The sequence below is a fragment of the Helicoverpa zea genome, chromosome 1 (assembly GCF_022581195.2).
Source record: "Helicoverpa zea isolate HzStark_Cry1AcR chromosome 1, ilHelZeax1.1, whole genome shotgun sequence".
In the NCBI taxonomy this organism is placed as follows: domain Eukaryota; kingdom Metazoa; phylum Arthropoda; class Insecta; order Lepidoptera; family Noctuidae; genus Helicoverpa; species Helicoverpa zea.
The window spans coordinates 7330530-7452425 of NC_061452.1; the positions used below are offsets into that span (position 1 = coordinate 7330530).

Here is a 121896-nt window from a genome sequence, read left to right on the forward strand (position 1 = left end):
ACCAGTAATCCATTTCACCATCATCTTGGTAATCTACGCCCTTATCTTTAAATAATAATTCATCTGTGGGCTCCTAAAAATACGACTACGTTTATTATTATGGCAAATGACATTTGTGGATGATTCTCAAAGATAATATTAATTAGCAAAATTCTTAATTCATTTTATAGAGTATTCATACCGTTCGAAACCGAAGCACCTAAGGAAATAAATTATCCAAGAAATAAAAAAGAATTGCAAATGGGGCCTGAATATAGGATGAAACCAGATAAACTTACAGGCGGCAGGTTATCAAAAGCTATTACATTTTCTGCTTCTATTGATTTTTGAAGAGATATAGGAGGACTAAACGCAAAAGTGTTATCAAAGCTAATACGTCTGGTATCTTTACTAACAAAAGTTCCCATTTTAAAAATTTTGTTCCATTAAAATGTTCAATACATACTGATTGGACAAGTCAATTTATGCTACAAAATTTGTCATTTTTGACAATCTTTTTCCAAAACATCAATCTTCTTTCAATCTTGATGATTCAAAAAGAAAAAAAAAATATATCAAAAGTTGGTGTATTCACTCTTTTCATAAAATACTCTTTCGTTATTTATATTTTCTTTATATTTGAACGAGATGCCAAAAGCCAAAGAGAGACGGCCCCCCAAAATCAAATGGCACCTGTTGGGGAAGGCTGAGTTGGCCCAGGAATTTAGAAAAGTAGTGGTTGATAAGATGATTGAAATGGGAGAAATGAATGAAAAGAATGTGAATGAATGCTGGAATGAAATGGCGACGTGTATAAGGAAAGCGGCAAGAAGCATTCTAGGAGAATCAAAAGGGAATGGTGTGATAGAGAAGGAAACTTGGTGGTGGGTGGAAGAAGTGCAGAGTGTATTAAAGGAAAAGAAGATGAAATTCAAGGAATGGCAGCGGACGGAAGACAATGATGATAGTGAAAAAGCACAAAAAAAGGCTGAATATGATGAATGTAAGAAGAAAGCAAAGAAGATTGTGGCTGTTTCAAGGGCAAAAGCGCACGAGAAGATGTATGACTCCCTAGATAGCCCAGCTGGTCAAAATGACTTTTACCGATTGGTTAAATCTAGGGAGAAAATGACAAGAGATGTATGCCAGATAAGGTGTGTAAAGAATGGAGACGGAACGGTCCTGTCGAATGATGTGGAGATTAAAGGTAGGTGGAAGGAATATTTTGAAAGACTGATGAATGAAGAAAATGAGTGGAGCGGTGTGCTCCATCATAAAGCGGTGAACGAGGGCCTTGTAAGAAATGTATGTGAGGATGAGGTCAGATTAGCAGTGAATGGAATGAAAAATGGAAAAGCGATAGGGCCAGATGGAATACCAGTGGAAGTGTTGAAATTATTAAAGATGGATGGATGAAAATGGCTGGCTTTATTCTTCAATAAGTTGTTGCAAGAGGAAACTATACCAGACGAGTGGTGCAATAGTTTCCTGGTGCCCATTTTTAAGAACAAGGGTGATGTGTTGAATTGCAACAACTATAGAGGAATAAAGCTAATGTCACATAGTATGAAAGTGTGGGAGAAAGTTATTGAAAGGAGGCTGAGAGAAGAGAGTGATATCGCACGAAATCAATTCGGTTTTATGCCTGGTCGGAGTACAACGGACGCTATATTCTGTATTCGCCAATTGTGCGAAAAGTACAGGGGTGCACACAAAAACTTGCATATGGTGTTCGTTGACCTCGAGAAGGCATATGACCGGGTGCCTCGTGAGGTTTTGTGGTGGGCCCTTGAGGAGAAAGGTATACCAGGGAAGTATGTGCAGTTGATCCGAGCGATGTACGGCAGATGCCGTACAGAAGTCCGGTCCGCAGCGGGCACTACCGCCAGCTTCAGTGTAGGTGTTGGCTTACATCAGGGGTCGGCCCTCAGCCCGTATCTCTTCCTGCTTGTAATGGACGCGCTTACGGCAGATATACGGGAGGAGGCACCCTGGTGTAGGCTTTTCGCCGATGACATTGTTCTGGTGGGGGAGAGTGGGCCAGAGGTCCAGAGTAGATTGGAGGCATGGCGGCTGAGACTGGAGACAGTGGGTTTAAAGGTGAGCAGGAGTAAAACCGAATACCTTCATTGTGATTTTGGCGGTATTTCGGGACCCATGACCATAACCCTAGCCGGCATGCCCCTACCAGTTTGCTCCGACTTCCGGTACCTTGGTTCACTCGTCCAAAGTGACGGTGAGGTGAACAGGGACGTTACGCATCGGATCAATACTGGATGGATGAAGTGGCGACAGGTAACTAGCGCTATTTGTGACCCGCGGATGCCCCTCAAACTGAAGGGCAAAATTTACAAATCCGTCATTAGACCTGTCGTCCTGTATGGATCGGAGTGTTGGGCATTGAAAAAGAGGGACGAGAAGAGAGTGCATGTAACAGAAATGAGAATGCTGAGATGGATGTGTGGTGTTACAAGAATGGATAAAGTGAGGAATGATTACATTAGAGGAAGTCTGAAAGTAGCGCCAGTTACAGAAAAGATGAGAAGTAGAAGATTGTCGTGGTATGGATATGTAATGAGGAGGGATGATACGCATGCAACAAAGTGTGTGCTAAGTATGAATGTAGATGGATGGAGAGGAAGAGGAAGACCTAAGAAAAGATGGATGGATTGCCTGAAAGATGATATGAATAGGAAGGGAGTGAGTGTCAGTATGACGAGTGACAGGGGAAAATGGAAGAAAATGACATATTGCGCCGACCCCAAGTAATATTTGGGAACAGGGCAGGAGAAAGAAGATATTTGAACGAGATGTTCGTTAGTATTTTATTAGGTAAAGTCTGGAATTACTAAATTCCTATACTGAATATTTCCCGCCTTGGTTTCAAAAAGACGGGATGTAAGTTTCCAAAATTTTTCATATGCATATGAAAGAAGGAACGTGAAAGAATGAAACCAGGAAAAAACTTCCAGTTGTTGTCTATGTTTGTCAATGGCATGCAATGGCATGCGATGATGGCATGTTTGTTTGTCATTTGACATTACATGTCAAAATTGTTGAATAAGTTCGGTGAACAAAAAAATAACATATTATTTAATTTCAATAAATAATTGATTAGGATTACAGTCCATTCAAGCAAGATTTCATCGGCTGTCTTTGATACGTTGTAGTTTTAGATAGGGGTATTTATGTCTCGTTTGTGTGTATTAAAATAATATAGGCAAGGATGTCGCTGTACGACGATCTTGATACAATCAAAGCTCGTACCACCGAAAAGGTTGCTGGATGGTCTTCTGGTATCAAGTTATTACAGTCTCAGTTGCAATTAAAAAAAGCAGCAGTTACCCAGCCCAAGCGCGAGGCTTTACGGCGTTCCACGCAGGTAATGAGGCAGCAAATTTAAGTGAGGACAGTTCTAAATTGGATCTATTACTGCATTATTTTAAGGGGTTTTTCTTCTCATTTATTTCCAGGTTCTGACTCCTGTGATAGATTTGAAAAGTAAACCAAAAGATGATGACGAATCTAACTCCAACAGTCCCAAGAGTCAAGGCAAAACATTGACAGCATCACTGAATGTTCGTGATTTTGATTGGAATGTGGCTAATGAATATGACCCCATGTGGCCTAATGACTATGAAAAAGTTGCCAAAGGTATGAAATATTTAGTATATTATATCACTACACAATTTTATTGTTATTGTATTGATGATTTTTTATTGACAAAGTAATTTTACCTAAAATAAACATTTTCTCTCTGTATCTTTCTGACTTATATTTTTTTAATTCCAGAAATACAGGCAAAGAGATTGCAACTTGATGGAGACAGAGGTGACAGATCAGAACGGAAACGAAAAAGCAGATTTGGGGATGAAGAAGATATTATACCAGAAAAAACTATGGTGGCTATGGTAATTATATTTCTGAATCAAATTGATAATTTTATATTAAAATGTAAAAATGTGTCATTTCATGACAAAAGGTACCTTATGGACTTTGGCGCTTAAGTCATTTGGAGATACAAATTCTACAATCTTGCTTAGACTAAAAAAACATAATGTCGTAAGTGCCATTAGGTACCTTTTACCGTGAACTGACACAAATATCTTTGCTACAATTCATTCAATTGTACATTATTAACATATCAGGCCATTAAACAGCTGTCAGAATCATGTAGTGTTACCAAATGAATCCAGATAATTAAAATAACTCTTGTTTCATACAGCAACCAGAGGAAGAAGAAGCTGAGGAGATATCAAAGCGGTCAGCAGGTGCTGCGATAGCCCCGCCCCCATCACTCACAGTGGAGACACCTTCTCCTCCCCCCATGCCACCAAGCATGCCCACACCTCCCCCATCAGTTGGCTTCTCTATCGGCGGATATGGCGCAAGCTCTGTAGCTGCTAAAATTATGGCTAAATATGGTTTTAAGGTAGGACTTTCATTAAAATAGTATTTTGAGATAGCAAATGCACACTTACATTCGTTTTCATTTGTCATTATTAATCTATTTTAATATACAAGACAGTAAGATGATTTGGACCTATAATTTTTCATTTGTTATTCTTGTATCTATAGGAAGGTCAAGGTTTGGGTAAAAAAGAACAAGGAATGTCAGTGGCTCTGCAAGTTGAAAAGACTTCCAAACGTGGTGGTCGCATTATTCATGAGAAAGATGGCGGCAATGTTATGCCCCCTCCTGGATTCGCCATGCCTTCCCTGCCAGGTCCAGGTATTTGTTCAGCAAATTCAAATAGTACCAGAGTTTTGATAACACTAAAATTTATGCATAAGCCTATGGAATATGTAAATAATTGGCTGTTCAATTTCAGATTCACCAAATGCATCTAATTCTCCCCATTCACTCAACCGGGAGCCTTCTATCACAGAGATAATGAAGTCACCCAGCAAAGTAGTGTTATTAAGAGTATGTCCAAGTCTATTTTTTTAATATTACATTAGATCTTCTCTCGGATCTTTCTCTGAAATCATATAATAATCCATTTTGAAATTCATTTTCAGAATATGGTTGGACCAGGAGACGTAGATGAAGAATTAGAACCTGAAGTCAAAGACGAGTGTAACACAAAATATGGAGATGTTATAAAAGTGTTAATATTTGAAATGCCCAATGCTCCATCAGATGAAGCTGTCAGAATTTTTGTTGAATTCAAAAGGATTGAAAGTGCTATCAAAGCAGTTGTTGACTTGAATGGCAGATTTTTTGGTGGCAGACAAGTTAAGGCAGGATTTTATGACGTAGAAAAATTCGCCTCCCTGCAGTTGACTGAATAATAATTTACTGTAGTAAATAAACTCCTACTTTTATTTTACTTACCTAAAATAAAAATTCACAAACTCACTCTGGAAAACCGAGTGGAACATACGCAACTGTGATTTTCGTCCGCGTTTTATTATTTTCAGCTCGTAGCTAAGCCGATCGCAAGCGTGCGACATCCCGAGTTGCAATAGTTTCTCGCTCGATTTTCAGCGTGATTTTTTTTACCGGAGTATACAAACATTTTGCTGTCGCGCGTGTACGCGCTCGGAAAATCCGCCAGTGTGAAAGCGCTGTTAAAGGAAACGCTTGGAAAGCGTTTACCATAGATTATAAATGTCACGAGTATAGACAAACAAACCAGTTGCTGTCACTTTGTGAAATCTCAATACAAATCGAGTCATGTCATTCTCATTCATTGTGATAATGTGTTTACTATTTCTTACTTGTAGTAACTAAACAATATAAAAAGCGTGTAATAAGCAATGACTTTATTATAATTTGAGTGTATTGATTTCAAATAATACTAAAACATAATATCTTATAATCAGATATGGTTTAAAGGTGTAAACGTGTTCGTCTTATACCAGCTGCTAAAAGTGCATCGTCCCACTTATTGGTATAAGTGTATCGTAAAATATTGAATGATAAAATAACATAATATCAATTAAAATGGCATTTTATACATGTAATCGATATAGATTAATAGTAATACTACTGCTCGTGTTGATTATGTGGCAGTTCTTCCGCCTGTTGCCTGATAAATCTGCCACACAAATATCAGAGGTAAGCTATTTATCTTTCGCTGGAATGTCATTAGAACTAGATAATCTTTGCTGACCAATATTTTTCCTCTATTATCTATAAAACGTGATACGGGTGCCATACTAAGTCGATAGATACAAATGCTCTGCATATTGATTTTCCTTATACATGCATAGCTTTATTATTCTATATTTTGTCATAGCAAATGTTTCAAATATTATTGAATGCTTTAAACAGAGTAACAAAATCAAATCTGAGCCACTCATTCATGTTTTGATTCAAGAAGTTTAGTTTTTAATGAAAGAAATATGGCCCTATTATGTTCTGCTTATTACAATAGATCTATTTATCTCATTCTCTATAGAAAGTATTTCCCATAGACTCATTTCATGAACATGTTATTATTCTATTATTTCCAGTCTGGTATAGTGGAGTTGGAAGATGACAAGTATAATAAGCATAAACAAGACAAAGTTAAGGTGAGGGTGTATTATGAAGCCCTTTGTCCGGACTCCAAGCATTTCTTTGTGAGGCATCTGGGACCAGTGACGGAAAAGCTATCGGAGTTCCTAGATGTTACATTAGTACCCTATGGAAAGGCTACAGTAAGTATTTTAGATCACTATTGAACATTAAACACTATTTAATTGTGACAAAAATAATAAACCCCAACAATAGAAACTAGCAGTAACAATATAATGTAGAATCTTTCTAAAGATATCCTACTTATTATTATTTAAATGTTTTTGTTATAGACCAAAGAAGAGAATGGGAAGTATTTCTTCCAATGCCAGCATGGTGAGGAAGAGTGTTATGCTAACAAGATCCATGCGTGTGCAATAGAGGCTGTGGCTAACATGACTACGTCTGTCAAGATAACTGAATGCATGATCTCAGACAATATGGATGCTGATGGTGCTCTTGCCAGAGTAAATATCAAAATTTTGATAATTTTCTTTTAAAGATTTAATTATAAAAAATACTTAATTGAAATATCACCAATAGAGTTTAAGGATGAACTAAAATAATGTTAATTACTCTTACAGTGTGCAAAGGAAATGAAGATTGAAGCTGATCCTATCAGTCACTGTGCTCACAATGAACTTGGAACTAATCTACTCAAGAAACATGGAGATGATACCCATATATTGAAGCCAACATTTATTCCGACAATAACAATCAATGGTTCAAGGGACAACCAAGCTGCCATACTGAAAAATTTCCTATTAGAAGTATGCAAATTGATTGACATGCCTCTACCACCACCATGCTTGTGACAAAACAAATTTTATCGTCCAAACTTGCATAACATACTCCAGCATTTTGAGTAAATCCATGAATTCCAGTGTTTTGTTAATGTTAAGCTCAAATTTAAATTGCTCAGTTAATACTTCCATGAAATTTTTAAATACTATGGCAATTACCAATGCTGTGTACACGGTATGCCTACATTGTACAATTTGCAACAGCTTAATCCTATTGATTGTATTCCATTCAAATAAATTACTCATGGTAGCAAGCAATTAGAAACGCACTATCATGTGCACTATTATTGGTTAAGCAAATCATTTTATTGAATGTTTTGGGAACTAAAAAGGCTATTGAAGTATTATATTCAAAAATATAATTTTGGTGATATGTTAGATATATTAATTGTTTGTTTATAAGTACCTAAGTTGTAATGGGTTGTGTTTCCTAAACTTTAATGAGTCAATGAACAAATATTTTTAGAAATTTTCTGACCAAACAACTTTGGTTGTTATTGCATTTAGTGATAACTACATTATTTTCTTTAACAAACTGTTGTATTTTTATAACTTTAATTTACCCATTTTTCTATAAAACCTTTTTCAGTCAATTTATAAAATGTAATCATGATGAATTTCTTGTAATGGTAGGTCCAGTATAAACTAAAATACTTACTTAATTAAATCATTCATGATAATATTTTACGCTTTAGGTTAAAAGTCTGAACAAACTAAGTGTGTATAATCCAATCAATCAATCAATCATCAGCCTATCGCAGTCCACTGCTGGACATAGGCAAAGACTGTATAATCCAAACTAGAAGATATTTTTAGTGACAGTATTTTTTTTAAACTGACTGTAAACTTTTCATAAATCATAGCTAAAATGTATATGATCATAACCATAACATTAAGGGTTTCTTTTAAGGGAACATGTGATGAAAAACCGTTTCATTTTACATATAATTATAATGTATTGTTTTCGGCTTTTTGTAGCAGATTTATAATACCATTAACATGATCATTTTTGTGGCCCACATTTAAGTTTTTACAGAGCCAGTGTAAGAACTTAAAAATGTATAAGGTATTTTCTTATGCGATGGCATTGGTAAATATACGTAAAATTCCGATATTACGGACTGTTTCAGATACAACATTCAAAATAATAAAAGTTATAGTGTCTTCCTAAGGTGTTAGATGAGACAAAAATTCCATAAATAATTTTAAAGAAATGTTGTGATGCACTATATTTAAAGTCAATGAAGAGGCTCGATGTTTATCTTAAGGTAAAAGGGAAAGAAACTGCGATAGTTACAACTCTTAGCGAGGGTTACTTTATTTCGGGGGTAGATGTAGTGGGAAAATGTCGTTTTGTTGTACTGTGTATAGATTGTAGAAATGACGCTGTGAATTTAATAATAAAAATATAATGTCTCGAACGTAAAAAAAACCTTATTTGTAAAGTATTGTGAGCCCTAGTCATGGTCTTAGCGAAAATTTCCCAAATATATAACATTATAACCTTGTTGCAAAACTAAATTTAATTACAAATTTACACTTCACAAAGTCTTGGCGCACAATAAGTAGTACACGATTTGATTAGTTTTCTAAAGATCTTGACAATTTGAACGTTCTCGATGTCTTCTTAGTTCAAAAATACTGTGGCAAAAAATCAATGTAACTACAACAATATAGTAAGTTCAACTCAGTCGTGCGCGCGGCCCTATGTGTGGGTAACCCTTGTACATATACAGTGACTTTGTGTGCGTGACAAGAGGTACAGTCGGGTACAAATACAGTTATTTAGGGGTTATATACGGCTGTTTAAAGTACAGTTATTACGTAATTTAGTTTATTTATTTATAATGATTCTGTATCGCTACTTCAAAAATCAAATGATGAATTTTCGGATTCGCTACTTTCACCAATGTTAATTATAAATTCTGACTCCATGTCAAAATGTCTATAGTATTCTTCTTTTTTCTTTTGTACATGTCGACAAATATTACCCAACATCCCTTCATCAATTTGACTTAAACGTTCATTTATGAGTTTCATTATTTCCGTCTTATTTTGGTCGACATTATGCGAAGCAATATAATTTTTTAAAATTCCCCACACATTTTGTTTCCATTATTATACTAAATTATAGGTTTTTTACATTCTTAGTCCACACATTTATTTATTGTCCGCGTACCCCGAGCTAGAAAATATGTAAGGAGTATTTAATTCATCTTAGATATTTCACTTCATTTATTTCTTAGATACTGTCAATGTCAATTTGAAAAGCCGTATGAGAAAATAATGATAAACTGTAAAATGTAATAATAAAAAGCTTTGAATGTTGTTTCATTTTTTTGAAACGCTACCTGACTCCTTAAAACATTTTCTCCGTGAAGAACTAGACATTTTCGTAAACGACTGTACCCATAACAAAAAGCGATGAGAACACGTCATGCTCGGACGACGTCACTGTCACACGAATGAAAGTTGTATATTTACAAGCCGACGCACACATAGGGCCGCGCGCAAATCTGAGTTGAACTATCTATAACAACTTAATTGAATCGTTAATTAAGCTGTGGCTTATACATTTAATATGCATTTGTGTAAAAGTATCAAAATATTAGTAACATAATCATTAACCAATAAACATAAAAATCACAAATGGTACCATCAGCAGTAGGCAGTTGTAGCTATACTATAAAACTTTCCACAAGACCATCTTATACTGGTGGCAAGATTATTTTATTATTTTACATTTTAGAAGAGCAAACAGCAAACAAAGTATATTTACTTTCCGAGTAAACTAGGTATGTAAATTTAATTACTTCTTTATCTAAAATTTTCACAGTAACATTGAATACCTACTTCATAATGCGCAAAATTAATAAATAAATGTAAAAAGCAGTACAGAAATATTGAAATACCTACAGCTTGTTCTGAGAAATGGCGAACGCATTTATTGTTCTACGAACCGACTAATTTATACATGATTATTAAATTATACGCTATTGTTGATTGGAAGCGAGTCAATTAAATACCCACCTACCTACCTACAATTTATAGAATGCATTGCCGTTTGTCAGTATTTTGGTCTGTAATGCAGTAAACTGGGAACGTTTTTCTGCAATTTTGTAACCAGAAAGCTAAGTAAAACTGGGGTAGAAAATAATACTTAGTAAATGTACTTTTCATTTGCTTACTTCTTTAGTATGTAAGAAAAATAAAATCCAACATCTAGTTCTGTTATATTGTTATTGTATTATGAATAGCGCGGCACTTTACATATTGTGAAACATTGTGTTTCAGCGTTGTTAGCCAATTCAGACAAATAAAATGTGGGTTGTATTTATGTACGGATATTATTTTTTTCTCTTGCCGTCGACCTTAAAATAGCGTTAATAAGTAGGTATTTTGTGAATGGGAAAGTAGTTAGGTATTTTATACCTAAAACCAGTGTGATGTCGTCATGTGAAAATAATATTGCAAATTAAAATACTTACAAAATTTTCAATCTTTTGTTTTTATTATTGATTTACCTACCTTAAAAAAATAATTCGTTTTTAATCGTGACTAATGTGGAACTAACCAGATTAACCGTCCGTATGATTAGGAACAATACTGATAGCGCCGTCTAGATCCTTTACGGCATCCAACAAATTGTTATTTACAGAACTTAAAGTGTAACTTATAATCGGGATTGAGAACCTCCGACTTTTTAGGAAGCGGGTTTAAAATAAAAACCGGCCAAGTGCGAGTCGGACTCGCGCACGTAGGGTTCCGCACCATCCAAACGAATATTCTATATATATTTATGGATATCAAGCAAAAATTAGCAAAAAAAAACACGTTTGTTGTATGGGCTCCCATACAACAAACGTGATTTTTTTGTTGTATGGGAGCCCCCGAAATGTTTATTATATTCTAGTTTTCAGTAGGTATGTGTTGTTATAGCGGCAACAGAAATACATTACCTATCTGTGAAAATTTCAACTCTAACTATCACGGTTCATGAGATCTATACAGCCCGGTGACAGACGGACGGACGGACGGACGGACAGAGGAGCGAAAACAATAGGGTCCCGTTTTACCCTTTGGGTACGGAACCCTAAAAAACCTTCCAAGTGCAAGTCGGACTCGCGCACGAAGGGTTCCGTACTATTATATTTTATAAAACCGCATCTACCTGCTGCCGTTATCGATATCGAGCAAAAAGTAGCAAAAAAATCACGTTTATTGTATGGGAGCCCCCCAAAATATTTATTTTATTCTAGTTTTCATTATTTGTTGTTATAGCGGTAACATAAATACATCATCTGTGAAAATTTCAACTCTCTATCACGGTTCATGAGATACAGTCTTGTGACAGACAGACGGACGGATGGATGGACAGAGGAGCGAAAACAATAGGGTCCCGTTTTACCCTTTGGGTACGGAACTCTAAAAAAAAGATCTTTTTACAATTCCTTAGATTTTAATAACTCTGTAAATAATTATTGGATAGAAAATCAAATCAATTAAAGTTTTGAAAACTTCAATTTGTATATATCTGCTGTTCAATAATTTTCCTCGGACATATAGTTTCAGAAAAATCACTAAAAATCAGCCATAAGTTTTTGTGAGAAGCGTAGTTAAGAAAGTGGCAATTATGACTACTTAAGTGTTACTCTCTTGCTTTGTATGCAAGACTGTTTTCAATATTTTATATTTTCAGTAGCAGAAAATCTCCTGTAAAATGTTGAATTTTATGAATTAATGTTTGTTTCAACTTCCACTATTATTTCGTGACACCTACACTGGTAGGTGGTAAGTATGTGAAAATGAATGTTCTATCTAACTTCATGAATAACAGGGAAGAAAATAACTAGGTAGGTGTGGTGGATCTGAATACTTCAATATTACACTTTGTAGGTACATACGTGCGGTACGGTACTTCCTAAGTAGCGATGTTCTTAACGCAAAAGGTACGTAGGTATAGGTAATTAGGTAACTGCATCACCTAATCGCCATGCGGCATGCTCCGTAGCCGCAATACCGGCGAGTTAGCCTACGGTCATCAATCATTCGCATCAAGCTCCCACTTTTCTATATCGTGTACGAAGCCAATAAATTAGTAGCAGCTTTCCACCTTTTTCCGTGAGTCACCGTTCAAAGCAAACAAGGGACTTCAGTCAATTCAATTTAAAACCCGCTCTGACAACACCAATTTGCTTGCGTCTAAATGGCTACCTTTGCTCCGAAAACCATTTCAAACACAACAATAAATCTTCAGTGAAATCACGGTCTAATTTCGTAAAAGCCCTGTCTCGCTTTGCTAATTAATATGAATGGCATTTGCATCCGGCTTTTTCTCGCGTACACCATTTCCAACTATTGTTTTGCAAAGATTCTCACAATTTATTCCTGTTTTTACCCGACTGCTCAGGGAGAAGGAGGGGTTATTGAGATTAATAAAATGCTGTGTGTTTTATGGCTTTACTTAAATTAAAGCCTTTTGTGTTCTTTTATTAATAAATTGGGTCATTCGTCAAGAGATCTTATTTATTTTTGAGTAGATCATAATTATTATCTAGGTGTAAAAAATAGATAGATATTATGCGTAGGTATTAGTACTTAATGTTTGTAGATGGAATGGACAATATTACCTATATCTAGTTATTGATGCTAATCCAAATTCATAATCCTCGTCTCACAAATGATACTAGTAGCGTAATCATCAAATTATTTATCTAGGTAGGTACACACATGTGTATACTAGATACTTGTACTTACCAGGTAACTATAGAATTAAGGACGTATCTTAATCGGAAATCGGATATGAACGTCTGTATTGTTAATTAACTACCTACTGCTTGCAGAAAGCTTATCAACTGAGATTATATCAATATCGAGGAGGGAATGGCATGGCATATTCGCTTGCTTACATGTACCTAGGTACGATCCGACGACGTGTGGTATACATATGTCTTCATAATCTCAAGTAATAATGCGTGTATGTATGTTAACATATTATGTCTATTAATTGAATAATCAAGGCGTAATTAAGTTACTTAGCTAATAATTATGACATTCGGTACGTTTCTAATGGGTTATTAATCAGTCGATATCTATCTACCTTCTGCAACGTACATAAAATCACAAAATGCATTGAAATTATAACATCCATTCTCGTGCAATTGGATTGGAACAGATACACGAAACGGCTATCAGAGTGTTCACCTGTCTATTACAGTTCGGTGATGCTGATAGGAACGCAATAAAGCCGCTTACGCACGGTCAAGTGAGGGCCGCCGCCCGCCCGGCTAGCACTGAGCCCCACGTCGTCGTTCGTTAAGCCAATGCACAAATCTAATGGATTTTTTATGTTGCCTGAAAACGTAACGATATGCATAAAATGGAAAATGTACCTTGCCAAAAAGATTTTACCCGCGCGCAATAAATCAGTTTTATTTTTATCGAACTGACCGTTCCAAAATTGAAGATTTTATAACACATCTATTGAACATTTAGATAAATTGGTCTGTCTACTAACATACTACTACTATAAATTAACTAGCTACTTATTGCCTTGCTCATGGTACACCTTTGACTTTTCTACATTTTGATTATCTACATGTATGTGATAGATGTGATTGATCTTCCCCTTTTTAAAAATAATAATTTCAACAGCCTCATCTACCTACATATAAAATGTCACTCTGTTACTGACTCGTAAATATAAGATACTGGAATATAAGTAGGTAATTATTGCAGCTACATGGGTGCTGACTTTAATTTCATAGCCTGGTTTTTAATCACGGCTGACACTTAATATCAGGAGTCTTCGCTTAACACCTAATGGGCACAGTTACTGTGTCCACTCTGTTATTATCTCGCACGAAGGTTAGTCTTCTTATCGACACGTTCATTAAAGTAATTAACTACACGAGACATTAACTAAGAATGTCTACAGCTGCCAGGAATAAACAACATTTATATCGATTTGTGCGTGTTAGTAATTATTATATTAGAAAACTCAGACAATAATCGTAGAACATTGTGCTCACAATGGCAATATCAGCAATCGATATCAAGCAATCTTTGCCAAACGACCCAAGAATGCACATATACATTTATTTATGTTCTATTGTTGTCACTTAAGTACTTATCCATTAGGTTTTCAAACAATTCTAGAAAAATAAAACGGATTAAAAAAGCTACCGACTTTTTATTTTTAACGCTCAGTTTGTGAGTACCAATCAGTTTATCGTGTATAACAGCTCTGATTTCAGGTATATTTTTATATTGAATGCAACGGAAAAGGTATTGACTTATTATTTATTTATTTATTCATTTTGTTTTAAAGAAAGCTTACAGACTAATTACACCAATTATTTAACAAAGTATAAAAAATAATTGCTAATGACAAGCTTCCACATGTTTACAGAATTATATTAAGTTCATATTTTTAACAAACAAACGTCACTTGCTTCACTTTTATACTTAATTCAAGTAGGAATAGGAGGATGGGAACATTTTAGCAGGAAACAGGTAAATGAACTACATGCGTCTCCCATCAAAATAGTCCGTATTCAAAAATTTTCTTATTTTTTGTGCGCTAGTGCAGAATAGATCAATATCCAGGTGAGATGGCAATTTACATATTAAAAGCTGTAACGCTGCGTATGCAGAAGGCATTACCCCTATAATTTGTTGATGCGTGTGGTGCCTGTAGTAGAGGCCTTTTTCGTAATTTGTTTTGATTGGTACGAATAAATATTTTGCTCAGCAGTTCGGGACAGTCAACAGAGCCATTTGCGATATTTGTTAAATAACATATGTCATTAATATTACGCCTAAACTTAATTCAAGTGGTAAAAAGTGGTATCGCTTACAACGGTGCTCATAGTCGTCAGAAAATTGCTTGGCTTTGTAATCTAAGTAAAGTAAAAAATGTTTCTGAACAGATTCAATGCGAGATTTGTATATCTCGTATTGTGGGTTCCATACTTCAGAAGCGTATTCGAGGTTGCTGCGCACGAGAGAACAGTATAGGACTTTTATTGGTTTTAGTGAACGGAATTCAGAACATGTTCGAATGATAAAGTCTAACGCTTTGAGTGCCTTCTTAACAATATTTTCAACATGCGTGTCAAAAAGTAGTTTGCTGTCATGTACAACACCAAGGTTTCTAATGCTTTCCTCTTTGCCAATAGGAATACCATTGAAAGTGTAGCCCGTTCCTATTGTTGATTTTTGGCGGGTAAATGTTACGTAACAGCACTTGGGAACGTTTAATTGTAATTTATTATTCTTACAATATAATTCAAAACTATCAAGGTCCGATTGAAGTAACTTAGTGTCTTTGGGAGCGTACACGTTTGAGGACTTTCATATCGTCGGCGTATAAAAGGATTTGCGAGTTCTTAAAGCAATTATTTATGTCAGATATAAATATGGTGAATAACAACGGTCCCAGAATTGAGCCTTGTGGTATGCCAGAAGGAACAGACGGATGTGTACCCGCGCAGAACTACAGCCTGTGTGCGATTTTCTATATATGAAGAAAACCATCGAAATAGGTCACCATGTATTCCTGCAGATAAGAGCTTCTGCAAAAGCACACGGTGATCTATACGATCAAAACACTTGCTGTAATCCGTGTATATCACGTCTAGTTGGCATCGCTCTTCCATTCCAACGGTTATGATTTCGTTAGACAATAAGAGGTTGGAAGTGGTTGATCGCTTTCTTAAGAAACCATGCTGTTCGGTACCGAATTGGCGTTCCATAGCTGAATAAACTTGCATGTGAACTAGTTTTTAGTTGACTTGCATTATATCAGGTATAACACGATGTATCCTTGACAAATTCAATATGAAAGATACAAACTTAGTTTTTTTACCTACGTTACGTTTTAACTTTCCATGTTTAGGGCCTGTCGTAATTAGATAAATATGAAGTAAGTCAGTACATGTGTAGGAGACAGGTCTAGATATATGTGTCTGTACGTGAACACGGCGTGTACTCTCATTAAAACTTTCCTCAGGCTGGAGCTGCACGTGTTTTTAATTTTTATCGAGAGCACTCGTCGCTAGCGGCTGCGGGGGCTTGCGGCTCGCGCTGCGGCTTTCGGCTTTGATTGCGGTAATGACGTCTCCCCGACTTCCTCGCCACTTGTCTCTTCCCACTATCTTCAAATGATTATTACTTTACAAATTAATGATGTCCACGTTCTAGTTGCGTATATTTTTTTTAATCACAAGAGCTTTCTAAGTGTTTTTACTTTGCTGAAAACGTTTTCATTAATCTTTCGTGGTTTGTAGTTACTGTGAGACACCACTTATCTGATATTAAAAGGTTGTGAGTAAATATGTTTACTGTTTGTGAATAAAAAAGAAAATGTGTACCGGACTAATACCTAGTTACTCTTATCCCCATACGATATTCTCTTTTAAATTTTAAGAATATTAAGAGTGTTAACCTTTAGGTAATAAGCTTCGTTTTTCTTAGTCTCTGTATACGACATACACATTACACGGTGCCCTAAGGTGCATTAAGAATTTAGCTACAACGTCAAAAAGTCCTATCAAGCCCCCGATCATTAACATTGCTGTAGTGACCACTGACCAGCTATAACGATACTGTACACTCATTCAACTATTAAGTCCTGACAGAGTAGCCAGTGCCAACATTTATTGTCGGTGGGCGCAGGGGTCGCAAGACAATCCAATTGCTCTTTCTCGGTCGGTCTGTCCCGTCTATAATGGACAAACAATACGAATTTATTGGTTTTCTACCACCATTGTGTTATGAATCACTGTTAAACTCCCTGTTGTTAAACACCTTCAACTATTTGAACTGTGGCAGGGCTCGTGAATCTTGTCAGACAAGTGGGTAGGGAAGCAAGTATCACTTGAAATATTACAATAGTATTGCATGTTTTCATAGATCATATCTCAAAATGACGAAAAAGTAACTTCTTAGTTATTACACAATTTTATCTTCAACGCCACGAAAATTACTATGATGAATTTTCCTCTTGATCATAACGTCAAAGATTGGAATCTCTAGTCTCTGTTCGTAATTTGTTACTTACACTTATTCAAATACAGGCTACATGTTAACTAATGCTTGCAATGCTTAGGGAGGGATGCAGTTGAGTTGTCCAGAAGACGCCTCTTATATCTGGCGGCCGTTTAAACTTGGTGCTGAACGCCCATGCACAACTACGTATGTGAAAGTTTACTTGTTACCCCGCGTCGCGTCGCCAATAGTCCGACGAGTTTACATACAATAGAAATATTGTAAAAACTTTCCTACCAAAACTAGTCAACAGTTTTGCTCGGATGCCGTATATCTGAAATTCATTCATTCATTTTTTAGTTTTCCATACGTGTTATGGTTTTTTGAGAAATAGCTGCAGAGGTTTAAGAAATTTGTCAATACGGGGTTTTATGAAAATAACTACATAATCCAACCATCCCGGAATAACGTAGAGTTCGTAGTTAGTGCCCGAGAGCAACGTGCCTACATCTCCATTGGAATAACGCAATTTGCATTTCACCATGGAATGGCCCGTTGTATCGAGTTGTTGGAATGCGCATGCACAGCTAACGAATGCACAGATGCATGATGCAGCCGACAGGGAAGCAACAAATCCTCTTAGGCACGGTCACTGACGACGCCTATCGGCCCAGTTGCCGACGCAAACAACTCTAATGGATTTTTCATGTCGATTGAACACGGCATAGGTAGATATAAATGCGTGGAAGATAATCGAATATTGGAAAAAACACTATGTTGTGCTCCGGGTACGGATCAACCTCTTCGTTATAGGAATCCTGAATATGTTACGTGACGTGTCGTTGGCTTTCATTAAACCTCGTGAATATATTGTATTACGATGTGACTGTCAATACATTTATATACAAATATTAATATTTATGAGCATCTGTCTACGTTTGTGGAACCCCATCAAGAAAACACGAAGTAACATTAATTAGATTATTGCATCAGCAAACAAAGCCTATAAACACAAACGGTTTAGTTTTCCCTTCAATATGCTCGCTCACCTGTACAAGTTAAGCGTGATTTTCCAGACTGTCTTCGGACCATTAATAACCATTAAGTGTGATATCGTCGGGGCGTATTGTGGCCGCTACGTCAGCGAGAATAGCAAATTATGACATTAATTTTATAATTATTATTGTGTAGGCACAATAGAGGAGGGTGCACAAAAACACGTAAGCTTCACGACGGAAACAATCATTGTTCCAAAGTGACTCAGGAAATACTCCTATTACGGCTCTTATATTAACGACTGCATTTATTTTCGTAAAATAAATAATAAGGAGGTCACGAGGATTGTTAAATAATATAAAATATTTGCCGTCGTAATACATAATTATCGTGGTACTTCATATTCATGTCTTTAGATTTTGTCAAGTTACTTACGTATTTTTATGACAAAATATTGTGAAAAAGTTTCAGAATGAACACGTTTACCTTACTTATAGTTTCACACCGTGTCAGACAGAATACCTAACAAGTTATGTTAAGGCTGAGTTGCACCGTGTATTTAGCTAGTTGCTTACTCATTCATGGCTTGAAAAGTTTCCGCCTCATGATTACCGCTTGTGTTGCAAGTAGCGTAACACCTTTAACGCATTAATTGCTGGCTTTAGATAACTGCCGCGTTAACTATCTGCCTTAACTGTGTGATTTAGTTGGGGTGGAGTTGGCGGTAATATAAGTCTTGTTGGCGAGCGTGGCGCTCTACTGCCGCAGAGGCAGCGGGGCGCCATGTTTACGGGGACTCTGCCCCTGGTAGTATTTTTGGCAACCTTTGCTTATGGTGGGAAAGAAAAACCGGTAAGTTGGCCTAATTTCTATAAAAGTGTTCTGGTTCTTCCGACGTTTTTTTTATTTTTGTGAAATTAGAAACACCACATGTCTAATTTGGGATGCTTAAATATTTTATTTGATAAGATTGAAATTCGCTATCATAAAAGTCTAACACCCATTATGAATTACACGGAAGGTGTCTAGCGTAGTGAACAAATAGTCGGTTGTCATAGTTTATGAAGTGTGAGCGGAGGCAGCACGTGAGATGGATGGGTGACAAAGAGGCGAGCTACACTATTGCTCAACGTCGCGGCCGCGAATACGTAATGCATCGTGTGTGCCGCCTCTTGTCGCGCGAACTATCTCCAATGACACACGAAAACTATGGCAACTGATGAAAAATAGTAAATAAAAAAGCTTGTTCAGTTTAATGAATATAGGTAGATGGCACATAGAAACTTCAACAATAAATGTGTCGATGTTGATTCATACTTACACTATTTTTCCCAAAATTTTGTTTTATAGGTAGGTACTTTTTTCAGTCGATTTTTAAAAGTGACATATATAAATGTACCTACCATAGTAAAATTCGCAATGAAGGAAGTTGTTAAACAATATTCATTTACCATTAATTAAGGAAACATAATTTCTCTAAAGACATTTGTCCAGAATTATAAATTAAGACAACATAAGAAAGTTACAATGGAGACAGTCCCTCACCATTTAAATTAATATTTAACATTATGATACAAGTTGATGCGCATTGGGTTGTTCCCGGGGGAATCGCGACTTAATATTTTCTTTGAGAATGTTATCTCATTTTTAATATTGAAACGACTTATTTCCCCCCCGTTGTTCACAAAGGTAGTCGTGTAGATCAAGAGGCCGGGGTGTCTCAGTGGTTCGCCCACTACACTAAATAATGCAGACATAAAATGATTTAATAAGGAAATCTCGGAGAAGTTTGTGGACCTAATGTGTGGCAACTTCGTGGAGGTGCTTGTATAAGTAGTTTGAGGCATCGCTTAGGGTGTGCTCGGGTTGCTCTTTTGTGCAGACAGTCTTATTAACCGTTGGTAAGACAATTGTTTTGACGTTTCAATTAATAACTTTATTAATTTGTAATAGCTATAGAATATGTTAAAATGTTAATGTTTCAGCTGAATCAAGAAACACTATTTTTTTATTGAAATTAGCTTCGTATAAATAAATTCGACATAAAGCAATAGTTTGCCACACAAACTATACACCATTCTGATCCAACCGTCAAAGCAAATTGAATACATCTAAGTTAAACATATTTCTATTTCAGGTTTTCAGTGACGAAATCAAAGAAATAATACAAACTGTTCACGACGAGTGTGTTGCTAAAACAGGGGTCGCGGAGGGTGAGTGTTCAAAAGAAAAAATTCTTCCTCCTTTGTTCTATGTTAGCATGCGAATGACGCCGAGTCGTCGAGCAATCGGCACAGCTAAGCTACCTACCACAGTCTAAGAAAACAGCTAGAGAAGTCCACAATATATTAAATATGTAAAAGCTAGCCCTGAATAGAATAATAAATAAAGCCTTGAAAAAAGACAGAATCTTATATTTTTTGGTAACAAGTAAAACTGTGGCACTAGCACTGTTTTCGAATACAATGTCACATGTTTACGTACATTAAAGAGTCTTTATTCTTACTTGCCCCCAGAGGATATAACGAATTGCGAAAACGGCATATTTAAGGAGGACCCGAAATTGAAGTGCTATATGTTTTGCCTGATGGAGGAAGCGAGCCTCGTGAGTTATCCCTCTTTTGTTTGTTTCTCTCTTCACCCTGTCGTACACAAAATTAGATACAAACAGGCATTTAATTTATTTTTAATTCAATTCGTTCGCTTTGCCTTTTAACTGTGTGGAATGTTACCTTGACTGAGGGCTTAAGTATTAGCTTACTTTGACTTATGTTAAAATATTAATTTGAATTTCTTCTTATAAAATAATAAACTGTAAAATTGCAGGTAGATGATGATGATGCTGTGGACTACGACATGTTGGTCAGTCTGATACCCGAAGAATACGTTGACCGAACCACCAAAATGATATTTTCTTGTAAACATCTTGGTAAGTAAGAAATATCCAGCCATTTTATTCACAAAAATAGCATTGGTATTGGCTCACTGAATAATTATAATTTTACTTTTTATCCTAGTAAGCTATTTGAGAAGTAATTTTCTATTACTACTATCCAATTTATTTGTTTAAGACAGGCTTTGATAATTTTGATTGGCAGACTGATTTTTACAAGATCTTTTTCATGTTTCCAATTTATACTTTAGTATCTAAAAATAGTCTACATACTTATCTACATACTGTAAAGGACTGGGTACGAGAGAGAGAGTTTGTAGTGATGTCTTCTTGCATTCTATTTTTTTTTTGTTGTTTGTAGACACTCCGGACAAAGACAAATGTCAGAGAGCATTTGAAGTACATAAATGCTCTTATGAAAAGGACCCTGATGTAAGTTTACACATAATTAATACATCATTACTGAACATCTTCTGCTAAATTAAAATAGTAATAAGTAGCAGTAAAATGCTAATGCGAAGTTAACATTTAATGAATGCAGCATTTAAAGATTGATAATGACGTCTTGGAAGTCGTTAGTATGAACCTTAGGTGTTAATTTTAAAATAAATGGTATGTTTATCTTGCAATATAATATAACTTTGTCACAACGAATTGTAATCATAAAGAAGTTTTAACTGGAAACAAGTGCGTTTTATATATGTAACATATAATATAAATATTAATAAACCCTGACATGTCTAAATCAAGCTTACTTCATGAAGGTGAATTAGTTTTCCCAGCAATAAGCTGTTATAACGTGAATTCATTTTCAGTTATACTTCTTATTCTGAGAGCAGAGCGAACAACTGGCGAGAGCGGAGATGATTGTGTTTCTACTAATAAAATAAACTTTATTGTCATGTCTCTTGATTTATTTCTCTCTTAACTGTGTGTGCTATTTATGTGCACTCGATTTGATTATGTTTAGTTGAATCAGATTTACACAACCAGCATTTAACGAAAACAGCTTCTTCTTTCTACTCATAAAGTATGTATATCAATTAGACAGTTACATTTTTTTTTTACTATCATGGAGACATTCTCATTACGTCTGCACAGATCTAAAAACGTAATTCATCGTGTGGTTTTGCTAATTAAAAATACAGTTAAATGGATCATCATTAGTATACTTGTTTGATGTTATATTTTTTTTGCATTTAAGTAGCATCTACAGTTACAAATTATAAATTCATTTTTACTCTCCAATGAGAAGAAAACATTAAGGTACATACTTGTAAATAAAGATGTAATTTGCCGGTAGCCGCGGGCCCTCAGCCCGTCTATTTTTTTTACAAAATCTCGTTCAAATTTATTCAGATCTTGAGAGAAGTATAATACTAAGGAATTAATTTGCTTCACGAGAAATAATTTGTTCGCGGAAAAATAAATGAGTCGGAATCTTGTAAAACGTGTAATTGTGATCTTTAGTGACCCTCCCAAGATTAAATTTAGAAGAAGTTTGTATGAAAGCAGTGGCGGCCACCGCATTTGCCCCACTTAACTTTTTGTTATTAATATTGCGGTTTAAGTGAACACAAAGGGCAAATGTAATATAATAAGGTTTGAATACAAATAAAAGTAAATGTTGCGGCAAAGCGGGCAACACTGGATGCAACAACTTCATTCACTCGCTTGCTAAAAAATGGCCGCCTGCTCGGTATACGCGCGTACATTTTATTACATTAAAAATTCATGTCGAATACGAAAATTGTAACCGTAACCCTGAATACAAACCTTTTATTTATCAAGTGGAGTCAGATTTTCATTTATTAACATCCATAAACAAACATTGGTGACACTCGACGTGATAGCATCAAAACGACGCATATTGGATACCATCATAACGAGATTTATACAAGGAGAAATTGGATCAATTGGACATTGGAGAGCCATCCACTACGAGCTTGAAGCCAGCCGGTCAGCCTTCAGCCTACGAGCAGCGCCGCAGCCAGTGCTTAGCCAGGAAAGTGCTTCATCCCATCTATACCTATTCCAGATTATCCCATTTTCAAACCTAATTTGTCTAAGGAAAGTTGCCAATTTCTTCATTTGCTAATTCATTTCGTTTTTATTTAATTTTCAACGTGTCTTTACCGACTAGCGAGCCAAACTAAAGCTAAATTCTGTACTTAAGTTGCAAGTCATTCAAAGTTGACAATTCATTATTTCATTTCGCACTTCAATTCAATTTCATTTTAAATCATTCAAATCTTACTTCTTAAATACCTAAAATCTGCTTATTTCATTTATTTGTATAGATTTGCAGACATCAAAGGGTTAAAACATCTTAAATATTTCAATATACAAGCAAGAACGCTGTCATTCTTGTTATCCACCATTGCTAATTGTTGTGTGTGAAGATAGGTATTATAACAAGCTAACTCGTAATATTATAAACACGCTAACTCGTTTTCTGTGCATTCCAGTTCCGCTATCAATCGTGGGCCGCTCGATGTCTTTGTTTAAGTCGCCTGCGCAGCTGATTCGCTAACCTTGACCTCATTAACGGAGTGTTGGTGCATTTGCCGGCTGGACTGCATAAGTTACGTATTGCATTCATATTTTGATTCCTTCTTTTCAATTTTAAAGTCAATTTAAGTGTAATAACTTAATAATGTCTCATGCTAGTGAACTTGCGAGTAAATTACAAGTGGAAAGTGCTAAACTTCCAACACCTAGTGTGTCTGTGTCAAATTATAGCATAAAAGATTTGTGTACAAAACGAAGCTCGATAAAAGGTAGGATTACTAAATACAAGAATTATTTAAACACATTCTTAGGGCCTGGCAAGTCCTTTTCATCCACCGATTTGTGTAGTTTAAGCCAAAGATTCCAAAAGTTTGAAGAATTGTGTACAGTGTTTGAAGATGTTCAATCAGAGATTGAAATGCTCAATTCTTCGAACTTAGATAGTGAACTTGACATAAGGGATGAAATGGAATTGGATTTTTCTACATTAATCGCTCGAACTCGTGTGTTTTTGGACAAAAATCAGCCACACGAAGTTAAATTTAATTCTGATCATTCAGTAAATAGTTCTTGTCAACACAATAATAATAATCATGTTAGTTTTAAATTACCAGTGATAAAGATAGCCAACTTTGATGGAAGTTATTTCAAGTGGCTCGAGTTTCGGGATACATTTATGTCGCTTATACATAATAACAGTAGGATTGAAGACATACACAAGTTCCATTATCTCAACTCATACTTAGAGGGGGAAGCAGCCCTAGTTGTTAGCAACTTAGAGGTTAGTTCTGCCAATTACAAAGATGCTTGGCGCCTCCTCTGTGAGAGATATAACAATGAGAATCAACTCATAACATGCCATTTAAATTCACTGTTTAATTTTCAAAATGCACCTCGTGAGTCATCTAAGACATTGAGATTCATAATTGATCATGTGGCAAAGAACTTACGGGCTCTGAATACGCTGGGTGAACCAACCGAGTCTTGGGATTCCTTGATCATACATTTGGTCTCAGCAAAGCTCGACAACAGCAGTAGCTTCAAGTGGCAAGAACATAAAAATGTTCTCAATAGCAAGCCTTCTCTCAAGGATTTCTTTCAATTTTTAAAGAATCGTGCCGACGTTCTCGAATCTGTCCAAGCTAATAAAGCTGACCGCCATGGTCATAATAACTCATCTAAACCTGAAAAATCTCACACAAAGGCATTTGCTGTTTCAGCTGTTCCTGGCGTTTCTGCTGCTACGTGTGTCTTCTGTGGTGGTAGTCATCGCATCTACGACTGCTCCACATTCCTGGCCAAGTCTGTGGAGGATAGACAAAAGGAAGCAGCACGGTTAAAGCTATGCATAAACTGTTTACGTAAGGGACATTCTTCTCGTCAATGCAGGTTGGGTCCTTGCAGTATTTGTAAGAAATATCATAATAGTTTGCTACATAGACAAAATAATTCTCAAGCCGTTAATACAGCAAATGTACAATCTTCTGAGACTGAAGTTGAGTGTCAGCAGGATTCGAATGTCGATACCAATACTGTAGTGAACAATATGTCACTACTTACAGACAATTGTATTTTATTATCCACGGTTTTGGTGGATATTCATAATCCAGTTTCTCAAACACATTGTACTGTTCGTGCACTGCTAGATAGCGGTAGTCAATGTTCGCTTATTACAGATAGTTTAAAGAACAAATTGCAGTTGACTACTCAGCCAACCAGTGTCGATCTAGTCGGTGTAGGTAATAAGCCACTCTCCAATGCAGTGCAAAGATGCACCATTCATATTAAATCAAAACATAGCCATTTTAATACAAACATAACTTGTCTTATACTTCCGCATATCTCCGGAAGCATACCTAACAAGTCTATAGATATTTCAAATATAACATTACCATCTAACATTAAACTTGCTGATCCTACATTTAATATATCTGCAACTGTAGATTTGTTGATAGGAGCTGACATTTTTTGGTCTATAATTGAGTCTAATCAAATTAGTCTCGGCCCTAACCAGCCTGTTCTGAGGAAAACTAAATTAGGTTGGATATTAGCAGGCCCATTGTTAACAAAAAATCAAGTTAGCTCACAATCCATTCATTGCAATCATGTAAATGTTACTTGCAACAATAGTAACTGTATTTCAAACGAAAACCTTAATGAAAGATTAACCGATTTTTGGAAATTAGAACAAATTCCGTCCTCTGTTATTGTAAATACAGAAGAGGAAATACAATGTGAGAAAGATTTTGTTGAAAATACTTTTCGTAGCCAAGATGGAAGGTTTAATGTTAAACTTCCTCTTCTCTCGCAACCCGACTGCCTAGGCGAATCATATAGAAAGGCCAAAAGACAATTTTTATCATTAGAAAAAAGATTAAATAAAAATCCTACTTTAAAGGAAATGTATTCTGATTTCATAAAAGAATATTCTGACCTAGGACATTTGTCACCATCTGCCATTTTAGTTCCCGAGCTGTCATATTTTATTCCACATCATGCAGTTTTAAAGCCTACAAGTGAATCAACGAAACTACGAGTTGTATTTAATGGTAGTGCAAAGACTAGTTCCGGGTTTTCAATTAATGACATTCAAATGACCGGCCCACACATTCAAGATTCCCTATTTAATATTTTAGTAAGATTTAGGCAACATACCTTTGTACTGTCCGGAGATATCGAGAAAATGTATCGGCAGGTCAAAGTTCAAGAATGTCATCGTGACCTACAAATGATACTGTGGCGCGATCATGATACTGATCCTTTAAAATCATTACGACTAAACACAGTTACCTACGGGTTGACAAGTTCTAGTTTTTTGAGCACTCGCTGTTTGTGGCAGTTGGGTGAAGATTGTAATGACCCAAGAATTAAAACCGTAATTCAAAAGGATTTTCTAGTCGACGATTTACTGACCGGTTGTGACAATATAGGTGACTTACTTTACATAAAAGAATCTGTAGAAAATGCTTTATCTAAAGGTTGTATGAATTTACGCAAATATCGTAGCAATACATCAAAAATATTACCTGACGATAACGGTAGTCAAGATAAACTAATTTTAAGTTCATCGTCACACATACTGGGTGTAGGCTGGGATCCGAATGATGATTTTATCCATTTTCCTAATAGTTACGAAAACAATAAAGACAAACCTACTAAACGTTCTATTTTATCAGACACTTGCAAGGTCTTTGACCCTCTTGGGTTGTTGAGTCCTCTTACAATTAAGCCAAAAATCCTAGTACAAAAATTATGGATACAAAAAATAGATTGGGACACACCAGCACCCTATGACATTTGCCAGTCATGGTATTCGTTTATCGAGAACATGAAACATCTATACACACTACGTATACCTAGGCACACTTTATGTATATCCCCTGTTCAAATTGAAATGCATTGTTTTTGCGACGCTTCACAAAGTGCATACGCAGCGTGTATTTATTTAAGATCTGTGGATAGGCAGGATAATGTCATAGTCAGGCTGCAGTGTGCAAAAGCCCGATTAGCTTCTGTCAAGCCGACAACTATTCCTCGTTTAGAGTTGTGTGCATGTTTGTTAGGCGCCCAACTCGCGAGCGCCGTATGTCGTGCGCTGCGATGTGTGATACACCGGAAAGTGTTTTGGACTGACTCATCGATCGCGCTCACGTGGTTAGCTTCACGGTACGACAAGCTAGAAACATTTGTGGCTAATAGGGTAGGGGCAATATTAGACCTCACTGAATTGTCTGACTGGAGGCACGTACCCACCGCATCGAATCCTGCTGATGTAGCTTCTCGCGGTGTGGACGCTGATAAAATTAATAATTTAAGTTTGTGGTGGAATGGACCAACCTTTCTTACCCAACCAGAACCGTTTTGGCCTTCACGCAATTTTAAACAATGTAATGATGAAAGTAATGTGTCTGAAATGAATGTGAATATGATTAATAAATATAATCCAATTAATCAACAGCTCATAGATTTTAATCGTTATTCCAAATTAAAATTTCTACAACGTTCATTTGCTTACTTGCTTAGATTTATTCATAATTGTCGTAATCCACAAAATAGAAAATCTGGTATTTTACAACCAGAGGAGCTTTCAGCTTCTTTTGAGAAATTGGTGCGCTTAGCTCAACAAGAACTTTTTCCAAATGAAATAGCAATTTTATCTAGCAAAGAAAGCTTACCTTCTAAGAATCCATTATTAAGCCTAAATCCCTTTATTGACGAGAATAATGTCTTAAGGGTAGGTGGACGTTTAGAATCCTCCTGCTACAGTTTTGAAAAGCGCCACCCCATGTTATTACATAAAAAACATAGACTTACCAAGTTGTTGTTCGAGCAGGAACACTTGCGACTTCTGCATGCTGGTCCGCAGCTGCTTCTTTCTTCTATAAGAGAACTGGTTTGGCTTTTAGCCGGCAGAGATCTTGCTCGTACCACTGCAAGGCATTGCGTAGTTTGCAGAAGGGCCAGCGGGAAAACGTTGACACCTATGATGGGTGCGCTGCCACCCCAACGAGTAAATCCTGATTTTCCTTTCATTACTGTTGGTGTCGACTTTGCTGGGCCATTCTTTATAACCGATCGTAAAGGTAGAGGTTGTAAAATAACAAAATGTTACCTCTGTATTTTTGTTTGCCTCAGATTTAAATGTATACATTTAGAAGCCGTAAGTGAATTGTCCACAGATGCTTTCATATTATCCCTACGCCGTTTTATCTCCCGCAGGGGAAAGCCAGCTGAGATTTTCTGCGATAATGGTAGGAACTTTCTAGGAGCCTCTAAAGAAATAGGTAATTTTTTAATTTCACATACTCATAATATCAATCATTTTCTTTCTGAAGAAGGAATTAAATTCAATTTTCAGCCGGCTTATGCGCCTCATTTCGGAGGGTTATGGGAGGCTGGCGTTAAATCTGCCAAATTTCATATAAAAAGAATTTTAGGGAATACACATCTAACATTTGAGGAGTTGGCAACTCTATTCAGCCAAATTGAATCCATCCTGAACAGCAGACCTTTGTATCCCTTATCTTCCAGTCCCAATGATTTCCAACCTTTAACCCCGGGTCACTTTCTGATTGGCAGACCATTGGCGTCGCTGCCGTCACCTAATTTATTAAATGAAAAGGTTCACAGACTTAATCGCTATCAGCGACTGGAAATGCTGCGTCAACACTTCTGGAACCGCTGGAAACTTGAGTACATAGCAGAGCTCCAACAGCGTATTAAATGGCGAGTTCCAGATAGACAGCTGCAAGTTGGAGAACTAGTTTTGATGAAGGAGGAGAATACCCCACCTATGCAATGGAAGCTAGGACGAATAACTGCCCTGTATCCTGGCAAAGATCACGTGGCTCGTGTCGCAGAAGTTAAAACCTCTACGAGTACTTATCGACGCGCCATCAAATATCTCTGCCCTTTGCTGGAGCCTTCGGAAGACACCATTGAAGACTAATACTTCCCGGGCCCCCCAATATGTTGCGGCAAAGCGGGCAACACTGGATGCAACAACTTCATTCACTCGCTTGCTAAAAAATGGCCGCCTGCTCGGTATACGCGCGTACATTTTATTACATTAAAAATTCATGTCGAATACGAAAATTGTAACCGTAACCCTGAATACAAACCTTTTATTTATCAAGTGGAGTCAGATTTTCATTTATTAACATCCATAAACAAACAGTAAAGGTTAAGAATTTCATTAAGTAAATTGGTTTCGTCTCGTTTTTATCAAAGTATATTCTATGTAATTTTTTATTTAATTCAAGCATTTAAATAAAGTACTGTGGAGTAAAAGCTTTCAAGCGTTATGCTTAAAACTGTTTAACAACTACAGAAACCTAGCATTTCGGTTCTGTGATTCTTTCGCAATGTTTGCAATTCCATTTGAGTAGCATGTCGGTGACAATGGAGTCGGAAGTAGAAAGTAAACTTACAAACCCCAATTACAATAGAAGAGCAGGTTATTTAACAGCAAAACGACATTCAAAAGACGGAAAAACCGAGGGTCGGAACATCTGCACATAAAGAGGCAATTTGGAGATTGCCGGGGGCGCACAACCGCCACGGAGAATTGTGCTCAAATGTATTCAAAATTAAAAAATGAACAAAATATTGCAAGGAAATTCATTGCGGTAAAATAAACAGAAGTGGCTTGTTACTGTGGACAGCGGAGCCGGGACGCCGCCACGCGAACTTACCGCCGCACAAAGACCGACTCCGCGCCTCGACCCGACTTCACAACTACTGCAGGTGCTAGCTCCGTCACAAACGCTTTAACCGCTCACTAGCTGAGCGTTCCACAACTTCTTATCGATTGTGTCAAACAAAATAGTTGTACTAATTTTAAATGAGAAAATAGATTGCGCCAACTACCTGCAAGGTACGGACGAAGGCGGTCAGTCGGCAAAGGCAGCGGATATCGCAATTTGGCGCTGAGCCGCAGTAATGACGGCCTAGCTTGGACGTTGCGGTCGCGTACGTGCACTGGCTGCACCAAATAGCTACAGTCCACTGAAATACTGTTCAACTTATTTAAAGAAATTCCAGTAAATGCCCCATGAAATGTGTTGCTTTCAAATGTTTAGATAGTGCGTTCACAAAAAAACTTTATTTTATTTCTAAAAGAATGTTAAAGACACAATCACATCTTTTGAGGATTTATTTAATCAATGTTTTATACTCTGAAAATACACACATAAATAAATAAATGTGATAAGCAAACAATATACAGACATGCAATTAAGAATTCAGCACGAACCTTTATCTTTACGTGAACAGACTGAAAAAAAAAATAGAAAAAGTAAATGTTTCAATTTGTTAATTCAACTTTAAGAAAACTTTGGTAAGTTATCAAATTGAATCAAAATACAAACATTAATTGAACGAGTTAGTGAGAAGTTAATCCAGTGCTACGAAGTGCTACGCGCTAGCTACGAGCGTAGTACGCCGAACGAATGCACTCGTAGCAGGGATAGAGGTAGCCGTAGCCGATAGACTCCTACTAATACGGCCGGAGCCGAACGCTGGACTTACCCCCAAATTATTCCGCTCCCTATTCAGAATATTAATAGCCCGGACCATAATGGCATAGTGATTTGATAATCACAAATATATAGTAGAGACGTCCAAACAAACAATAGATTCGTATATTAATACTTGGTTCATCTGTTTGAATGACCATTTTAATGCGATATTTGATATTTTATTGGACATTTCCGTTTGGATTTTATGGTTTCTTGAGATTGGACATATATCTTACGGAAGTGCTTCAGTTTCCTGATCGGTATATTCGTAAATAAATGTACGTAAGACTAGGAATAGAAATATATACATAGGTAAGCGGAAACAGTTGATGTTAGTTCGACACGTATTTAGTAATTAAATCAGGTTAATCTAAAATAGTTGTTGAACAACAAATTATTACACGATGTTATCAAAAAACTATCGTTATACAGTGAAATAATTTATGTGAGTTGGGAACGTTAGTGAAACAAGGCAATTATCCAAATAAATTGAGTTAGCCGGTCTCCGCGTGACGCGCGCCCCCGGCATAGTTCGCTCAAAGGAAGCGCGTTATGCTCCTTGGCAAAGGTGTTTGTTTCGGGGGCGCGCCGCAAAATGAATATTGATGACTTCATGGGGTCCGGAGATGATTTGCTGAAAAATTAGCTTCTTTTCATCGTTTTATTGCCCTGCATCGTTTCGGAAGCGCGTTGATGAAGACTAATATAACCTTTAATTTTGCTTAGTAACGATCACGTAGATTTATTTGGGGTCATTAAAATTGTGGATTGTGATGGCTTCGTTTATTCTTCGTTTGTGTTCTGTTCTCAAATATTGGAGTAATTTTGATGTATTACAATAGCAAATGTTTTGATTAAATACAGGTGCGACATATTGATTAATGTATTATTTTCATGATTTGTTTGTACTTAGAATAATTGAATCAAGTGGTTTTAGTGACAGGATACTTAAGTAGATATTTTCTTTCCATCTTAGTTACCAATTGTTATACTTATTTACAAAAAAAGTATACATTAATACTGAGACTTGGCTTCAAATTCAAGCACTCTGTACTTAATTATTTTCCATTAGCAATAAAGGAATTTATTTACTACATTTTCATCCAAAAAGTTTGCAATAGCCCCACCAAATATATTAGGCAGTTGATTAGTGTATAGATATAAATAAATATATGCAGTCGTGTTTACGGTGGCGGCCACATCATAGACGCGTGTCATCTTGCTCGGTATGACCAGAAGATACAATTTATATGCAAATTCAGCGCAAGATACAAGCCACTGATGTCAGTGGGTGCCGCCACTGTCGCGCGCCCGACGCCTTCTGTGATAGCCTTTAAAATTACTTTTGCGCACAGAATATTCATGTTGTATTGGTAATACACATGATATTAAAATATTGTATATATTGCGGCGTGCTTGGAAATTCTTTAATATATTCGGGTCTCAACGTGATTGATATCTGTAGTATACATTTCTTATCAGGTTGGCACATCTTATGATAATTTTAGTAGGCATTACTTTGACTGTATACTTAACCCACATAGAACTATACACATACATAGAACTTTCTTATTAAGCTCTTGTAAAAAAATATTAAACTATAACGTGGAGTATATTTTAGCGATGTTTGTTATAAACGGATTCTCCATTTGTTTTCTTCAACGTCTAGAGAAAAATGTAAAAGAAACAGTAAATTATATTTGCCTTGCGGGCGAGCCGTTGTATGAACCAAATTAAAAATCTACTCGCAGATACCTGTATTGTTTCTTTAAGCAGTCTTTACGAAAATAGTTTATTTTTCTTTTTCTCGAGTTTTTTTCTTTTGTTAATCGTTTAAGGGCATGGAAGGTCAAGTAAGTGTTAACAGGCCTGTGTCTCAAGTTACAGTGATTGCATCTTCATTCCGGAGCCACCCTGTTCGAATAATTCTGAGTGAAATTGACGAACAAGTAAATTAAATCAGATGTGGCATAGCTGCGATGCAACTTTAGAGGATACGTTTAGGTTAAGAGTCGAATACCACAACTATCTCAGTTTGTGCAATAAATTATCAAATAATTTTAGAGTTGAAACTGTACTCAATCACATATATGTTTCTCAATAAAGTCTATAAAGATTGTTTACAAACATGTTTTCTGTATAAGACAATTGTTTTCTTTGTGATTTAATATTAAGTTTGGGACCTCATTAATGGTCAGCCGTACCAACGAATTTAAGGGCAAAACTTCTAACAAAATTATAGAGCACCACAAAAACTATCCGAGTGATCGTGTTACAAAGTAACCAAATGCCTACTCCTCCGACAAACTGAGTTCAAGTTTCTTTATTCCGCTGTGGAAGCGCGTCGGCGACCGCTGGCTAAGCCAATTAGTGTCCACTTGGGTAAACACCGGCTCGTTAGAGGACTTGTGTGTTTTATTCAATTCAATTTGCCAGTTCCACCGCCACTTATTGATAGGACATACTTTTCTTTGTTCGCTGTTAATTTGCTCTGGCTTCGAGCTCACAACAATGGACAAATATTAACCGATTGTGATTTTGCTTTGATATTGGACTTTTGGATTCCGTTTTTGTTCTGGATGTGAGATCTATGCAAGCTTTTGGTCCAATTTCACTACTTTGATATAGGAGTACAGTATTCATTTAATAACCACATCTTGCATATTAACTTATCTCATGAGTGTCAAGTATATTACTATCACGTTAGTCTTATTAATAAGTTGCATTTTAACATAATCACAATAAGGTATTTTTCCATTTCACTTAATTTATATTTCAAAACTGATTGGCAGCTCTTATACATTTAAATACGAGTCCTTTCAATAGATCTGCTTATTTATCAGTATCTTGTGAATACCGGCGTTATATTGCTGGAGCAGTTCGGCGATCGGCACATCGGAGGATGTCGCGGCTCTCGGTAATCTAGTCCGTGACTTGCAAGTGGAATGCGTGGTTTTATTACCTCCCGCCGAGGGGAGGGGGGCGCCCCTCGTCGTTAGTTGTGCCGCATTGTGCCGGTTATTGCCGCCCGCGACGAGCCTCGCAGACTACCCGACGGAACCACCAACTGCCCGCGCCTGAATCTTGATACCGTGAACCGGTTCAATCTTGATTTTAAGATGTTAGTCAAATTTCTAGACGTCTAAACTTGTATAAAATGTTGTACATCTCACCAGCCATGTCTGCAAATTTCCTCCACGCAAATGATAGGAGGAAGAAAGGACAGAATCTCATGTATTTTTGTATTTTACTAACGTAACCAAGTTCCTAAAATGTTCGCACAATTTAATAAAGAGTTCACAATTAAAAAGCAAATAAATTAATTCTCGATTACATGAATAGGCTTGATAAATATTACCCGGTTACGTTATCAAGTTACCACAGGTACCTTTCATTTTTCCATAATTTCTGGTGAGGCTTAGCACACAGTGGGTTACGTTCATTGAGTAGAAAATTATATGCAAAATCACGACGGAAGTCACGGCCTGACGGAAAGGTTGAGCGGGGAATAATTAATATTGAAGCTTTGTAAAGTTTTTTTCATAATAACGAAGCATATTTCCTTCAAAACAGATTATCCCAATTTAACGTAGCAACATTGTAGTAGGGGATTAATTTGGACCACGGCTATGCGCAATCCAGAGCCATTTTAAAAACATGGCGCGTCCATAATGATGGCTTGATGAGAGCCGCGTCAGTGTGCTGCACTCCCCCTCCCCACTAAGCCCTTCTTCCCTCTACACACACTTTTAGATTTTAAAGCCAAAAAGAACTCATTTCCAAAGTTTTGGGTTTCAATAATGGCTGCCTACGCATATTTAGTCTTGTCCGTAAATAAATAAATAAACATTGCTATATACAAATTCAGGCTGTAAAACGCAAATATATATATATAATCTTTATTTATCAGACAATACACAGTCCATTTTGTTAGTAAAAACACAACTTAAAATTATTGTTAGTAGTTAAACATAATTACACAAATTTACCCTCACGCTATCCTCACTACCAACTTCACAAAATGCCTAAAGATAGGAGAGTACAGATTCTCCGCCACTGTTTTTAAGATGCTGTTGTTACTAAAAAGAAAAAAGAAGTTGCAAAGAAAATATTTAGAAAGAAGTTATATTTCTTGGAAAGAATATGTATAACGCATTTTCTTACCGCAAATTATTCATTCACATATGTATATTATTTGGGTGCAATTCATTAATTTAAAATTTATAATAGTATAAGCAACGTTTCTCTTTTACAGCAAACGAGTATAAAGAATAAGCTCCGCTAACTTTTATCAAAACATGTCCACCGCTCAAGTAGCTCCTAACTACTAGCAGCAATTTTCAACTTAATCATATTAATAGCTTTTATACGATGACTGTTTGCTTAGGGAGCGACACGAGAGCATATTCTGAAGTTGTAGGTACTTGTAGTTAACTACATGTTAACATGTTTGTGAGTGAAAATTAGAGAGCAAACTGCGGGACACTTACTAGTTCAGCGATAGGCACACAACGGCCCGCTGAGCGACGGAATGTCCTAACAAGTGAACTATCCCAAGTCTGCAGCGAATAACAATGTATTGCATGAACAAAACATTCCCACGACTACATGCTTATACACTTTACTTTCACTTCACTTCTAAACTGCATAACGAGATGTACATTTTCAGTTGACAGCAACTTATTCATGCAATTTTCGTGTATAAAAAGCACTTTTGTTTTTTGTTGGCATTCAACTTGTGTAGAATATTTTATTTCGGCAACTAATGCATACATTCGTTTTTACACAAAACTTGCATTAAGTTATTAAACATCTTCCGTCTTACCACAAAAACTTTTTAACGTCAGTTTAAGGCTTGTCTAAAAAAATGTCAAATTATGACGTTGACATACGGTTCATTTTGGAGCCACATTTTTTTTAGACAAGTGTAAAACAGTGGTTAAAGTTTTTGTAGTAAGGCCACTTAGGTTTTCTTGGACCCAAATTCTAACATTAATTTAAAAACGTTAAATTGGATACACAACTGGCAATAAATCCAGTTGCATATCATTTGTATTAATACAAAAACTAAACATAGACGTGCAAAAAATCTGACTGATAAAAACATATTATTTTAGTTTTCCCACAAAAAAATGTACACATACAACATGGTACAAGTTGAGCAGAGTTTTTCGAAAGTTTCCTTCTTTACTTATTTTGAGGACGGTCGGAGCGAGCGTCGAACTCCCTAACTCGTGTTATTGAATTTAATGTACCCTCCCGGTACCTAGCTCTATTCAGTGTCGATAAAATCACTTGGACCTGTTAGACATTACAGTGTGTGTTGATGCCGTACATGTACCTGTGTGTCTACCTACTAAGTGCCTTGAATTAGTGTTGCTCCAACGAATGAAAGGAAAGTCTGTTTGCTTTATTTCAAAGAGTTCCTTTTGATGTCTCGTGTTTACAAAACACGTAAATGATAAAATGACACACGAACTAGACGAGTGGGTGTGTAATTTTTTTCCTTCGGTTAACCGCAAAAGGTTTCTTTAAGCTAACATTTGCATTTGGCGTCGCCTTCGGTTCGAGGTTGGAAGAGACGCACTTTAATCACAGAGAACAGGTGGGAAGAGCCGACGAGCAATTTTAATATTGGAATTTCGTATAAAATCCAGCTTTCGCCCGCAAATAGTACAAAAATATTTGTTTCGTTCGGGCAATTTTGCGGAAGATTCGTTTGTGTACTTTTTTCAAACGAATTCGAGTTTAATCTTCGTTTATCCTGATGGTTCATGGAATTAGCAATTTATTTGTCACAAAAAATCATATTTATATTATAACATTTTTTGTTTGTTTATGTGTACACTAAAGGCTCCGAAAGTACTGAAGCGATTTGAAAAATTATTTCACTGTTGGAAGCCACACAGTATTACATGTGGGAAGTTAGGGGTAGTTCTCACGGCACGCGGGTGAAACCGCTTGAAAAAAAAAAACAAGTATGTGTCTACTTTGCGTAAATAGAGGTAAAAATATTATTTAGAATAATCTCTATACTTAGTCTCTTAGAATTGGTTAGTAAAAAAAAAATGAAAATGGTATAAGTACATATTTTCTCTTACAACATACAGCATAAAGTCGTGAATCGAAGAAGAAGCATGAGGACGAGGGTCTAGCTGCATATTCAGACATTCACGCACGACTTTGAAGAATGTGCCGTGTTTTGGTTGCTGAATGATTATACCCATCGATAGAATTTAAAGACCCATGTTCACCAACCGACATGGCATCGAAAACTCTTGAATGCTTGCACGTATTCAATTTTCTCGACAATATTTCACTTGCTGGCGTTCTTCGTTACTTTGCGAAAGCTCCACAGTAATTCTTCAATACATATTAATCTGGGGAAACTCAATTGGCAAAAAGTGTGTGTGTAATTGTGGTGTATACAAAAATATTTTTATAAAATTAAAAATGTTTTGTAGTGTTTATTTCGTATCAATATCCGGATTAGGTCGAATCAAATTTGGTTTGTAGGATCAGGATTTATGCAACGCTCTCAATTTCCTGCGACGACAGCGGAACATCCGGCATGCAACGCGCCCCTCGCCCCCGGGCTCCCCGCCGCCGCCGCAGCCGCCACCGGCCCGAGCGTAAAATGGAGCGCGGGCATTTGCATAGCGGCACTCGAGCCGAGCGGACCGGCAAATTGTTGTCGCATCAATGACTCGATCAATACGCCATATCTATCTTCGACTACTCCTGGTGTTTTGTCGTACTGTATTCACAGAAATATCAGAATGATGAAAATCTTTGCAGCGACAAAAGTTAGTTACGGGGAGAAGATACATCGTTTTCAGAGAAAAACTTCAGTAAAAAACATTACAATGTTTTCTACTTTCTAAATGTTGTATGTTCTTGTTGTTATTTTATGTGTGAAGTTTCAGTAAATTAAATTTTCTTTTCCTAATGTGTATTTACTTCTGAAAATCTCATTGTTTTTCCAAATAAATCCTGTATCAAACCATAAATTTTATATTTTTGATCCGGAATCATATGTTGTAGATACACCTTTGTACGTCACCACCTCATGGAATGACATACACGTGCGCTAAGTCCCTATCTTTTCCAATAAACTAGTGAAAATTGTTAATACATATCACGCGGGGTGGCTCAACCAAATGAAAAATGATATTATATGGCAGTAATTGAATACATGATCGGAATATACGTCGGTGGCTGTTCGTGGCGCCGCGTCATGTGTGTACCTTGTTGCTATTTGATTAACCATCTTTTAATTAAAACCTAGTATTCAACTATTATTTAATTTATTTATTCAAAAATTCTAGACTTTGTGTGACTTTAATTCAAAGCTAATTATCATAACACAAAGCTTAAAACGTATTTCATTTTAACTTCAAGTAATTTGACAAAATAATAAGGCTCAGATAAATCTATGTACAGTCCAGTTGAATGCGCAATCGCATTAGCAAATCCTTCAGTTTAGTCTGACGACGGTTTTGCAGTTGGCTAAATTCACCTGCGGAACTCGAATAAAGGGTTATTTCCATATATTTTTTCTGATATGCATGACTGAACGATCGAGCGCTGCGGAGACGTGCGTGGTTCGTTACTCGTCACGACTCGCAACTGGAATACACATTCAGTGCGTTCTAGGCTTTGATTCACAAAAAAATAACTGGATTTTTGTCTAGAATACTTTATGTCGTTCTGCTCTTAAAAACGTTCTGTGTTTTTTGTCGTTGTAAATGTAACTATGTATACTACCTACATGACTTAAATGGTAAGGTCACTGCAAGATGATTACAGGTCATAAGGTCGTTCAAATGTGTTTTAGCCTACAGCGTGCAATGCCAATTTAAGTTGCAGAAAGATTTCATCTCAAAACTAAAAACAATACAAAATCTATTTCTTTCCAATTTCACACGCAAACGGAAAATCATATGACTACAATAAGTAAACATAAGCTGAGAATATTTTTTCACCACGCAGCTTCACATGACTCCGAGTTCATTTCGGTTCGTTTAAGTTTGACATTTGTAAGTCAACTGTTTGTGGAGCCTCCGTGTATGTCGTACGATGACAGAATTTGCAATGAAAATTGACTGTGTCAACGTGCATTGGTATTGTGAAGTGACATCTGGCTTGAAACGGTACGTGCAATATATGCAATGTATGAGGCTGTGTAGCGGATATGTCGCGTATCTGTTGTGATTATGTTACAGATGTCATATGCCACGGATATAGTTTTAGTACTGTTTAAGTGTGAAAGGTTAATTATACTTTGATAGAATAATAATTCATGATTTGATTAATTAGATATCTCTAATTTAAGATAACCAAATTAACTGACCATTGAATTTGAGGCAATGTCAAAACGGGTGGAATTGTGTGTATGGTGTCCCTACACTGGATCTTTCCAGTTGAAAGGCACATTGAGTGTTTGGAGTGCGTTATTTAAAACGTAGTAGGTATATCGATGGAAAATTGAAAATTTACAAAGCTTCAATCTTTTGATGAACTTCCATTATAAAAAAATATGTGTATTTGAAACGGATACTGAATATTTCATTACTTTAAACAATTTTAAATGGATTCTTGAAAGCTATAGGTATTCATTTCACCAAAACCATTAACAACAGGCCTATATGGAGCACAGCGTTCACAAAACATACAACAGCTGCCAGGCTTTCATTCACGCCTATCTTTAATTTCAAATACAAACCGGGATGTTTGTTGTCATAAACGCACCAAGGTAAAATTGCTACCTAAATATTTTAAATCGTGAAATCTGTTAGTCCTGGCGGAGTGACGGCGTGTTTGAGCTGTGGTCCTAAACAAATAGCGGGGTTTAATGAGGCCAGAGTACCGGAGGGGGAGGCGTAACTACCCGCCGAGGTGTTTTTGTATCGTACTTACGTGAACAAAACCTCCATGTTGGCGTTTTTTGGAGCTAGTCTTGGCGCTGCTTGGTAATTCTGTAGTTTCAGTGTACTGAGAAGATATGACGCATATATCATTCGTCCGTGGGTGCACTGCATTGCGAGTTTTTGGTATATGTTCGACGTTTTTCAGATATCTATTTTTATGAGTAGGTAGTCATGTGTGAAAGAAGATGTACTTCACGCAATGCAAATATTCTTTCTTAAAATATAAGAAATACCTACGCATAATTTGACTGTCTCAGTGTTGTAAAATGTAGGTGGCTATAAATTAATATTGATAACTATTTCAAAGTCTTGCATAATCTACGTATTGTGTGAGCATGGATCTTCATGCAATAGCTAAAACCCACGACGAGCCCGTTTGGCACGCACGTGAAGGGTTCCTTAGCTTAAACTTACGTATGTATCAATGTACTTATCTATATGGCTGTCTTTGGTTTCCTTGAGAGCATTAGATATGAGTGGCATCGTGAACTTACACTGCTTCTAGTAGAGTATTTATAGGGCTTAAATATTATTTGGCTAAAAAAATATATTTTGTTGTATTTATTTTTTAAATTAACTTCGAAGTAGTTTTAGTAATCAGTGTGTTCTTTGATAAAGAAATAAGTAAGTTCCAATTATTAGATTGAGATTAAGTTTTTAACTTTCGAAAAATAAACAGGCCTTTTAAACTTACGTATAGTTTGTTTAAGCTGCTCGGCGCAATGGTTCATATAAAATAAATAAATAAATAAATTGTTTATTTCACACAAAGTTTACAATGTTGAACTACGACTATAAAAGCATAAAGGTTTGTTTAGGTCAACAATATGAGGTACCCTGACTCCTAAACTAGGTGTAGGCCTGTAACTTAGAAGTCAGTGATTCTCCGTAAAAAAGTCATGTCATATTAATAAGAGGACAATGAAGAAATAACAAATTAACAAAATATAACATGAGCCAGTATGAAGATCAACTATCATATCTTCTCAATATGAGAAGAAACTAACAGTGAGCTAGTAAAAGCAGCCGATGACAAAACTGACTAATTAGCCAGCTTCTACATATTAAGCTGGTTACTTTAAGACATCACAAGATGCACATATTCAATGCAATATAACGCAAGCAGATAATGAAGGAAAGCGCGAAGACGGTGCGGTGGCGGTCGGCCGCAGAAGAAGTAGGCACTTAAAGAAACAGCTGCTGCGGCGTCGCTCTACGCGATCCGGCCGAACATCAGCACGAGCGTACTGGGAGCTGATAATACCACCACTAGACATAATAATTAATAGAGATTAATTGTCCTCTATGAAATATTCTTTTCTCAAAAGTAAGTCGGTATTTTTGTTTCGAATTTTATGTGTTTCTTTTTACGTGTTTTATTAATCATCATAATCCTCTTGCCTTGCTCCTCAATTTTACTTGAAAGTTACTTTGTAGATGATGGTACATCGAAGAGTATTGGAGAGTATAGCATGCTTCTCCGGACGAATATAAAATTGCGATAAAGGCAGGAGGATGGTCATTATTTTATTATGTTTACAAAATCATGCCATATAACTAGGACAACATAATCGTCATCAGAAAAATATCAAAAATAAACAAGTGTGTAAATATGCAAGCGGTTTTTACATTTCAACGATTCAGAGATATAAAAATATTAAACTAATTATTTTTAATATTGTATCGGTATTATCAGCTCTATGTAAGCTCTGCGATGTCAGGCTTTCATTAAAATCTTTCGTTTCCGTATTATATGAACGTAGACTCTGAATACTAATGCACGTAGGATTGCACAACTTTATATTAATTAACTCGAAGAGTTTGCGATGCTCTCTCTGATTTATTTGTATTCATTACCGGGGATAGGCATGCCCTCCGTTATTATAAAGATTGCGGTCAGTTGCAAAGGGACTTATTTATCATACAGATAGAAAAATGTTTCTGGCTGCGAGATTGGAAACAAACCCGATAGTTGTATTACATAGTTGTTTTGGTAGTTCTGACGGGATATTTTCGTGATATTTTTGTTGGAATATACATATGTACCATGTATCTATACACAAACGTTGTTATCCATTTATAAATATTTAAAAGCATTGCTTTTACAGTGCCAATATGTATGCACCTTAAAAACCAAAACTCTAAAAGTCATAAAAGCCAAATGTGATTGTATTTCACAAGATTTTTCTCAGCCCTGGAAACAGAGAGAAGTGCAGTGGACCAAAGTTTAACTTTGTTCGTGTTTTCTACAATTTCATTTTAGTTCACACGTTCGTTGATTTCAACAATAGCAATAGGATGTGGTTATAAAAATTCTTCAACTGTAAAATTGACGCTCGCTAATAAAAGCTGCAATTGAAAATTTTAATTAGTTGCAACAGTTTGATAAAAGTTGTTCATTTTTGAGGTGGCGGTAGGACAGATGGTGAGAAGCGGTGCGGATCCAATTAAAAGCAACTGAATCTACTTCCCATTGAAAGGTCGCACGAAGCACGTAACGTTAGTGGAATACTCTGATGACTCCCTGGCTTAGGGCTGGCTAATGCTACTCGACGTACTTACTTGAGCAACGTGTCTGAGGAGCAAGGGTGCGTTCTATTATATAAATCTAGCAGATGAAATTATCTAAGGGTTTTTAATTATGTCTCAAGTGAGTCTCTTTTTATGATTGCTGTGTGTATATCTATATTTATAATTAAAAATACTATGAAGTGAAAAATACGATTTGCAAATAAGCTTTTTACGGCATCAGGCAATACACATTGTTCGCCAAATATTTTAGTTTTATATTAATTTAAGATGCAACTTAGTTTCTTTTTTAAGTAGTATTTTAATAGACCAGTCAGTCAACTAACTGAAAGACTGACTATACTCATTGAGTATTCTGAAGTAGGAAAAGCGTCTTACGTTCAGCCCTAGCTGCGTCTACCACATGCATTCATTTTTAATTCGATAAAGCCAAAGTTTGGCACAAAGCGTGCGCTCGCGACGTGCGGTGAATAGTCGCGTCAATCTCTTATTTATGTTTAGATACTTAATGAGGGAATTGTCATCTTCTTTTATTTTACAAAATGAAGAAATGCTTGTGATGAAATAGAATATACTGTAGCTAGATAGGTACTGCTGCATTTACAAATCCGAAAGCAACGATCTGTATTTACAAAAAAAGTTCTGAGGTTCATTCAGAAAAAAGATTCTGATGAATTGAAATCAATCAATGTTTTGTATAATTTTGAACAGACAATTAAATTGTGCTTGTTCGAGACCAGCGAGGGGATTAATTAGAGTAAATTCAAGTTACATAAAGAATCGAAGAAGCCCAAATAACGCGTAAATTTTCTTGCGGCCGTATTTCCCCGGAGTGTAGGTTTCCAATCGGCGCGGCGCTGGCGGGTCAGTCGAGAGTCAATGAAAAGCGGTAAAGTGGTGCTGCGGCGCTGATTAAAGCCTGGAGCAATCGCCCCGGAAAGTATTTATAGGTACACCTGTTCGTTAGCGGCGCGAGTCCCGGCCAACTCCTTGATTAGGCGCCGACGGGCGTTACTTCTCTTCTACAACAAATAAAAGATTTTTCCCCTGCACGCCAATTGAAGAATCGACTGTAAGACAAAAGGATGTGAAGATAAAAGTTAGATTTTCAGTGTATAATTAAATGGGGATGAATCAGTACTATGTACGAAGCTTTTAGCGTCTCTCAAGGCTTAACAGCATTCGAAGTCACATTTCTAAATAAAAGTAATTCTAGACATTATTCAAGTCGCTGAGAAAGAAATCCAATAGTCGACATGTAGTTGGTAGAATGGTTGGATTTATGGTACTCTTTACTTTGGTAGGTATGTCGCGTTTTCGGTAAGGAGTTGATTTTGCATGTGAATGGGCCAGTATTCGGTGCACGCGTGGTGCGTGCGCGCCGCGCCGCCCCCTCCATCGCAACCCCGGTCACGGAAGCCCTTAATAACATCACGTTTGATGCGTCTCTATTATTATATTTTCATCTTCAGTCGGTCCCATGACAGGGAGCTGCGTCGCGGTCCTAATATAAGAAGCTACAACTTTTGAATTTTCACATTTCATATACCTATATTTATCTGATTTCTGTAAATAAGTTCACAACTCATGTAATTTTCACTTACATTCATAATTTTTAAGAATAATAAACTAGAAGTCAGACTACTCGAAAAGAGTTCATTGAAAGTCAAGCTATCGAAGGAAACCTCACATAATCATCATCATCAGCCTATCGCAGTCCACTGCTGGACATAGGCCTCTCCAAGTGCACGCCACTGAGATCGATTTTCGGCTTCTCGCATCCAGCTCCTGCCAGCCGTCTTGCGCAAGTCATCACTCCACCGTGCCTGAGGACGTCCTACACTACGTTTGCCGAGGCGCGGTCTCCACTCTAGAACTCGTTTACCCCAACGGTTATCGGTTCTTCGGCTAATATGGCCAGCCCACTGCCACTTCAGCTTGCTGATTCGATAGGCTATGTCGATGACCTTGGTTCTCTGACGGATTACCTCATTTCTGATGCGATCCCTCAGAGAAACGCCGAGCATAGCCCTTTCCATAGCCCGCTGAGCGACTTTAAACTTGTGGACCAGCCGTACCGTCAGTGTCCACGTTTCGGCTCCGTAAGTCATGACAGGTAGGACGCACTGATTAAAGACTTTTGTCTTTAGGCACTGTGGGATCGACGATGTTAGGACTCGACGTAGCTTCCCAAATGCAGCCCAACCCAACTGAATTCTCCTATTCACCTCGTCCTCAAAGTTGTTTCTACCTAACTGCAATGTCTGCCCGAGGTATACATATTTCCGAACAACTTCGAGAACGGCGCCGTGTATCGCAATCGGTTCCGGTAGAACATGTTCATTGAACATGACCTTGGTTTTGTCCAAGTTCATCCGTAGGCCGATGCGTAGAGAAGATTCAGCCAGGTCGTTCAGCATCTGTTGTAGGTCCTGCAGCGTTTCCGCCATGATGACGATATCGTCAGCAAATCGCAAGTGAGAGATGTGTTCGCCATTGATGTTGATGCCGCGTCCTTTCCAGTTCAGCGTTTTGAACATATCCTCCATTGCATTAGTGAACAGTTTCGGGGAAATAACATCCCCTTGTCTCACTCCTCGATGCAACGGTATGGGCCTTGTTTGCTGATTCTGTACTTGGACGGACATTGTAGCGGCTTCGTAGAGACATCTCATCACTTGGATGTATCGCCAATCTACTTGACAACGCTGCAGGGACTCCAGAACAGACCAGATTTCAACCGAGTCAAAGGCCTTCTCATAGTCCACAAATGCTAGACACAGGGGCTGATTATACTCTTCGGTCTTCTGTATAATCTGCCGCACTGTGTGGATGTGGTCTATAGTGCCGTATCCGCTCCGAAACCCAGCCTGCTCCGGTGGTTGGAATTCGTCGAGTCTTCGCGCAAGTCGGTTCGTGATCACTCTTGAGAACAGCTTATATACGTGGCTTAGGAGGGAAATGGGTCGATAGTTCTTCAACTGGGTTTTGTCTCCCTTTTTGAAGAACAGGACGACAACACTCCTACTCCACGCCTCTGGAGTTCTCCCTTCAAACAGGACGGCATTAAAAAGCTTCTGGAGCTCCCCCAGTACGGGCTTACCTCCTGCTTTTAAAAGCTCTGTTGTAATGCCATCCTCGCCAGGGGCTTTTCCATTTTTGAGCTGTCTCAGAGCGATCTCGATTTCGCCACTGCTGACTTCTGGCAGGTCTTCGGTGAAATGGCGTGTTAATGTGGCTCTAGAATCCTCATTTCCGGGATCAGGTCGAGATGCATGCGATGCGTATAACCGGCCATAGAAATTTTCCACTTCCGAAAGGACTGCCGGCACCGAAGAAACGACTTCTCCACTTGTTGTGGTCAGCTTCGTCAAGTGGCTTCTTCCAAGAGATTGTACGAACACCTTTGACCCCCGATTCAGCTCAATTGCTCTTTCAATGTCAAGAGTATTGGAGCACCGGAGGTCGCGTCGTACGTGCTTGTTGATCTCTTGGTTTAGAGCCCGCTTAGCTGACGAAGTGACAGGCGGGTTTTCACGTCGTTTCTTCATAAGCCCTAATGTCTCTTCCGAAAGCTTCGATTTCTTGCCCTTACGCTGCATGTTACAGAATCTCGAACCTTCCTCCCTGAGGATCCGAACCACATATTCGTGGTTCTGGTTAACGTCTGTTGTGGTTTCCACGGCGGCAAATCGGTTCTCCAGATTTGACTGGAACGTTTCGGATCCTGTCATGGTTTGGAGCAGTGTTGGTCGGAGCCTGGCCTTCATCAGACGGAAACGTTCGGCCTTGAAGTTGATATTCAGAGAGCCTCGGACAAGTCGGTGATCGCTACCGGTATTAAACCTATTGATCACGGAGACGTCTCTGAATATGTGCTTCTTGAGACGTCTCCGTGATCAACCTCACATAATACATTTCCTTATTCCCAGTTTCACTTATTCCTTCACTTGTCTAAGTTTTGTGGAACTGGTTCTATTGGATTCTGTGAACTCGTGAACGTGTTGAAAAAGTGTATTTTGTTTAGGAAGTAGTCTGTCATGCCCTTTCATCACCCTTAAAGTTTGTAACTCATGGTGACAGTTTTTTTTATTTATCTCGTAAGCGGGACAAGCGTGTAGCTAGGAGTAAGGCCCCGTGCATACTGTAGGCGGATCACGTTCCACGAAAGAAGACGCTTACCTGAAAGTTTTCCTACCCCTTAGCACATTAACCAACCGACGAGGCTTTACTCTAACTGACCTTGTATTACTACCGCCTAATGCCAACTCGTTATTGCTTTTATTCGAATAATCAAATACTCCGTTCAAATCGTAACGCATATGTATGCTAGGTACCTACTGATAGTTACTACGGCCCTGGTACACAAAGGTCTTAAGAAGGAACATGTTGGATATGGGTTTTAATTACCCATATAAAAAAGGCACCTACTGATCATTAGTAGATCGTTATATAATTAAGTCCAAAACAATAAACTTGCATGATGTACCCAAGTAAATATTGCAATGTATTTACAACTTACTCAGTAAAATAACTTTATTTATGAATCATAATATTACTCATGTTAAGCAGATTGATATGACAGGTAACGAACAATAACCCCAGATTGGAAAACGGATATTCCTCGTTCCGATAAAGAATGCGAAAATAAAATGAAACATGTTGACAAATGATTACATTCTATATTTACGTAGCGAAATGATAATGTACTCGCACAAAATGCTAACAGACAAATAACTTATCTCAACATTTTCCAGTGGCGGAGCTCAACATTACGTCTATTGTGTTCGAGTAAAGGAATCTCGTATTTGCATCCGACCGTACGAAACGAAAGGGAGCCCAAGAACGTACGGCACGAGACGAAAAAGTAATTTTTCATAAGGATCGAGTCTGGTTTTCAATAACACGCCAACTGAGTGCCGACGCAGGTAGGATTTTGTGCGTACTTGCAATAATATTAATGGATTACGTATTAACTTCTATGACATTAAATGGTACTACGGTTTTTTTTGTGTGCATTTTGTTTTGTGACTGTCATTAATTTACCGTGCAATAAAGATAGCGTCCTAAAAAGAAAAAAATATTATGGATTATCCAAATGTTTTTTTGTAAGTTAAATCAAGAAGCATAGTTACCTACAGAATAAGGTATAAGAAATTACCGTTTAAAGCATGCGTCGACGCCTACGTTAATATACAAACGAGTCAATTAATCAAGTCTTTGTTCTACGAAGATGAGTTTATAGGCATTTTAACAAAGATTTTTTCTGTGTTAATGGTTATCTAATGGAATTAATAATAAAAACTTATTACATTATAAAAAAGTATTTGGAATTAATCTAAAATAAATTAGACTGCACGCGCCTTTCAGGCATAGATTACAAATCCTTAATGGGAAATCAATATCATTTTGGGTAGCCAATGATGAATTAACGAAATTCTTTAATTACAAACATAAAATGAAATGTCTTTAAGCAATTCAGATAATTCATCCATTCATTAAAGCAGTCGCTTCAATAAGTTCATCGTTTCTGCGTTGACACCGCTGCACTTTGTCGAACACAGTAAGGTTGAGCACCGTTGATATATTTAATTAATCAAAATACGGCATCCAATTATTATTTCAACGGAATAACAGAATCACCGCAGGTTCGGACGAATCGTGCACTCAATGCACCTAGCTGACAGATGGAGGTAAATTATAGGCGACTTATTTGCGAGGTGAGAGCGACCCTTGGCGAGGTCGCGGCGGCGCGGGCGGAGCGAGCGCACTGACGAGTTCGTTACGCACGCCCCACTGACTCCGCGAGTGACACCCAAGCCTCTCCACCACCGAATATCACTCGCAAAAAAATGTATTAAGTAAAAAACATACCTTTTCAACTTCTCAACGAGTTTGCGAGGACACAAAATTGCAATGTCACCTTCGAGAAAATTATTGTACCTTGATACTTATTTGTTTGGATTATCTCCTTTTCGTGTAGTAAATTCGGAGATTCAGATTTATATTCTCAGTTAAATGTTGTACATATAAAAGAAAAACGACTCTATTTATAGTCGATGGCATTTGACTTTCTTATGTTTGTCTACCTTTATGAGTTAAGAGAAACAGTGGATCGTTTCGCATAAAATAGGATATATATTGGTGTTTGCGTGATGTGGTACAACTTTATGACAGCTGCCAGACAAGCCGGCGTATCTGCACGTCCCCTCGCGTTACGTAACAAGTTTATCGGCAGCAGCGGCCATCGCCGTGTCCGCCTCGGTATTGATACGATCGACATTGATATTTAACTTTCCGTCACGTCACGTCAGCTAATTCTCATTTCCAACAAAAACGGCCGGAAATTGGATATAAGGATCTGCGCGCTCGGATCCGGCTACGTGACGTTTGTCGAACACGTCACTACACTATGTGGTAATTTCCGCTCTATGCTCGCGGAAAATTACTTTAGCCGCATGAAATTTCCGATAGCATAAAATAAAACCATTAAAAATATAAGATAGCAAACTCTGGATAAACCTTCAGAACATTTTTGAACGTGATCGAATGGCGTGATAAAGATTATCCAATCGTTCTTACAATAGAAAGTAGCTCTACTTTACGAATATTTTTTATTACTGGAAAATTTACTCAGAAAAGGTCACAAAAGATTATATTTTTTTCCAAATAAGTAGGGAAAAATAGTTTTCTTAAAAAACCGAAATATTCATAAAAAGTATATTTTTGGTTATTTTTTTTATTTTAATAATAATGAGTAATATATCCTCGCCGTGACTGGCCGGCGAGGCGTCGCGGACGCGCGTGACAGCGGTGTCAGTCGTGACGCGGCGTGACGTCACGCCTCGCGCCTCGCACTCGCCTGTCGATGAACACGTCACATATGTAACGTGACATGTGGAAATAGTATTGCTTTATTTAATTTCGCCATCAGCCACTGTTGTTTTCTCAACTTTTACATAAATAATATTAATATTTGTACTTAGGTTCTAGAAGAGGCGGCTTATCCATAAAAACTGTAAGTTGCGCTGTCTTTTCTTTCGACAAAGGTACTAAATTATCAGAGAATGACAGGTTGTATTTTATTAGTAGTTTTGTAAGTAAAATCATATCAGTAATTTTGTCGAAAACTTATGCAGGCACTTAAGTGGTCTATTAACGTGTAATTATTCTATTTACATCAATCTTGAAATCATAAATGTATGAACATTCAACGTCATACCATAAATTAATTACGCTTACAGTTTTACATTTGGACGAATACAAATTAGTGAAGTAATAAAAAGTAGAGTCACTGACAGTAATTACTAGTTGTTAGCCTACGCCGTAGCCGCTACAGCTACGAACTTACTACGACATCGTAGCACAATTTTTGTTAGTATTTTGACAGTTTATTGATGCATTCCTACTTATTTATAAGAATAACTTGTAAGTTTGATCATTGGCTTAAAGATGAACCAAAGAGAGTATATAAAGTAAATAATGTTTCTTAAAATTGATAGAACTTAAGCACGGTTATTTTAGTCGAACTTTATAAGTTTTTAATTGTCAATATTTCTACAAGAATAGACAAGCCAGGCACTTAACAATCCAAATGGCATTTGTAAACGTGCGTCGTGTTAGTATTTGCAGAGTCATCGCACTACAGTGGACAGGCGAAGTGAAATTCTGAATAAGCAAAGCAATAGGGACCGGAACGCACAGCGGGCGCCGATGTTTGTCTACCTATTAATATTAGTGAAACAGAACAGGTTTCACAGATTACCATAATTTGCTTCGATGCATTTGAATAATGAGAACGTGTTCCCCCGGTTTCTCCGCTCAGCCTTTGTATATCTATCAAAGTTATTCAATTGTGAAACGTATTATCACTTGATATAATATCGGGTAATGGCATTAGCATCGATTCATACGTTTACACAGATTGTGAAGTTAATTTTCGTGGAGAATAGAAGTATGAAAGAATGTTTTGCGTATAATATAAGTGCGGATACTTACGTAGTCTACGTATATGATATCGGACGGCAATTTGTTTTGGTATAAACATAATGTCAGCTTGAAAATAGAAATACCAAAAAAATAATGGTCAAATAGTATTAAGTTCAGAAATATTATTTGGTGAACTGTTACAATTTAATGATAGAGATGTTTAAGATAGATCCTTAAGTGTGTGTTGAAGCATGCACAATTAAAGGTTGCAACTTTATGTTCGAAGTGATGGAAAGTATAATGTAATTTTGTATATATCGTGGCTAGTAAAACTACTTAAAATTAATTAATTATCGATGAAATATAAAAGTCGATATTCAGAATTTGGTTGAAAAGTATTTTCAAAGCTTTCATTCAAATTCACTTGTAGCTGATATTTTCAGACTTTATAATTTCAATGTGTCTCCATAGTCCTCATAGAGGCATACATGTACCATGGACACACAATATTGACCAATCACGATAGACATACACTATGAATGGAATACCAAGCAAAATTAATTGAAGATTGTCTTCGTGTCTGCGGCCGACAGTCGCTTAAAAGGCATACAGTTACACTACACACGAGATACTAGTAATCTCAGGGCACTGAAACAATATGTGTGTGACACAGTCAGCTATATGTACCTACATAGTTATTAGACTGAAGTTCAAATTATGATTGGAATTACATTTTGATTTATCAATGCAGTTACGTATGTAAGTAGGTACCAGTTTTTAATATAATCCCAAAAAAGAACACCACAAGGAACATAAAGTACGTATTTCTGGAATTATAATACGTGTATTCATAAAAGTGCGACTGGATATGTTATATTATAATAATTTCAATATGAGCAGGTCTCATGACTGGTGGCGTGTAGTAGGACGTCGCTGGAAGGAAGGGGTTATTGTGATATTGCGGCGTCTCATATTGCCGGCGAGATTTATGTGCGGGCATCGAGCGCGTGTCGGCACCGTCCCGCGCCCGTGCAGCCGACGTCCCGACGATCACGACACGACGCCTCTACCCTTCGCTACGTTTAATACATGGAAATTCGAATTTCCTTATTTCGTATTAATAAGCGGCTGTGAACATTATAAGGAGAGTTTACATCGCGCGGAGGATTATGTTTGTTTGATGTGTGTTTATTGTGATGGCTACCTGCCTGCTTTTAGTAATACAACGACTTCTTTGATCTTGTATTACGGGTACAGAGACTTACGCTATATTCAATTTATACTAAGCTGTTTCTTTATACTTACTCCTTGGTGTAATGCGATTCAACTAAAACAGTTACAAACTCATTTATAGAAACCAAGACCTAAGAACTCTAACAAATGGATACTAAACATTGTATTATTGCAGTGTTCAGTTGGCAGCCTCTGCGACTGTATAATTCAAACTAAAAACTCAATTTGAATTCTATGTAAACAAGTTTGTGGTTTTCCAAACATATTCACATAAAATCATAATAACCGAACTTTATCAATAGCCCCAGAAACTATTACTGTAAACTATAGACTTTTGAAGTCGTTACAGCGTTCGATGTGCAAAAATACTGGCCAATAATTAAGAGTGTGCATGACAGTTATTGTTGTAGCCAATGCTACGTAGTTTTAAAAAAGGAATCAACTTTAAAACAAACTAACAAAGTATACGAGAGTGGCCCTCAGGACATGTATTTTAAGACCCGTGGTACGTAAATAAGTAACTTGGTAAAGACTAGGTTCGCTCTTATTTTTCATCCGATTTGTACTCGGTTGATAAGCAAAATATAAACGGGAGTTGAGTAATATCGATTTATCGAATAAAAGTTTAATTGCGAAAGTTGTTTATAGTGCGCAGACGGCTAGGCGACTCGTGCACGATGGTCTTAGAAACCCGCCGCTCTGTATCCTGCCAGACAATTACTAACAGTTCCTTAACTTGCTTATTCAATTTCGATTCAATAACTATCGATTTCTACGTGTAGAAACTTTACAAACTTGGTCCATTTCAATGTTTGTGAAAACTACGTGTAACGATAGTTTGAAAATGATGGATTTCATTAAAATAGACTGCTATGATCGGAACTAGATAATTTAGATAAAATTTTCTGATTTTGTAAGAATTTAGCTATCATCATCATCAAAAGGACAATGGGCAAGTTGTATGAGATTTGGTACCCGGTCCAGCAGTAACGTATGATATATCATTGGAAAGGCATTTACTTGAAGAATAATAAAAACGATGGGGCTTGACTCAATTAGCTGTCCGAACAGAGTTACGATAAAAATTAAATCGACATAGAAATAGGTATGTTATGCTAATTCACAAAGAGGCGTATGTTAGTGGTGTAATAATATTAAACCCAGTTAATAGACATCTTACATTGTTTGAGATACACTCTATTATAATCTAAAGGTTGTAATAGTCTATGGAGTCATACTAAGGAAACACAATCGTCATCTGATTTGACAAAAGTTCAATACATTTTTATTCGTCTTTTTTTACAAGGAATTCATCAATATCTCAGCACCTCTTGAGGATCAACATTGACTCGTAATAAGTTAACATCATCTGCGAATTTTCAGTTACTCAATGTGTTCCATGGTCGTTTGGTCTCCAGACTTATAAACCTCAATGATAAGACTGATGCTGGATGCAAATATAGTGGATGTTAATAATAGATACAACACACGACAAGTTACCTTACCAGCTTTATTCGCTACAGTTGGATTTAGGTAAGAATTACAGCTATGTTGATGATTTATGAACATTCCACATTCTGTTCGTCGTTGTCACACGAAATGGACAAGGATTAGTCGTCATAGTATAATTGCAGGTAGAAGTAGGTAAAAAATGTTTTGCCTTGCCAAGACCTGCTCAATGGTACTATAAATATATAATCAATGCTGCTGGACAGGGTACCAAAACGCCCATCATCCTTTGTTGGAGAGTTTTGAGTGAAAGATGAACAAACATCCATCCATACATGCCTACGTATCCACATACACACTTTTGCATTTGTAAATATTGAGTAGGAAAGCAGGAGTATGTAGGGTAAATGGTAATATTGAGTGTTTTGCAACAAATATTCTGCTATTCCTTTGTTTCCCAAAACTAGATCACCAGACCTTTTGTTCTAATTCATTTCTATTCTTCCCAAGTTATTTCAATTCATTCATAGAAAAATTATTATAGGTGACTTTTGAAAGCATTTTAAAACGGTGATAAATGAAAAACATAGATACAGATTTCAACGGAATTAATTAGTGTTAATTACTATATTTATAAAATGTTTGAAGGTAATCCTACAACAGTGTTTTCACATTGGCGGACTTTCCGCTCGAGTTTTCGTTTTAACTTCATTTTTGTATCGTTAGTTGTCAATTGTTTTACACTAAAGAATCACAGAATTATTTTCTGTGATTTTGCCTCTTGGTAGTCGGGTAACAACAAACGGAGGTTTTATCGGTTGCCCTGGAGGCCTGATTTTTTAGTTTCTGATCGTGACACATTTATGAACTATTTTTACGTTACATACAGAAGTGAGTGCCCCGACACCCACACAGTAAGTCTTTTTTTCTATGTACAACATAAAAGCTTTGTCTTTGAAAAACTTTGAAAGTAATCACGACGGGGCGAGATTACCAACGGGATCTTGTTTCAAGGCAATGAAATCTGTGCAGATTTATATGTGGCGGTGCGTTACCGGTTAGCGGTTAGAGGAGGCTCCCCGCGAAGCCGCGGGTTTATCTTGTTTACGGGAGCGGTCGCCGCCAGCCGTGTCGTCGCGTCGCCCGCAACCAATATCGCGCCAACATGTTGTGCACGTTGAAAACTTGCCACTTTGTTATCTTTGTTTATTCGACACTATCTGTATGGCTGTTTCATACTATGAAAGAATTCGCAACCGTTCTTGTGTTGCTTTGTGAAGCTTTTCGGGATTTGGTAAATAGTTAAATTGTTGTTGTTGCTTAGTAATTGCGTAGAGAATAAAAAAACTGTGGAGATTTGTATGGAATTTGGTTTATATTTTATTTCAGGAGCCTTTAGTTCATACAAAATGTTGTCATTTAAGTTTAGTGTGTTGCAAATTTTGAGAAAACAACAGTTTTAATGGCAATATAGCATAAACAATAGGTGCCTATCTAAATAAAGGCGAGGCCCTTGTTTAACACTTACTGCGTTAGCGGTCGTATTACGCTAATGTTTATTTGGAACATGAAGCTTATCTAGTCTTCTCAAACGACACTAAAATTGTTGGTTGCAAGGTAGTTAACCCTTGCGCGGTCCCGGCGAGGCGGCGGCGGCGAGCGCGGGGCGCGGGTCGCGGTCGCCGTAAGCCCCGCAATAGATAAAACAGTGATAGAACATGCACCGCGCCGCCGGTATGAATAATTCATTAGTTTCAGTTGCCACTTTTGTTGGTATCGGTGGATTTTCAGCGCTTCACACCGTCAAAAATATGCGTTGAGGGTCTGGTTATTGTTAGACTCTACTCTTTACCGTCTCGTTCATTTTAAATGTCGTGGAAAGACGCTTTATGAATTATTTGCAGAACAAAGTTTCTCGTGAGTTAAGATTATGTTTTGCTGTTTCGTTTACAGATGTGGTTTCAACGATATATTTTTGTGAGTTATTTAACTTACTGTTATCAGTATCTTGAATAAGAAGCTATTGAGTTTGCAGGATCGTTGAAAGTCAAAGTGGCAGTCGATGAACCATTTCTTAAAGATTTATTTGAACCTTTGTAGATGAAATGAGAGTCAACACTTTGTAGGTGGAAGCTGTAAGCGGCGGCGAGCGAGGCGTCGCGCGACCGTCTACTCTAACCACCCCTGTGAATCCCGTTATAATTTACGATCATCCCAAAAAATCCCGGGATTATTTTTATTCGATAACGATAAAGGTGCCGCAGAGGGTTACCTTTATTATCACTCAGAGTGGGACGACTCTTTTACAACTTTACACATGTTAGTAAGGCCGAAATGGGCTGACTCTTATGTTATACTTTTGTGCTATGCTTTTAAAGCTTTTACGAACATTCTATACGTGTGAGTTGTGATGGAAATTTTAATTTAGGGGTGTTTGTGGTATAGATAGAAGATTTTTTAAGGTGTGTTGTGTCAATGACTGTTTTATTGGATTGAGTAGTGAGTTTAACTCACATGTTTTTTTAAATGGTTGGGAACAAAACATACCCTTAAATTACTCTTTTGTTTACTCAAATATTCTTTTTATTTTAAAAAGTAGGTCAATGCTTACATTGTGTAGGTAGAACGTATCTTGTCTGTTACTCCGTCCACGTTGGCGATCGAGGCGAGGGGCGCGGGATTAGACGCGGCCGAAAGTGATCCGTTATAATTTGGAGGGAGGACAGTGACGGCTGGTACGCACAGATTAGCCCCTTCGATAAACAATAGCATTAGTATGCGAGGACGCACTGACCGCCGATCAGCCCAGCCGTGCTCGGATTAATTTGCCTCCTGAAAATTATGGAGGCTCTATGTGGACCGAAACGATCACCGACCCGGAGAATATTGCTTTGTTTTCACTTGTACGCCTGCTGAATTTGTCTTCAATCAGGATGTGCGTGTAGTGCTTTCAATGGCTCGCCGTATCGTTGTTTGTGCAGGGTGTTAAGTGATACTGGACTTTAGAAATTCTTATTTCAGTTACGAATTTGTAACCGATACTTACAGTTACCGTGAATTTAAATTTGAGGCATTTGAAGCTTAAGATTTTTTGTAACATCGTTTTTGAACACCCATTTCCCTAACTTTGAAATCTTCAACTTACTTTGAAGCAAGTTTAACAAGTTTTATCTTAAACTGATCTTTTCATAATCCCGTTATTTGGATCACAAACTTTGAGATTTGAGTGATTACTATTTGAGTAGAGCTGACAAAAGAAAGCTTTCAAACAAATAGAAACAATTCTAAGAAGAATACAATTAGCACTTTTATACTTGGAATCAACAAGAAACAAAAGTCTCGAGGTTTAGGGTTCGCCAACACAATTAACAAAGTAAGCAACATAACTACTCCATTCGTAAAACCTCCAAGTAGAAGCCAATGAAAAGCGAACCTCTTAATTTGGGGTGCTTTTAGTGAATGGCAATAAGCGTTAATTTTATTTGTACGCCCTGCGATATCCGGTTTCGACGGAAGCACACGCCTACTGCGCCGCCGCTAAGTAATGAGGCTACTGTTACAAACACTGCACTCTAGATGAAAGGCTATAAATTATCACACGATGCACATTGCATTCTGAGCTCTACGCCCACGATATAAAGTTTTTATTAAAAAATCCGCCTACTGTCCTGTCCGAGTATCAGCTGACTATTTTATAATTGAAAATCGACAAGATTCATTTTGTGATCGCTTCGTACGACGAAGAAGTAATAAGTTAATTTGTCGAAGCTCTTCGATTAATGACTAATATCCAGACAATTCATATTTTTATTTACTAAAAATATTTTTAAGTAAATACCTAATTTAATAACCGATGCTTTTTTTCTAAATAAGTAATTTCCGTTGAACTACATTGTTGTTAAGTAACGAAAAGTGGAAACGTGATTTTGCTTTTATTTGCAACCTCAGCACTCCTTATCCTGTAAAAGGTTTCTACTTGGTTAGCTTTTTTCTTTTTCATCAATTTTATAATCATATACCTAAGTTGAATCTATGAAAATAGGCATAGTAAAGTTCTTTTCAAAACAAAAAAAAAATGGTCTTGTTTATAATATAGAACATCATGTTTGTGTACGCAGAGTATCAGTATGCTCAAAGTGTACGAAGATATTGGAGCGTACACAATTTACGAACTCAACAAACTTAAAGCCTTATAAATCAAAAGCTAATTTGGTCCAGGATTTGGAAGTCGAAAGCGATGCGTACGGTAATGTGTTCTTTATATCAAAAACACATTTAAAAGAAGTTAGATTGGCTTACACAAGTTGGCGTTCGGCCATACGTAGTTGGAGCCTTTTCGGCGCCTCAAAGCCGGCCCTAATCTTCAAAGATTCGCCGCAGATTGTTTGCAAGCATTTCGGTCCATCAAAATATGACGGGGGAAACTTTGTCTACGTAAATTATTTTGACATTCAGAGTGGCGAAAAATCTGATTGGATAGCTGCAAAATGTTTTGAAATAAATATTTAAAAATCCAATGGTAATTAAAATGTTACCTAAAATACTTTGAAGGTTTTTGAGTTTACTAATTTATATTGAGATATTTACTGAGGGTTGCTGTTTGGATTGTATGAAACATTAAAAGATTGATGTTTAAAACAAGCTTTATTTAGTTTGTTACCTACTCACTCTTAGTCATTACGTGTAGTTACGTAGTATGGTTACAATCGCCCGCCGCGCAGTGACCGCTATGAACACTCATTACACTCTGTTATTTAAAAACACACTCAGTGGCTTCGCTTAATGAATATATTTACATCATTTCTATCTATGTGGCGTTATCTTATATTTAGCAATTTGGCAACATGATAACGGTAACATTTACATATAGGTATGTTACTATATAAAACTAGGTGTAATTGACAGAAGAAATTTGGATTTGTAAATTATACAGAAATATCGGAATACAAATAAATATATACACAAAAGGGCTACAAATCCAAACACGGTTTACAAACAATGAAATTTTCGAGATATTAAAATGTAAATACAGGAGTAGCACAAAATACATTCATATGAAATATAAGTTACACATCACAATTTTCCATTACCTCAAATTTGAAAATATAGTAGAAAGGCAGGCAGGAGTCACATTAGGAATACAGACTGGATCTACAGCACTACGGCGCGCTCGCACGGGAAACAATACTCTAGGTTCAATTTGGATTTTAGAAATTTCGTCAATTCAGTTAATGTTTTATCACAGCGAACATGAGGTTTACATAAGCACAATAACTTAATAAAATTTAAATATCCTCTAGAGACACTATTTTATAATTCATTCAGTCTTACTCTATCTAATTCTTATATTCTTATTTAAAATCAATAACTATGATAATAGTGCACTTTGTATTATATATTAATAATAATATGTGTGCAGTGAATTTGTCTATTACATATTTATCACGGCTGAGCAGATTTTTAGTACTATATCAACGGTGAAAATAAATGTTTTTAGACATCTATGTATATGAAATTCTGCTGAACCGTGAATAAGTTCGAGGAACTGTTGTACATACAATACCTTTAGTTTATATAATTAACAACAACGCTTATAGTAATTACGAATATCATTTTGGTTATGAAACCTAAACCTCTTAATCTATTGTACATAACGACGGCGATGTGACTAAGTTTTATATTCGTTTTTATTCTAATTTACCTGTTTTCGAGAACAATATAAATTCATAAGTGTTACTTTAATATGAATTATTTTAATGTAACGGGTAGCTGTTCATTGGTCAAAGCTCTAAGCTCAGTTACGTCATTTTATTATTTCGTTTAAAATATTCGTCGATGGTAGAATTTGTATTGATTTTTGATAGAATTTCCAGTAATATTCAAATATTATTTGAGTATCATTGTAGAAATCGGATTAAGCTTTCCATAATTTATTCCACACTACTTTTTAAGTAGGCTGGAACGTATTTTTTGTTTGGAAATATTTACTTAACATTTCAACTCAATGAAAATTTCTAAATTTAAGTATTACACAAAAAATATTACAAAAAAGTATAGAGGAATCTTTTTTGTAAAGATATCTACAACATATCGTGGTCAAAACAATACAGGAATTTTAATTAACTTTCGAAAGGTCTTTTCATTCGACTTGTTACGTTGGGTGCTGGAACTACCGGCTATTTCCAAAAATTACATTGCACTGCATAATCCGACTTTGTGTTGTTCAAAATTAAATTTCGACGAATATGTTTGATTCATTAAAAATCTGAATATAGTTGAATGACACTCGCCTGTATACAGGCACATACAGGCGACTATTTAACTGATAACGTTTTGAATATCTCTCATGACGGGTGTGGGTGGGAATATGAACGATAAAAACAATTTCCTGTTAATTTGCACTATCTCGGGCGAGCCAAGCTCGGCTAAATGTATCTACGTGTATACAAATGGACAGCGAATTCGGATGAATGATAATAGAGTTATATCATTACATAATATGGCACAATGATTAACAAAACTAACACCCATGTGGAGCATCTCCTCCAGTCGGCGTCACCTGCGAACAACAACATTATTGTTTCAGCTGAATTATATGCAAACATACTTAATGCCTATCTTTTCGGCAGTCAGTAATAAATATTTTCCTTTAAAGTATGGTAAAGACTAACTCGATTTTCTTAAGTAAACATATTTTATGAAAGAGTAATAAGTAATAAGAAATACATAAGACTTATTATACCTGTAACCTGCGATGCACCTCCCACCCAGTTCAGGTGCGTCTTCCCACCGCCTTCGTCTGTTTTCTGTTTGCCCTTATCGATTTCATTCAGGTTAGATTGATATTTAGTACCTGTGTATCAGATAAATGGTTAAGTTCAAAGATTGTTAAAAGATGAAAATGTTTTGCTCGCCCTAAAAAGTTTGTGCAGAAAAAACGACAACGCGAACTGATTGGGCAAAGGATTCAATATGGCAAGGGACGGGCCGTCGGCAGGCGGTCGGCTAACAGTTATTGAAAAGTTGCGCAATATTGTCGAGTATCCGGGGCCAGCCGTAAATTCGTAATGGTTGCAAAAAATAAAACAGTAACGGGTCGGCTGCGGACGGCGCGCCGACGCCGACGGCCGCGCCACACCACGCCGCAAAAACAACCAGCCGCAAAACTTACACTCGTGCCGGCGCAACCCCTAAATGGGTTTTTCAAGTTCGCGCGAACATGTTCAAATGATATCCCTCGGCTCTTCAGCAAATATCTTCAGTTATTGATAGATATCTTCATCGATTATGCAAAGAAAAGATACCTATACTATCTTAGCTTACTTTCGATTTATAAAGGTACCTTTAATGCTGCTTACGGACTACATTTTCAAATCTTATTAAGAGTTTGCAACAAGGAGGGGAACACTTGTCCGTAATAGGTTGGCGCAAGATGTTGTCCGGCAGGCATGGCCGGGAAAATGCCCAACTTCCCAATAACGGGCAAGTAATGACGCGAGCCCAACAACTTATGACACGACGATATTACAATACACAGCACAGAGGCTACATCAATTATTCTGATATTACCAGCGCGTTATATACTCATATTGGTAGTCTAAAATAACCAAAACATTAATTTTAATTCAATCTATAGTTATTTTAAAATACGGAAGATTTGGCAATGATTATGAGCCTGATTCCAAAGTGGTACTCTATCTTCATCTTTCAAGTATCAGTTACTTAAAAATTACTTTCGTTGAATTAACATTTCAATGATATTTGTTATCTTAAGACCATTGCTCGTATCGAGACTAGGCTTATCAAAGATCACGATGTTGGACCGACGCTCTTTACTCCTATTAACTTAGCATAAACCAATTTTATAATAATTTGATGCGGGGATTATAATAACAGCACTCCATAAAATGTTTTGTTTGTAAACGATTTGGTCATAGTTTACGAGGGCTCATAACGTTCGGAGCCAGTTAACAAACTACCGGCTGGCGACAAGCAGATCGTCGTAACACTTTATGATCTATAAACAAATATAACGGCCACTAATAATAACTGAAACAGCAACATACAATGAAAACAAACTGAACGATCTCGTGGGGGATACAACTCGTAAAGGTAATATTATCTCTTAATAAACGAAATCGCTGACATAAAAATGTTGTTTCAATGCATTTAATGGCTTCGATATCAGATATTGATAAACCCATTCGACCGCGACGTTTGCTATAGGTGTAATTAATTACTATTCCCACACACGAACATCATAAATTGGCGTTGTATAAATGTACATTGGGATACATCCGCGGGTGAAGCTATAAATTCCGTAATATATTGCATTTCACGCTTCTTTACTTCTGCCAATTTATTTGCAACGACAGTGTCACTTAATTGAAAGTGAAATAAACAAAATAGCAGTGTAATGTTATAATACTTGATATTTTTTAATTAAATACGTTCATGTTTAAATAAATACGTGTATGTTTTATTTGAACGTTTAGGTACCATATCATGGCACTACACATTGTATTCTGGTTAATGTATTTGTTATTCCATTTTGAAGATCACTCAAATGTGAACAAACACGTTTATTCTGGTTACTTCCATGCCTATTGAAGAATAGTTAGTAACGAAAGTGTGTGTCGTTTAGTGTCGAAAGTGAGTTACTGATTTTAGATAGTAGGTAGATATGAGTTATTTTTTGGAATTATGTGATTTTTTTGAGTGTGAACGTCTATACGTAAGAGATATTACATCTGATATAAAAGATCAGAGTAGTGTGGACATCTTACCCTTGTCAGTGAGAGGAGTATCACGGCGCGGAGGCCTGGAGGGCGGCGGCACGGTCAGAGCGCGCGGGTCCGGCGTCGTGGTCGGGGGTGATGACGCTGCATTCGGGGAACATTTTTGTGTTATTGTGGTAGAATTAATTAAAAGAAGATTTTTATCTCACGCTTATTGTCAAATGATCATAAAATTCAGTTAGTCAGTTTTCTTGAAACAATGGTGGGCTAAGAATTTTCACGTTCAAGTTTCATAGTAAACACTTTTTCAAGAAAAACAGACTTCTACGTACTTAGTCGGTGAAAATGGACATAAGACTCAAGTGTTTATTAACGTGTATCAGTAAACATAATGTACTCACTGTATAAGCGAATGGTGCCATCAGACTCTCCTCTCGGATTCTTGGCTATGCACTTGTATGTCCCATAGTCTTCAGTATTAATATTCCTAATCAGCAGTCTCATATGTGTTTTGTAAGCTGGTATGCCCACCGTATTCTCCATGTGGTACTTAGGACTTTCATGAATCATATGACCGTCATCCCTTGTCCAATAGTTTAGAGATGTCGGATGGGCTTCCGTAAAGCATTCCAAAGTAACATTGTAGTATAATGGAGCTCCAACCAGCTGGTGAGGGATCCATAACATTGGTGGAACTAGAAAATAATAATTATAAATGTAGTCCAACGTAGATGTGATTCACTATTCATATCGAGAATTAGTTCGGAAACTTACAATCAACGCTCACTTTAACCCGCTTCGAAACGGTTGGCGGTACACCGTTGCTTGCAATACACAGGTAAGCACCCATGTCCAATCGAGAAATCCTTGCCATCTCCAACACTTCGCCCTCCCATTCAGAAACTGAAAATAAACGATAGATAAAGTCTGCAAAAAGCGAAGCAAAAAGCTATTTCGATCATGAACAAATTCGATATGTCACCGGAATGTCCCTTGCTGATGGAGATTTTTGAGTTGTCGTCCCGTTTCCACTTGATGGTGGGCTTAGGAGAGCCATTAGCGCGGCACGTCAGCGTGACGTTGGCGCCCTCTCGTACGATAACGTCGCTCGAACTCAACGAGTCGTCAATGGTCGGCGGCACTATAAACAAACATTAATACCACTTTAATAGACGGCCGTGTATAATTCAAATCCTTTTTGCTTGAATATTGAGCTAATATGTGATATACGTATTATAACGAGTGCCTTTATGACATTGTGCGTTTCAGAAGTTACATGCTATGAATATTAAGTTCTACCTTATAATGAGGAGGTTACTAGTGATGTTAAAATAATATAATTAGGAAGATACTAGTGATGTTAAAATATGAATAAGTAAGGTATCAACTTCCGATTTCAAACTCACCAACAACATGCAGGTATCCAAACTGCGTTTTAGCAGTAACAGTGTTGATCTGACACATATAGCGACCGCGGTCCTCCTCTCTGACGTCACTAATGTGTAGGAACCACGTGCGATGCTTGTCGTGCGTCACGCTCACGCGCGGGTTGCGCGTAATCACGTGGTTGTGCACCGTTAGGATCGCTGACTGCTCGAAGTGCATCCACGCCACCTGATGAGAACAAAGATAATATGAATTGAAGATTTTGTATAAGGTTAAGCTTTCAGTGGTAGTTACAAGTTAGTACTACGCTTAGTTAGAATATAATTATGGATTATAAGAGAATCTTATTTAAATTTCATAATATGTATCTTAAATTTCCATATTTTCCTATTTTCCATTCACCAAATTGATTTTGATTTCAGAATTATCCAATTTGCAGGTTTCTAATCATTCCTAGATCTTTGAATGATCAATACTTCCACTTCTTGGCAATTGGCTATAAAAAACTCCCCCTAAATAAATATACCTTCAGAAAATGTAAAACGAGAAAACTAGGGTGTGGAGTATGCCTCAATGATTTCCAATCGCTCTCCCAATTGGACGAGTGACGTAACGGAAATTAAAGACTTCTCCGAGAACATATTTTTTTACAAATAAATGTAGGTATCTCTCTCGAATATAATTCAGCTGTCACGGAGTGCGTATTACAGGTTGAATTTATTTTATTTGTGTAAGCGTCATATTAACATTATAAAAAAATACCCGAATGTAAAAATAAAACACGTGATTTAGCTCTCGGAAGATAATTTTTTGCCACATTAAATGGTTGTTGTGGCATCAATTCCAATTGTCGATTAAAGGAGATTAGGCCTAGAATTTATTATAGCTCGATTAGGTAGGTTCAAATGATATGAAGAGGTAGAGGTACTGATTTGTTTGCAATAGGACATTGATATCTGTGAACAGTAATGTAATATGGCAAGTGGCGGTGTAGGTACAGTCCGGCTGGGCGTCAGCGCGGCGACAGTGCGCGGCTAGTATGCGAGTCGTCTCCGCGACATCTGTGTAATTGCACGGAGCTGCCATCGCGTCCCCGCTTCACACCAATTTCCACAGCATTAAGCGCTTAAAATGCCTTTTACCGAGATTGTTATACTCACTACGAACAATCTCTCCACTTTTAATCTCCCCTCGGAGAAAAAGATTTAATTCGCCCATAGGTACAGTACCTACTTATTTTCATCAAATGACGCTTAACTGCGCTATCTTAATTTTTCAATTATCCCACTGTTATACTCGTACACGAGTTCCAAACTCGGATTGTAAAACCGAACAATGTTTTTAAAAAGTCTCAACGCTTATCATCGGGCTTGAAGTAAACAATTTCAGTAAAAGGCAATCTACAACTCCAAATATTTATTGAGAGACAGCGCGCTTAAACTTTTGAACACTTCACAAGTTTTTCCCTGATTAAACGACGGTTTGGCATATTTTAAAAGAAACTACACCTATAAAATTAATTAAAGTCGGGTTATCGCAAGAAAAAATAAGAGTTAGGTGGTTTTCCGAGCTTCAAAAGTTCGACGTGCATCCTTTATCTCTTAATCCTTCTTCAAGTTTGAATCATGGGTAGTTCTTTTTATCAAGATTGCGGGGGCAATATAGGGGAAGTTCGGTAGCTAAAACTCGTGCCGGGTCACATCTTACCTATCTTAAGTGATGCGGCTCTCAGCCGCTGTCTAATTTATAATGGACTTGAGGAAACTTCGCCCATTTTATTATGCAATGGGACGGTAACCCCTCTAATGACGGCGACCTGACTTTTCGGCATAACCTGAGGCTCAGGGATATTAAACAAGCTTAGTTTAATATTTCAAACGATTTACATGAAAATAATTTAGTATAAAAGTAAAATTATTATATGAAATTATTGAGATTTATTTCTAAGACTGGTAAGTGGTTGCTAGTTAGAGCAAGTAGCGGTACAGAAGTGGCGTGGCGCGGACGGCGGTGGCGCGGACTGGCGACGGTAGATGTAAATCTGATCTGCGTAATTGTGGCCGGCGTCTAATCTAATCACGACGGTGTGTCCCTCTGCACCGCACTGATTGAATTACGAGCCGCAGCCGCCGCCGCGTCGCCGCCATCTGGATAGACTGTCTTTCAACTAATATGGCTACATCAATATTGTTATGAACAAAATTAATACTAAAATGTCAGAGTTACACCACATTTAGCTACGTATATTCGTTCCAAACCAAAGATTAAAGCAGTTATCTTAAATCCGTTATAACGCAAAGAGAAATTGCCCAAAGTTCTCTTTTACTGTTCGAACAATTAAGATAAAATTAAATAGGAATCAAAATTTTATAAGCAGTTGGAAGATAAGCGTTGAGTGTTGAACTTAACGAAGTTCCCCAATCGTATCGCGAACGGTGGGTGGCAAGTTTAGTAACAGCACAAGTGGTACCCATCTTAAGTAAAATATTTTTGGATGCCTGCAAAATAATATCAATTTTATTTACAAGAAAAAATAGATATCAGATTTTCTTTGACATAAAATGGTTTCCCGCTACGTAAGTGACTAATGAAGCTGGTGGAAGTGGCAGATGAAAATATGATATTCGTAATGACGGCAGCGGCTAACTAATTTCATTCGTCTGCGGATCCTAAACGAGTTAGGTCACGACGTCGTTACGCGAGTTGTTGCCTGCCGGCCGCGCGCCCCGCGCCCCGCGCCCCGCGCGCCGCCCTCGACGGCACTCGGCCCATTACTTCAAATATTCAAAATTATCTAACCGCAAATTTTATGGACAGGTTGCTGTTACATTTTTGAGTTTACTTTAATGGTGTTTACATTTATTTAAAAGTACTTGGTAGGTATAGATGCTCCTTCAAGGTATAAGCCATAGTTTTGGTATCAGTACTTAGCAGAATGTCGAAGCTGCCAAATACTCTTACGAAACATTGTCTATGGTTACACTGAAATCCTACCGAGTACTGGTAAAGTTAGAGCGGCCTATTAACTCGTTATCTTTTAACCACCTTTAATTTAGGCCCTTCTTTCTTTTTATCTTAATTGTTGAGGCATTAAGGAGGCAAAGTTGAAGTTCGGTGGCACGGTGGGAGACGTTCTCGTCCCTCAGGACATGCCTGGAAGGCATCGTTTGATTTATAATGGACTCGTTGCAAACTTTGCCCATTCCACCGCGCACCGCACCGAACCTCTTTAACGACGGGTCCTATCGCCGCAGGAGATGATTCGTAGACGTGTTTAATAATATTACGACAGATTTAATTATGGAACGTTTAAAGAGCTTCATCTTACGCTATTACCCTAACTTTGTTTGTTTCAAGTTGTAGAAGGTTCATATTTTTAACTTTATGTTCAAATTGTAAGATTATTACCATTAGGGTATATTAGGGTATATTTAGCTCGTGGATAAGTAACAGCCGTACGGCTCGTTGAATCATAACACTGGACTGCCTAGATTGACAAGCTAATTTGTCATCATGATGTCACAGTACCAATGTATGATATAATTATTGTAATAGCAACGGATGATCCGATAAATGGTGTATTATTTTGTGAAAATCTTATCAAAGCAAAGAGATATAAAAGCTCACAAAACTACTTAAGATACTGTTTGCTGGTCTTTGGAGATTTGCGAAGAAGGCGCTTTTGATACAACCTTCATGAATATGATAAATATCTAACTGCGTGTTACGTATTCATAAAAGAAAATTTTACATATAACAGTAACTTGTAGATGGAACGGCAAAAAGATGGACTCATTTTCGCACAGTATTTCTATGTACGTGTTCTATAAAAGTAAGTGACGTCATAATCTTTGATATACATAATCGTGAAGATTGTTTATCTGTTTGTATTATCAACGGAGGTTTTGCAAGTGCCCATGACCATTGTTCCTGGAACCATGAAAAGTGGCAAAGTGGCGTGCCGTGTCCAGATTGTGTGAGAACAAAATAAAATAACAACACACATAGTTTGTATCAAACTGTTGTTCGTCGAATTTCGCCCCACGTCACAAAACGTTAGTACGGTTGACACACTAATGCAATGGCGTAGACAGAAATGAGCGAACATCTTGCACGAGACGGCTTAGCTTAGTTCTGCTAAAAGCCCACTTAGAGATCTCTTCAGCTGCGGATTTGTACAGAGGGCTCTCCAAGTTTTCTCGAAATCTTTGGCCAATAAGTTATTTTGGGGTAGATGTAAGTAGTGATCGGAAACATGCTACGAGAAAAGTTTAATACTAATGGTTTTGTAATGGAATTTAATGACCACTTTGCTTATACATTATATAAAAGAGATGTTTTTAATTAAAACATGGATTGGTATTAGTCAGGATTGTGTAACGGCGAACACGATCATTACAGACATTAGAGCGGCGGTGGCGCAGGCGGGCGGTCGTCGGAACAAGTGCTCTCGGCTCCCCTCATCATGGGCTCAGTTTGCTCATGCGAGCTCCAGTAAGGCACGAGAAATATGCCAGAATTTGAACAGGCGGCGCTCGCATGCGGCGCGAGTGTAACATTGCTGCGACTCGTTGTGGCATGTTATTGCAAACCCACATACGTGCTACTGCCGACTATCTGACATTTCATGCCGATGAACCGGCTACGTGCGCATACTTACACACATTTGCATAAAATAGGAAATCTTTTCGTCGAATTGCCTTGTGAATAAATTTTAACATAGGAAACGTTTATTTGAATGTTTAACGTTCTCATACATATTAGTCAAGCATTATTTGAGGTTTCCTAAATATTAATGCTCTCATTATTTGAGTTATTAAAAAAATACACATGCATAAACATACATGTGAAACCAATTGGTGTTGTTCCTAATTGGGAGCCTTGCTACCCTAATCTTAAAGCAACCTATCACAAAAGAAGGTTGCTGCCGTTGCATCTTTATGTTACGGAATATGATCTTAACAAGCAAATAATGCCCCGTCGTTTCATGGCAATATTTCGCATGAGTCAATAATTCTAAAAAAATACGGACGAAAAGGCAAATCTTTTTAACCGTTGCGGGAAACTAATGGCACAGGCGAGGCTTTCGGGGAAATCCGCTTCTTGTTGTCAATACAGGGCAACCGTGATGGCTCCCCCAGTTAAGCCTTTATTTCAGAAGCACGAGAACACTATCTCGGCTTTTATTGCGCCCGCACCGTAGACAGCTTCACAAGTAAGTAAATGCAATAAAATAAAAAGAAAAAAGTCGGCCAAACGGAAATCGATAGAAGTGCTATTGATGTTTAGCTGGGTTTACTTTTATCGTGTTATGCGTTGTATAGCAATGTAGTAGTATTGGGTAGGTCTCCATTCGAAATAATTACACGAACGCAGTAGTAGACATCGGAGCGTTTACCTACGAATTGGCTATTACTAACTAATCTACGTTTCTGGTTAACAGTGGGTGCGGGGAGTTTCAGTGGGAACCGAATGTAGCGTGCTCCCCCCGGCAGTGGGAGCGTGCGGTGTCGGCAGTTAGCCGGCGCGGCGTCACCTTGCGGCTTATCGGCCGTCCGGTCACCGGGCGCCGGCTGTCGGGGCTCGTCCGAGCTGCGCTTACCGGCTACCACTCACCCCGCCGGTAGCTGTATTACTCGTTACAGATATATTGCCTTACTTACACCAAATTGATGTCGTTAAGTTTAATCTTTCATCTAATGCCTCGAGTCTTAGTACTAACTCCAAATTATTAAATCCACAAATGAATATATCTTAAGTGGCTACGTAGTTGCTACGCCGTAGCTGGCGTAGCACTTGCGACATTTGCGTAGAATTCAACATTAAATGTTGACTTGATTTGATGAAAATTTTGAATGAAGTCTTTAAAAACGAAAACTTCAGATACTTTTAACATTTTAGTTTTTAAACCATCTCAGCCGCAAGAGCGAGGTGCAAACTCGGCGTAGAGGTTGTAAATCATATCTTCCTCCATTTATATGGACACTTTATTACGACGGCGCGTTCTAAATCAAATGATAAAATGCTTCTTATTTTATGTTTCCTTTCGCCGCTCCACGCATATTGTCGTCTATTCAGTGCGCCGCCGTCGCCTCCAACCTATCTAAGTGAAGCCCATTCAGAGATGTGATTTTGTGTTTGTGTGGGAGATAAACAAGGTTCCAAAGACAGCAGTCTGAGTCGTACATAATATATTAAGTGTAAGTCAACCTGTTGTAGTGTAGGTTAGAAGATGAAGTGAAGTTACCTTATAGGAGCCGAGGTTCTTGACGGAGCAGGCGAGGCGCACGCTCCGGCCGGCCGGCACCGTCACGTTCTGAATGACATCCGTAAACTCGGGTTCCTCCACCACTGAAACAATAACCATTCATTTACTCAATTCTGTTCATGCGTGACCTATACACAAGTACCAACTAATATTTTATTACTATCGACCGACAGCTTGTCGTTTCGCAGTCGCGGCTTACTGCAAAGATATAAATTTAGATAAATTGAACTGATCTCCACTTAGTCTTATCACTCCGGCAAGATTTTCCAGTTATGAGGACATTTTTGTGTCAAGAGATACGATTTGTAATTCTCAAATTATCAAAGCAGAACGCTTTTAAACAAATTGAGTGGGCGATAAGGAATAATGTCGTCGTTTATCAAGCTCCAAGATAGATGGCCCTTGCTCTGCTCTGCCCATTTTAAATGCGTTTGTCTTCGACTTGCCAAATTGGCGTTCTTTGTTTTCTTCTTAAGTTCTTACTTTTATGTCGCTACACGAGGTGCGGAATAGTTAAGTATTTGATCGCTGCGGTGAAAATGTTAATACTGTTGGGAAAAAGCGGGAAGTGTTGAACTGTGCAAGGAGAAGGGGTTACACCGGGGTTGAATAAGCAAGTAAACATTTGTCATCCCGTGAGCGAGGCGGGAGTCTATGTAAAGAAAGGAGCGATGTCGTCTGCGACAACAGTATTGAGTCAGGGAACAGTCAAACGCTCGCATTCAGCGTGCTGTGTTTGATTAATGGTTGCTAATGTTTAATGTGGCGAATACAAAATTTTGAGTTGACAGTCGATGGGGTTTATTTAGCTGTGACGCAATGACTAACTGTTTTGTTTGAGCATCAACATGAGTCGGCGACCCGGTCCGATTGGCCATGCCTTCACTCCGACGTGTCTGTGTACCTACGTTTGTGTTTGGAGAATAAACTTGCTCAGCGGCAATAGTTAGTCTGGTCCCAAGTTGTTTACATATCACTACCGCATCCAGACTGACAATAGATTTATTTTATTCCGGTTTCAGTCCAACATGAAAACACATATTTCTTTTGTAAACTTTAGGCACTCATATAAAATCTTCTGTATACAGCTTATGCTTATCGTTAAAATTCTTATTGAATTTACTAATCATATACTTAGTGCTTCCACTTAAATGTTTAGTTGACTGCGACAAATATACTTGTTGAGTCCAATGCTCGGCTAAGTATCAGACGATCATCATGTCATACTGACCAAGCAAAACACTGGTTTGCATAGTTACACCTAATTTTCACCTAAATGTCTTGGACATACTAAGATTTAGTTAATAATATTACCATTGTTAAAATCACTCAATAAAGTTTAATTTAGCTAGGCGTACGCAGTCGCCACTGAGCTAACATTTAGATTGTACGTATATTTGTGTGCGCGCATGGCTAAGAGATACCCGACTGAAGATGAAAGCTCCGGTTGTTGCGTGTTTGCTCACCTGATCGTATTAGCTCTAAGCACGACGCTCCATTTTCTGCCCGGGTGCTCCTGACTCAACCGATGTAAATCGCGCATTAACATCTATAACGCACCCTATTAGCTGTGTATGCGTTTCTCTACGATAATTGCTAACAATGGATACAACTTTATTGGTCGGTATAGCACCGCGGGAACGATGACGCGTATTCGTTGCGTAACACCCTACACGCCTGTAATTTGTGAAGTTCTACAGTCGACATTCCAAACACGTCGTTAATTTTAAGATCGTTACGTTAGTCAATCACGAACCGACTTTCAGAATAATTGTGGAATCCGTCTAAATTAAAAATTATTGACGTGCTATTAGGCTTTCAGTTCACGCACGCTATTAATCAATCTTGAAAATAAATCGTCTACAGCTAATAACCCCTTCCGACAATTTCCAAAAGTATCTACGCAGATCAATAATAGAGATTATTTATAACAAACACATAGAATACGCGTCAACGACCCAAACTGAGATTATGGGCCACGAGACAGTACAAAACAATAACATCCATAGAATGGCTTGAGGCATACCACATTTATGTAACATGCTAATAATGAGTCAACGTAACAGCATGTTCGTTTAAGTTAATAAGGCTCTCGTACATTCGAGGACTTCTATTTGTTTCAATAATACCGTACATTAAAATTAACAAGGGTAACGTTGGCAATAATCTTACATACCGCACGAGACAGTGAGGCGCGTGCAAGGGTATTTAGGGGTTAATTAAGAAACCGCAGACAGCGGTGCGGGGGAGGGGGTAATCCCTTTGTCACCGATGGCAAGACGTTGCCTCCGCTACGGTTACACGTTAGTACTATTGTTGTGATTACAATGTAGCGACGTGTACACCTTGTCGATTAAATTCCTACACGATCCTACAATAATTATCGAATTGTTGTTTGCATTTTCCTATAGACATGATATTTCATCAAACAATATGAATACAGATGAAATTATAAATAGAATTCTGGTGGCTATTCACAAAATTATTATAAGAGATCAGATCAATATTTACTTTTTGTTTCATGTGAAAGCAATTGAAAACAATCAGAGTGAATTGAAAACACCGTACACCTATTTGATAAAAAATATTTGCTACCATTATAATATTAAAACTACCCGTTCGAATTGCAATTTACCAACAAGCATGTCAAATACGAGTGGCAATTCAAATAATTACGTCCGGGATTGGGTCGACTAAATATTCCAAAACTAATAATGAATGGGACCGCAGTCGTTCCTAACTCGAGAATAATCTCATATTAAAGCTGGCCCTTATGCAAATGAGAAGCGGTCAGTCGGAAGTCATCAGGCGCGGACGGGCCGGCGCGGCACTGGAGCGGCAGCGCAGCGGGCACGCCGCGACTCCGGCCCGCCGCAAATTGACAGGGCCCGCACCGCCAAATTGATTGCGGCTACGTAGACACCTCGTTATAATACTCGTGACACGCCATCGTGACAAATAGCCTATCGTTCTATGTTTTATCTGTTTTGAAACACCGCCTCCATTACTGACTTTCATTTCTAACGTTTAGATGGAACTGAATATCAAAATAGCCTGTCGAAATAACAGGCTGCGGATGGATGCCGAATGCACTTTTTTAGGTTTTCCAAATTGATAAGAACAGCGCTGGCTATTTTAGTACATATAAGCTAACAGCCTCTTTGTTTGACTTCAATACATTCTAAAATCTTGTCTGAGTATATTTTAAGTTAGAGTCTTACTGCTTTAAGGAGAACTCGTGGTTTAGGAGGTAGTACATATATTGATGGAGTGAGCATAGTGAAAAATAGTACTTTCAGGCAATATAGAACAACCAAGTGTGACAGTTTGAAAACTGACCTACGAGACCCTATTTATAGAATTTCCATAGATCAGATTAGTTTGAACAAAATCAATATTAAGTTTTGTTATGGTAAGTGCGGTTCTGTAGCCAAATATTTAAGTTTATACGTCCCTTGTCACAGATGTGGCTCGTAATATTCTCATATACGATCAAATTCTTTTAAGAGATCCGCAGATAAAGAACGTGGCGGCGGGTGTTTGGGTGGTTTCGGACTTTCACTTATTTGTATGCTTTACCCTTCGCCGGGACACGGACGTGACTATTCGAGATACATAAACCCTGAGTGAATACAGAAAATAGATATAAAGTAACATACATAATATTAGTTTTAGTAGACGGATTGTGGAAAAAATGATGTCGGTACAATTGGTAGTATTTGCTTTTATGTTGTTATTTTGTACAAGTGATTTGTTTTGATACAAAGCGCAATGTAACTGAAATAAACTGTACATCAATTGTAGATAAATCAACTTACGATTGAAATATTTATTTTTGCTTTTGGAAAGCCTACAAATAATTTCACGTAAAATGTGTATGGATTAACGCTGTACTGTATATCCATCAAACGATACAATAACAATGAGGCTTTCACTTGATTATGAAATATTTTTTACTTCAATGCTCTAAAAACCTTGCCAGAAAATTAATCTAATCAAACTGTCAACATACGTTTTTTTTTTCTTGAATAAACCTATTTGAATAATACCAGTGTTTATGTTTTCTCAAACACCACATAAATGTTTTTGTAACGGTGCATATTTTGAAAATGCTTAAACAGCTTGAGCCTGTGAAGAAAGCTAAGGGTCGCGTCTAGCGGGAGACATAAAATAGATGCTATCAGAGGCATTAAATAAACGTGCCAGTGTCACATATTGTGTGCATAAAATAATGGCTCACATTCACACTTTACTGGATTGAGAATCACAAGTTTTATCGAAACATTATTTTCTACCAGAGTTTAATCTTTATTTATAAGTCTGAAGAAATAAGCTAAAAACGTTTTAGAAAATGAAAAGTTAAAGAGGATGTTGCTAGAGGTAAAGATTATTGCAAAGAGTCAACCTCTATCAACATCGGACTATTTTTGGCGACCTGACTGATTTATTTATTTTATTTGACTAGGTCAAACTGTAAACTTGATTTCGGTTTCAAGTAAAATGTTAACAAGCCACAGTACAGTAACGTAGTCCTAAATCCCGCAATATCCACGTTATAGGTGTAGTTTACAACAAACATAGTTATTGACAGAACAATCGTTGGGTCATCGAGGGCAGGTCATGTGGCGGTCAGCTAAACGGAAGCACGGAAGCAGATGTTGACAGGTCGTGGGAAGCCGCCCCTCCCCGCGAACTCCCCTTATCGCTCCCCCGCTAGCTGTCACCGGTGCTTGCTATTATACTAGAAACATCAGTTCAATCTACGTTCTAGTTGCCAAAGCATAAATATTAACTCTCAATATAAAGTATAACTAGAACCAGATTTTTATCTCTTCACCCACGCAGACATTTTGTGAAAATATAAAAGGTAAGTACGGTAAAAATAAAATCCCAACAGTTGAAAATAATGAAGTAAATTCAAAGCCAGCGCTGAAACTGAAAAGTATGTTGTAGGAAAACAAACTGTTCCACCGGCCACCGCAAGACCAGTGAGTCTATGAAATGCTGAATAAATGAAAATACCTCTCTTCATTTTAATTAAACTCGGACCGCTTTCATTGATTGGTAGCATTACCGAATTGATTGACTTCAATGATATGTATTGTTTTATTAGGTATACTCGTACTTACGAGATCTAAGTCACTCTGAAAGTCATAATATTTGTTCACCTACTTCAGCCGGTAAGATGTTGTTTACATGTAAAACTTCTTTATAATATTTTTAAGTTGGTAAGAGAGAAGCGCAAAACGTTTGCGTAATAAAGTTTCTTAAAGCTAATCACTAATTGAACAAGTGTTTCGGGCTGACGGCGTAAGTCGCGAGATCTAATTAAAGCACCTACCGTGGTGCGCCGCTCAACCCCAGTCGGAGCCTATTATCACGCCTCCGCCTCCTATTAGCATTGTCTCCTCGAGGGCGATACTTATCTTTATTTAAATTCACTTCTTGGTAATTGGGTTGACGAGTCGACAACGTGATTTGCATTGATGAAAATTGGCCAGTGTACCGGGCCCTCGTAACTTACTTCGTCGCCTAATTTGTTTTATTACGTTTGTAAAACGGAGACGATTTTATCGCTGACTCTATTTGTTTACATCTGGTAATGTATACAGAGGCAATAAACGATACACAAACACGTATCTGTATCGTGTTTATACTCTATGGTAGAAGTAAAGTAAGAAGAGCGCTTTTGAGGCCTAACAACTTGTCAGTTATCTGATATTCTTTGTGCGAGAGTTATTGCGCTCGTAATAAATTAGAAGGCATAGATGTCACTTGTAGCATTTTTGCTGGCAGCGCCGTACAAGCGCAGTCAAAGAGGATGCGCTTGGTTATTTCTCATTACGGCACACGCGATAAAATCACACAGAGTCGTTGCCTCATTAAAATCTTCTGGTGCGCGCATCTGTAAGCCTTTTGTGAAGGCGGGAGCGCGCCGCTCTTGACGCCTTTCGCGTGTCATTTCGGGTACAATGCCACGCGGCGAGGGACGCGACGCTTGGCAATTTTTGCTCTGACATGCCAGTGTATGCTTTTTATCAGTTTATCGAGAAATATTTTATGCGGATACACTGTTATTATATTCTCCTCACGTTACATTCGTATTCTGTACTTGAATGACGTGTCATATCTACGGCGTCTAGTGTGCGCTATGGTTACATAATACATGCGTACATATGTTAATAAATTATGTTTATTAAATTACACGTCTGTTGTATATTTTGTCTAAGACTTGATCTTGGTCGTATGTGTACGTGAAAGATCACGTTCTATGTAGAGGTAAAGGTAAAATGCAATTCTAGCACGGGGGTACAAATATGAATACTGATGTTTCAACACCATGCTTCTGAATCTCTGTAGTCCTATTAGGTAAATACTTGAAATCTCATTTGTATGTAAAATTTTACAGGAGCTTAGTTACTGAAAATAAAATAAAGAACTAAATATTGTTGCTATCATTCCTGTCGTTGAAACTATAATTAACTATTTCATTACAGCAGCGAGAGGTCTTCATTAAGGCCAAGTTCCGAGAAACAGTTCGTTGCAAACTGCACAGAAGCAACCGAGTTATTATAAAATAGAATTATAAGTTCGACTCAACTGTTGCTTATCTGATGTTATGAAATAAAATGTTCATTTGACCTTTATCTACAGGAATACTGTTACAGCTTCAAATATCCGTGATAAATAAAGGATAACTTTGAGATCGTTTTCTTAAAACAATAAGGTCTGGTCTTATTAATCGTATTCTACATTTGTCGACAAACGGTCGTTTAACTTTATATTTAACTTTATAATAAACCTTTAATCGGTTCTAATTCGGAAGTTTCAAGTTGGCGTGCAGCCAAGTAATAGTAAATTGCGTAGTTTGGCTCTAATAATACATAAATTAAAAGTTGCAGATAGTGAGAAGAGTTTAGAATTAAAGCGCACATTTAGGCACAATTTGGTACAATACGGTAGTTCAATATTTAACGTGTTTCACTTTGCATATTCACAAGGCGGTCGGGCGCCGGCGGGTTGCCGCTCGCCGCTCACCTACCGACTTGGAATGGTAATGCCGCCCATTAAGCGCGCACTGTGCGGTGCGCCCGCCCTTGTATCTCCGACTTATTACTTCATTTTTGAATTCCTATATTAGATCAGAGGTAAAATGATATCTGACTACTGTTACATCACTGATGAAATTGCTACAGTATAAAATGATAATAACATTTCTGCAACGTTATCGGGTTATGTGGATTAAAATTGTCAGCTAGATAAGTTAGAATCCCGTTGTGTCATACTATTTATTTTTATAGAGAGGTACACGCTCTAGCTAGAGCACCAGGTGGCTGTCAACTGTACCAATAAAAATAACAGAACATTTTTTGTACTATATTCAAAAAATATTTTGAATGTAGTCGGGTATGTATTGATAGTAGTAAGCCGTATGTTTACAAATTGGCAATACAATATAACAGAATGGAGGGCACGTCGCCGTATCGCCGACGCAATGGATGCAGGTCACGAGCGCGAGCGCCCGCCGCCCGGCCGCGGCGCCCGGCCCTCTACGCAACGTAACGTACGTACCTAGCGTACCTATATAAAACATTTCTATTGCACTCAACCAATAAATTAATGTTACCCAATTAGTCTGCATCTGATATATTTTAAGAGCACCACTTCATTTTGTACGGTTGCGGTGAAATACTTGACTATAGTGCAGATAAACTGACAACCCTCGTTGTGTACAACAAAATTTTACTTGAATTAGATTTTACATATTATGCAAAATTACTATTAACCTATTCGCTTAAAATCCAAACTTAATACGTATATAAACAATTATTATAATATAATCGAGTATCGAATATTTTCTCCAGCAATTCCCAAGTAGTCATTCAATTGACGACTCAGGCAATATGTAAAAGTGCATAAATAATTACTTATCTATAGATTTTAATGGATGCAAATAAAAACAAGCTTTATGTTAAAAGTGAGACAATTGACGTAGGTTTTTAATTAGGTACTTCACCTTAATAGGAGGGTGTAGGGAACAAAGCGTTTGTGATATGAGATTTAGTAAAATTAGCAGATTGAGTAAAATTTTATGAATAAAAAAATATGAAGTAGTGGAATGATTATATCTTTTAAGTTTTCAAGAAGATATTAGTAAATAATTCATATTAAATTATACTTAATAAAATGTGCTCTCAAAGATGTCGACAGAGTTTTTCCATAACATTTTCCTGTAAGATCCTGCGGACGTTGTGAATTTTGCATTGCAATGCAGTGCACGGAAGTATGACGCAGCGTCTCTTAGGAATCAATGATCCTTCCCGCCAGCATATGTTTGTGTACCTATTCGCTCTGATTTCAGCCAGCTAACACAAAGAACTTACTGCTCCGGTCATCACAAATCACGGTCAACGCGAAACATGAGATATTTCGCTGAGATACAGTTTGTTGTCTGCAAGGAAGCTAATTGGCGTAGAAAGTTGTACGTTCATGTGATACGCATTGAATGGAGCGGAATATGATCGCGACGACAACACTGACTGAGCACTTTCTCCCTGCTCAATAAAGGGAATCTGTTGTGTGAGATACCTTTGATAGGCAAGCGTTCCGTTAGTATGTAGATGTATGCTTAGTGAGTGCAGTTACGTATTCTGTCGTCGGCAGCGGATCGTTATCTGTTTCCACTAAAGGAAACTGGCTTTTCCACGAAAGAACCACCCCAACGGTTTCAACGTCCCCCTTTCGCCCGACTCGACTTCTCGTTTTTGCGTTATTTCATTTTTCTTTGCTAACGTGCACCTGCTAGTTAGCTGCCTGAGGCTCTCATAGCTTCTGCAATGTTAGCTTCCCTCTTCCTCAGATCATGCGATAGATATAAATTGTATCTTAGCATTTAGAAAAAACACAACTAGATAACAGTTTATATTGTAGCAAGAAGTGACAACTTCTAAATAAAAATATTGTACGTGCTGAGCTTGAACACAAAGTGTAGTTACAGTAACACAAAACGCAGGGTCGGCTATGAAGTTTAATGTTAGATGTCACTACAAAGGATGGCGTTCTGAACAGCGCTAGAACAGTCTCCTTGATACATTTGTATTCCTTACAGACAAGTAATCAATATCCGTTGAACGGCGGGAGTACGGACAGAACTGTCCTATGTTCAACAATTTTTCTTTCAATATCTAACCATTCTAGTGTTCACACAGCACTCGGACACATTCTTTTTAGAACAACTCACGAATACGTGTAGTTATTTGCCGCGTTATATCAGATTTTTACCTTTAATATTTATAAAATTTCGTTTAAATCTTTTGTATCGTTATAAAAATTTTAAAACAGTAAATCCCAATTTCGGTTACCAAATCGTAACAGAGAAAAGTATTTAAATAATTTTGGAACTTATTTCTATTGATGCAAAAATACTGCCAACAACAGTACAATATGATACTCTAGGATCGCGAAAAAATAAAGCTGATGTGTACGGCGTCACGCGTGCGAAATAAAATAACAACGACAACATGGTGCGGATGGGGCTTGATACATATTTGAATACATTACCGAACACGCAGATAATGCCACCAACATGCCATACTTATTCATAACGCCTTCTCAAACTGTGAATGAATACAAATACACCGCCTCTCTTTTGTCTTTATAGACAGGCAGGACACAGAATTAACATGAGTTTATCCACAAATCTGGCAGTATTTTTAACATTATCAACCAATATCGAGCTGTGATATATTTTCGAGTATTGAACCAATAGATACTTATAAATATCTATTCATAAATACAAGTGGAGTAAAACTGTTAACTATTCATATAATTTTATTCAGCATACATTGAATAAAGTCACACGCTTTACTCAGCCTCTCAGAATATCAAACGACACATAAAAGTTAAATAGAATTCTAGGTAATTCGATAGAACAAACATTTCCTATAATAAGTGCTCTAGTACTTTCGCTGTAAATTCATCTTGTATAAATTAATGTATGTTGCATTCAAAGAAGCCTGGAGTTATCGGAACACTTCGAGCTCGCAATCATTTCGTTCTCGTCGGTGCGCCATTGGTGATGCGCCAAACGTCTTCAATTACATCCCGAATGAATGGCTCGCTACTTGTTGGTCTCGTTAAAATCACTACGTACTGGAATCTAAGTGGGGAATATTAATTAACAAAGAACCAGTTACATCGCACAAGTTATAGTTTATCGAGGTGGAGTCTTTACAGTAAAGAGCAATAGAAAAGGAACAGTCGTTTAAAAGATCTTGTTTGTAACGCCTTACAACTCTGTGGATTCTTAAAATATATGATCTCTAAATTATATGACCTTACGAAAAATAAATTTTTTGAACCTTTTTTTTAAGTTCGTATTCGGGAAAATTTGAAAGTAGTTTTGTTATTAAAATCGGAATAACATTATGCAGGGTTTGTTACCTAATTATAAATTAACATTAGCTACTATTTATAGAAAGAAGCACTTATTTAGCTACTAAAGAAAGATTTTTGCACTATTTTTGTAAGCATAAAAACATATTCTTAGCTTTAAGCACTACTTCCATGTGTAATAAAGTAGGATCAGTAGTAGCAATAGTTTTTATTGTGATACAGGACAGTGTTTGCATGTCTCGTACCCGGGCGGGAAGGCGTTCACAGTTCACGCTGATTTCCTGTAAACACATCTATTGTGTCGCCGACACTCTCACACCCTTCTGAAGGGAAAATGTTCCGTATAATTATTTGTGTTGCGTTTTATTATGCGTGTTTAGCGATCCAATTTAATGGAAGAGAGCACGAGATAATTATCTTTTTCAAAAGAGTACAAAATTGACGTTTTTTTTATAAGTAACAGCTCGTGTTTTTCTTTACTAGTTAAAGTTTTGTCTGTTTAATCTTCCTGATCCAGATGAATGCAATGAAATAAGTTTTGATTGCAGGTTATTTGGCTGAGCTTACGATCGTGAACCGAGTTGTCACAGACAGAAATTGTGATGAACAAACTTAACTTCAAAAGAAAACCAAGAAATCTTAGCTACTGCAATGGAACTTAAGTATAAGTACAAGCATCGATGTTATTCTAATAAGTTTTAATTCTATTATATGACACCCGAAATTAGTAAAGATTAATTAATTGAAATAAAATATTATTTATTCAGATATTGGAAAAGCAGCTCACGATTACAGTTTTTAATATTTAGCAACAAATAGTTATCTACGGAAAAATTATTTGTCACAAATGTACTTCTTTTATTTTAAAGTCCTCCTTGAAAAAATACACTTAGTTCATGTAACTTACTTGAAATTCAACGTAAAATACATATTTTCTCAATGTCAACATCTAGCTACAATTCAGCGATATTAATGGTTATAATTATGACATTATTAATTACACGCTATTCGTTGGTTAAGGTAATGAGGAGAGTATTAATTAACCGGTACAGTTAATTTAAACGAGTGAGATAAAATTACTGAAATCAACAGCAGGCCCGCCGCTAGCTGTTTGTTCGCCCGCGTACAAAACTGATTATGCCGCCCTACAACTACATATTATTAGGTATTACGTACAATAATTTATATTTGTTTACTGAAGTGAAAAACTAAGCCATATAATTATTACAAAAACTTAACTCTTCTTGTCTTTATACAGTATTAATACACACTGTATTTGCGAATTCTTCTATCAACTTTCTTGTATCCAAGCTGTCAAAAATGTCATGTTCAATTGAAACAATGGACGTATATAAGGGGGGGAGGTCCAGGGGGTCCGGACCCCCATTTTATATGATGTATATCCATGTTTCATTCATAATATTTTAGTGCGCTTGGCGCGATGTAAGAAGAGAGAAGCAATCGTTAATAAGCGCAAGCGCAGCGAGCGCGAAATTTTTATAGTTTATGGTCTGAAAAGTTAATTGGAACCAAAGGCGTCGTCTTGTGCAATCATTACCCTAGTGGCCCCTGTGTATTGAAAGATTGTGATTAATAGGTACCAACATATGAATGTCAAAGTACTTAGAACAGTTTATTATTTAACCCAAACTAAAGAACTTAAATACCTATAACAATGTTTTCATTCAGTAAAAGATGTTGACAGCGACAATTTTTTTGGTGGGTTTCATGAAAAAGTTACCGTAGAAGACATATGGCATATGTAATGAAGCGCGAGCGAAGCGAGCGCGAAAATTTTTGTAGTCTAAGGACACAAAATAACTAAAAACCACTGTAAATTAACAAAGCAACGTCAAAAAGTAAGAAATGCACAGAAACAAAGTTCAAATATATAAGAAGCCGCGAGCGAAGCGAACGCGAATTTTTTTGGGGATGCAAAGGGTGAAGCCGTTAGAATTGACAGGACACGACCATAGCGAGGCCGGCTTTTTCTAAAATTTTATTTCTTATCTACTAAATATTTTTATTTCATAATTCAGTAATCAGTAGTTATGGTTTAATTTTGCCGCCCCCTAAATCGTGCCGCCCGGGGCTTTTGCCCTTGATCTTAAATAGTTTTAATTTTGAAAATGATCTTTCAACAGATGCAACTGAAACCGGCAGTGTAAGTAATATTCTTAGCGCTATTGCTGTGTTCGGTAATATTGAAATCAAATCATTGGTAAAAAGATATTGTATTTTTTAAATATAACGTGATAAGTCGCTCGATTTGCCGCCCCCTAGGACGTGCCGCCCGCGTGCGGTGCACGCCATGCACGCCCGCTTACGGCGGGCCTGATCAACAGTCAAAAACTTTATGACAAAATAAATAATTGCCTGTTTTTACTTGCATTCTACGACTCATTGTTTAAGATATAGAAGATATTTGTGGGAAATAATGACATTGTATGTAAGAGTATGTAATTCATTTCACTCAATATAATAATTTAATAGCTTAGGAATGAATACGGTATCTTCATAACGAATGAACCTATTTAAAATTCTGATATAATGTAGTACATACGTTCGCTGTTTTTAAACCTTACAAACTGCTTATTAACTTTAACATAAAACACAGTTCACATTTGTCTACAATTTGTAACAATCAAAAAAATAATAAATGCAATAAATCATTTGACAACCGTAACTGTGCTCAATAAAATATGAATAAACATAACAAATATACGAGTCTGGCAGTAATTGATCAGTGAATTATCACTGGAAGTGGTTCAAGTGTATCAATGAGATAAACTCGAAGCTCGGAGATTAGACGGCGCTGTCACCTCGAGCCCTCGTCGAACTCGAGGGCCTCTCGAGACGAGCCCCGGCCCTCGCGACATTTGTGAGCAAACACGCTTCGCACAAAATATGCAGAACGCGCCCTCAAATTAAGTTTCACCTTCCTGAATGTACTTATGTTACTCAAAATAAACACCGAAATTAACACCACCTATAGCTGCTGCATTTGTTTTGCTGTTTTTATCCACTTTAATTAGGAAAATTTTGGAGTTTCGCAACGATGTTACAGTAAAATTCAGAGTTGTTTCTCAATATTTGTATCAAACAAAATTAACTTCCATTTACTGGAATTACGAATATAATATTTAGTAACATGTGGGGAAGTACATATTGACTTCAATGTCCCGTAAGAAGCACATATTACCTACCATGTAACCGGTCGACTATATGCACCATATTATTACTTCATGATGATTTAAAGTTAACATGTATATAGGTGGGGCCTCGTGAACGTGAAATAAGAATTTGGGCTATTCAAAGCGAGGCGAATAATTAGAAATGTTCAGACGCAGAGTCCGCGAGTGATTGATGTAGTGGAAGTGGCTGCTATTGCCGTGCCTCTGCTCCCCCCCCCCCACTCGCCGAGAGCCTCCAGCCCCCTCCCGTTGCGACAACTTGGAGACATTAAGAATATTTAAATTGTAAATTGCTCCCCTGCACTGAATACCTATTTACCAAAAGTTTGCCCTTTTATACAATCGCCGCTCAAACTTGCGAACGAGGTTAACATACATTTTATTCAAATAACAATATCATAATGTACGAGTTTCTGGTGAACTGAACGAAACAGGAATTTAAGTATCTACATGATTATGTGTGGCTGTGCACGGGATGGAACATACTCGTACACACACATGCGTACGTCGGTCTAGTGTCGAGCGCATAACATTCCACCGCCAGTGTGGCCCTTATTACAAACATACCGTTTCCAATGTATCTCTAACAGTTTGAAAATTATATGAATGTTGCATCCAAGTTATCCATATTGGGTACGGTATGAAGCCGAATACTTAATGTAATTTTAAGCAGGAGATTAGCTTGAAAATAAAAATAAGTTCAGCGCATTTGACAAAAAGTTAAGTACCAATAGAAGTAAAATGCACCTAATAGGTAATATACCGGGTATTATGTGCTCAACTAATCTCGACCCATTATATTTTTTATGGAAAAACAACATTATCTGTAATACCTAAAACCTGTTTTGGACGTATGGAATGGATACATTGACTGAAAAACATCAGGAAGGCCTGTGGGCTTAGACTAAAAAAACGGAATATTTTAAAAGACTTAGTTGACATTTCCCTTAAAATCGATACCCTCTTAGAAAATATTATAACAAGGATAATGTGAACCAAGCACAATAGGTCGATACTATAAGCATAACGATCCACTTAAGGGTTCCTAGAAAAATGATTTTAAGAGAGAAAACGCGCAAATGGAGCAAAAAGGCAACATTGTGATAACAATAAGGCTCGTAGATGGGCTCCTGTAACATGAATATAACAAACTAAAGAACCGGCTTGATTGAATCATCCGCTGTTCTTTGTCATAAATCCGACAACGGGCGGCCGTCTAACAATGCGTCCTGAAATCGTTCCATTTCTCATTTTGTTACTCTCCCCTTTAATCTTGCATCCGTAGAAAAGTGGATCAACGTTGCAAAAGGGCATTGCAATGCAGACAGCAGACTTGCTCTGATTAATCTATTGTGAAAGTATTAGCCGATTTCACTCTCTTAATTAATTAAGCGGAAGAATATTACTTGTGTGGTCATCGGTTAGACTTTTAAAGCTACATGCTTTATTTTATGCCCTCGATGTTCTTTCTCCTTAAAGTCGTTCGAACACGTTTCTCGGTAATCAAATAAATATTTTTATTGATCACGTGCTCTGAAGAAGTGCGACCACATTGAGCACAGATGCATAAAACTGTGGTATTCACTGCTTAAATACGTTGTTAAACATTTATAAGGCTCATAAAATTCAGAGCGAGTGTTTTCACGACATAATGAGAGCAGATGGGCGTCCATTGACCAAAACAGTGTACCCCGTGGCCACTCGAGGCACCCCTGTCAGCCGCTCTGAGAAAAACAGGGTGGTTTTTATTTTCTCCGACTAATTTGAGGTTACTTTTGGGAAACAGGGGTCCCATTGGATTTCCCGGGCCAATCTGCCGTTTACGCAAGTGAATCTTAATAAGCAATATAATAATAACGATTTTGGTTCCGTAATAGAATTATTCTTATATGTACCTATCTACACAAAAAGTTTAGAAATATTTTGTTAGAATTATACCTCTATATGCTCACTGTCATTTTTAAATAATAATCGTAATTATTTGCGATTTCTTCGTTGATGAGTTTATTAAGTTTTTCTTAGTGAATAAGATCTGCTCTTGTACCATAAATTGAATAAGTAATCAGACGTATGAAATAGTACCTACTCTGCCATGTAAAGCGATGACGACAAAAACGCAAGATAAGTATAAAAACGCCTCATAAATAAAGCTGAGCAAAAGAAACATGGGAAAGCCACATAATTGTATAATTCCTGTTACCAGAGAGCAGAAAATCCGAGACAGCCGAGATTACAACCGTTAACCAACTGATCCCGGGACGGAAGAAAACAGAATGTCTCGCGACTTGGATAATGTTAAATTTATTGCAGCGCTAAAATGTTTACGGATATCGCGCGGAAACGAAACGCCCCGAGGACGGCGAGCTCTACTCACCCTTGTAAACACGTTTTATTGGCTTTATAATATGTTTTACGCGTGACGTTTTACAAACGATCCCCGAGGAGCGTCGAATTATTTTTACGGCACGTACTCGTACACCGCGCGAAAACACCGGAAAATTCAGTACACGAGGGATTTTGTAATTACACCTTTTAAACAAACAGTTTTTGTTCCATGATGCGCAACGAAAACAGAATATGGGATTTCCAACATTTTAATTGTGCCAGCCGTTGAAAGTGTTTAAAATATTCGTGTAAAGAACTCTTTGTTCGGATGAATGATTAGTTTTTTCGACGATTCGGGCCCTTGCCAGACATGGGTGCTAATTTGTGAAATCACAGAGTGAAATATGTGTTGTATAGAGTGTGGAATGCGGCGCACTGGAACAATTGCACGCCCTAATACCAGTCAACCGCTTGATGAAGGTCCAGCCGCTCCCCGCGCGCCGCACCCCTCGCACCACTTCCTGTCAGCCCGACAGATACACCACCTACTAGCTACCTCATATACGTATACTGAAAAACTCTTCATCAACACTATTTAAACTAATAATTTTATGTTTATCAGCTGAAACAATATGAAAAAGCCATTGAGACTGTCCTTCAGGAAAGAGTTTTAAAATTACCTACATTTCCTCAATGTCATAGTTACAAACTTACATTTTGGTAGGTAGCCAACACATTTCACATATAAATGAATGAATATATTGTAGCAAGACATTACCCAAAAATATATGGTATCCCGCTATACCCTTCCATCCAAAGTTTTGCGGAACTCGCAGGAGTTCCGATATTAAAGGTAAAAAGCTGTTTATATAAATGCAAAACAGATCGGCAGCTTGTCAGATCGGCTCAGTGCAGATCCTACTGATCGAATATGGATTTAGAGTCGTCCCCATTCCGTCCGCTCAGCGACGCACCCTCCTGCCCTGCCGACGCAGTCGGACACCCAAAAAATAATCTTTCGCCGCCTTACACAACCACGACAAATGTTTGACTGTCAATGTTATTGACATCCTCTTATTGGTATTTTCAAATATTCTTTTAATCACAATTTTCTCTACATAGTTGATGGTGTCACAAATTCATCTTAAAAATAAATATACTTATGCTATACTAATATAATAAACAGGAAACCTTTTTTTTGTTTATTTGAATGTACCCTAAAGACTCTGAAACAACTGAACCGATTTGAAAATAATGTCACTGTTAGAATGCTACACTAACCTTTCCTCAACCTAACCTATCCCCGAGTAACATAAGCTATATTTGGTCCGATTACGGGAAAAATTTTCCCCGCGACACGGGTAAAGGCGCTTGGAAACAGCTAGTTTTCTAAAAAGCGTCCTTATGCATAATATTTAGATCCAAAAAGATAATAACAATATTTGAAATAAAATTGTTTCTAACAACGCAAGAAACAAATCACCGTAACCAAAACATCTTGGTCGATTTCCTTATCATTCGATATACGTATTAGTGTTGAATGCGAATTTTCTTTCAATACGGTCGTACCTTCGTCCCTGGCTGCGGCTGGATCCAATCGGAGGGATATTAAAACTTTCCGCCCGCCGTGCTCCGGCCCTTTGTACTGCAGAGCGCCTGCGAGTCCGACTCGCCGCCGGCGACCGATCTCTGCTTCTTAAAAATGTACTGAACTAATTTGACTTCCTAAATGTACCTTCGTACTTACAAAAAATATTGATGCTCTAACTATTTTCAGGAAGTAGGGCATTGAATGTACCTACCTTAGTTTGACCACCGAACCGTTATTTTACAGAAAAAAATATATACTCAACTATAAAGAGCCCGGACGGAATTTTAAAGAAGCTTTTTTGTTATTATCTTTCCTAATTTGGCGCAGTGAAGCAAATGTGTTCCTTATTCAGCCTGCAGCGCATAAATAATTAAGAAAGCGTTCGACGCAGCCCACCCCGACTTCTCCCTGCTGAGTACTAATTAGAACTTTTATTCATTTCTTAAATTCAAATATCTATGTTGTATTATAATAAGCAGCACACATAGTAAGTCTACAGAAAGTGTGCTTAGAGCTTTGGGTAGCCCATGCATTATTTTAATAATCTGAATAATTATGTGTATTCTTTATCTATAGGTAAATATAACAATCAGCACATAGTTTAAAGAAAATATAAAACTGATTAATAATAAACCTAAGGCATTTTTATACCAATGTAAAAAATAAGGTTTATATTTCAGGTTCATAATTTTCTTAGAAAAGTAAATTCCTTTAACTTACGCGCATTTCCGAGAGAACTCAAGTAAGTTATAAAGTGAATGATTAGCTTTCGTGATAGTCGCTTTGCTTTGAGAACTATCTCAAATCCAGACGTTGCACACATTAACTAGTTTTGCGCGAACGAAGTCTGCCTCTTAATTTGTATTCGGCCCTCGGACCGCCGCGCCCCGGAGGAGCGGGCGTGTGCTCCTTTTGTAGCTTCAGAAACCAATTTGTATACCAGTAAGAAAATTAAAAACTTTCGGATGTTTTCCCAGTTACCTTCTTAACGCAATAAAAGCTTTTTTAACCAACTTGAAAAGAGTATTAGCAATTCGACAGGAACGTACGTGCACCCTTCAGATATCTGCGGCTAAGCATGGTGGGATGAGGAGTAATGATGGGGTTTGAAATTTTGAATTATCTTGCTGAGAAAATGGATTTATTTTCATTAGTAATAGAAACAAAAGTTTTTTCTGTCAAAACTATACATTAAAGTGAGAGTTTTAGTTCTAAAATAATTAAGCTTTTACACGAAGAAATTAACATTTATAACATATCTAAAGTCAAAGAATTTTGGAATTAAACAGAAAGTGACATTAAGACAGATGTTAAGAGCCGGAACAATAATTAAGAGGCTGTCGGTTTGAAACCGCGTCGTCGTCGGCGAGATTTAATTAGTGAGCGAACAATCCACGGCGGGCGTGGGTGCGACCCGCCTCTTGTACTTTTGGACGCCGCACCGCGTCCCACCGAGCCACGCCGCGCCGTGCCGCGCCGCGCCGCGCACGGACCCACACCACAAACGCTCATTTAAGTTTTATGAACTCGAAAATTCACGATACCCATATATAATAGTTATTACATCTACTCAACCGTATAAAAACAAAGATTTCTGACCTCTGGGCTGTCTACCCTCACACTGTTGTAAAAAGAAAATGAAGTTCTTAATCTTTTGAATCTCAACGGCAAATCGGTCTGGAAAAGGGTGACAGTGTAAAGGTCAACCCTTGAGAGATAGCTCTAAGAAGTCTCGATGTTCAAATGAAGATCTGATTCTTAGACTCGTATTTATAAAACCCGACGGTGTCAATATTGAATTATGAAGAGTTAGAAAAGCATTTGTAGATCCGCTCTTTTATAAGCACTATTATATCAACACTGTGTAGTGTCTAAATGTTGAATATTACTATTTCGTAAGTCTCGTATTCTGCACTTTTTGTATATACCTAGAACTAAATATAAAACTCATCGCAAGCTCCTTTTTTAGTGGACATGATGTAGCGGTTTCGAAAGATGTCGTATTGGAAGCTTGTCTTATTAAAATGTGATATGTTTCACAAAAAGAGTCCGATAATACGACACGTCTGGGACTACTGGCAAATCCGATTTCCCTATCTCCCCATATTTGTATTCGAAGCCCGATCCATCTAATATTTCCTTCCAACTCCGCCGACGCTATCTGCGTTCCTTCCTGACACTGAATCTAATCGGGATAGATATTAAAACTTTCCTTACAAGTGACTCGTTCTTTCGATTATATTACCAAAATTACATGAACCACGTTGTTGCTACTAACATTTTGTTATAGAAAGGACTTTTACTCAATGTTATTTAAGTGTACGATGATTTTATAAAAGTGATATTTTCAAAACCACAGCATTCAAAGGAGAACTTACTTTTTATTCTATGTTAATGGATTAGCTAGCATCCGTAGGCCAAATAGAAAATAACAAGCGTTTTGAAGATACTTTTGTCAAATAAACACTCAAAGGACGAGGTTTTGATTAAATGAAGCGTCCGAGCTTAGAAATGCGAGGCGAGCAGGCAGACAATATTCCGTGTCTGTTCCCAGTACGCTGCGGTAGCTTAGCTTTGTGCGACTTTTCAACAGAAAGCAAAAAGAAAAAACGCTACTTTGATTTTATGACTTATGTAAAATAGTAGGTAAGAATTATAATAACGTTGCGTCGTGCGTAATACACGAATATTGTATACTCATCCCACAGTCGGAGTATAATTAATTGTGTTTGTGTAAAGTTTACAAACATTGGCGTGATGTGGCTTGGGGCTATCCGCGAATATTTATTAACAAACTGATAAAATACTGCAAGTAACAGAACACAGTGGAACAGAGTTGACTACTCAATTCAGGTACGAACTTATGTAGGTACTTTGTACTTCCCTGCGAGCTAGTGTTACTTTGTGTGAATATATCAGAATTAGCAAGATAAGACAAATAGATACACACATAAAAGTGTTGACAACACAGAAAACTTGCTAAGTGCCTCCATCGGCGGGTATACCGTCTTATCTAATTTATTTAACTGTTAGCGAAGCCACATCGAAAACAAGTTTCTTACGAAAGCTCATCTCCAAACAGTCATGTATATCTTGCAAATCTAATCGCAACTTTGTAAGAATACCAACATTTCTAATGCAAAATGAAAGCTCTTCTGCCTATTGAATTTTTCAATACTTTTATTTTAGCTGCCTTTATGCCAAAATGTCGATATCGTGTAATTTTGTTCAGGAAGTACCACTAGCCACCCTCTCCGCCGCAAATTCCAACCGCAGGTTTTTTTATCCGGACTTCTTTCAAACGGACCCCTCTCCTTTTTGTAATCTTCCTGCCCTTTCAAAACAAGTTTGCAAAAATTACAAGACTGTAAAACCCGGATTAGCACAGACATCGGACAGACTATAGAAACCTATGATTAGGTACAGTGATCCAATAGCTGTCGATGTAATTCATGTATGTAAATATGTTACAATAAAAGCGAAGTGAATATCAACGAGTTCATAAATATAAAAGAAAACAAAAATAAAGTATTTTAATCTAAGCGTAGAGATATCACGAGTTACGTGTTGTACAGTAGTGAGGAGCATAAAATATGTATCAAAAGAGTCGTGAATGTGCTCGCCAAGCCGGGTGGCCCGGGCGCGGCGGCTCGGGGGCTCGGGTAGCCGGTCTCCAGAGACACCACGACGGAGGCTACGCTCCGCTTCCACTACTTAACACCTCTGAGCAACGATTTACGCAGTTGTCGTTTACGATGTTCTTTTATATCAATAGACAATACTTATCACTTGCACGCTTCGATTTATATTACATTGATCGACGCCTACATTATCGACGCCTAAACCGTTTTTTTACGCATTCGGATTTAGTTTGCCTTACCTGAATTGAGCAATTATCGCATTTATAGAAAAACTCAACAAAACCATTTAAAATATAAACCCTAAAATGGTACGATTCACAGATTCATTCATGGGTGTGTAGCATTTATAATTTCCGCGTGTTTTCACGTGTGCATCAGTTAGGCACGTGTATAAAGGCAATTTGAACGGTATGTACGATTTTGTTTCAATTTAAAGGTTGAGAGGCGGAAAAACGGTGCACCGGACCGGGTGAGCGGCCGGTGCTCTTGCTTTGTCCGCCACTGTTTGGCTGAGTGAATCGCCCATGTTTCAACCTGTTCAAACACGTGACAACTGTACCTAAAATAAATTATTCAAGCTCTATTCCTGTCTTCAATTGTTGCTCTGCAACAATAACTCGACGGAAATCGGAAACTAAAACCTTTCATGGACGATAACGAACAACATCGATGTAGTGATTGATGATTTTTACACTACCTTGTTCAGTTATAAGCTTGTTTTTCGAGCATGATAATTTTAAGATATCCTCGAAGTACTTATATGATAAATAACCACTTTCTTCATACCTACTTGAATTTCTTTTTTAAATAAATCAAAATCAGACTAATTCGTTACGACGGACAGGAAAATAATCTGGAATATTACCGCAGTGCACCCAATATGCATCACACCGTCATGTCGATATTATGCACCTAGACCAACCGTGAAGCTATGAATACATTGCTACCACCGATATGTTAATATTGATTTAAATGCAGAACAATGTACGCTGATAATTTAAAAATATTCGAATTATTTATCTGATGAAAACATGGATCAAAATGTCCTATCTGTAGTTACATGAATAATTATACGAGTATCAACTATGTTTTTGAAAATCTTTTCTATATGAAACAAAATATGCACCCTCTTTACTTTGGCCGAATTCTTATTTCCGACTTTAGACGATCGATGCTGCGCGTTCGAGAATCGAGTCTAAACTTTTTAATTAGTTTAACGACACAAACACTGGTATACTATAAATTATATATTTGTTACAATTGCCATTACTTCCATTAAATCGTGGAACCCACTGATATTTTTATATAAAAAAATGTTTATTAAAATAAAACAGATCCATCTGTACTCTGAAAAGCTTTGAGTGACACGGAAGAAGTACACTTATGTCCTGCCCACGTATTTGGTGTATATTATCGGTATAACCTCCCTTTCGATTGAGGACCGACCCATCATCAGTAAATGTATTCATATTATAATCCATACTAATTTTTTTGAGAAAACATTTTTTTGTTTGTTTGTACCCTAAAGGCTTCGAAAGTACTGAGCCGATTTGAAAAAATATTTTACTGTTGGAAAGCTATACTCTTCCAACATAACATAGACTATATTTTATCTTAGGACAGGCAATAGATCCCATAGGACGCGGGTATAAACTACAGGAAAAGGGCTAGTAAAGAATTAGTGCACGCAGCATTAAAATTTTAAAACTTTGCAGAACTATTTTGCCTCTTTAAATAAATGTTATCAAACACTTCAAACAGTTTGTATAACTTTTTACACGGTTTTAAACCTATTAAAAATATTTAAAAGCAAAAGTTTCATAATAAAAAGAAAACAGATCAAATAAAATTAAGGAGTGTCATCAGTAATTGTTTGACTCGTGGACAGACGCGGTCCCATAAATGTATGTGTGATGCTAAGGGCGAGCGGTGGCCGCCGTGTCGGTGTGTCCGCGAATGAATGGCCATTGAAAAGTCATCAGTTATGTAGGGCGTATCGTCGCGCGCCATGTGGCCGGCATTCGCTTCTCAATTTTCCGCAATTTTCCAAACAACCATCAGCACCGCTTTGCCCTCGCCCTTTATTTAAAACCGGACAAAATGCAAACCTTCAAAACGGACGTATCACAGACTTTGCATGTACAAAACAAGCTGACTGACCCGTAGGACGTGATGAATAATATTTCGTAACACGTAATATTTCGATTTAAAGATAAACAAATTATTTCGTAATGAGTCTTTAAAGCTCGTTCCTATCGCTGTGCAAAAAGAAATATTGGCACTGAAGCTCTCCTGAATTTATAGGTGTCCAACAAATGTACATATGCAGATACTAAAATAGTTCCATAGTGCAACCTGGTCTAAAAGGTAGCAACAAAAATGATGAAAGCTAAAGCACTCCACAGTGGACAAAAATTCATGCAAATTGAATGAAATGTATTGATGGCACTTTAAAAATATTTTTCGTTTCAAAGTGGAATGCCTCATAGTCGCGCTGCATTATTTATTTTCATACACAAACAGAGATATACACAGAAATACGGATGTATCCAGGTATTAGTTTTGTCATACACTAGCCGTAAATCGAATTGCATTTCCATCGGACCTATTTGTCATATGCAATTATTATTTTCCGATATCCATTTCACAGTGGTCATTATAATAGCATGAGCTACAAACACCGCACACGGTATAGTTGGGTATCACGCTTATGTTGTGCAATGTGCTCCCAAGTAGTCTGACAGTACTCCTTGTCTCACTGGATAAAGTTGAGTAGCTACATATATTAGAAGAGTTCGTAACAAAAAGCCCCATAAAAAGTTATGCTCAATTTAGTTTCATCCAAGCCAGTTATAGTTTAGGAAACTGATGCAACATATTGCAAAAGAAAATTAATAAAACGGGGAAATTGGATAGCAGGCTTTCGTAATAACAAAGTGGAATTTACAAATAAATTATGGTAGTAACTCATTTTATGTCTATAAAACTTGTTGATGAGAAAGTATTAAGTTAAGTGGCTTAGTGTACACAGGTGGGTATTCATTTTCTTAATTTTTTTTATAGAGAAATCTCTCTGCTGGATTTATATAGCGTTTTACTTATATGTTCTGCAGTGATTGAAATGTGAAATAAATATCTGTTTTCAACTGAACTAAGAGCCATTCCCAGAGTCTTCCTAGTGAACACATAACACATAGGTGTTATACGTATTGTCATATAATTAATGTTAGTAAATTAATCTACAGTTACAGGAGACAAATTAGACGCAGCCTGCTCGACTAACGACGGACTATTTGGATTAAATGGAGGGTTGATGTTTATGATTTACGGAGGCTTGTGTAATTGTGGCGCCTGGCAGTCCCACCGCCGCACCGCCACGCCGCCGCACCGCGCGACGCGACACCGCGCGACTGCGCCACTCGAGCCCCGCGCCGCCTCGCGCGCGCCGACACGCGCAAATTAACACTATAATTACAATGCTTTCAACACCAATTAATTATCACTTAGCGCAGCTTTATTAAAAAGTTGCCCACCCCGAACACATCATACTCAAGGCTGCTCGGCGTTTTGCGTCGCTTTTCGGAGTTATTATTACAATACGCTTCAACATGCTGTAACACGATGCTAGATAGCGCTAATAAAACAATGACGACCTGCTCACAATGCGACGTTGTGGGTCTGTTGACTATTCATTAAAGCATCTCGCCCTAAGACAAACAATCCTGTTATGTTATTAGATTTCCTGCATAGTTGGAGCGATTCAGATACAGCCACATAATTATGTGGTTAATTAATTTACAACTTCGCTGTGAAATATACCTGAACTTCGTTAATTAATGTTACCTATAAATAAGTTGTTCAAATATTCACGTACCTAGTTGATTGTTCGATAAATCACTTAAAATAACCGAGAGGACGAAAGCAGCCATCCTATTTGTAAAGACAAGTACGTCGCGGCAGTGTATCGAAGAAACTAAGAGACACAGCTTGTTTGTCCTCGCAGACTAATTAAAAAGTTTGTTTCTACAACTTCCGAACGGAAGTAACGTCGAAGTGAGCAGGCGTTGATTCAGTGGCGAAATAGATTCAGAGACCGATACGAGAATAGTTGTCTTGAGGGCGAGAACACAAAAAGGAAACGCGATTATAAAAATGCGATCATAACGACGCGCCGGTGATTTTGTCGTGCAAGCGCGAGACTCGTCGCCGCGCGTATGAATATGTATGCGCCGTTGGACACGATCCTACAGATAATGGAATCTGCACACGGAAGCCGATCCGATTAGTCGCCACCACGATTAGCAGGCGCGGTGAAAGAAACTTTAATGTTTTCAATTACTCGTTAAATAATTAAAAACATATTCAATTAGCCATTACTAAAATAGTTCTACTTAAAATGTAAATAAATTGGCCATAGTCTAATTTATTTGTAAGCCTTTAATGTCTTTTAATTTAATATGTAATAATACTTGTGAACGAACTATTTGACGTGATATAATTTATTGTGTTACATTTTATTTGTCAATTTATTGGTTTACTGGATTTGATTCTTAAATCCTTGGAAGTAGTGGTTCAATCATGTAAGTCTTTACCTCCACATTAGGTAGAGACATGCATATTGTATTTTCCATAGAACCTTAAATATGTACACGTGTGCTGCAAAGATCATCTTGAATAAAATACTCAAGTATTTTATAGAAAATCTTAAGCCCACTATTCTTGAGTCTGAGAAAATCTCTAAGCTTGTTGTTTTATAGAGCAACATGTTGATAAAGTCTCAATAATTCAGATTGAAAGTATGTTAAAATATTCCGCGGCGCACTCTCGTACGCTGCAAGTAAATATGGGGCATGAATAAAGATTTGTGAATGAGGCTGGAGATGCGTGATAGTACAACCGCGACATAAGCACGCGCCGCCCCCGGTGCAAGTGCAGCCTTGTTTGTTTTATATTAGCCTAATATGCTAGTTTACATTCTACTTTAACATATTTTACGTACAAAGGGATACAGCTGCTGTTAATTGTTACACCCTTCCACGTGTGGTGTGATCGGGACGGTATCTCGGCGACAAGGCACCGCTTCGCGCCGGCCGGTGCTAAGCCCACTGGTACGCCCTAATAAATTGCGATTTAACTTGTCTCCCGGATAACGCCAACTTTTCCGCGTTTGTTCCGAGCCCGACACTTTTTTCCGCCTCTTCATTTCCTATCTCTTACTTTTGTATTTTCCGTTCTTTCCTCGCCGAGATAAACAGGCGAGAAACGCTGAAAGGGGCTTTACAAATTCAAATTGAACTTATCACACAACTTTTTACATTTGTTTCTGGTCTCGAGTTCGAGGGAAAAGAGCGAAGAGGCATTTAATAGTACAATCTCGGGAAAGATTGATGATTTTGTATCACACCTCGCTTCGGGCGGCTCGTAACGAGTCGGATGGCTCTCGACGTGGGTCGTGCTGCGTCTTATCTGGAATGGGATGCCGCTTTATCTCAAATTACATATTTTACTTGAGACGTTCCTGGAATTGCATACTTTTTTCCACGTATTAGTAGACGATTTTAAAAGAAAATTAGTACATCTTAGATCAAAGTACCTCGAAGTTACTTGGCAATCAAAAATACTATTTCATGGATGTTAGCTTGCGTCAGTAATAAACTTTTTTGTTGTTGTAATAAAAAAGCAACAATGCATAATAAAAAAAAAATGCTGTCATAATGTTTTATTTTTATTTATTTTATTTTATTTATTTAGGATCTCCAACAAAAGATGTACACATAACATGACATGTGTAGTGTGTTTTATTTGTGATATAATAGAACACTTTGTTTTATTACTGTAGGTGTTACAAGACATTTGCGAAAGGAGTGTTTAATCCAGTTCTCGCAAGGTGTGCCTCGACATTGTGAATGCAAGCGAGGAGGCGCTAGTACACGCGATGCGCTGTCGCGCGGCGGCGCGCGTGCTGAGCGCAGCCAACATCTTGCATTTAATAAGGCAGAAGTAAAGGTAAACACATTCTAGTTAATCAAGTGGGGAAGGAAGTTTCACCGCATGCAATAAATAGCGCTCACTTAATTTGAGGGCCATGTGTGGGCACATAACCGCAGCATATTTATCCCATTATGCACGGCACGGCGGGTAGCCACGGTGATGCGAGTCACGTCGTCTGAAACGAATCGCATGTGACATTATTTGTGAAGATCGTGCTCTATCTTCGTCGGCGACATGGCTGGGACGTGGAGGGATTACTCACAAAGAAGTACGATTTCAACGGTACGATAAAGGGGCGAGAAGTTACACACTGGCTATATTCTCCCCGGGATTAACGCACGGTTAGGCGCATTTCTTTTATATACTGGCTTTAAGGCAATATTGATTTAACGAGATAAAAGTCAATTTTAAATAGACGGGTCTGACAGCACTTTGGATATTTGGGGACTAATACAAATAATGCAATGATGAAACAAACAAATTATTCTACATGTAGCAGTAGCAGCCCTTCAAATTCAAATATAAACATAGGCAGTTATGCACATACAATGTCTAATATGACATTGTTTTCATTCATGGTGGGATACCTATGTGATCGCGGCAGCAGGGATGCAATAACAACGAAGTCACGCCACACACGCCTAAATACCTACAGACAATGTTATTACTGCACGCGTCATGCATTCAGTTATAATCGCATAATTTGGATATCATCACATACGTACTGTTAATACGTAATGACATCCTATTTGAATACGATTTCAAATTCTAATAGCAAACTTGATGGAACATCTATTCGTAGTTATTGGACCAAGCTAAACTATTTAGGTAATATTAATTGCTGAAAATGTCGACGGTTCCGGTATTTAATGAAAACCAAAAAACATAAATATTTGGTATCAGCATGTTTGCATGACAAAATATTTCGGTTTCGTAATATGGCCATAATATAGTCAGTTTTCGGTAAAGGCCCATCTGCAAGGAGATCAGACATCAAAGCTCCAATATGTGCGCATAAGCAGATGCGTCCACTAGTCTATCTATTTTTATATTAACACTCTTCTCTAATGAAGTGACAAATCGAATTTGATTTATAAGTATCGTAATGATAGTTCTCATAAAAAAAAAAACTAGACGCAGGTAGTGCCTATTGGGCCAGCTAGGCCCACCTATCTATTCGCACATACGCACTGAACTAATCTCGAAATTGAATACATAGCCGCTAGCTGCAATTTGAATTGAACCTATTCCTAAAATAAAAATGCAAAATAATCTGATCTACAAAGTTATGTGATGGCAGACTTATATCAATAGCTAATTAAGAACCGCACCGAGCTCACGTCGGTGTTGACATAAACAGTACATAAAACAATAAAGAATGTACATTAGTAGGAGGTATGTGAGGCTGCACGATATAAGCTGAGGCCTGGAAGTGCCTTCTGCTTGGTATTCCCCCCGCGGCTCCGCTCGGCGCCCGGCGTTACTTAGTTTTATACACGTTGCAATAACATGCCGCGATCATCCCCCACAGAAATGTGTAATTAAACACAAGGTGAGACGTTAAGTTTCTTTATCCTTTTTTGTCACCTACTGAAAACTATTTTGCCAATGACATAATGTGTCATGTCTTGTAGAGTGAAATATTGTTGCTTTAAAATGAAAGATAAATTATTAGGTTATAGTTTATCACTCATGTCAATATTAAGAGACCAAGAATGAAAGGTATAAATTAACCTCATCCAGGTTTCAATCAAATAGTCTGGTAGTGGATGGATATTAATCAGTTACAGTCAGTTTTAATAACACCAAAACAAAACTGTCTAGCAGCAGTTGACACAATGACAACTTTAAAACTACAAATGATAATTTAAAAACCTCGATAATATTTTGCGCATAAAGTAAACACGCATTGTCTGAGGTCGCCATTATAGCAAAATACCCATTCATTTTTCCGGCGGGTCGCGGCGCGGCGCGCCCAACCATGCGTGATTTTGTTTTTGTGCGTTTGTTCAGTGTCTGTGAGCTTGCGGTTATTTGAATATTTCCAAAACCATTAGTCCTGAAATAAAACACTCGTCTCATATTTGATTAGCAATTTGTAAAAAAAAAAACAATCATATCATTCAGTGTATTGAGTGCAATTACCGAACATAAATATCTTACCATTGTTTCCTTTTTCTACGACCTACAAGCAAGCTTACGTTGTTTGATGATCCAATACGAAGCTTAATAATCATTCCGATAAATACGGGGACATAAAGCGAACGCTTGCGGGATGTGACAGAGATAAAAAGATTGTTCGGTTCAATAGATTCAATAGAGCAGATCCCTAAGTCCCAAATTAAATCATGAAACATCTTTGCACCTGGCGGGAACCTCGCGAGGCGCGTTGCCTCACTCGCTCACTGACGAATCTTTTCCATTATTCTTTCTCTGATTTCATAAAACTGCAAGGAAATATACTAGTCTTGTTATTTTATTAGTGATTGTCTTATTTCTTCTTTGTGTTACAATTTATTTTAGACCTTCACAAAGTTTTCTCTTTGAAAATACAATTTCACATTTCCAATAAGTCGCGTAAGTTTATTGAGATAAAACATTTCCAAATCAAAAGAAACATTTTAAGGTTTTACTTTATCAGATCGCTTTTGTAAACATTGAAAGATTCGAAAAGTGCTGCAAGTCACTGTGAAGTTGAGTGTTAAGGATTTAGTGTGGCCATTCGTTGGAAGGGACTACTATCTCTATCTGTCCATCGAATGTGAGAAAAAGGCTGCGGCTTTAGTGGGACAAATTCGTTTCGATTCAGTCACGTAGCGGCGAGATGGGCCTCTTAGCAGATTTACTAAACGTATGTTTAGATTTCGCCGAATTGTTTATTGAATGGGATTGAAAATATGTCGCACGGCCCAGGACTTACTTTGCTACTGACTCTTTTACTAACCGTAATTGACGGGTCAGACCATAAAAAATAAAATAAGTACCTACATACAACATGTAGGTACGGCTGACTTTATGTGTTAATGTTACATTTTTGGGGTGAAATTATTTTATTTTTAACGGTTCTTCAACATGTTGACTACTACAATAAAAAGTTCCCCTATACGTCAATTTATTTGAAACCTTCCAATAATAATATAACGACATGTTACCTAAATCACCTTACACATAAAGATAATTCGGTTTATTGGATGCACATGTTCATCTATAAGAGATCAAATAGCTGGTCCCTAAAGCGAGCGAAATTCGAGACGGGTCACAGAGTGACAAAAGTTCAAGCAAACAAGATTAGTGGTTGCACGTCATTTAGCGAGTAATTGCAACGCACAACTGACGCGACTAGCCGGCACGTGCTACGGGGCTACGAGCTACACACCGCTACGACACCGATACTACCTCGTAGCTGCGTAGCAAATAAGTGGTAGCTATTATTTGAACACGTAATATTAGTAGCTCGAAATATGACATCAGAACTTGCATGGTTCTTAAGTGATCTTTTTTGTAATAAAATAATTCTGCATAATAAAAAACTTATGATGTCCACTCTGCAAACCGTTAATATTCACTTTGGTTGTAATAAAGGCGCACGCCATATGACCCTGTTTTTAATTGTACTTGGAAATGGTGGATATTAGCAGTGGGTTGTGTTGGCTACGCTGTCATTGTGTGGCTCGCAGCGCGGGTCAGAGCCTTGTCACACGCCGCCGCTGCATTACCGTCGGAACTTGTGCAAACATTCGTTATGTACTTGTGTCCACGGAAAATTGCTGTTCTGCTGAGCAATCACTACAAAAAGTTGTAGTTGTCTGTTGGCTTTTAGTACGTGTTAATTATGTTAACATTTCATTTTGTAGAAACGAGTGTCACTAGAAACGTACGTGTAATAATTGTTATTTATTTTACTTTAGACGTAATTATGTATTTGATTTAACCGCTCACAGCACACACGTTTGTTTGGTTTTAATTATACGATGTGCAATAAAATAATTGTTACAAGAAAAAAATAAATAATGTTAGAGTTCTTCTCTTTTAACAAAAGCACGAATGATATTGCTACTCAATTTGATAAAACCACGTAAAAGATATGGTTAAGCAAAGTATAGCATAGCTCAAACATGTGAAACTTTTCGCCGACGTACAAACACAGATAATTAAGGAGCGTGAAACCATTTTGAATATTTTATGAATGAGTATTTCATATGTATGAGAGCGTGGCTACTAGAAGGAAATTATTATATAAATTTGCATTCCTAATGAATACATTTATCATGTCATACCGACATGTTCAGTTTTTGTCGAAATATAACGACAAGCTGGTGCGGCAAAGAATTGTGTGGAAGATAAAATTATATATTTATTAACATTGAAAATATTTGAGTCGCAGCCAAATATCAAATAGGAAGCCATTCCACTGAATAAATAAGAGGCAAAAACCAGACACGGCGAACACGAAATAACTCTGCATTTACTCGTAGACAATCTGCTCATCGTCCGCAGAGAATTTGTCGCGTTATTGAGTATCGTAAAGCAAATGTGGCGCAGTTCGGTGTCGGCTGCGTCATTTCAGCGACGTTCATTCGGCTGATGAACGCAACAAAACCATGATGCCAGCCGGGCTGCCACATTGCGCGTGTAATTGCCGCGAGCGTGCGACGAGCCGCCATTAATCTCGCCAACACTCGATAAAACGCACAAGTCATGCTACAATGTTATACTCACACCCTTGCCGAGCGAGCATTTTGTTATGTAATGTTATTGTAAATTGTACCGCCGCCACGCCGCTGCGCCTGCTAAAACCTATTAAAATTATGAGTGAACCCACGCGCACACAATCCAAACACTGTTTCTGGTACAAGCTGAGACAGTGGTCATTGTGAATGCCACAGCAATAGATATTTCTACATAATAATGTTACTATCGATGAAAATAAAACTATATTTTGAAACCAAACTCTACCAATAGCTGTACATCAGCGACCGATTCTAAAAAAGCACTAAAAACGGCCCGGCTACAGCGGACTACGAAAACTTTTTCACATTTTCCTAAGATTTTATCTTGTCAGATGGTCGTAATTTAGCAACTTACGTCTATAGACAAATAGTGTGACAGTAATGGAAGGGAACGTATACAGTGAGTTGGTCGCCGGTCGCCGGTCGTACGGCGCGCTTCGGCTCCACACTCACAGAACATTCGAGACAAATTGAATTTGCGCGAACGCCGACGACGAGCCAGTTTGCGCTGCTAACTAGCTGCGACGTGAATGCTGCCACCCTTGTCTTTATATTATATCTGTCTAACCATTTTAGTTACCGGTCTCTGAAATACTAACGTTCCTGCTGACGCTACTCGCTGATCACAACTACTTCATATTAAGTTACAATAATGTAACTCAATACGTAAACAATAAAAATATAAATATCTTGGTTAGACTCAACCCCTACAATAACCAAGAAAACACTAAGATCACACTTTGCCAAAAACTTAATACATAAGGTTTTACATGGCAGACAGAAACAAGCACACAATCCTAACCAGCTTTTTGCAACAGGGCCGCGTTTCCATTGACGCGGAGCTGGGCGGAGAGGGGCGGAGAAGAGCGGTGAAAAGTGGTCAGTGTTTCCACTGAAGCGGAGCTGGGCGGAGAGGGGCGGAGAGGAGCGGAGAGGAGCGCAGCTGGGCGGAGAAGAGCGATGAAGATTTTGAATGCACCTAGTGACGTAACGAGGACAACTGACACACTGCACGCGAGTCACGCACCGCCCCGCTCCGCACCGCTCCGTGCCGCCCCGCTGTCCTCCGCTCTGCACCCCAATGCTCGCTGTCCTCCGCACTGCACCGCCTCGATGTATGAATATTCGCTCAGCTCTGCTCCACCCCGCTCGTACTGTTTCCATTGAAGCGGAGCGGAGATTTCAAGCATAGTCATTGGTCAATTTGTGCACCGCTAAGCTCCTCTCCGCCCCGCTCCGCGTCAATGGAAACGCGGCCTAAACTGTACCACTACTTATTCTGCGGCCCCGTATTTGTTATTTCGCTGGTTGTTTGTGTAAAACGTAAAAATATCGTTGTTTTATAAATTAAATGTTCTCTAAATAAATGTCGATTTTTTGCAACTATGAGTCTACATAAATGTAAGTCTGATATTCCAAAATTACCAGATGACATACAACACCACGAAAGCAAATAATTGGACATAAACGTTGTTGTCACATCGTCTAAAAATCCAATAATAAGCTACCGATTTCAATCAAGATCCAGGGGGCGCATGAGAGCGGAGCCAGCGGAAAGCTTCTAATAGCAAGCGAGAGAAAACACATTTGTCTTGTCCCGGACCGTTAGCGTATATTACGCCGGCCTGAGACATCGCCCGCTGCGTGCTTCTTAACTCAGTTTCACTATGTTAACTTGTGCGTTTTTCATCGTTACACAAAAATTAGCCGTGTTTTTACCCTAAAACAAACAACTTCTGTAATATCATAAACTTTGAAGCTCTTATGATAATTAGTGTAACCAACTATAGTTCGGCCATTCAGAGAATGCGTTCCTGACACGTCGCGATTGAACTGACGACGTAACTTTGCAATGGCGTTGCAGTTACGATAAAAATATTTTTGCTGGTTGTTTACCGTTTTAACAATTGAGGAGCATTAAAACAACATTATTATATCAATAATCAATGAATGTAGTTACGTCGTCAGTTCAATCGCGACGTGTCAGGAACGCATTCTCTGAATGGCCGAACTATAGCTACTAATTTAAATTGTAAGATCCTACTTACAGTTTCAGTGGAGAGCTTAAACAAAGCATGTTATGTCGTCGGGGCTTATTAAAAGTTTATTTTTCAAATAGAGGAAGTACGTAAGTTTAACTTTATGACAACAACCTGCAACAAGAGGTCGCTGCTGTAATGAGTGAATAGGCGAACTTCGCCTCTTACTTCCCAACTCGACGTCTGTGCCGATACTTTATTATTCAAACTATATTCAATTGCTCTATGAGGTTTCTTTATAACAATAGGTTAGTGTAATTAATGTTTGATCCAAACAGTTCGCAACTCGAACCAGTTTTCAATTAAGATGTCATTGCTTATATCGCAAGATACTATGAACAGTGAAACATAAGCTTTATCTAAGTTTTACCTTACATCTTCCGCGTCATGTTTTCTCTCAGTCCTAGATACAATAACTTTATGTAGAGGGATATTCGATGCAAACCTTATGGCGTAACTATTTTATATTATATCCTTCTATAGAATTTGATTACCACTAGCACTTTGAAGAATGCAGCTTTTATTAGCTATTATTATACATATATACAACTTTTAGTGGAAAGTCGGTACAGATATCTTGATAACTATTATTAATTATTAATTCTTGCATGAATCCCGTTTTAAAAAGAAACATGTTCTCTTAATTTGTGACCGACCTTTAAACTCCGCGAAGCAGGAAATATCAACATTGGTGCAGGAATCAGATAGTTCCATTAGACATTAGAACACTTTCAGTTAACTGTGTACGGTAGTTATGACAAAGTACGCAACGTGTCTGGCGCCGGCGCGTCTCCTCACTTTTGCCCCCTCTAAATCTTATAGCACCACGGTGTCATAATGCAAGCAAGACACAAACATGTCTACGTGCGCCAAGCTTGTTAAGTGGTTTGGAAGAAAAACATCACAAAAACTTTTTTATTGTCGTAAGCCATTTAAGCCGTATGTATTCCTTTTGTATAGGTAACTGTTCTGTACATCGGAGTTGAGAAACATAAAAATATGTGAGCTTTTGAGGATAACATCTGCTCGAATAAATAACTTGCTTGTTCAAAAAATTCGTGTAATTGGTCTATTCCCAAGATTCGGTTTCCTTAAAGGGTTAGGTCGCACCTTCATTATAATTTGACCTATCCACCTACTCCTTAATTCATGACTCGGCGTAATTCTGGTCTTACAACGGCGCCTTACGTTCGTATGGTGTGAACTGATGTAATCTGTCTTATTTGTTTCATAAGAACCATGTTGGGTTGTTATTATTACCTTATATAATCCAAGATAATACACATATAAAAATCAATGGGATTAGCGGTGGTATGTGACAAGTACAACATAAAAAACTATTAAAGAAAATTACTTAATTCATCTTATCACATTTATCATGGTGCCATAAAGCAAAAGTATTCATGAATCGCATATTTTTAACTTTTACTCTGGAAAGCTATTAAAAATTAGGCGATCTCACAGAAGTGTCGTAACTTAGCATGCAGTGTTTTCCGGATAAGGAATGCGATAAAAGTTTACGGTTGTCGAATAGTCGTAAAAAGATCACCACATAGAGCACACTTCCAAATCCTCTGTTCACACGTCTCTGCACTGATCTAAGCGAATCGATTTGGCTTTAACCACTGCTTTTATATTACTCAGATTTGCTATGTATTTACTTACAGGTATACAAAATAAAAGTGTGCCTTTCAATTACAAAAAATAATATTGCAAATTGTTTCTACTACTATAATACGATTTTTGTTTTAATATTTTCTAGCCATTAAAACACAAAAATATTAGAATCCATTTATTTGATTAACAAAGATTCCGATAACATTGTCTAGAGATGACGGCCGATGCTAGACGTGTCAGACGTCTGTCCCCCTTGAACTGTACTGCGGGACTGGAGCCGCGCGACGCCCGGCCGGCAGTCACCCCCGACCCTGGCCCCGCTACACAGAGAATATTTTTTGTGGGGACATCATAATAATAGCTCTGTATTACTTCAGGAGAAATTCCAAGAAGTTTATAACTCGAGATGAGTTTCGTGTTCCTTGTCATAAATAATAAAGCGGTCGTCGACTACAACGTTGTGCAGATTTTAAGTGAAGTAAAAATTCAAGAAATAATTTTTCATTTTCGGGTCTCGAGTCAAAAGGAAATTGTCGGAAGTTTCGTAAATTAATGAAGATTTTTTAGAGAACACGGTACGACTTTCTCAGCCGGGTTAACCGTCCGAAAAGAAAACTCTTCAGTGATTTTATACGAAATCTATTTTTAAATTAGCATATAAAATTTAACGAGAAATACATTAGCAATTTGAAAACATTCACGCTTGATCGGGCACCGCGTGACAGCACGATAATGTAAAGGGTGACTCGTGATTCTACGCCGACATAAAGCAATTCTTTTCATATTGACTTTTTCACATGATAAATTACAAGACAGCAGAATATAATAATATAAAATAGTTAACATTCACAAAACTGAAGAACATAGACCTTGTAAGTAACCTGCCAACCAATCAATCTAATATCATAAATTTCGTTTAACGCTCAAACTATCTGTAACACGATGGCGGAGGCACTATTCTCTCCCATGCTGTCTACAGATTCTACTTAAGTTAATGGATAAGTTGCGAAGGCACGGAGTTTACTTTGTGTTTTCAGGTAGACGGACTTGATCGAGAAGTTTTCTTCGTTAATTTGAACAAGGCAGGAGCTTTACAAAACTGTCAGGATAGTTTCAGGTACAAGGTGTGTTGATTGTTGAGTTTATAATTACTATTATATAAACATGTATTTATTTTATTAGCCAGTCTTTTAACAAAATATGTTATTGTCTTAAAATATAAAAAACCAAATATGAGTAAAAGAAAAACTGAAAAACCTGTGGGTTTAACTTTATTCGAGTAAGTAAACATTCAACGGCGTAACAAATTACGACTGAATTACAAGTTATTTTCAAAAAAGTAAGTCCCCCAAACTTCCTCCGCCTAAAGAATTATGAAGATTAGCATAACAAAGTAACCTGAGACTGTTCAGAGAATGCGTCGCCTTTTGCAACTTACAAATCTGGTGCCGTATTTATTTCTAAAGTTACGACCACATTGTCGACAAATTAAGATAAAGAATCATATTTTTATGAATCTATTGTCATTGTGGAATGAAAATGTTGCATCCGACGACTAAAAAAGCCTAGATAGGGCGCGCTGTACAGAACGAGACACAGGCCTATAACTCGCTTTTGCTACCAATTACGCTAATGGAATTTATTTCATTTCAAACCTACGTTGCCTGTGAACTTCGTGGTTTCGTAGTGCGCGGTCTGGGTGCTTTATTGCAACTTCAAATGGATACAATACACAACCTTTTGTGAGCTTAGTTTAAGTCGAAGCGGTCGTGAGCGCGCAACTTCCTTATAAGTTCTTAATGTTCTCTGCAGGTAGAAAAGTACTTATCCCGTAGACATTTAACCAGAGCTAATCTTTAAACGACTTTTTAAAGAAATTATAATAAGATTTTAGTTATGAACGGTAGACTATATTAGCAACTATCTATCTGCACTAGCCCGTTTTTTTAAATTCACATACTTTCCGTCCTCCGTGTTTACATGCAACTCAAAAAATATTTTCAAAGAAAAAAACAAACATAAAATAAAATTTTGTAAACATAAACGTATGGTAAACATAAAATTTTATAAATTGTGCATGTGCTGCATAGTGAAACTGATCTTCAAATCTGCAAAAGTTGAGTGATTGTGTTTTATATTGATGCATCACTGATGGATCAAGTTCGCGTATTAAAAGTTAAAAAGTAGCCCTTACAAGACCCGTACGTGTTCTTTGTCTCAAGTTTTGTGCTCACCTCGAAGCAAGTTCCCCTCCGAGCAACTAATATTAGTCAATTAGGTATTCAGGACGCGCGCGGCGCACCCCGCTCACTCCTGCGTCTAGCTGTGGCGGACTCGCTTTCGCTTCTATTCCACGCTGCAATGCCAATTAAAAAAATACCGAGCCATGTTAGCTAATGTTGCGAACGTCTGCTGGATATGTCCAGGAATTTTCTTTTAAATTCCACACATGCCTGTATGTTTGGACGAAGACATAAAAAAGTAATGCAATATTTTTCTAAAGATACAAAACGAAATGATGTCGGTAAATCTAGGCAAAACTTATTTAGCTATTCAAAATCCATGTCGATTTATTTATTTAGGGTACTCTTAAATTCTAACAAAAAATCCAAATTTAAATATTTTATGTTGGTTTCCCTTATCATATTCTAAGAGTTCTTTTTAGAACACTCTTGGGTGTTACGACTTTTATCGCAGGAAATCTCTCTCCTTTCTGCATAATTCATCGCTATGAAGTTGAAACCGAAGTCGTAAAAGAAATCGTTCTATGATTTCATGTCTTCGGCGGGAAACTTTCTACTTGTCTTTCTTTTGAATCAACGGTCGCTCCGGGCATGTTACCTATATTATCGACGATTGCACTTTTGATCCTTTATGAATACATCTCGAACGTTTATTGTAATCGTTTAGATTATTACATTCATTCTTAATAAATGTCTTCTGGGATCTTCTATGTATGCGTGTTCGAAATGATATTTATCAAATATGATGAATTATCTTTTCTTAAATAGGTTGAGGTACCTACTCAGGCTTTTAAAGCCATTGCAAGATTAAAAATTGTTTGCGATCTTCATAAATTAATCTTTACCCTGACCATTTCTATACTGACTCAAGTGACTATTATCTATATTATTTAAAATATCTTTAAAAAATAGAAGATCTCGAGTTAATGTTAATTTTGTGCCATCGTAAAATATTTTAAATAACATCTTCAAGGTCAAAGTCCTTAGCCTTCTTTAAGCTACATCAAGTAACTTTAATCTTATAAAAGAAGCTTTCCTACCGTAGTGAAATAACTGTCGACTTAATAAAATCGTATTTGAATGATAGACTGCAGCGAGTTCAAATAAACGCTGTGAGTTCACCTGTTTACAATGAGGTTTTCCTAAAGTTTTCTTTTTTATATATAAAACAATATTATTTAAAAAAAAACATAACTTATTTTACATTTGATGAGATTGCAATGTATCATAACTAAAGTCTTAATAAGATTAGGCTTGACTATTCGAATTATATTTCCATAAGTACATAAGCTAAGCAGAATTGGGCAGGTGAGTATAAAAATGAAGATGTTAAATATTCCATTTATTTCTAGAATACTCAATGGACGGTCGCGACATTTAGTGCGGTTTGTTGCAAGTTTATTTGTAGACTCATATTTTACTTTCTTCATGTTGAGGCCCGTCTAACTCCTGCCAACGTCGGAAGCTTCTTTGCAAGAAATGTTTTAAGACGAATTCCGAAAATTTCCCCTCAACATCGCGATTCAAAGAAACAAACTTATATTAAAGTAATTTAAATGGCGTCTTTGTTATTCTTTGTCCGAAGTTAGAAGTTATGCATTTTGTATTTTTGTGCAAAGCAAATGGAAAACATTACCATTGTTGTGTTCTCAAACTATGCAGTATAATAATAACAAAGATATTACATCGATCTTTAGTTTAGCAGTATTTAAAGTCTGAAGTCACTGTTAATTAAGTTAATTTTAGGCACAACACAAACTCGTCTTGTGTGTGTTACTGAAAGCACAAAACATATATACCTTGTCACTTACAAAATACATGTCTAAGTATATTAAACTATAACATGGTTAATTGTGGTAAAAACTAAAATTCACTTCAAAACAAAATATGACTTAGTCAAAAATTTTTGTCGACAAATTAAACGTAATTCTTTAAATTATATTGTTGAGCCATAAAGTCGCCTGCAAGCAAGGTTAATTTGAAATTATAATTTGATTAGCTTTGTGTTGCCCACCACCGGGAGGAAGTCTTTTGCAATAAATGTTATTTACAACAGTCGCTGACAGGGACAATATTGTACAATGTATCTCAGACCACATTTTTATGAAATCATAATTTGATCATCTAAGACTTAAAAAAATATGCTAAAGATAAAAACATCCGTCCATTTAAACAAGCTGCTGCCAATATTAAATTCTTAAATCTTGAGAAGATGGTATATTAAATTGCTTTTTGGGGTAACGATATCAAGATTACAAAGTTTTGTTTCTTAACAAAAAATAAAGGAAAGCTTGTTACGAGTGCACCTGGAAGCTATCTACCTGAATTGTTTCCTTTCGGGGTGGTTTATTCTTTTCAAAGTAACCTAACCCTTTAAAATAAATCGTTTATTAAGCCATATCAAGAAGTTGTAAGTAGCAGACCTTGTGAAAGGAACGTTGTTTAATCATGAACATACGCATTTTTGACAATCAATAAAAAAATTGGTACCTAAATATATTTAGGTACTTTATTTCGCCCCTACAAACATTTCACAAATAACTCAGTGATTAATATTCAACAAAGCCGATTTCTTCCTGATTTAATGTGAGGATGGCATTATAATATAAATAAAGCCAATCTCCCCACAAAATGGACCGTGTGCCTGCCTAATCCTGTAATAAATCATCATTTAGATCGAATAATCATCATAAACCTTACGTCGTCGGTGAGTGAGCGGCGCGCGACCGCCGCGCTATCGCTTCCATACATCATGTGGCGATTACTTGTATCAAATAAACATTACGCCGGACTTGCCTTCTCATATTCCCAGAGTGCCGCGTGCCGCTTTACCAATAACGATATCTTTCCTTTTCGGCAACAAATACATTTATGATTGCATTCATCTGCCGATCATTACATACTAATGTTACACTACACTCACTAGTACACACACGTTAAACCTTTTAATGGATTAATTTAGTTATTAAGGAATCTTTTCCTAAAACCATTTTAATTTAATTCGATTATTACACATTAAGAGATCATAACTGAAAGTGAATTTATGATAAATAATGACATGTAAATCACTTTTTGTGTATCGTCAGTGATAGTGAAGAGAAAACTAATTTACGGATCCGGAATTATATGAATTTTAAATGGGAGTTGGGGCATGAATCGTGTGGTGCAGTGCGGAATAACCAGTGCTACAGAAAGAGAGCTCCGGGCCCCGGGGTAGCCACGGCAGACAAACGACATCAACGGGCCCGATTAAAAATTCGACAGGGGGAGGCTCGCGATGTTATCGAAGCGAAAGCGTTTTGAGCCCAAAGACTGCGCTAACGGCAAGATTTGGGCAGACACGGTTACTTTATGCATATAGATTCCAATCAACTTCATTTTATGCTTCTGTGCGATTTATTTGGAATAGCCGTAGGGTAGCAACGTTGCTGCTCCAAAGACATCCAACACTATCATCCATATAGAAGTGAATGACGTGCTCAACTTAGAAAATCAGCTTTTCAGATAAACGAGATTATTAGCACTTCCTTAAGGTAAAGGCGAGCACAATAACGCGAAATACTTCACAAAAATCCACGTGGTGCGAACTAGTTCTTGTGTGGGACGAATTTCGCACGCGCCGTGGGCCGGGTTCAGCACCCGTGACGTCATAAACCACGCACCCGCGCGCACCGCCTGCGTGGATGGCGTATATTTAAAGCGGAATGTAGCTGAGGTTTTATTGTGGACTACATAATAATGTTAGCTACAAGGTAAAACTGATTTTTTTTTTATATACTCGTATAAAGCAGTAGTTTACTTATATATGTAGGTGTAAAAACATGTGTGAGTTCTGAGTAGTTCGCAAATAGGTATACTTAATATCGCGAAGCCAGTACTTGCCACTTGTTGTAATAACACTTTTTTTATAGAAAAATCTATCAGTTGAAGTACATATTTATTTGGACTGTTTAACAGATTGTGACTGACAGCGCCATCTATTAAAGTTAAGTGGAACAAAACAACGTGAATCTTGAACACCCAAAGAAAAGCTGATTTTAGATGAATTACATACATCGGCATTATTCTGTATACATGCTTACATATATATGTATAGAAAGACGTACACTAAGCGTTATTCGAATGTAGGTTTATCACTGTTGCAAAAAAACAGTTCAATTCGGTCTAGAAATCGGTAGCAAAATAAAACATATTAGTTGCATCCACAAGACTTTGACTTCTAGATGCACCTAAAGGCATTTTTTTGTATTTTAATGTTTTTAGAAGTCGGTTCTTGATTGCTACATTTTGATATGATTAAAGCCCATAGTGATACAAGTAGTGTGCAAACTTTAACATCCTTTGAAATTCAACAAACCATACGATTGGGAAGATCGATCGTAGGTACACACAAATATGTAATTATAAAAATCTTGACTAGGACGGTAGCAATACGGGGGACAGCCCTAATGCTGGCAAATTAAAAGGCACTGTAGTCTCAGGGGACACCCATTTTGGAGCGGTAAAGATTTGCGGAGGGTGCGAACCATTCTCTATGGTCGTGCGTACAATCGATCATTAATTACGTTTAGTCGCATTTACGCGCCACATGTTACTGTAAGCATTCGTGTAATGTCCTTGTAGAGACCCCTACTTATATGGATAACTGTTTAAACATATTTATTGATGATTGCATTGTTGTTTTCATGTCAACGTCACACCAAACTACCTAAGTGTGAATGATGTTGACTATAACATAGGTATCAGTGCAGTTAAGGACAAGTTTAGGCTCGTGAATATCTGTATTATTTCACCTACAAAACTTATGAGTTGTGATTATCAACTTGTCATGTTATAAAGCCGCCCCTAATATATTATTGGCCGAAATAGGATATTCTTAAAACAAGTTATCTACACGTAGTAAAATTAGTTTAGTTGATTATATACATATTTGACAGGTTTGTCCACACATGTTGTGTTAGGTCACATATTATGTGGGTATAGTCGCAGCATCCAGACCAAAGTCCATTAGTACTTACTTAATAACTGTACTTAAAGGAATGTTTGCCTGGCGCAGATATTGCCGCTCAAGACCAATATTAAGAACCTCAGAGTATAAACTGAGCTGAGAAAGTGAAGTAATAAGTACATATTTGCATTGGTACGTAGAAACAGTGTTTGGTCGGAGGCAGAGAGCGCGTGTAGATAAGCATCTGCTGAGTGGTCCCCTTGTGTTTTCCGAACGACACACGCGCTGTGTTGCTATTAATTTCTGAACCCAGTCACAAAGCTTGGACATAATGTGATTGTATTTGCAAGGGAAATGAGCATAGCACTATAATTTTATGCAGTCGTATTATCATGCCTGAGGAAAAATCCCTGTGTGAACGTTGATGAACGATTCTGATCAAGATAAGCCGAGACATAAACCGCAACGTGATATCTCAGCTAAACCCGATTGAACGTACCAGTTTATATGTTAAGCCGAATCACGCAACGCAAGACACACTAAACGCCAGAAACTAACTGACTTGATTAATGAACGGGTCCAGTTATCCACAGCTGGTATAACTAATCGGTGGCACATACACATGTACGTATAGTCTACCTACACAATGTCACCGCAACGAGTCAACAGGTTAACCGCAAACTACATGCTACAACCTTGTGGTCATCGATCTATTTACTATTCACAACCTTCGCAAGGAAACTGGAGGTGCTCAAACAAAAATAAAAATACGAAGCCAAACTTTGTCTTCACCTTGACTTGCCAATAAGGAACACGTCCCTAAAAATGTAAAGTGAGGGGAGACGTTAATAAAAATTCCACGCTGAAACAACAAATTAAACGAAGCCGAGCCACTCGAAAAGCCATAAGTACTCATCTCAATTGCTACCGATAAGAAATCCAAGCCTTGGCAATGTATTCGAGGCACGTTTCGGCTCACGGTTTTTTCTCGCTATGCTACTGTGGCGTTTAAAACGAATTGACTCTTAAATTCTTCAGAATGAAATGCTGTCGGAGTTTTATTAAATCGAGTGTAACCATTCCTGACATTACGCAAATGGCGGGCCCTCCCCTACATCTGTCGCAGGGATGCACCCCCTTAATAAGTGTTAACGCTCGCCGGCTGCGATGAACACTCCGTCCCGGCTCAAGCTAAATCTCTACAAATTCTTGATACAAATTAATGCCGTGGGAGGACTCCGCGAGCTTCTCTTGTAATTTCATTTTGTATTAGCAATGTGCCCCTTAGACACAGCGAAAACATTCAGCGTGTGAGATGTTCAACGTGCTTAACAGTTTATGTTATGCCATAATCGAGTCTAAGAGTTGGCTCAAGAACTTGACTTTATTATTGTTTCAATACAAACAACGATCAAAATATTTCGTCTGTGACTTAATTACGTTTCGTAATAAACACTAACACAACAGGCGAACTCAGAGGTATGCGTGCCCGTGCCTACATTAAAGTTAGAATGCCTACAAGAAACCCTATTACATCCCAATCTGAAAAGCAATATATTAGAATCCTAATATAAAATGCTACGCTATCGACTACTAGAGGATGTCTGTAGGTTACTTTGAAAAAAATAATGGATGTAGATAACAAAATACTTACTTAATTTAAGTGTGCTTGTTACAATAGTAACAATAAATCTTCACATATAGGGAAATCCAGATAAAGCTATAAGTTACGTACAACAATAACATCATACAAATTGCGAATCATTTCTATTTTTCAGACCATTAACTCTGAACAATAACACGGCAGCGGAACGGCGAGAGTAAAATAAACGCCGAGCGAAATAGTTCGGAACTGGTATCATCGTTGCAAATGTAAATGAACAATTAAAGCGCTCGCCGTGGCCAGGGACACTGATGATAATTATTTTAGTTTGCTGTCGGCGCGGTTGTCAGTCGGCGCCGGCGCTCGCCCACTCGCCGCTCCCGCGCTGGAATGCTCCTCGGACCCCTATTTTCGCCATTAAACAACGACACTTCTGCTGTTCGTAAATTATTATCAGCTAGCGCTTTCATTACTCGGTTCCGTAACAAAGGAACTCTCCAAATGTACGTAGTGATTCAACTTCGAATCGAGTGCGCCTCCACCTCCATTGTTCGCCACCAGAAATCATGACTCATATTAGGCCCCGAGGTGAAATTTTGATTAATTCGTTACACTATTCTCCGTTATCGGTAGTTCAGGCAGAGGAACTTCAGTGAATGGAGCTCTGGGCTCTGGAATAATTGCATCTGGTTAGTTTCAAACGTCGTTACTGCATGACGTTGAGATATTTAGCGCACGCTTTAAGTTTGTATTCAGTAAAGCTTTTCGATTCACTGCAATATTTTTGCCAGTGAATTTCATTATTATTCTAGTACATTCATAAAAATGCCGTAGGATGATATCTCAAATTATATTTTATCCCGTGAGCAATTATAATACAGTGAAGAATAAATCTTGTCACGAGAAAGAAACCAAAGTCACAAACATGCTTTTCTTTATTTATAATCAATGGGGACTTAAACGCAATACCATGTATAAAGGTACGATATATTTTTCTATACCCAACGTTTCGGCCGAATTGCACCGACCGTGGTCAGGGGTACGCTTTGCGACTGGGTACAAATCGCGAAAGTGCAATCTTTATGCCTTTCTTTGCTGAAGAACAACAAAGCATTCTTCCGTTCTTCATGATGCATAAAAGAATTGCACTACTGTGGGTAGATAAAAACTTCGAAAATTGTTGTCCCTTGTACTTGTGATTTTATAAAAATTCCGTTTTAGATGTAAATTGAGCAAACCTTTATTCATACAAAACCAGCAGTTTTGACAGTGAAACAGTCAGTCAGTTTCATAGTGCCCAATTTTTTATTTTTGATATCCTTAATAATTTTATTGTGGATACTATATAGAATAAGTCCTTTATTCTTCATATAGATAGATTTTATGTAGATTCTTTATTATTCCTTCATTATACCTACTTATAGCGTTTCAGCGCCCATGTCAAACCGTCGAAATAAAGCATCTGAGCCAGTAGGAGCCTAGTACCTAATCATGTGAACTATCAAAATCCCATATGCACATAATGTTTGAATAAAAGTCGTTTAAACAAATATGCAGGATTTATTTTTCTGACGTCCCACATTATTTTAATTGCCAAGTTTTTGTAATGAACGATGTGCTTTAAAATCCGTTCTTTCCCGATGTGAATTGTAATTGCCGATTTACTCAGTTCGGTAATTACATTAATTAATCAAAAGCGAGTTGCTATTCCTGCATACCTATCAATGCTGCTACTATAAAGCACACTATAATATGAGGACCACTATAATATTGATACTATAAGTCTTGAGACTTGCAATAGTTACCTATAACAAAAATAACCCAACTAGGTATTATTTGAACGTCATCAGGATTTCCACCCTGCTGCAATGCAAGAACCTGCCACGACATTAATTACCACCAAACTGTTCACCATTATTTTGAATTTATGAAAAAAATCCTTTTCCATGGTAAAAGTTTTTGTGAGACAATACGCAAGCCGAATAACCAACACCACACAGCGGCTGTTCACCCAAACATCAGTAACTGAGTTGCGTCGCAACAATCTGACGGGATTGTTATTAAGATTGACACGTTATCGATGGCAAATGACTCACAAATGAAATTTCGTTGATTCAAAGCTCATTTGTGAAGTGCATCGGATGCCTGCATATCAGTGGCCTCGCGAGTAGCATGGGAATGGAAACGGTCCGCATTCGACAGCGGCGGAATGCTTTCAACTCGCGTAATTCAGTTAAACGAGTAATTTATGACTGGCCAAATTACTGGCATCACTATGTCCGACTATCTGACGCAGGAGCCCAACTATTAACGCGATTTTACGTAATGTCATTGTAAATGTGTTGCAGAAACGTTAATTTTAATGATACGAATATAAAGCAATGGATTTTATAAGTATGTAGGTACTGGTAATACAGCTCTGTTGCTAGTTGTAGGATTACAATCGAAGTAATTGTTTATTTCCTAACTACTTCTAAGGGTGCATCTTCACGGTGCAAGTACATGGAGCAAGTTAACATGCGCAGGTGACAAATTACAGGTAACAAGAGCACGCGGGTGAGTATTTTGCTTTGTACATGCGCGAGTCGCTGGAACCGCACGTTTTTAACATGCTTGTAGCAACATGCGCACGCTACTTGCACCGTGTAGCTATGCACCCTTATTTATTTATTTATTTTATTAAGGTCAGCCAACAATTGTTTACACATTACATTTTTACAAACTTGAGTAATACATATAAAAGCACGTGTAACAATTTCTTAAAGGCTAACACCACATGCAAAGAAAACGGTTATTAAATTGTGAATTAAAAAAAAAATTAAAAAGAAGTCATTTGGTTACCAAAATTAATAATTAAGCACAAACAAACAATTATACTTTCAGGACCAATTAAAAATGATTACAATAAAATAAAATTGAAATAAGATCAAAAAACATCATTAACAATTGAATAAATATTAAACATTGAAAAATTAAAACAAAATAAAAAAAATAATAAACAATTAACGTACAATAAAATGAGCAATTCACGATTTATGTTCTAAATCCCCCTTAAATAATGTTAGAAATTGATCCGTCAACAAATTAACCTTTTTTTTCTCTGCTAATATCCAATAAATGTAACGGAGCGCAAATTTATCAATCAAAAATTATTAATTGACGTTACATATTTTTTTTTGAAAACATGCAGGTTAGGTCTTTGTAAGAACAATTTGCAAAAATTATCTAGCTGGAAAATTCATAATAAGTAGGTAATTGTTTTTAACACCCAATAGAAAATCTATGTTAAGAATTTTGTGAAATTGTTGTTGAAAAAATAAGGTATGATCTAGTTTCTTTGTACAAATCTATCTCATCGTAGCCCCAATATTGCAAAAGTTAACATAGACCACAGAATGTGGAATACTCAACTCCTCGCTAACTTATAGGCATTTTTATGTGATAATAATTATATTTTTACTAGTAGGAATTTAAGTATTTTATACACCGTTGTATCTAATGTCAATCGTATCTTATTAAACCTTTAACCGTCTAACCACAAAAACTTTTTAACGTCAGTTTAAGACTTGTCTAAAAAAATGTCAAATTATGACGTTGACATATGGTTCATTTTGCAGCCAAAATTTTATTAGACAAGCGTAAAACAGGGTTTAAAGTTTTTGTAGTAAGGCCCTATAAGTCCATTATAGATAAATAGACTTATAAAGATTACACACGTAGAACACAAATTAAGTATTACATTTATTACTTTCTTGAGCACACTAAGCATAAGACTTTAATGTATTTACTGTTATATTGAGAACAAACAAAAAAACATTCTCATTTTTATACAACTCATACCCAAAATAGAACTATCTTACCGTAAAAAAATATTATCTAATTTACATTTTACTATAAAAGCATTTAAACGAAATTCATACGTAACAAAAGTCTACGATACAATTTATACCTCTAATTCTCACAAATCATATTTCACAAGAAAACAGTCATCTCACTAGAATTTTCTTCAAATACAACTTGATGATAAAAACGTACATAAGTCCAAAGTACATAATAGGTGTTGTTCTATTTAGACACCGCCCACCGTCAGTCTTAAAACATTGGAATGATGTATTTGAAGATTTGGAGAGCCCACACAGCTACTTAAGTACCACATTTAAGTATATTTTGGGTAACAACAAAAAAATGGTTGATGTGAGTAGATGTCAAATGTTACCTCATACGTAATCAATAATATTAATATTCAGTACACAAATATTAAAAAAAAACCTTATCCATTAAAATGAAAATTAAAGGTGAAGCCAAGATCATGGTTTAATTTAAGTATATATTTATTTATTGCCTTCATAATGACTACATATGATTCAGGTTGTTAGGCCTACTTATGTTATACGTATTTAATACTAATTGACAAAACATAAATAAAATTAATTCTCGAAAAATAAATCATTTCGTAGCAAAATCAATAAAAAACTATATAAACTGGAAAATATAAATACTAGGTAGCTAGTAGTATTTTGTTGTGTGTGCGAGTTTGTGTCGTCATACCTAAGAAACACTAATGTGATACCTAAATAGAAGTACCCTAAATAGTCTGGGCCATCTGATTCACTTATTCAGCTATTCACTTATTCAGCTGAAACTAGCGACTTAATCTATTATCTATTTTTTTTTAGTTTTCTTTATAGTGAATTATTTCAACCATTCTCCATAACACTTATCAATAAAATCGCTAAAACAAACTCAAACAAACGGAATTATTGAACAGAAAAAAATATATATTCAGTATATTTTTTAGCACAGTGTACCTATTTTATTTCATTTCATTAGAAAAAAATTGGCAATGCATAGCATAATTACACAAAAACATTCGTTTATAATTTACCTATTTGTCAAATATCTGGTTTAAATCCTATAGTCTATTTATTTTTACCTGAAAAATAAAATGACGAATCTAAAATACATTTTATATAGGCCACTTTAATAGGTAGGTAGTTTATATATTAGTTTTTCAGTTGGATAGAAATATTCAGTCAAAGGTTAATAAATATTGTTATTACCGTTACATCGTTTTCATTTTGTTATTGCGTTCTATGATATCCATACTGATATAAATGTAATATTATAATAAAGAGGATTTTATTTGTTTGTTTGTTATTAAGGCTCCAAAACTACTGAACCATTTTCGGAAAATTCTTTCACTGTCGATAAGTACACTATCGTCGAGTAACATAGGTTATATTTTGTATGGATACCTAGGGCAAACAGGTAGCATAACATAGGAACCTATAGTTCATTATTACTATTTTCTATTCTTAATTATATTCTAGTACAAATCAAAAGCGGAATAGAAATTTTCTTTAATATAAAATAAGCCAAGTCCAAAAAGTAGAAGATATAAAATCTCCATATTAAATTTAATCATTTTAAAGCAATCGGTTTTAATTTCAATAAAATCAAAATATTCCTATCTGCTTATTTACAATAACAATAAGCACCTAGTCGAGTCATTATCTATAAAGATGTATGAAACTCTATAATTTGCAATTTTATATACTTAGTGTAATATCCACAGCTATGATGTGTTATCTTAGGTTCAAGCACCTGCTCTTGAAATCAATGTGCGGGTTTGGTTCCAGGTCAGGCCACTGTGGTTTTTCTAATATGTACTTTCTATGAGTATTTTAAGAACCATCTCGAAAAAATCTGGATTTTAAGTCTGAAATCTTTGAACCGCCTTGAGCAAACGTTGTGTTTAAGGTGTTCCCTAGATGGTCAACATAATTGACGGCAAAGGTAATCTATGGCAATAGTATAAATATTCTGTGCAATAATTTGTTTCCTACAAATCATTGCGCATCTTCGATATTAATCCTAAACACCATTTTGCACAATATCCTCCCCAACGCAAATTCATTCCCCGTGTGAGAGGCCTGTGGCCTGCGTAAAAACTGCTGATGCCTTAGGCTTAAGAAAATGTTAAGTATTTTAATAACATATAATTTTTAAGGTATGTGATCACACATTATCATCAAGATAGTCGGTCAGTAGTAAGGCACATTCTTACTGTATTATAATTTTAAACTTGTAAATAATAATGTATTTGAAACAATAATAAACATAGTATATAAATTAACATCCAAGCTTTATATGTATACCTATATAAATATCTAGTTGTTAAAATCTTAATTTTTCTACATAAGAAAGTACATAATATCAGTAGTCATACTAGTGTTACGTACTTATTTCTTTTCCTTATCTGTTAAAAAATATTTACGTTATTGTAACATATAAATATTTTCTTTAACCTAAATCTACAGAAATAATTTTGAAGAAAGCACTATGTAGAACTTTATTTTGATAAAATTATCAACACGTTGTTCTTTCCATTTGTCGTTTGAACATACATATATTTTACTGTTTTTTTTACTAATTATATTAGAAAACAATAAATACTGTGCACACTAAAAACTTATCGTGACGTTACGAGACGTTGACGCGACGAGACGTTATCGTGTATTGAATGACACATGTACTGTGTGTAGTAGGTGCCTATACCTACATAAGTTATGTTATTGTGCTCCGATAAGTTATGCATAAACAGCTCAGTGAGATAAAGTTGTAATTATTTTAAATACGACTTGATTTTATTTGGTTCAAGTATAGTATTCCACAAAATATGCTTTAAAATTGTTTATTTCTTTATTATTGCTATATTTACTTATTTTCACGTCTTATAGAACTTGTTTGTATGCTTTTTAAAGATAAAATTTTTGCCTTCATTTGATTATGATGATCAATTTTATAACAGCTCCCAGATTACATAATTAGTTTTTCACTACTGAGCTCCTGCAAATATATGGATATATTTTTCTTGTTTTATTGAAAGATTCAGGAACCTGTAGGAATAAGCCAATTACCTGAATTGGTGAGTGTGTTGTCCCCGAGTCCAGTGGACGTGTCAACATCAGCATGTGCTTCAGCGGCGACAGAGACGAGCAGCGCGCATGCCCACGCGCAGCCGCCCGCCACCAGCCATGCGCAACTAGTGTGCTGTCGCCTAGCCATATCACATCACCAAATAAATGTCTTTTAAATACTTACTACCACTAATAAACTAAGCTTGAAAACTTTACGAAAGTTATCAAAACAATAAAAACTTCAGTTTAGGCATCCAAAAGTAACTTTTAAAAATTGCATTCTTGAAACAAAGTTCGAAATGATAACAGATTCGTGTAAAATATGTGCCGCACGGCCGAGTCGGCGGCGGCGTAGCGGGCGTAGCGTCCGACGGCAGCGTAGCGACGTAGTCGCGGTAGTACTGTCCGCGGCTGCACATCGCGTCGCGACCGGCTCCTTCGGAGTCGCGGCGTCTCACACCCGGGCGCGAGGAGGGCCACTGCGCGCGCACCCTCCTCGCCGACCAATGGCGCCGCGGGGGTGGGACCGCGCGTAAGACGCACGGAAGTATATGCGAAGGCCTATGTACAGATGATAGCGGACAGGTGGTTTCGCGGCCGTAATTAGGCTTCTGATAACTTATTGCTACATAAATATGCTTAAACGCTGGACGATTAAGATAGCGCCCGAAACCATGTTGAAGTAGCGACCCTGCTCCCGGTTATTTTACCTGCCAATTTACCGTTCTGCTATGTTATGTACTTATAGGGTAAATTGTAATATTACTGGATACTTTTTAAGATACTGCTGTAAGAGTCAGCTTAACTTGTAACAACCGACTTAACTTTATTCCTAAATTCTGACACAGTTTAAAGCTATTAACAACAAAATTTGCATAAATGTTTGAAATTACAGTTTGAGAACTTTAACCCTGATTTTGACAATTTCAAACTTTAAAGCATGGATACTCCAAGGATGTTTTTCGAGGAATTCTATCGATGTTTGAGAACAGAAACTTCGCCACAAAAAGTCAACTAAATATTTAGCCATGAAACTACACCATAAGTGGCTATAGATTTAGAAACTCGGTCAGATTTTCTTTCCATACCTACTAATGTAAGGATAACTGAGCTCATAACTATCAAGCAGAAAGCACTGAACTGCTGACTTAGTGACAAAAGAACTTTATACGAAAGCAAACAAAATCATTCCTGCTTACACATTTTTACAGCATTTTTATTTACGTTTAAAACTAAGCCATGCGCTGTTGATTACAAAAATATTTCTCTATGTATAATTTATTCAGCAACATCATCTACATACATACAGGACGTAAAAAAATACTAAACTGATTTTCTACTTACCTTATTTTGAGGTCAAAATATAATAAGTATTAAACCTATATCCTTCTTATATTTTTTTTATTTACACAGCAGTATGTATGAATACTCATGTGGCGGTCACATAATTAAAGACACCGCCTGATTCGCAGCAAAAATGTTTAACTCCTCATAACATAAG

The 121896-nt window shown here is 37.2% G+C and overlaps 5 protein-coding genes across 6 annotated transcripts in view; 3 read left to right on the forward strand and 2 right to left on the reverse strand.

Annotated features, from left to right (window-relative positions):
- LOC124632277 (MICOS complex subunit MIC19-like) overlaps positions 1 to 480 on the reverse strand; it is a 1199-nt gene extending 719 nt beyond the window's left edge. The window contains exons 1-2 of the mRNA XM_047167054.1: positions 279 to 480; positions 1 to 73 (exon numbers count right to left, since the gene is read on the reverse strand). The exon at positions 1 to 73 is cut by the window's left edge and continues 164 nt beyond it. Coding sequence (XP_047023010.1) covers positions 1 to 73; positions 279 to 407 — 202 coding nt within the window. The 5' untranslated portion in view covers positions 408 to 480. The remainder of the gene's footprint in view (positions 74 to 278) is intronic.
- Positions 481 to 2993: 2513 nt separating this feature from the next.
- Positions 2994 to 5295, forward strand: LOC124645615 (splicing factor 45). Its single transcript, XM_047185418.1, has 7 exons — positions 2994 to 3361; positions 3453 to 3633; positions 3772 to 3890; positions 4205 to 4411; positions 4558 to 4711; positions 4812 to 4906; positions 5002 to 5295. Exons 1-7 carry the CDS (start codon positions 3206 to 3208, stop codon positions 5272 to 5274), a joined length of 1185 nt encoding a protein of 394 aa, XP_047041374.1. The 5' UTR covers positions 2994 to 3205; the 3' UTR covers positions 5275 to 5295.
- Positions 5296 to 5655: 360 nt separating this feature from the next.
- On the forward strand, positions 5656 to 8719 carry LOC124645623 (gamma-interferon-inducible lysosomal thiol reductase-like). Its single transcript, XM_047185429.1, has 4 exons — positions 5656 to 6043; positions 6442 to 6627; positions 6778 to 6951; positions 7069 to 8719. Exons 1-4 carry the CDS (start codon positions 5930 to 5932, stop codon positions 7297 to 7299), a joined length of 705 nt encoding a protein of 234 aa, XP_047041385.1. The 5' UTR covers positions 5656 to 5929; the 3' UTR covers positions 7300 to 8719.
- A 10220-nt stretch (positions 8720 to 18939) lies between these two features.
- LOC124630416 (general odorant-binding protein 83a-like) lies at positions 18940 to 37645 on the forward strand. Of its 2 annotated transcripts, none has more exons than XM_047164319.1 (6): positions 18940 to 19125; positions 20411 to 20486; positions 20790 to 20878; positions 21100 to 21202; positions 21528 to 21598; positions 37213 to 37645. In XM_047164319.1, the coding sequence occupies exons 1-6, from the start codon at positions 19057 to 19059 to the stop codon at positions 37330 to 37332; spliced, it is 528 nt and encodes a 175-aa protein (XP_047020275.1). In that variant the 5' UTR covers positions 18940 to 19056; the 3' UTR covers positions 37333 to 37645. The 2 variants fall into 2 exon arrangements, with proteins under 2 accessions (XP_047020275.1, XP_047020283.1); XM_047164327.1 differs by lacking the exon at positions 37213 to 37645 and adding an exon at positions 21982 to 22068 and having other exon boundaries at positions 18960 to 19125.
- Positions 37646 to 57395: 19750 nt separating this feature from the next.
- LOC124634886 (lachesin-like) lies at positions 57396 to 120766 on the reverse strand. Its single transcript, XM_047170553.1, has 9 exons — positions 120396 to 120766; positions 69138 to 69241; positions 62911 to 63118; positions 62487 to 62645; positions 62279 to 62407; positions 61906 to 62199; positions 61553 to 61648; positions 59509 to 59619; positions 57396 to 59325 (listed from the first exon to the last, which is right to left on the reverse strand). Exons 1-9 carry the CDS (start codon positions 120541 to 120543, stop codon positions 59249 to 59251), a joined length of 1326 nt encoding a protein of 441 aa, XP_047026509.1. The 5' UTR covers positions 120544 to 120766; the 3' UTR covers positions 57396 to 59248.
- Positions 120767 to 121896: the final 1130 nt, after the last annotated feature.

What these genes read in the sequence shown, in the direction of transcription:
- LOC124630416 (XM_047164319.1), top strand. Translation starts at nt 19,057, where the DNA reads ATGTTTACGGGGACTCTGCCCCTGGTAGTATTTTTGGCAACCTTTGCT. An exon ending in ATTTTCTTGTAAACATCTTG is followed by an intron (nt 21,203 to 21,527) that starts GTAAGTAAGAAA and finishes TGTTGTTTGTAG; the next exon opens with ACACTCCGGACAAAGACAAA. An exon ending in CTTATGAAAAGGACCCTGAT is followed by an intron (nt 21,599 to 37,212) that starts GTAAGTTTACAC and finishes TTTGGTTTGTAG; the next exon opens with GATCAGGATTTATGCAACGC.
- LOC124645615 (XM_047185418.1), top strand. Translation starts at nt 3,206, where the DNA reads ATGTCGCTGTACGACGATCTTGATACAATCAAAGCTCGTACCACCGAA. An exon ending in CTTTACGGCGTTCCACGCAG is followed by an intron (nt 3,362 to 3,452) that starts GTAATGAGGCAG and finishes ATTTATTTCCAG; the next exon opens with GTTCTGACTCCTGTGATAGA. An exon ending in CTATGAAAAAGTTGCCAAAG is followed by an intron (nt 3,634 to 3,771) that starts GTATGAAATATT and finishes TTTTAATTCCAG; the next exon opens with AAATACAGGCAAAGAGATTG.
- LOC124645623 (XM_047185429.1), top strand. Translation starts at nt 5,930, where the DNA reads ATGGCATTTTATACATGTAATCGATATAGATTAATAGTAATACTACTG. An exon ending in TACCCTATGGAAAGGCTACA is followed by an intron (nt 6,628 to 6,777) that starts GTAAGTATTTTA and finishes TTTTTGTTATAG; the next exon opens with ACCAAAGAAGAGAATGGGAA. An exon ending in CTGATGGTGCTCTTGCCAGA is followed by an intron (nt 6,952 to 7,068) that starts GTAAATATCAAA and finishes TTACTCTTACAG; the next exon opens with TGTGCAAAGGAAATGAAGAT.
- LOC124634886 (XM_047170553.1), bottom strand. Translation starts at nt 120,543, where the DNA reads ATGGCTAGGCGACAGCACACTAGTTGCGCATGGCTGGTGGCGGGCGGC. An exon ending in CAACACACTCACCAATTCAG is followed by an intron (nt 69,242 to 120,395) that starts GTAATTGGCTTA and finishes TTATTGTTTCAG; the next exon opens with TGGTGGAGGAACCCGAGTTT. An exon ending in AGAACCTCGGCTCCTATAAG is followed by an intron (nt 63,119 to 69,137) that starts GTAACTTCACTT and finishes TGTTCTCATCAG; the next exon opens with GTGGCGTGGATGCACTTCGA.